The following is a 122,281-nucleotide window of genomic DNA, read 5'->3' on the forward strand; positions in this document are numbered from 1 at the left end:
ACCCAGGGAGCGTGGCTAGGAGAGAGGCTCCCGTACACACAAAGACCACGTTGTGCCACAGCTGCCTCCATCCTGCTCCTCCTCTCCTTTCCTAGCTCAGTTAACCTCTGAGGAAATGAGGAATTTAAACAGTGCCATCCCATTCTGGCGATTCATCAAGGAGGGAAAGACAAGAGTCAACGAACAAGGAAGAGGTGGGATGGTGAACCAACGTTCATGTGTCACCACCAGCTGAGAACACACAGAGGTCAAAGAGAACACGTGTTTCCAACAGGACCTCTTTTGAGCGGGAACCACCCACACAGAGATGCTCACGGCTCATTTCTCGTTACCAAGTGGCTTCTCTGTGAGGGGAAGGAAAAGAGATGATGGTCGGGAGCAACCAGGCACGCCCAGGCGTGTGTGAAATCGGACAGGCTCCCTGCTAAATACGGGGCTGCGTGGAAAACAGTTTTGGGCAGAAGCAGGACACAGGCATTGCAAAAGTCATCTCAGACCCAGCCGAGTGGGGCTCGTGATCCCAAAGAGGATACCCCCTCGCACGGGGGACCAGGTCTCTGAAAAGTTTCTTGCTGCAGGAATCTGCTGCCTCCATTCAATGCCGCTGCAGTTGGCAGCTTCTGCCACCCCTCAAGGTCTTTTCAATGGGTTACGCTTGTACTGTTTAGCGACTGTCCGTTGCCCTTTATTTGGGGAACAGGCCAAAGGGGTGGGTTGGCTCCTGGCCTTGCTAGCGGCTGCAACCCCATGTAGCCAACACTGGATTTATTAAAACAGGAAGTTTTGGGCAGGTCAGCTCCTCCCTCCCCCAAAAGCGGCCACACATCATTTTTACAACACAGAAGATGAGGGCCGGGCCGCCGATTGGTAGGAGCTGGGCACTGAGAGGTCTCAAAATGGTGGGGCTGTGTTGCCTCCAGCAGCCTGGGGAAAGGCCGCTGAAGAACGGCCCGCTCACGGAAGGTCTTTTAGCTTTTGGAAAAGGAGTGGCTCTGCCTCCTTCTGCCCAGGGGAGGCGGGGGTGGAGTTTGCACTTGTCTCACTCAGGGAGGCTGTTGGAAATGTCCTGTGGAACATCCTGTCTCAGTGTTCTGCCTTCTTTCTGGGATGCACTTGGGCGAACTTAAGCTCACGTTGCAGGCTCCTCAGTCAAGGATTCTGAACCGACCACCGTTGAAAGGAAAGGGCTTAAGTATGGGATGGGTGGGGCTGACCTATGTTTGTGGGGATGTTGAACTACATCTGATGGGTCAGACTTAAGGAGAGAAGCCGTGGAGTTTGTCCAAGACAAGAGGGTTCAAAAAAGGTCAGTCTTAAAAAAAATACAAAAACATACCATGTGAAATACAGATCTCACATTTAAAAGGCCTCTGTGCTGCCAGTTCCCAGAGATTTAAGGCTCTCTCCTCTCCAGCAGCGACCTCTGACACAGTTCAGCAGGAAAGGCTTGTCACCGGCGGGCCCATGCTCCACAGGCCACTTCCAGAGAGCTCACTTCCACAGTCCGTAGGGGCTTCAAGATCGCCGTTTCTGCACACAATGCATGGCTGCTGAGGCTCATTTCTTCTGGAAAAAGCCCATGATGGAGGCTTGCCGGTTGGCTCTGGGGGCGGCTGCCCCCCTTTTGCTGGCTTTCTTCTCCTCTTTGGAGTCTTTTTTGGCAGCCCCGAGGGAAGGGTGGTGGGACACGGGGGGCTTGTGAGCCGGCGGGGGCTTGGACCGGAATTCCTCTTCACTGTCTGTACAGGACTCACTCTCGTAAACCTTCTCAGTCACTGAGAACAAAGGAAGGGAAAAAGCCGTTACCATGTCTGGTCCACCTTTGGTTTGTCCACTAAGACGTCAAAGCCCACGACGGATGCCCCCCCAACCCGCTCTTTCCTCTCCTGTTCTCCAGAAAGCCATCCTTGGGCTGTGCAAAAGTTTAACCGCTTTTCCTTGATGGCTCTACTACAAAATGTCCCGTTTCCTTACCCTCGATGAACAAGTGTCGAAACTTGTCAATTTCGCCTCCCCCCCCTCCACCCACCCAGTTCTGCAAAAGGAACATTTGGACCGGCAACTTGGAAGAGAAGACAAGGACTCCGTGCATCGTGTTCTTTCCTTCCTGCATTCGAGCTTTTTGCCAAAAAAGCTTCCCGAGAACGGCAGCCACTCCGTGACGAACTTCGCCAGAGCTAGACTGTAAACCCAGAAGGTCAGCTTTCCACAGGAGACCATTTAATCCAAGTTCTAAATGGGGAACGGCAAGCTTCCCAGTCTTGACATGTTTAGAGAAACCCGAGCTTAAAAAACAAAAGCCCCCGAAGATCTTTTGTTGGAAGAAAGGTCTTTGTTATTTCAAGCGCTGGCTACGGGAAGCAAGCTGGCAGGAGACGGTTGGCTGGTGAAAGCAAAGGGGGGGAGCGCCTTTCCCTTCGGAGAAGCCTGGACTGAATCTGGGCCCTGCAGCACATCTCCTTGCAAAAAGAGGCGCCGAGCCAGACTCGAGGAGCCAAACCTTTCACAAAACCATTTTCAACTTGACAAAACCCAGGGCTAGAAACTGGAGGGACTCGTGATTGGCCAGGCGCCCCCGCAGGGTTCTCTGTACACAGGCGGGCCGCTTTCAAGAGCTGCAACAAGCCGACGAAGGGGGCCTGCCTGGAACGGGGGTGCCCAGAGTCCCACCCCACCCCGATCCTGAACCCCCACGCAAGCCACTGACCAATGCTTATGGCTACAGAGCAGCAAAACCGGCAACCGTCACCTTCCCGGCCTTGGAACGCCATCCTGCTCCTCTCCTTTCCTAGCTCAGTTAACCTCCGAGGAAATGAGGAATTTAAATAACACCATCCCAGGTGGGAATGGCAGACACTTACTGCCCCCTCCCCAGAGGAGGGCAGCACATTTGCCAAGGTGGGTGCAAACGTGGACATCTTTGCTACTGGCCGCTACCACCTTCTGGGTCGACCGCGCTCCTGGCAGGTCTGGCTTCTTCTTTCTCTTTTATTTTAAAGGGCTGCATTATGAACACCAGTGATTTTGAATCACTTCAGCCTCATCTCTCAAGAGGCCTTCTCGCTTCCCTGCATAAAACAAAACACCTCTTGGTCTCCAATAGTGACACAAAAAGAAGCTTCCTGCTCTAGCATCCTTTCTTCCTCATACGCAACTGCAGGCAAATTCTGCAAACGGTGAACATTGACCCGGTACAATTGGCCAAGGTTTCTTTCACCCAAAGGGGGGGGGGGGGGGGAACGCGCTGGCTGCTCACCTATGCAGCCCTCTTCGTCCACAAAGGTTCGGGACTTCAGGACCCGCTTACGTTTCCGCTTCTTTTCTCCCGAGGAAGTCTGAAAGGGGACAGACAGCACAGCGGGTGAGAATAAAGGACCCTGGTGCCACGTTCAGCTGGATCCGTTGGTCAGAAGCCTTTACAGGCCAATTCCAAACTCTGCTAGGAGTAAAACAAGGGAGAAAGAAGGAAGGGAATCTCAAAGAACTGCACCTGGTGGCTGGAAGCTCACAATGCTACGTTTCCAACCCAGCTGGGTCTTGCCCGTGGGCCCCACCTGCCTTCTAGCCTAAAAACTAGCTCTAGAAGGGAAGGGAGAAATGGTCCATTCCAAGGCACAAGGTTCGAGCAGAGGGCCTTTGGGTTTCTCTGGGAAGACAATAAGGAAGGAGGAATGACTGGCAGCCTTCACATCTTCTAGTCAGGGTAACAAAGGCAGCAGCCCCCCCCCCAACTTCGGTGAGTAAATGAGGTGAGAAAGAGCTTTTCAAAAGTCATCACTGTTTACAGTGACTTCCTTAGGGTAACCTTTCAGAGCATGGTGGGATTCCCAGTAAAAAGCTGCCTCCTTCATTTGCTCATGTTCTGTTGCAGGCTGGCCCTTTAAACGACTAGTTTGATCTGCAAGAACTAAACACAAAGAAGAGGAAGAGGAAGAGTGAGGAAAAGGAACACAGAGAAGTCGAACGGTTGGTTTCGTTGCATCGATGGGCATCTTCTTCAAACCGACCGGAGGAAAATCTGTAACACTGGTTAGAATGGAAAAGCTGACTGTTCCATTTCAATTCCTTGGACCGGCTGTCCAGTGCGTTTCTGAGTTGAACCTGGGCATACTAAACCAAACGTAAGCACTCTCAAGCACATATACAGAGGATGACACATTTAGAATAAGTCTATTTACCGGGAATAGCTAGAAGCCAGACAGTGTTTTATAAGCAGAATTGAGTCAATTCTTCCAGTCTCCCGTCCACCACCACCACCACCCCTGATCCGAGGTGAAGCTTTTACTCAATTTAGTTTTGAAACAAAACATTTTGAGCTTAGAGGACTATTAACAACCACTGGCAAGCCGCACAGATCAGTTTTGTCTCTGGCCAAATTTTGGGTTTTCACAGATGACAGCAGGACCCATGATTTGCTGTGTTGAACTTAACGGCATCCTCTGTGGCTTTGAAGGTTTTTAAGTATTTACTTGATTTTAAAGTGTATTTTTTTTTACAGTGGGTTGGTTTACTTGATCATATGATTTTTTAAAAGTTCAATTTGGTTTTAATCTGTTTTCCTTATTTAAAGGAATTTGCAAGCCACTTTGAAAGCTTTTTTTTAAAAGCAAAATGTCAGGGTATCGACATAAGAAAATAAAAAAGCAATAAAGAAATGAACTTACCTCTCGACGCACGGGGTCTGCAGATGGTTTCAAGGCTGGCTCTGGCTCAGGAGAAACGTCTTTCACTTCAGGAGCAAGAGGAGATTCTGGAACCTCTGAAGGAAGAGAAAGGAATTCAACAGTCATTGTGGAGCTATGGCCCCATGTGAGTTTGGCAGAATATTGCTGTGACATTCTTTATCTCTTGCAGCCTAACTTGCCATTGAAATGTTCATCCAAGGCCTAATTTTCAAGATGTGCTGCCACCTCGTTTTTTGATGGCCAGCCTAGGAAATGAAGGGCCCACAAAAGCAAAAGGCAATTTGTGCATTTAGTCCTTTCTAACTAGCCAAGACAAGCTCTTAAAATGTTTCAATTTTTTTTTAACGTCACAGAGTACGTACTGTAAAACCTGGTCAGGGGAATTAAGTAAACAGATCTTTGCAATTCTTTTATGGTTATGATTAAAAATGCTTTGCCTGCTACCAACCTCTGTACCAAAATGCATGCGTTGTGCCTATTCATTCATACATTCATTCATTCATTCATTCAACAGCTGGACTTCTTCCCAATGCCGTAAGAAATCTAATTTCCTGAGGAGTCCTTACATGCTTTCAAGTCAATTCTTACATGTGGTAACCCTGTGCAGAATAAAATGGGACTCAACAAGGGCAACGCTGCAATCTTTCTCAATCCACAAAGGATCCCTCAAAGGGCATTTTCAAAAGAACCTGCTTGACTTATCCACAAAGTCCAACCTGGCATAACTCTTTAATCCCAGGACAACTGTTTTGAGTCACAGGACGGACGGTGTCTCTCTTCATCCATTCCACCTGCGGTCCATTTTGACAGTCCCTAGTAGAAACCTGTGCTGTTCGGTCAAGGGATGGCAACATCTGGCAAGGATCAAGCCGATTCCTAGCTTCTGCAGGGGCCACAAAAGAGGCTTGTCACAAAGTCATCCCTCGAGATGGGATTTTTGGATCTTCTGGACTACAGCTCCCAGAATTCTCTCAGAATTGCCTAGAGGCAATCCTTCCAGCCTTATAATTCTGTGATCTCATTTCAACATGCCCCACCACCAGCAAGTGTGGCACAGAAACTATGTTAAGCACCAGTGACTATAGCCCTGAAAGGTTGCAGAGGAGCCCTGCTGAGTTCAAGGGAGGACTACGTCTATGCGAAGCCTGAGAAGGTTAGCAAGCTCAGCAGGGACTAACCTCCCCACTGTCCCCTGCCAGGCTTCCGTCTCTGTATTTTTTTAAAAAATATATTTTTATTATTTTATTTTTTATTTTTTGCTCATGCTGTAGTCACAACACACGTCCAGGAAGTGAAATCAGCCCAGCCTATTAGATCACTACTGGGAATTATATTTGGACAAGGCGTGAAGCCAAGCAACCTTTTGCGGGTTAATTTGGGGGTATCAAATCAGAAGCTGTCTGGCTTGCGATGGCTAGGAAATGAACTGCGTTCTTAGGGAGGGGGATCTGTGAAAACCCTGCAGCAGAAGAGAGGGTGGGGGAAGACATCACACCTCGAGATGGGCAGCAGCACCTGGAGGCACCCTTTCTAAGCAGGCAGTCTCCTAAGATTAAGCCTCGAAGTAGGAAGCTGCAGAGAGCAATTGAGACAGGGAACTAAAATCTTCATATACCCAACAGGGACCTTAGAAAATTCACTTGCGGGTTTAGAAGACTCAGACACAAGCTAAGCAAGAAAACTCCCAGAGGATTAAGGAGGATGGCATGGGGAGGATGGGAGTCTGTTTGCCGCCCCTATTCCTGTAAGGTTACCGGAGAGCCTATAGCAGGTGTGGCCTCTATCAAGCAAGGGACATGGTGGTGCTGTGGGTTAAACCGCAGAAGCCTCTACACTGCAAGGTCAGAAGACCAGCCATCGTAAGATCGAATCCACGCGACGGAGGGAGCTCCCCTCGCTTGTCCCAGCTCCTGCCAACCTAGCCATTCGAAAGCATGCAAATGCGAGTAGATAAATAGGTACCACCTCGGTGGGAAGGTCACGGCGTTCCGTGTCTAGGCACACTGGCCACGTGACCATGGAAACTGTCTATGGACAAACGCTGGCTCTATGGCTTGGAGACGGGGATGAGCACAGAGCCCTAGAGTCGGACACGACTGGACAAAAATTGTCAAGGGGAACCTTTACCTATCAAGCAAGAGCTGCCTCTTTGGCAGGCAAGCTAGCACCCCTTACCTGCCAAAGCAAGCAGGACCCTTTGTACCCAGGTGGTTCTAGACAAGGAGTCGCAGATGGGCATGAGCAAAGCCATAATCGAGATAAGGAGGTTCACTGAAATCCCTTTCTGTGATGCACAGGATGAGGCCCTCAAGATCAACTATCAGTGATCATTGGGCATTCTTAGCCACCCTGGGGCAACCAACACTGTCCTACCCGATTGTGTTTCCTTCTGCTTCCCCCATGCTGACGATATTAATGACACTTCAATGGTGGGTTGACCACAGGGACTTTTTAAAGCGGTTTTATTGTTCTTTTACTTTTGTTTTTAATAGCGCTTTTATTTGTGAAATTTTAATATGACATCTAATGCTTTTTTTAAAAAAAACACTGTAATGATTATTTACCTTTTAACTCTGTTGTTTTAATACTGCAAGCCACTTTGGATCCATTAGAAGCCTCAATTTTCTCCCCTTCACTGGATTGTTGGATCCTCATTTTGTTCACCACTTTCCTACTTGTTCAATTCCAAAATTATTGTTATTATCATGATTTGCCCAAGCTCCCTGTCCTGGTCCAGTGCAAGCTGGAAACTTTTGTTCTGAGAAAGAAGCTCAGGGAGGCTTGGCTTAGCTAAGCCTCAAAGCTTTCTAAGGCAGGTTTTTCTTCCATGTGGATCACACCGACGTGACTGCAAGGCAGACAGGATTCTCAGAAGAGAGAATTATGGGAGCTGTAGTCCAGGAGGCAGTGGAAGACAGAAGGGCCTGGCGTGCTCTGGTCCATGGGGTCACAAAGAGTCAGACGTGATTTAATGACTAAAGTCCAGAAGATCCAAAAATCCCATCTCAAGGGACGATTTTGTGACAAGCATGTTTCCTGGCCATTTAACAAGACTGAACAAGGAGAGAGAAGCCAGCCTCTGGGGGCAGAGGAGTGTTATAATTGCCATTGTTCCTTTTCAAAGAGCCTAAGATGTATTCAGACTATTAAAAACCTGGCAGAGTCATGGAATAAACTGATTTCCACTCACCCTCACTATTGCTGCTGTCAGATTCAGGTTGTTTGATTCGACGTCTCTTCTTCTTCAGAGTCTCAGCCTCTTTCTCCTCACTGTCTGACCTCTCCGCCCTCTTTGCTCTGTGAAAATAAAAAAATAAAAGGAAGCAAACAGAATAGATGGGCCATCACAAATGTACTTCTGGGGTGCGAGAAGATCCTAGAACAGGAACTTTGCCCAGTAATTTAGAACAAATGCAGCATTTTTCACATCAGCTGCCTGTAAACAAAGACGACAGCTTGTACCAAATCCTTATGCAAAGTCATCAGCACACCCTTGAAATTCCACTCTTCTTGGTGGAATTGATCTGAAGGGTACTTTACATGGGCCATGACAAGGTTGCAGTTTAAAAACTATACATAAGTATTTGCCGCCCTACAATGAGATGAAACTTGTCTTTGTACAGTGTTTGCATCTACAGAGAACTACCCAGGATTTGGAAACAAGAGTGCAGCTTGAAAGTCAGGTTTCCAGGATGATATAGTAGTACTGGCATGTGCCATGTGGTGTAAGAACTAGGGAATCCCAGCCAAAATGGGTATTGGCCATGCAGGAAACAGAGAAGGAAACATCACATTTTCCCAGAAAGAGACAGCAGTCCAACGGACAACCATTTATTTATGATTTCTCTGAAATGATATAACCTTGCTCGGGGCCTTTGTAACAACAGAGTAGGGCATGAAAGCTGAAAGCACTGCAGAGGCAAAATTCAAAAGAGGTAACGTCCCTACTGCCGATGGTTCTCCTCCTGCCCAGAAGACCAAAAATAAATAAACAAAGTGCTTGACCCCAAGCACAGTTTTACCCTGACAGTGACTCAATAATCTTCTAACAGAACTCCCCACTAGGGGGCAGTGTCTCAGAATTCTGGAGTGGCTGTTAAATAATATTTTTTTAGCATGACTATAATTTTTAATAATAATAGTAAGTTCTGACTTATGAAGAGCCTTTGCAGGGTTCTCTAGATAAAGACTACTCAGACGGGGTTTACCATTCCCTTGCTTCTTTCTAGGGGTGCCCTGGAACTGTGTGCAGCTCACCCAAGGCCACCCAGGCTGGCTTTATTCGAAGGAGTCACAGCAGGGAAAGAGAATTCCCACCCTTTTGGCACCACAGGGGGATTTCTACCTCCATGAGCTACCCAACCAGATGGTTATATTTTTTGCTAGTGAGAAAAGAAGGTATCAAATGCTCCATTCAGCTTTGACGGGGAGGTGCCAGCTACTGAGCCTGGAAAGCAGACGCTATTATCAGCCCTACAGCTCCTTGGCTCTTCGACTAAAAGGCACTTTCCTCTCCAAGCCTTGGGAATAAAAACCATGGGGATAGCTGGCTTCATCTGGAGCAGGGGCATCACGTGGAAAAAAAAGGACCCACGCAACAGGAACCTGCCTAGGCTATTCATCACTTACATATACAGTGGTGCCTCGCTTAACGATTGCCTCGTTAAATGACGAAACCGCTTTATGATGAAGTTTTTGCTATCACTTTTGCGATTGCAAAACGATGTTCCTATGGGGAAAATTCGCTTAATGATTATCGGTTCCCTGCTTCGGGAACCGATTTTTTGCTAAACAATTATTTAGAAACAGCTGATCGGCGGTTATAAAATGGCTCCCCGCTGTGTTTTCAGGCTGCCCCTATGGAGGATCTTCGCTGGACGGTGAGTTTGCAGCCCCCTGGAACGCACTGAACTGGTTTCAATGTATTTCAACGGGTTTTTTCGTTTTGCAAGACGGTGTTTTCGTAAGACAGCAATTTTCGTGGAACGAATTAACATCATCTTGAGAGGCACCACTGTATGGCACTACAGATAGATTTTTTTTTTTGCCTGTCAGGTGGGGCAAGAATTAAAAGTAAATAAAGTACAATGGCTGCAAATTGAACTCTGTAATTAAGCAGAATGGCCGATCCTTTCTTCCAGTCCTGCGGGGGATTTCTGTAGGGATTGACCAAAATACACGGCTCCATATTGGCATGACAGGTGTCTGCCCGTGCCTCATTCGCTGTAGGCATCGACCAAATCTGGCACGTGTTTTTGTCTTTTTGTTTTATTTCTTTGGATTTTGCCTTATCTACTTGCACAGACCAACACGGCTACTTCTTCTAAAACTACACATGTTTGGTACCACTGAGCTAAATGAAAAAGTTCTGGAAAATTCAGAAGCCTCCAGGTTTTTTTTGGTGGCATTTTGGCAGATTCCAGTAAAGGTACAGCCCGAGATGTCAATTACCTTTTCTTTTCCTTCTGGTGGACTTTGGAAGGTTCAGACTTCTTCCTGGGTCTCTCAAGATCTGGAGCATCAGAGGACATTCTGGGTTCCACCGAAGAAGCTGCCACCTTCTCCTCCCTTTGCTGCTGAGACTCAGAGCGGCCCTTCCCTGTGCCTGTCACACAAGTCAAAAAAGAAAGGCTGCCGCATCATGGACCAGGAGGAAGAGGTAATTCTGAACTCCCCATGAGTTGCTTCTTATCCTCTGAGGATACTCAAAGCTACAAGCTGCACCAGATCTATTTATTTAAAATATTTCAACCCAGCCTTTCCCTTTAAAAAAGGACTCAAGGTGGCTTACATCACTAAAAGGCAAGATTTAAAGCTAACAGTATGTACACAAATGTTAAAAAAGATCAAACAAAGACTACACTAAAAAAACAGTAAACCAAAGCAAGACCAAAACTAATTCCAAGCAGTAAGGTACAACCATCAACCAGTCAGGAAGGAAAAGCCTATGTTAAGCCGTCTGACACCATCGGCTCAAGTCAACAATTCCAAAAGTGACCAACCTTTATTCTCCAGGAATTCCACAGAAACCAAGGGGTCCATATCTCCCTTCAACACCTGGCATTTTATAGGCAGACCAAGGAATTGCACAGGGTAACAAGATCGTGTTTTCTGACTGCTTTTGGAGCAGTTTGGTGCAATCTTTTTCCTGGCGATCACACAACACATGGGGAACGGTGCTCCAGCCCGGGCCAGATCCATGTCCAAGCTGGGACTTTTTGGTCCAGTTGTAGGGCTTCTACTTTTGGGGGGGGGGCACAATGGATTGATGTGGACAAAAAAGTCACTTTAAGGGAATTTGCGCCTTGCAAAGCGACCCTTTCAGCTCCAACTGGACAGGTGGTGCCTTTCCAGCTGTCCGATAGCACCCTAAAGCTTACAGCTTTGAAATATTACTTCTTTGGACAAAATAAATTAAAAAGAGAGATTCTAGGACTTCAGATTGAAAAAAAAGAAAGCAATTCCAAGCTGTGACGAGACTAAAATCGAAGTCTACATTTGGAGCAGAACAAGGTAGTAAAAAAAGACCACATTGCTTTGAAAAGTCAGCGATGATCACCTTTCTTGAAAATAAATATTGTGCCGTCTTTATTTTAAAAATTCCTGTTCAGTTAAAAAGGAACACATCATGCAAGGGGTTCCCAGCCCTAGCCTTTCCAACCTGTTTTCTACTTGCCTTTCATTTATTTGACCCAAGAACAAATAAAGAGCATTTGAATCCCAATTTTTTTTTTGCAACGTGAAATAGCACAGCTTATTCTAATCATGCCATGTATACAAACCCAACTTTGCCAGGAAGAGTCCACTGAGCTCAGTGAGATTTCACTTCTGAACAGATACGTTTAGGTACAAGTTGTTCATTTCACTCCCTCTGAACTGACCCTAAGTCCCAGAGAGCCAAGGATCTAAACAAACATTGCCATGGGCTGCCAGGGGTTCTTGGCACAGGGAAAGCGAGAGATGGATTTAAAATCCTTACTCAGAGCAGCCTTTCCAAAGAAGTTGTTCAACACGTTTCCTTTAGCGGGTCCCTTGCTGCTGGTCGCAGGGGCCTGGAAGAAAAGAAGGAAGATCCTTAGGAGAAACCCAAGGCCACAATCCACCAAAAACAACTCTTAAAAAAAAAAAACAACAACCGAGGGGTGCTGCAGGAGAGAGCAGGGGGCAAGCAGACTCTCACCTCACCTGACCCAAGGATGAAGAGTGTGTCATAAAAAACCAGCTTGGAGATTGGAAACTTACACTCGGTGCCTCTTTCGCCTCCGCTTTAGCTTCTTTGTGCTTGTCCTGGGATTTGGTAGCCGATTTAGCGGCAAACATTCCCATAATGCCACTGGCTTGCTGGGAGGTGTGCTTGGAAGATGTGCTTGGGGCATGTCCATTCGTCACGGGAGCCGCGGCTGCACTGGTGCTACGTGTCGGCTGAGAATCCACCTGTGCAGGGGGTTCAGCCTGGGGCGTTTCAGCCGCCGTCCTGGCCACGGCAGCAGCACAGTGAATGGCACTAAACCTGGATCGGGAACAAAAGCAGGCATGAATTAGCTAGCCTTGGGAAGTTTCATCATCTAGCTTTACTTCTGTCCTCCTGTGCCTGATGCTGTTTCCAGTAGATCTGGGTAAAATGGAAGCAGAGGGAGACGCGTCTGTCCTGCTCCTTAAATATATATTAAAAACTATTCTCCTCAATTGAGGGTCCTCCTGACTATGATTCTAGACTATTTTATTTAAAATTGTTTTAGGCCCTCTTTTAAAGATGGACTGGCGTGACCAACACCAGCAATGGCGGAGGCGTTAATATAACACTGTGTTTCGCTGAAAATGAAACAACGACAAGCCCGATTGGGAAACTGCACTAACTTATGTATAAATACACAAACTGTGACAGCGAATGGCCACTGGTTAGTAAGTGATGGCTTGCATTCCTGGTTGTGTGCCAAGACATGCCACTAACATGAGACCAAGACTGTGAGTGGCAACCCATTAGTTAGCAGCAATTTAGCACCACCGTTTGCACCATTACACTAGTGATCACATAAATGCTCAACAGAATTCCGGCTAGTATATTCAAATGCAGGCCTAAAATAGATTATATTACTTCAAATAGGGTTTGGCAGGGTTTTAATAATCACTTGTTCAAGCACTGCACTGAAGAAACAAAGAGAATACCTTTCAGTATTAACTTTGTTAAATGGGGATGGCTTCTCAGTAATCATCACCATCATCCTTAGAACTGCAGAGCTGGAAGGGCTAGAAGGGACCCTATGGATCACAAGGGATTGCTCCAGTGCTGGAGGCCTTCAAGAGAAAACTGGACCACCGTCTGTCAGATCTGCTTTGACTTGGGTTCCTGCCTTGAGCAGGGGGTTGGACTGGATGGCCTTAGATGCCCCCTTCCCATAATTCTAGGATCCTAAGTCCAGCCCCTGCCAAGACTAAACTCCCAAACTCTGGCCCTGCAGCCAGATCCCTAAACCACTGAGCCATCCAGTGCAGAACAATCTCAGTCAGAAGCACAGAAGGCAAAAACTTGGTCCCCTTAGTGTACGTTCAGAACTGCCTGTGACCGTAAATATCAGCACTGTGGTATGTGTTTGGTGTGGGGAGAACAGATCAAATTGTTTCCTATTGGAAAGGGGGGGGGGAAATCAAGGTCCCAGGAGGGGCACACCTGTAAGAATATGGTATGGGTACTGAAGATCAATTTCAGGACAGACACGCCCTGAAACAAAGGTAAATAGAACTGAGCTCACGCGAACACACAACAGGTATGTCATCCGGCCAAAACTCACTGGCTGCATTTCTGCAGGTTCGCTTTGATAATATCATAGTCAGTGCTGTAGAGCGGGCTGCTGTCCTTCAGCATGGCTTTCTGGATGCTGTAAACATGTACGCTGGCCACCGTGGAGAGCTTTGACTTCATGGCTGAAATGGAAACAGAAGGTCTGTGAAGGAAAGAGCTGTTTCTGAGAGGTGTTGGTTCCACACTGGGCTAGTTCAAGCTTGAGGGCGAGAGGAGGCTGCTGGTGGACAGTGGGCCGCTGGAGGCAGAGCCTGGCTGCATGGACTGGGAAACCCTGGGAACCGAGAGTCCATTATAGTAACTTTTCCAAGTGCTGTTTGGAGGACAACACTTGCTGTGAAACACAGTTTGCGCCACCCTTTGCCTCCGTCTGCAGGCGTGTTATGTGACCACAGCCATGCGTGGGATCACAATGAGGAACAAAAGCCATCTTTCCTCAAATGCAAATATAAACTTGTGAACATTTTATTGGTTTCTGTGCATCTCCACTCAAAATGCTCAACGCTTATATCTTTTAACCAGTATTTGGCATCTGCTGGTGGTCCTCAAAACTAAAGAAGAAATTATCTCCTTTGTAAGACTTGTTTTAACTTGTGCTTTTCTGTTCTCCACAGCTGGGGGAAGCTAACACAGTTTAAACACTGGGTACAAATCAGTTTGCTAAATCCCAGATGGACTGATACACATAACTGCAGTTTGGACAAACAAACAGGAAGGATGGTGCGAGCAATGTAAGCCCAAAACTCATAGCTGCTATGCTTATGCTAACACTTGTTCTAGCCTGTGCCTGTTACCTTTGGGACATTATCTGAGGGTAGAGCATAGGCAGTTTCCATGGTCACGTGGCCAGTGCGACTAGGCACGGAACGCTGTGACCTTCCCACCCAGGTGGTACCTATTTATCTACTCACATTTACATGCTTTCAAACTGCTAAAAACTTAAGAACTCAATCTTCCATAAAGTGGTAGTCTCAATGAAAAAATGGGATTTTAATTAAGATCAGATCCAGGTTGTGGGGCGGAAATAGTGGGAACTGTTGGTGGAAGAGTCCATAGTCTCATTGAGATTTGTTGTTCTGACAAAAAAGGAAAGTGGAGAGAAGTGGAACAAGAACTCTGGACTTAAAGAAAGCTGATTTCAACAAGCTTAAGAAAATACCGAGCAAGATCCCAGGCTAGAAGTACTCAAAACAAAGGAAGTTCACGATGAATGAGAGCTTCTTATAGGTGAGATAATGAAGACACAGTCACAAAAATACCCAAAGCTGAATGGAAGGAACCTTAACGAGAGAAGCATGCATTATTCCTGGCTAGGTAAACTCATTACCCAGGACTATGGTTCTTAAATATCCTCACTTCTGGCAGATACGTGTTTTGGCTGTCAGAACGCACTCAATGCAAGACGGTCTACCGCGCAGCCAAATTATGGCTACAAAACCACTTGCAGTCAAAATGTCTAGCTGTACGCCTGGCCCCGGAGATGAAGAAATGCTAGCCCTGTCATAACAATCCGAGAGTTTGCAGCCAAGGGACTTTGGCCAAGGCCTATCGGATCCCACAAAGGATGGTCTGCTTACAGCAAACGTTTGGTGGAAAGTCTGGCTCACCTCAGCAGTAGCTGGCTACAATTTCAGATGATCTCCCTTCTGGATCATGCCTGAAGACAATGCCCACGAGGGGCCGAATGACCCGTTCTTGCAGAAAGCACTCACACAGAGGAATCTGCAGATTCTAGCTAGCATTGGTCGCTGGAGAAATGCTGTGAATGCAAGTGCGGGGCTGTGATCTTAGGGTCATGCTGAGCTTCTGAGGCTGTCAAGAGTGCTTCTGCCACGCACAAGGGGGGGTTAGGAAGAGTCCTCTGTGCTCAGGCAGTCCTGTACAACCATGTCTCCAAGTCCGGAGCTAAGGCAAGAGCGCCACGGCCATCATGCAGTCCTTCCAGAAGTGCTTTGATTGTATTCCTGCCTTGAGCAGGGGGTTGAAATTGATGGCCTTTGTAGGCCCCTTCCAACTTCACTTTTCTATGAGTCTAAGTGCTCTGTGGAATTTCATCTCTCAAGCACTACAGAAAGCAAGCCAAGGGTCAGGGTCCAAAGCATGGATCCGACACTTCTCACAGTTCTGAGAGAAGACAGATGACTTTGTTCTAAATGGGATGTGCCGAACATGAGAAAGGATGGAAGGGAGGGAGGGAGCTAGCAAAGGCAGGAGAACCTTTCAGTAACAAGGAGATAAGAGAAGAACAGCTCAAACAAGAGCAGACATTCCCCTTCAATTGCAGCTAGGAGGGGAGCCTTTCTCCAAACAAGCACTTCAAGAAAAGTGGCAAGGAGAAATCAGGTGGTTCAGTAAGGTTTCTCAGTGAGAATGTGGGGGGGGGGAAGACCCCCCCCCAAATTCAAAAAGAGCTGTTGTCAATGGAATGGCTGGAGGCAAACTGGGATTGGGCAAGAATAGGGACTAAGGATCCAGACGATAAGAGCTGAAGTTAGCAGAGGGATGTGGACTGTCAAGTTTCAGGTAATTCCAGGTCTTCTGTCCTCAGCATCTTTATACACCTTTAATGATTCTCCTTCCCCAGCTTTTGGGGTTAGGGCAAGTTACATACGAGGTACATAATGAAAAAATGCCCTTTCTTACGCTGAATCCCTCCAGCGGCAACCTCAAACCCTCTGCAGCCTGCCAAGAGGCACAAACTCTTGTTTCAATTCATCAGCCTCTGCAGCCAGAATTTGTGTTATTCTGATTTTGGCATTTGGAAGCATTGTTTCAAGATGTAAAACTCAATTACTTATTTAAACATCATAATCAGGATATACTTTTGTTTCACAATCACATAAAAAGAGAAATAAGTTGGTCCCTGCCACAAAGATCTTCATGTTGATGGTAGTGGAAAGCAACATGTGATCTGTAGTTTTTTTAAAAAAGAAATCTTTAAGCTGCTTGAAAAACTTCTCTCTCTTCTTTTTCTTTTCTTCCTCATCTGTTTGTCTTGCCTTTCCCCCACTCCCCAAGCCTGATAGCAGTCCTGCGTTTTTTTAAATTGATGCAAGCCCGTATGAAACAAGTCTTTGAAAAACAGGATTTTAAAAGTGACCTAATAAGTGAAGAACTCTCATAAAAAAGAAATAGCAAGGGGAGAAGGGTAGGTGAGAGAGAGCTCGTAATAAAAAGACATGACTTAACACAGAAAGTCAAACATTTCTGGAGAAAAGGGAATTTTCAGCTAAAGAGCTGGCAGAAGAAAGAGCAAAAGCTTAAGAACCCCTTTGTCCTTGAAACACCAAGCCTGGTAAGTCACCAAATCTACCACTTTTGCATCCATTCTCAATGTCATCATATTTATATTCCGTATCCCCAAGATAATATTAAATCTTATCTTTTACATTTTGGAACCATGCTAGAGAAGACCATCTCCAAAAGCAGCTGTCAAACAATACGTTTGGCCTCTTTAAAAATGGGCCAATCCCAAGCCTTCTCGGGGGAGGAAACCCAAGACAAATTCATCCACATCTTTGTCTGCACGCCCTGTGCAAATCACATACAGGTCATCTTTTGCTGGTCTCAGTATTGCTTTCCGTCTAGCCTTACCATCTAGCTCATCTTCTTTCACTACTGCAACCTTGTGGCCCTATAAAGAAATGAGAGCATATTAAAGCAGCCAAGGATTTTCACTGTCCCAACAACATCAACAAGTCTGATTCTTAACATGTTTAACATATAATAGATTAGATTAGATTAGGCATCCTTCAGTCTCGAGAGACGATGGTCACGTGCTCCGAATGGAGGACTTGGAACAGCGGTTAGTGTGGCTCAGAAGGCCGATTCGAGAGTAACCATCCCTTCCACACTGGAGACCAATACAATCTGTCCCCTGTCCAACTCCCTGATTTCGCTGGTTTCGGGATGGCCTCTTGGCCTCGGCCTGCTGGACAAGGGTCTCTTCAAAATATAATCATATAATAAAGGTTTCAGTAAGGTGCGTTTCCAAGAAACCCAGTCTCAGCCTCCATTCCATTTCCCCCAAATCTATTTATCTTTGGGGGAACTTTAAAAAAAATCAAGGAGACATGAAAATAAATGGCATTAATGTTCTCACCCAGCCAGCCGAGTTAGCTCAGTGAGCAGATTTTGCATCATGTATGAGGTATGCCAACCCACCATTCATGATACAGGTATATGATACTGGATAGCAGGGGGGGCACTTTTTGCCTTCCCACATGGCATGTGAACACACCCATTTCAATTACCCATTTTTCAGACCAGCGATCCACCTTTCAGTACACCCACAAACAGCAAAGGTTGAAAGAAGAACCTCTTCCAGGAGAGGGTAACTTGTCCCATACATAGAGACGTGCCATAGATGGCCACAAGTCACCCCTACATTTACCTTTTCCCCATGGAACCATGGCTTTTATTCCTTCTACAGGGATCACATTCTCTCAATGGGACAGGTGGGCCCTAAGATGACTACGGTGCCTGGGAGTGACATCCCCTTGACATTGAGTCCAGTCAAGTCCAACTCTAGGGGGCGGTGCTCATCCCCGTCTCCAAGCCGTAGAGGCAGCGTTTGTCTGAAGACAGTTTCCTTGGTCACGTGGCCAGCATAACTAGACACGGAATGCCATTACCTTCCCACTGTGGTGGTCCCTATTTATCTACTCACATTTGCATGCTTTTGAACGGTTAGGTTGGCAGGAGCAAACTTTAATATCTGGCTCCAAAAGGTCAATTAAAGAATTATTTAACAAGGGCTACATATAAGGTGACCCACGACTCCCCAGAAAACATTTTGCAACCTCCAGGTTGGGAAACACTGTTTTCTACACAGATCAAAATCCTTTTACTGAGCAGTACTGGCAGGATAGCACCACCCTCTGCTGGTCACTGAACAGGACAGGAACTAATCTATCATTTCAATTTGCACAGTCCCTCAGTCTACAAGATAACACTACCAGAACAACCTGTTACACATACTCTTCTAACAGAGGCAGTGCTAATTATGATACATCTCTACTGATAAGACTTTATGATATTTAGAACTTCTCCACAGAGAGGATGGAAAGGTGGTACCCTTGGTACACAGAGCACAACTGGCAACTCATGCAAAGAAAAAAGAATTAGCCAATTCGTTTTCTAAACCAGACTCAAGAGTGGCCAAATGGTTACCAAACATAGAGGTGACTTCTGTTCTGTTCCACCCAGTGTCCAGCAAGCGCCCCCTCTTTTTTTCCACAGGAAGTTATGAGGCTTGACCATCCTAGTCCACATTTATTTTTTTCACTACTGATAGCTCCTGTTATTTGGTCTGTACACTCAGCTGCAGCTCTGACGCAGACTATTAGAATGAAGATGGTTCCACAGCAGTGCTTCACAGCTGGTGGCTACCGGGTCAGTCATTTTGTTCGTACCAGTATTCCTTTATTGCTTTCCCCCTTGGACTGGTTTGCTCCTGAGGTCTGCGGCAACTGTCACCTTTTTTTTTTTTTTGCTACAGAAGAAGCAGAGTACTTACTATGTGTCCATTCTGGATGAGGTTTCCTGCCACCAGATAGGTGACATGCAACTGGGCTCCAGAATTCTCCTTCCGTTTTCTTTCCACATATTCATATAACATCCTGTGTGCAAGAGAAGACAGATACTAGGAAAAGTATAACCACCGCAGTCTTTGGTTAACAACTTAGAAACAGTTTACTTTAGGAACTGATCCAGCTCATGCTTTTCAGCTCAAAGTAAAAACAGCTGAAAAGGTTTTCGTTTCTCCTCTTCTCATAAACATCAGAAAAACTTGCAAACTATTTCCTGGAGGAGCACCTCTTGGTGCTACGGCCACAGTAGTTTACGTTAGTGGATACTGCACCACCCAAAAATTATCCCTTCATTAAATCGAAAGCAAGACTTCAGGAAGAAGGGTTCTGATATGTTCCTGAAATTTCATTCTTTCCACATAAGGAACATTTTGTATGAAGGAATGTTCAGCAATGTCAGCTTCAATCACTCAACAGGAGCTGCCTCCATGCTATAGCCAAGAAACAGTTTATCTCTTCATCTGCTGGTGATGAGAAAATAGCCTTAATGCCGCACACTGAATCTTGGTAACGCCAGTCAAAGGGTCTTTTTAAAAGAACCCATGTTGTATAATTTGCCACCCCTTGTAAAGCTTGAGCGTTTGTTGCTTGTGTCTTGCAAAACAGGTGGATGATATACACACACCTACCTCTTCTGCAAGAGACAAGCCGTTAAATGATATAACATTGATTCTTTTTAAAAGACCCTCTTGTGATTATTAGTGATTTCAGGTTTAGGAGATGGTTGTCTATGTCTCTCCCACCTGAAACAAATAAGTGCTTTTAAAAGCTATCAGGGTTAAATCATAGGAATGTAGTTGCATAAGTCAGGCACTAAGAAAAGCGCTAAAAGCCAACGTGATGCATAGCGTGATGGACTAGGATTCAACAGGTAAAGGTAAAGGTTCCCCTTGATGTTTAGTCCAGTCGTGTTCGACTCCAGGGTGCGGTGCTCATCCCTGTTTCCAACCCATAGAGCCAGCTTTTTGTCCGAAGATAATTTCCATGGTCACGTGGCCAGCGTGACTAGACATGGAACGGCGTTACCTTCCCACCGAGGTGGTAACTATTCATCAACTTGCATTTTTACATGCTTTCAAACAGCTAGATTGGCAGGAGCTGGGACAAGCGACGGGAGCTCCCTTCATCGCATGGATTTGATCTTACGATGGCTGGTCTTCTGACCTTGCAGCACAGAGCTTCTGTGGTTTGACCCACAGCGCCACCACGTCCCATGGCTTCAACAGAACTAAGGTCAAACCCCTGCTTGGCTACAAAAACCCACAAGGGCTGAGTGACAATGGGAAAACCACTCCCTAAATATCTCCTATATCTTGAATTAGAGTCATCATAAGTTGGATGAGACTTGACAGCACATGATATAAAATATAGAAGAGTCATAACAAACAGTGAGGGTGAAGGCCGTATCAGCAAATTTCCCTCAGCTATCTCCCCAAAGTTTTCAAAACACTGTTATGTATGTTTCATGAACAGTGTCTCCATATTTACCTCCAAAGATCGTCTTTCCTAAATTTACAACTGAAAAAAAATTGCAGAGGCCTATGGAACTTAAGCTTATCAGACATGAAAACCACCCAGAACATCAACCAAGTGGCCATAACTCCAAGAGCAAAATGAAACAAAACAAAGCCCATATGGAAAGTTTAAGCAACTCAATCAAAGGATTTTTAACAATCTGTCTAATTGGTTTTGCAGACCAAAAATAGCTTTATACCATACCAAGGAAAAAAGTAAATATACTAACAAAAAGTAACGTACTCATGTGCCCCTGGCTTTTGAAAAATATGAACTATAGAAAAGGCTCAAATATTTTAACTAGTTCTCTCTCTCTCTCTTTCATAAAGTCTGAACTTACACATTGAGGGCTCCCCCCCTTCAGATAAAGGTCACAGAGAAAGCCTCTCAATCCTTTTGTAGTATTCTTCCCCCAAAGACCACCTGAGCCTCATGCTCTCACTGGTGAAGGTGTAAAGACTTAGAGCATCTCACAGCACTTGAGTGTCTCTGTATTCTCCACATAGTCACTGCATACTAAACTTGCAAGACACATGTGGGAAGTTTGAGTCAGAGTCTAACCAGATGGGCTAAACACTGCAAAGGCAGAGTTTTCTCTTTTCTCCATCCAGACGTCAGAGACAGAAAGAACAGAAAACAAAAACCGAAGAACCCAATGTTTATTTTTAAGGGTGTGCACAATTTGTTGATGGAAGGAGAAATTTTTAAAACTCTTCCCAAAAAACACTTCTTAAATGAAGAAAGACTACACTGACACAGATGCCTAAAAGTGACATGTCAGGTGGACACGGAGAGTAAATCATCTTTCAAATCTCAGAGAGTGTTAAGTCCTCAGAGAAAACCATGTTCAGATTTCATCCACTGCTCCGGGTACAGAACAGGGAGACAAAACACAGCCTGCATCTCCCGGCACTCCTAACCACTGGTTAGGTAAGTTATAGCTGACAGGGGCTGCAGTCCAACAACATCTGAAGGGCTTCACTTTGTCAAGCCCTGAATGTATAGGAGGTATAGGATCATCAATACTTACTGCTTGGCTTGGTTGACGTGAACACCTAATGTATAGCTCAACCATTTGTATGTCACCTGCAATAAAAAACATTCCAGTGTTAACATACAACAAATGACAACACACTCAAAAAGAGATGAACAAACACATACAAACCTGCCAAGGTCATATAAAATTCCGCCTGTTATCTCCCTTGTCACGCTACCAGGCATTGCTGCAATCTCACGTACACCACTATGAGATTTATTTTTTATTCAGTATATGTACTGCCCGATTAGTGAATGCATGGTATTCTGGGTGGTGTACAAACAAGCAAAAGGACTGACATCCTCTCTCTCACACACAGGCATGTACCACCACTTTTTGGGCTCTTGTCTACAATTTTGCTGCATGATCCATGAAAGGGTTGTGCTTGGTCTGGAGAAGTAGAGTTTTCTGCACAAACGCTGCAAAGTTGCTTGATTTATTTATTTAGTGGTTCAACCAAATATATCACCCACTTTGACATCTCTGTACTCTTGGGAACTACACAGCCTTTTCCTTGCTCTTCCCTGTGACAAGCCCACCCCCCACTTTAACGTTAGGAGTGAAAAGTGGGACGGAAAGCCTCAGAATAAAAAAAGCAAATCATACCAAATTAACCAGAGTAATCCTGCTTCCAGTAACCTTTTCTTTCTTTCTTTCCTGTGCCTGTGAACTTGCTGTTGTCTGCCACCAATGATCATTATTATATTGTCCCAGATTGTCCCCCCCGTTTTCCATCACCTCCTTCCCTTTCTTCCCAACTTCTCCCTTTCCCACATGTGTGTATATACACATGTATATATATGTATGCATACGTGCATGTAAACATACATACACAAACATCTATCTATATACACATACATACCTACTGTGTTTCCCCAAAAATAAGACAGGGTCTTCTATTAATTTTTGCACCAAAAAACGCATTAGGGGTTCTTTTCAGGTGATGTTTTATTTTACAGTCATGTCATCATTTTCTGGTTGCTGCACAAGGGCGGAGGTCGGGGTTTCGCTTAATTGGGGCTTATTTTTGGGGTAGGGCTTATATGACGAGCCTCCTGAAAAATCCTACTAGGGCTTATTTTCAGGTTAGGTCTTATTTTGGGGGAAACAGGATATACGTATACATATTCATTCATACATGCATGCGTACACACAGACGCAAATATATATATATGTATACAAAGGAATACATGTACACACACAGACACACACACGAAGATGAGGTTACCAGAACTGGCCCCTAGGGGGAGGCAAGACCATGCTAGGTGTGGCGTTCGCTACAATCCGCGGTTTTCCAGCACCCGCGGGGGCCTTGCCTGCCCTCCCCCCTCGGATACGGGGGTCCTATTATATCCCCCACTTCTTTGAGCCGCAGCCCAGCTCGCCCGCCGCCCCCGCCCATGTTTCCCACCCTCTCTCCCTCCTCAAGGCCTTCCCTCCCTCAGCCCTCGGGCCTCCGGTCGCCTTCCCGACCCCTCAGCCACCGCCGCCGCCGCCCCCCCCCCCGCCAATCCCCCGCTTACGACTCGGTTCTGGTCGGTGACGAACTCGTCGATGTTCTCCAGGTAGAGCTCGTCCTCCATGGCGGGGACGGGCAGGCCCGAGTGGCGGGAAAGACCAAACCCCCTCAGCGAGGAGGAAATCCCGCCGCCTCCATGGCAACGGCAGTGCCTTCGCGCGCTCTATGGCGGCCGCGCAGGGACATACGCACCTGGCGGGCGTTTCCGTGGCGACGGCCGGCGTCCCTCCGCATTGCGCACGCGCGCACTACGGGCGCCGTGCAGGGACATACACATTCATCACTCTGTCGGGCGTTGCCTTCGCGAGGGCCGGCGACCTTCCCGCTTTGCGCACGCGCGCACTACGGGAGCCGCGGTGGGACTTTTTCCTACAGAGGCAAAATTACTCGGAGAGGAATCGGGAGGGGGAAGTAAGCGAGGGAGGGCGTGAGTTGTCCGGGCAAAGACTTCCTTCCATAAAGAGTCCTCTACCGACAGTATGGGGATGCATAGCCTGGGGACTCTCCCTTTTTTTTGGACTACAGTTCCCAGAATCCCCAACTATCATACTGGCAGGGGGGATTCTGGGAGCTGTAGTTCCTCCCGAAAAAAGGGTGTGTCCCAGGCTCTGCTTCAAAGGTAGACTGCTGCTGGGCGTGGAGGTTCTGCATTATCATCCTGATTGGAGTTCTACTACATTTAGTTTGGTCCGATTCCTTTCCCTTTCATGTCTGGCCAAAACAAAATAAATAAAACAATTTTTTTAAAATCCCCTTATTTAAGACTTTTTTTAAAAAAAGTTCTTTGTCTGATTCCCTTCATGAATTTGTCTGATTCCTTCCCTTCCATGTCAGGCAAAAATAAAACAAAAATATTTTTAAAATTCCCCTGATTTAAGGGCGTTTTAGCTCTCCTTTTGCTATAAAAAAAATGGAAAGAACTGTTTATGAAGACGATCTTTATCCTAAGGTGTAATCTAGATTTAAGATACCCAAGATAGAAGGAAAAAGAGAGAAAGAGAGAGAATGAGGGGAAAGGGGGGGTGTATAATAGAACAAGCAGGTGGACAGAGATAGATGGGGTGGGGTGATGCAGTGGCTTCCACCCAGTCACACCAAAGGCTGCTAATCCCAGCAGATCACACACACCCCAAAAGTTCAGGCTGATGACAACCCCCCCCCACCCTATAGCCTCAAATCCCTTCTCTCTCTCTTTCTCTGAGTCTCTCACTGACCCGTTTCCCCGTGTGCCCCCTTCTATCCAAGTGTTATGGGAGGAAGAGGAAAATCCCCCGCCAACCTGTTCTCCCTAGTTATGCATCCCAAGCCTTCCTGCCTTACAAGTACTGTACTGGTTTCACAAAAGAGGTGTGAGATTATTGTGTTCTTGGACCCCCCCGACGGCCAGAATTCCAGCACTGTGGCCCCGGGAGGGTCCTGGGAGTTGGTATTCCAACAACCGGCACATCTCCGGAACAAATCAGGATCCCCGTACAGACCAAATTGGACCAAGGTGCAATCTATCAGCACGTTTGGGAAGGACCCAGGGGTTGCAGAAGGACAACATGAATCAGTGGGGTGGGAAAGAAAGGTGTTTTCCTTATGGGGGGGGAAAGAAACCCATTAAAACATCCTGGAGAATACTGACTGTGTTCAATGGTTCTAGAGTCTGATGAGTTGTACGGCAGTGGAAGTAGAAAAGGTTGTACATTGTGCAACCTGCATAGGATGTATTTGAGAAGTTTTGGCTGAGAGGGAAGTCCAGTGAATGTCGTGAATGTCAATTATTCCCTCATTATCTCGGATTCTTTCCCCCAACTTTTTTCCAGTCGGGGTTCAGTTAAAGTCTGCCAGTGATAGCAATGGGTTCTGTCAAAAGTAGACAGAGTGAAGTGTGCTGTCAGCTATGTAACCAGTCCAGTTATTCAGCAATTAAGCTAGTTAACCAGTTAAGCTCAGGAGTGTCACAAGTTAGCATTTTTATACAATATGTAGTTTGTTTTTATCCATGAAGAACTGTAAGTAAAATTAAACGTTTCTATTCTTTCTCTAGTGCCAGTTGAGGTAAACTAATAAATAAGAGGTGGTCTGTTTTTATCTATGAAGAACTGTAAGTAAAATGAAACATTTGTTTTCTCTATGAAGACCTGTAAGTAAAATGAAATATTTCTATTCTTTCTCATTACCAGAGTCTCTGGGTGAACTGGCACGTACTGAGACAATAAGTGCCAGTTGAGGTAAACTAATAAATGAGAGATGGTCTACTGAGGGAGGCTTGTAGCCCAATTTGCTTTGTAGGTTCCTGCCCAAACCATTTTCGCAACTGTGCAATCAGAGGAGGTTTAATTTTAATATGAAGCCACACTCAGTTTCCTCACACATTTTGCTCCCACTGAAAAGGGGTAGGGGAAAGGAATGGTGTATCTAAGAAAAAGACATGGTTGACTGGATGAGACTTTCAATAGGAGTATACCATATTCGTATTCTTAAGGTGATACGCGGGTCCCATTTATACTCTCAATCAGAGTTTCAGCATCTTATATTTGAGCTGCAGCTCCGAGAATCCTTCAGCCCGGGGATTCCAAGAGTTGCAATCCAAAAATTTAAATTTTCAAGTTCTGCTCTTGATTATAGCATAGACCTCTTGTGACAGGAGTCATAAAGAGACACAGGACAGCAAGGGCTCAGATGCAAAACAACGTTGCGAGGAACCGCTGTGGAAATCAAACTGGGCAGCCTCCTGAAACAGCCCGGACTCCCCTTTTTTTGCCCCGCCAGCATAGCAAATGGCTGGTTTGTCTCACATTCGCAAGGATACTGGTTCCTTGAATCCTAGTCTAAAACCACAACTTTAAACCAGCTGGATCTAAGCCATGTTGTGACAGAGAATCGATGCACTTGAGAGGGGCTTGTTCGGGGAAGAATTGGATCCTTCCTCGCTTCCTTCTGACTCATAAGCTGCTCTACAGGATTCAAGGCAGAGAAAGAATAGGTGCTCATTATTTTCATTTGTCTGTTGCGTTGGACTGAGGTCATCAATGGGAGGGAGAACCACCATCTCTTGCCCCCCCCGCCTGCCTGTTTGCCCCCCAGGCTCGTGGAATTGGCTTGAATAATGTTGTGTCATGGTGTGGCACAGCTATCTAGTGCCAAAGATGAAGGACTTTTGTTGTTGTTTAGTCATTTAAGTTGTGTCCAACTCTTCGTGACCCCATGGACCAGAGCACGCCAGGCCCTCCGGTCTTCCACGGCCTCCTCCAGAGTTGGGTCAAATTCTTGTTGGTTGCTTCGATGACACTGTCCAACCATCTCGTCCTCTGTCGTCCCCTTTTCTCCTCTTGCCTTCACACTTTCCCAACATCAGGGTATTTTCCAGGGAGTCTTCTCTTCTCGTGAGATGGCCCACGTATTGGAGCCTGAGCTTCAAGGACTTTGCCCAACTATAGATCCCATGATCCCTGAGGAAGGAGCGACACCCGTTGAAAGAGTATCAGATTCCTAGCACCCTGTAGTGTAGGTACATTAAAACAAATGAGTTACGTTCATGGAAGGGAAGACCAGAGGAAGATATTTTTATTATCAGCAGGCAATTTGATGTAATGACAAAGCTGCGGTTTCATTCACAACAAAGTCCACCTTCACACAGATTTGTTTCATCTCATTTTTGGGGAGGAAATTCCTCTGGATCAAGAAGTTCTGTTTCCAGTTGAGTCACTAACACGGCTATGCCAGTCTTCCCGATACACAGCACCTATGAGGGGGAAAACACCAAACATTGACAGATACATCAGTGTCACGAGACAGCGAAACCCCTTGATCTGATGTTGGTTTCTTGTATGAATGATTGTGACTTGAATCAACTATGAGGGTTCCATGAGAAAGTAAGGGGAAGCTGACTTCAAAGGATCAAACGAAATCCCTGGCTTGCAGTCTTTGTGAGATGTTAAATCAAGCCAAATTAAGATCTGGGAAGTAAACTGTCTGCAAAGGACACCTGAGCAGTTCAAAGGATCTCCATCCCAACTTCCTGAATTCACACCTGAAAAGGGCTTGATGCCTGAACAAAAGACACCAGAGGAAGTTAAAAGGGAGCTTTCTGAAGAGAGAAAGGAAGGGAGAAAGAGCAGGAGGAAGACTACTCTGTTTGCTGAATCTAGGTCTCCCAAGACTTCCCAGTGTGTGTAGCTCTTGAGCATCAATGCAAAGAAAGACACCAATCTGAATAACCCACTGCATGCAGGCAGACTCAGCATGGACTTCTGCCATGAATTTTTGGGACTCTGACCTACAATATCTATAATTTTTTCTGTGCTATGGTGAACAGCCAGAGGAAGTGGGATATTTACTCACAAAAGCTTGTGATTTCTTTTTCTTTTTTTTAGTGGTTCAATAAAGGTATCACTCTGCTCTTGCATTTGTGTAATTCTGAATGGCTGAATTCTCTACAATCTTAATGGAATGTCCCTATGCTACCTGAGATGTAAAGATACAGAGTTAGAAATGTTTACTGTATTTTCTAGAGGGGTGCAGAGTTGTGCTTTTTTGGAGTCTAATTCTAGATTTCCCAGAGGGTGACCGTTGAGGCATTATTTGATTTGATTTGATTTGATTTGATTTGATTTGATTTGATTTGATTTGATTTGATTTGATTTGATTTGATTTGATTTGATTTGATTTGATTTGATTTGATTTTATTTTATTTTATTTATTTATTTATTTATTTATTTATTTATTTATCCTGCCCATCTAGACCAAAGGCCTACTCTGTTTATTATCAAAAAATAACAGCAGGCTTCTTTAAACCATCATACCTTACATCTCATCAGACATAATTACCTTTCCTGCTGAATTTAAAAAAGGCAAGAATTGGTAGCATTGAAGAATGGGACTGGGTTTTTTTTATGTTAAAAGAAAAGACACAACAAAATAAACCATGTTATTTTGCCTTTTCTTAACTTGACATCTTCCCGATGTGCTAGGTAGGCTCACAAGAGCCATGCTGGATGGGGATGATGGTGGAGACACCGGATCAGGGGGAGCTGACGTACAATTCTGTTTCTATCCACTTTGCATTAGACTGAGAGAATAATGTACCTTTATCATGAAATGAAACCCCCGTTCCTTTCCCGTTTAGCTAAGGAATGCTGTGCTGCAAGAGAAGCAAGGGGCAGATGGGCGAAAGAGGGTTTTCATATTCCAAGCTCTTTCCCACCATCGTTTCTCATCAAGGGAAAAGGCAGGGCGTGGGGGACGCTGGCACCAAACAAGGACCAGGAGACGTACGTCAAGCCTGCAGAACAGTCCTCGGGTCCCAGATTTTTCTCCTGGGGGAAACACGAGTCTCGGCAGAAGCCTCTGTGGTTTGCACAATCCCATCCTCCATCACAGTTGCTGAAGCCTGTTGAAACACAAAGAGGCAAAACATACCATTGTCACCGAAACCTGTCTCTTCTGTTATGCTGGCTGGAGAGCTCGGTGGTTTCAGTCGCTGGCTCTGGAGCCAGAGGTTGGCAGTTCGATTCTCCACGGGGCCTCCTCGGAGAAGAGCCAGCCTGGGTGGCCTTGGGCAAGCTGTACAACTCAAGGGGTACCTTCAGAGGAAGGCAATTAAAAACCACTTCTGAATTTTCTCTACCTGGAAACACCTGAAAAGGGTCACCCTAAGTAAGAACTGAATTGATGGTGCATCATCATCATCATCATCATCATCATCATCATCATCATCATCATCATCATCATCATCAATATTATTATTATTATTATTATTATTATTATTATTATTATTATTATTATTATTATTATTATTATTATTATTATTATTATTATTATTATTATTATGCTATAGTTAATCCAGGGTGAAACCTAGAGTTGGACCTTAGTGCTTAGGGAAGATCAAATCACCTGAAAATGGTGTGGTTGTGGGTTTTTCGGGCTCTCTGGCTGTGGTTGTTCACCACAGTACAGACAGAGTTCCGACTCCAGTCCTCTGAAGATGCCCACGGCCACAGAGACTGGCAAAACGTTAGGAAGAACAACCTTCAGAACACGGCCTAAGAGCCCGAAAAAAACCCACAACCACCATCAGATCCCGGCCGTCAAAGCCTTCGAGAATATCACCTGAAAATATTTTGCTTTGCATCAGAGATAGATAGCAAAAACAGACCAATGCAGGACAACATCTGTTTCTCTTCTAGCTACTGTGAGGATGATAGGTCAAAAAGAGATCCTGGAAGGAGCAGTGGCAGTGGATGTCAACAGTCCGTGCTTCTTGAAAGTCCTGGAGGACCAACCCTGAAAACCCGGTCACCACTACACCACTATGAAAAGCCCACTGGGTGGGTGATCTCACAGATAATCACTGTATTTCAGACTCGCCCTGTTTCAGTCATCGATCCAAATGGCGACAGCTGCCAAGAAATCAGAAGACCAGCCATGAAAGAACTAGGAAAAAATCCATAATATTGCAGTCCTGATGATATTACGTGCAAGTGAGCAGTTAAGAAAACGGATGGGGGAAAATTAGTTTGAAATACGATTTTTTTGGGGGGAAGAGCTTTGTGGATACCATGGACTGCCAGAAAGAGGAGCAAGCGGATCCTAACGCAAATCAAGCCTGAATACTCTCTGGAAGCAAATAATAATAAATAAAAATTTAAAAAATCATCAAAACAATGCTGTTATATTTTGGGCACATCGAGAGAAGGCAAGTGTTACATAACAGCACTGATGTTACCTGTCTGTCATGGGTTTGGAGGGAAAGTTCCATCCTATGGGGAGTGGAAGGCGGGACATCAGGAGGAGGGGCTGTACTGTATAAATATGTGATGCCTGTGTGGTGAAGAGAGATGCTGAGACAGACTGTGAGACACTGGGTTGGGACGAAGCAGCAGCTGGGGAAGAAGAAGCTGTTGTGGGAGTCTGGGTGTCTGACAGGGTACTACTGTGTGTCAGAGTACCAGCCTGAAAGGTTCAGGGGTCTGTGGGTTAGCCAGAACTGATGGGTTCAGGGTCTGTGCTTTAAGTTAAAGGTTCTAGGTGAACCAAACTGTATGCTTGTGTGTGTGAGAATAAGCCACGTTACTTTATTTTATTCACCTGATTGTTTTATTTACCCTGTTTGTATTTAAAATAAACCTTATTCTTTTGTTGTTTAAAAATCCATCCCTGGTCTGTGTGACTTATTATAGGGAATGGTTGGTGGCAGCTTAGTGTAACTGTGTGACATATCCCAGTAGGTCTGGGTTTGTCACATTGATTGGTGTCCAGCGGTGGGATACGACTGGTCCAGTTGTCCAGTGGTCCAGCAAAGCCTTGGCAAGTGTGCCCAGAGCAAGGGGGGTCTAGTCAGGGTCAGTCTGAGGCGCGTAGGTAATCTTCTAGGTGTACCTCACGGGGAGGTGCGCTAGTAGAAGAACGTGCCAACTGGGGAGACTTAGATTAAGGTGCTCTGAGGCAGCCTAGTTTTGGCGGGAAAAAGCTGGGGCAAAACTGCGTAGCAACAGCAAGCTAGCTTGCCAGCTGAGAGGCCCAGCAGAGGGGGGTAGGCTCTGACTCGATACTGTTGCAAATTTAGTGCTGAAGAACAGCAGCAATCTCTAGGAGAGCTGGTTCTGAGGCAAAAAGGAAAAAAGTGGTCGTTTTATTTTGAGGCTTGACTTTTTAAAGCAGCCTGTTCTGAGGGGGGATTATGCCCTTGACTCGAAGCAAGATAGCAGACATGAGTGAAGTGAAAGACCCCCAGATTGACCAAGGTTCTGAGGATGAATTTGGCTCAGTGCAAGGTGACAGCACAGGAGAGCAAGACCCAGAACTCAGAAAAATACTCATAGCCCAACAGCATGAACTGAGGGTGAGGGAAATGGAGGAAAGGGAAAGAGAGAAACAGCGGCAATTTGAATTAGAGAGAGAGAGAGAAAGAATGGAAATGGAGAGGGAGAGAGAGAGAATTGCTCTGGAAAAAGAAAGAATGGCGTTTGAATTAAGAAAACTGGAAATGATGAACCAGAACAATAATAATAATAGGGATTCTGAGGGAGGCCAACTGTCTAAGGCTGACCTGAAGAAATTCCCTGTGTACCACAAGGGAGATTGTCCTGAGGTGTTCTTTTCCTTAGTGGAAAGAGCGTTTGTGGACTTCTCAGTGAGGGAAACTGAGAAGATGACCATCATGCGATCTTTAATCAGTGGTAGCCTGGCTGAGGTTTATGCCGAGATGCCTGAGGAACGGATGAAAGATTTCGCAGAGTTTAAAAAACTGGTGTTTGCAAGACATGGGATAAATGCAGAGCAGCTGAGACAAAGGTTCAGGTCCCTCACCAAGAAGCCAGAACAGACTTTTACCCAAGTGGGGGCCCAATTGGTGAGGCTGCTTGAGAAATGGCTGTCGCAGGAGGGAACAGAGACCTATGAACAGCTTAAAGACTTGATAGCCCTGGAACAGTTCTATTCAGTCCTGCATGGGGAATTGAAATTCCAGGTGAGGGAAAGGAAACCGAAATCTGTGGCAGCAGCCGCAGAGATCGCGGATTTTATCTCCCAAATAAGAAAGCCCTTGGGTGAGGGGAAATCTGTAGGTAAACCCAAAGAAACCTACAGCAAGTACTCTCAGGGACCAGGGAAAAGCCAGCAAGGGGGAGGGGCCCATGGTGAAGGGAAGCCCTCAGGCATGAAACCAAGCCCTCAGAATTTGGAGGGAAAACCGAAACAAGATGAGAGAGAATCAAAATACACCAGAAAATGCTATTTCTGTCAGGGAAAGGGTCATCTAATCTCAGAGTGTGAGATATTAAAGCAGCTAAAAGGAATGGTGCCTCAGGATTCTAGTGGGACCAAGCCAAAAGCTGTGTTCTGTGTCCAGAAAGAGCAAGGCTCAGTGTCACAGAGGGAGCCTGTTGCCATGGCTACTCAGTCTGGAACAGCTACCTATGCTGAGCAGGCTGAGGAAAATGGTCCTCTTGTGGAGGTAAAGCGCTGCTTGCTGATAAAAACAGATTCTCCGTTGTTTGAGACAGCAGGAGTGGACGTAGGAATACTTGACCGTCAGTATAGGGGGCTGCGGGACACTTGTTCCCAGGTAACCCTGTGCCATCCAGATATTATTCCCCGGGAGTTTATAATCCCAAATGAGAGCATAAAGGTAGCAGGTATTGAGGGGCAGGTAATCTCTCTGCCAGTAGCAGAGGTACCTGTCAACTTTCAAGGCTGGAGGGGAGATTGGCGGATAGCGATTTCATCGACTCTGCCAGCAGCCGTGCTCGTGGGAAATGACCTGGCTGAACATGTGAAACGGGTGCTAGTGATTACACGCTCACAAGCCACCACAGGGACAGTTCAGGGGGGTAATGATGAGCCAGAGACGGAGGCAGAGGGGAGTTCAGAAGCTGTGGTGGAAACCTTAACCACAGACAGCAGATTTGGACAGGAGCAGAAGGCAGACGCCACTCTCCAAAAGTGTTTTGAACAGGTGACTGACGCGCAACTAACACCTGAAACCCCAGTGAGATTTCTGGAGAAAAAGGGGATTTTATATAGAGAAACCCTGAGAAATATCTCAAAAGGGGGAGATGGGATCAGAAGTCAGCTGGTGGTACCTGAAAAGTATCGCCCCATGATCTTACAGAGAGGTCACTCTGACATGTTTGCTGCACACTTAGGAGTGAACAAAACACAGCAGAGAATCACACAGAATTTCTACTGGCCTGACATAGGGAAGCAGATCAGGGAGTTCTGTAAACAATGTGATGTGTGTCAAAGGCAGGGGAATAACCGCGACAGGACCAAAGCAAAGTTGTGCCCTTTGCCTGTGGTTGACACTCCGTTCAAATGCATAGGGGTGGATATTGTGGGACCTTTGCCCAAGGCCACAAAGAGGGGGAATAGGTTCATTCTAACAATTGTGGACCATGCCACAAGGTATCCTGAAGCCATACCCTTGACAAACATCGAAACTAACACAGTGGCCGATGCTTTGGTGGGGTACATGTCCAGGATGGGATTTGCCTCAGAGATAATCACAGATTTGGGCACATCGTTCACGTCAAAGCTCATGAAACGCTTATGGCAAATCTGTGGAATTAAGCACAAGGAAACCACTGCTTATCATCCTGAAAGCAATGGGTTAACTGAGAAGTTCAATGGGACTCTAATGCGCATGATTAGGGCTTACTTGGCAGAGAATCCAAACAATTGGGACCAGAAGCTGCAATCCCTTTTGTTTGCTTATCGATCAGTGCCACAAGCCAGTACCGGGTTTAGTCCATTTGAACTTCTATTTGGGAGACGGGTGAAAGGGCCCCTTGATTTGATCAAACAAAATTGGGAGCAGATCACCCAGGATGACCCACAAGACGTTGTGACTTACATAGACACCTTGATGAATGACCTAAAGCGAAATCTAGAGCTGGCAGCAGAAAACCTGCAAGCGCAGAAGGTCAAACAGAAAACATGGTATGACCGCAAAGCTAGAGAGAGGCACTTTGACCCAGGGGAGGAAGTGCTCTGGCTTAGGCCCTGCAGAGAGAATAAACTGCAGCTCAAATGGGCAGGACCATATAGGGTCATTTCCAAGATGTCAGACCTGAACTACCTAATAGAGCAGGAGGAGAACCAAGCAAGGAGGGTGGTTCATGTGAATGCCCTAAAACCCTACTACAGAGGGGAACAGAGGGTTTTATTCGCGATAAAAGCAGCTGAGAGTGAGGAAGCTGAATTACCCTTCTGGGAGGGTAGAGGGGAAGTAAAATATAACTCAGAGGAGGTAAAGATCAGTCCTGCACTCACCCAAGACCAGCAGCAAGAACTAAAAATGCTGCTTAGCAAATATCAACAGGTGTTTTCCAACAAGCCGGGGATAGTGAAGGGAGTGATGCATCGGATCCACACAGGGGATGCACCCCCGCAGGCAGTATCCCCATACCGAGTAACGGGACCCTATAGGGACAAGGTGCGGAAGGAGCTGGACGAGATGCTGAGGGAGAACATAATCGTCCCCTCTTCTAGTCCTTGGTCCTCTCCGATAGTCCTTGTGGACAAGCCTGATGGGAGCATTAGGTTTTGTGTTGATTACAGGAAATTAAACCGTGTAACCACTCCTGATGCCTACCCAATGCCCAGGCTAGACAACCTGATTGAAACCATAGGGGGTTGTCGGTTCATCTCATCATTGGACCTGGTAAAGGGATATTGGCAATTAAGAATTGATCCCAGGGATCAAGAAAAGACTGCCTTTTGCAGCCCTTTTGGTCTCTATGAGTTTCGAGTCCTGAGCTTTGGTCTCAGAAATGCACCAGCCACATTCCAAAGGCTGATGGACCAGACCTTGGCAGGGCTCAGTGACTTTACAGTGGCCTACATTGACGACATAGGGATCTTCAGTAATACCTGGGAAGATCACCTGATACACCTGGAGTTAGTGCTGCAGAGGTTAAGTGCAGCAGGGCTAACAGTAAAGGCCAGCAAGTGTCAGCTGGGTAGCCCAGAAATAAAATACTTGGGTCACATGGTGGGGGGAGGAATGATAAAACCCCTGGAGGCCAAAATAGAAGCTGTTCGTGATTGGCCTAGACCCAACACCAAGAAAAAAGTCAAATCATTTCTTGGGTTGGTGGGCTACTACAGAAAGTTCATCCCGAGGTTTAGCGAGATTGCGGCTCCGCTGACCGATCTGACGAGGAAGACGGCTGATGACCGCATCCCGTGGACCAGCGACTGTGAGGCGGCGTTCCAGAGGTTGAAGGAGGCGTTAATCAACTATCCTGTCCTGCGTGCTCCAGACTTCGACCGGGAGTTTATCATCTACACCGACGCGTCTAACAGCGGGGTAGGAGCAGTTCTGTGCCAGGAGGATGAGAATGGTGACCAACATCCAGTGTCCTACCTGAGTAGGAAACTTCAAAAAGGTGAGAGACATTTGGCAACCGTGGAGAAGGAGTGTTTGGCCATAGTCTACGCGATCCAGAAGGCCAAGCCTTACATCTGGGGAAGACATTTTATTCTGTGTACTGACCATTCACCATTGCAATGGTTAAAGACAATGAAAACCCACAATAGCAAACTTATGAGGTGGGCTTTGAACTTACAGGACTATGACTTTGAAGTGAAGGTGGTCAGAGGGTCAGTGAACTGTGTTGCTGACGCCTTATCAAGAAGACCTGAAGACTGAAGACGGCGAAAGAACATGGACTATATGTATATAATGAAAACAAAAAGTTAAAATGTACCTGGTTTTGAATTTGGTTGGTATTAATAAAGGTAAATTGATGTACTGTATATGGTAAAATGTTTAAATGCATATTTGCTATGGTTAACTTGGAGTGTAAGTATATGTAAGTATTATATGGTATGTATAAATGTTGTTGTGTATTTTATGCAGGTTGTTTTTTTGGTGAAAAGCACTTTTAGCTTTCCCCCTACAAAACAACTTTTAAAGAGGGGAGGTGTTACATAACAGCACTGATGTTACCTGTCTGTCATGGGTTTGGAGGGAAAGTTCCATCCTATGGGGAGTGGAAGGCGGGACATCAGGAGGAGGGGCTGTACTGTATAAATATGTGATGCCTGTGTGGTGAAGAGAGATGCTGAGACAGACTGTGAGACACTGGGTTGGGACGAAGCAGCAGCTGGGGAAGAAGAAGCTGTTGTGGGAGTCTGGGTGTCTGACAGGGTACTACTGTGTGTCAGAGTACCAGCCTGAAAGGTTCAGGGGTCTGTGGGTTAGCCAGAACTGATGGGTTCAGGGTCTGTGCTTTAAGTTAAAGGTTCTAGGTGAACCAAACTGTATGCTTGTGTGTGTGAGAATAAGCCACGTTACTTTATTTTATTCACCTGATTGTTTTATTTACCCTGTTTGTATTTAAAATAAACCTTATTCTTTTGTTGTTTAAAAATCCATCCCTGGTCTGTGTGACTTATTATAGGGAATGGTTGGTGGCAGCTTAGTGTAACTGTGTGACATATCCCAGTAGGTCTGGGTTTGTCACAGCAAGAATCACTGGAAAAGACGATAATGCTAGGAAAAGTTAAAAGGCAGCAGGAAAAGAGGAAGACCAAATGTGTGATGGTCCGACTCCATAAGGGAAGCCACAGGCTTGAGTTTGCAACAGCTGAGTAGGCCTGTTGAGAACAGGACATTTAGCATTTACTCACTCATAGGATCACCATAAAGCAGAGGTGACTTGATGGGACTTAACAACAACAACTATATTTCACAAGATTGTTACGGGGATAACATTGGAAGGGGTAGAAACGACATAGGCCTCCCTGAAATTCCTTGAGAAAGGAGATAAATAACAGTGATCAATATAAAGTGGGCTACCATGCCCCAAAATTTAATGCCATATTAAACATGCTGAGTCCTTAGGGCAGCATTTGAAAATAAACGATTTCAGAAAACATCATGATGTAGAACTAGTTACTTTGGGCCAACAAGCAACGGGACCAGCAATTGCAAAGTTACAGTAAAGGTAATGGAAGAGGTAGTTACAAATGAAAGTCAAAAACAGCTGTATGGAGGCGTCATTGGGGTCATGGATGTCCCTTCATACTTACAGATAGCTGTAGCCAGGAGCAGGCACACGGTCAGGAATAAGACCTTCAGGTTGACCAAGGTGGCCATCTCCGCAGAGACCTTTCTCACGGTGACCTTCAAGTCGGACGGTTCCTTCACAAAGCACCTGGAAGATTCACTGGAGAAGACCCACCATTCAAGAGTATCTGCTGGATGTTTGGTTTCCAACTTTACAGCAAATGGGTTTTCCATGGGCAGGGTTAGGGGGCAGGAAGATGGCTTAATTTGGGGGGAGGACGAGGGTGCGCACGGCCACGAGGAATTTGCTCACGTGCCAGGTCTAGCATGCCTGTTCCAAGGAGGCCACTGAATGGATCACTTGTTTGGGAGGAGTCTTGCCTAATGAAATAGGTGAGGACTTCAATTATCGTATTTCTAGACAGAGAGATTTCCAGCGATGCAGATGTGCTCCAGGCACAGACAATTTGTGCCACGAGAAATGCATTTGCCTCGAATATGCGTCACAAGACTCTGGTTTTTTGCTTCTGCTGATCCACATGGAGTTTCTATTGAAATGAATCTGGAATTTGTATTGAACAGATATTGTGAGGGATTGGAAGGGAGGCAGTGGTTTGGCTGCAGGTACACAAATCTTCCGCCCAGGATGGCCAGTGGGTCTCTCCCCCAATTCCCAGAATCTCCCAGTCAGCCAGTTGGTTTGGGTCCACAAACCAAATGTTTCCAAGAGCAGAGTTGGCCTTTCTGTGAGTTGAGTTAAATGTGCAGTTCTGTGCAGTTAACATCATAACCTTAATTTCTCAGTACTGTATAGGCATCCTTCGGTCTCAAGAGCCGATGGTCACGTGCTCTGTATGGAGGACGTGGAACAGCGTCTAGTGTGGCTGAGGAGGCCGATTCGAGAGTGACAGTCTCTTCCACAAGACAAATCCAATCTGTCCCCTGTCCAGCTCCCTGGTTTTGCTGCTTTTGTGACTTCCTCTTCACCTCAGCCTGCTGGGCAAAGGTCTCTTCAAATTGGGAGAGGCCGTGATGCAATGCCTGCCTCCAGGCTGAACGCTCAGATGTCAGGGTTTCCCATCTGTTGAAGTCTATTCCTAAGGCCTTCAGATCTCGCTTGCAGATCTCCTTGTATCGCAGCTGTGGTCTCCCTCTGGGGCAATTTCCCTGCACTCATTCTCCATCCAGGAGATCTTTTGGAATCCGACCATCAGCCATTCTCACGACGTGCCCAAGCCAACGTAGACGGCCCTGTTTCAGTAATGTGTACATGCTGAAAATTCCGGCTCGTTCTAGGACTGCTCTGTTTGGAACTTTGTCCTGCCAGGTGATCCCAAAAATCCGTCGGAGACAACGCATATGGAAGGTGTTCAGCTTCCTCTCCTGTCGTGCACAAAGGGTCCAGGACTCACTGCAGGACAGGAGTGTGCTCAGGACACAGGCTCTATAGACCTGGATTTTGATGTATGCCTTCAGCTTCTTATTGAGCCCTACTCTCTTTGTGAGTCTAGAGAACAAGGGAGCTGCTTTGCCAATGCGTCTATCCAGCTCGACATCTAGGGACAGTCAGAGATTGTTGAGCCAAAAGTCTAAAAGTCCCTTGCAGGCTCGGAGCTTTTCAGCCCAGAGTTACTCCCTGCAGGGTGCCCCTGTCCCATTCCATGCCACCGAGAGTGACCCTATGAAGAAGTGAACTCGGAAACAGCCTGACATGATCCACCTAGCAAAGCTTCTGCAAACAACAAGCTTTTTACAGTTAATGGCCCTGTGATGCTTCTGGCATGAACAAAGAAAAGGAAGCTGAGCAAGACTGAGAAAATCGATTCACTTGGCAAGCTGGCACTTTGAGTTTCACGGCAGAGGTGTAGCCGTTGGGTAGCAGGTCTCTGTGACGTGTTCTTTCAGCTTGAGGCTACTTTCCCCCCACGTTGGGCTGAATGCCATGTTTTTTTTAAAGGCAGCGGGCCTCATTGGTGTTTTCTCTGTCTGCTTTAAGAAATGGGTCTGTTCCGCCGTGTCAGCATGAGGAAGGCCAGCAGGAATTGGTCTCCGGCCCTCAAAGATCGTCCTCTGCTCCATGGAGATAGTGAGAGGGTATCCGCTGGTCTTCTAAGTGGCTTTGAAGATTCACCTGGGTCAAAGCCCTTCGCTTCCTGACATGGACTGGCAGGTCTCCAGCTTCCTCACCGGGAGGGTCCGTGGTCTGTGTGCGTAGTTTGCGGACCCAGAATCACATTCCTGAGAGGGTGCTGAGAGGACAGGAAACAATAAAGAAATTTCCGTTTGCGTCCGACTCCTCTTCAGCCGGGAGTGGGAAAAGAAAGCAAGGCCGGAAATCCCCCCCACACACACATGCGCACACCCTTGGTGAGAAGGGGTTTTTGTGGGAAGATGGCAGGAGTGCAGGTGAGGTCAAGTGTATGTCCCTCTTTCCTGCCACAGCCGGCTCGGGTGGTGTCTTCAGTGCACGGGTTACAGGAGACATTGATTGGAGTCTTCTCCAGCAGAGTAGACATGAGCTAGAGGATTGTAGGTATCATAGCTAAAGTGAGTCCTGGACCCTTTGTGCATGACAGGAGAGGAAGCTGGACACCTTCCATATGCGTTGCCTCTGATGCATTTTTGGTATCACCTGGCAGAACAAAGTTCCAAATAGAGTAGCCCTAGATCGAGCTGGAATTTTTAGCATGTCTACATTATTGAAACAGCGCCGTCTACGTTGGCTTGGTCATGTCGTGAGAATGGCTGATGGTCGGATTTCAAAGGCTCTCCTGGATGGAGAATTAGTGCAGAGAAATCGGCCCAGAGGGAGACCACAGCTGCGATGCAAGGAGATCTGCAAGTGGGATCTGAAGGCCTTAGGAATGGATTTTCTCAACAGATGGGAAACCTTGACATCTGAGCGTTCAGCCTGGAGGCAGGGGGTGCATCACAGCCTCTCCCAATTTGAAGAGACCCTTGTCCAGCAGGCCGAGGTGAAGAGGCAGTCCCAAAATCAGCAAAATCAGGGAGCCGGACAGGGGGCAGATGGTGTTTGTCTTCAGTGTGGAAGGGATGGTCACTCTTGAATTGGCCTTCTCAGCCACACCAGACGCTGTTCCAAGTCCTCCATACAGAGCACGTGACCATCGTCTCTCAAGACTGAAGGATGCCTAACTAAGCTGAAAAAGTAACTTTCCTGGTCTACTTCTTTAAGCAGACCAAGGTGAATACCCATGGCTTCTGTCGCTTTTAACCAAAAACCCAAAACTCTGCAAGTTTCCTTCTTGCTTAGCTGGAAGAGGGACCTGCTCTGATGAGCCGTTTTGCACAAATACACAGCCACTTTTGTATAATTCAGAGAATAATGATCTTTCTTGGGATTTATTATTATTTTTGCCTCTTTGGGTGCAAACTGTTGAAGGAGGGCTCCCTGGGGTCTCTCTTCTGGCCCTTCCACCCCATAGAAGGAGCAAATAGCTCCCCTTTCCTGGCTTAAAGTGCTGGAAATGTATTCTCTAGGTTCCCTTCTCTGCTTGACCAACAGGATGCAGACAGTGAGTTGACCTTGACCCTTTGCTTCCCATGTCTGAACGCAGTCTGGTCTGACTTTACTGCCCCCTTTTTTTCCGGCCCTTGTCGAACAAGCCAAGAAGGGGAAAAAAATTGGCCTTGGCCTTGACAGCTTTGACACTTTCTTCAGAAAGAAGGAAACAGCCTTTGACTGTGTGGACCACAGCAAACTATGGCAATTCCTTAAAGGAATGGGGGTGCCTGACCACCTTATCCATCTCCTGAGAAACCTATATGTGGGACAGGAAGCAACAGTTAGAACTGGTCATGGAACAACTGAGTGGTTCAAAATTGGGAAAGGAGTACGGCAAGGCTGTATATTGTCCCCCAGCTTATTTAACTTATATGCAGAATACATCATGCGGAAGGCTGGACTGGAAGAAACCCAAGCCGGAATTAAGATTGCCGGAAGAAATATCAACAACCTCCGATATGCAGATGATACCACTCTGATGGCAGAAAGTGAGGAGGAATTAAGGAACCTTGTAATGAGGGCGAAAGAGGAGAGTGCAAAAAACGGTCTGAAACTCAAAAAAACTAAGATCATGGCCACTGGTCCCATCACCTGCTGGGAAATAGAAGTGACAGATTTTACTTTCTTGGGCTCCACGATCACTGCAGATGGAGACAGCAGCCACGAAATTAAAAGACACCTGCTTCTGGGGAGGAAAGCGATGACAAACCTCGACAGCATCTTAAAAAGCAGAGACATCGCCTTGCCGACTAAGGTCTGCATAGTCAAAGCTATGGTTTTTCCAGTAGCGATGTATGGAAGTGAGAGCTGGACCATAAAGAAAGCTGACCGTCGAACAATGGATACTTTTGAATTGTGGTGCTGGAGGAGGCTCTTGAGAGTCCCCTGCAATGCAAGGAGAACAAACCGATCCATTCTGAAGGAAATCAACCCTGAGTGCTCACTGGAAGGACAGATCCTGAAGCTGAGGTTCCAATACTTTGGCCATCTCGTGAGAAGACTCCCTGGAAAAGCACCTGATGTTGGGAAAGTGTGACGGCAAGAGGAGAAGGGGACGACAGAGGACGAGATGGTTGGACAGGGTCATCGAAGGGACCAACATGAATTTGACCCAACTTGGGGAGGCCGTGGAAGATAGGAGGGCCTGGCGTGCTCTGGTCCATGGGGTAATGAAGAGTCGGACACGACTAAACGATTAAACAACAACAATTTTTTTAAACCACAACTCCCAGAATCCCCATCCATGTCAGCTAGTGGATTCTGGGAGCTGTCATCCAGAAGTAACTTTCTCCGTGCTCTGCAGGTCTCCCGGCAGTGTCCGGTACCCCTCCCCCAAGTCTATATTAGACTGACTGTTACAGGAACCCCCTTCTTACATCAGTGGATCCCTACCCCTTAAATCATCACAGGAGGTTTTGCACATCATGTAAGGAGCAGCTTATGCAGTGTTGCTGGGAGGAAAATACACTGATAGGTGATTCCATATATACAGCTGTCTGCCACAGCAGTTTGGGATGGGCACCGGCTGTGGTCCCTGGCCTCTGTTCTCGGACTAAAACTCCCAGAAGCCTTCACCACTAGCTGTGCTGGCCAGGGTTTCTGGGAGTCGTAGTCCAAGAACTTCTGGGGGGTCAAGGTTGGGAACCAGCGGGCTGTTCTATCAGACTCTAATCGCCATCTTCCAGCTCTTGGTTGCACTATAGAGTCCCCAAGAGATAGGAGTCAGCGCGGGCACCAGGAGAAGCCTCCTGGCGCTACCCATCAAAAGGACATGGGGCAGTCCATTCCTGCAGTTCTGCCAGCCATTCCATCTTCCCCGCTTTAACAAATTGGGTTTTGTTTTGTTTTTCCCCTGGTCCAAAGAAATGTTCAGAAGCTGGAAAAGCTTATCTGGTGGGCCACAGTGGGTGGGTGGGTGGGAAACAATATGGTGGACCGGATGGTCTGATCTAGCAAATGTTAGGCAGTCCGATCCGACAGCATTCTTCTTATCTTCGTAAAGTGGCAAGAATAAATACATCTAGAGATCACGGTGTTCCAGTCCTGGTTGCAAGCCACGAGATCGGCCCTTGGTACACGGTGTCTGTTGACCCTGTCTTCAAAGACGCTTGTCATAAAACACACTTCACAGTCTTTGATACGGTCTTTCCATCACGTTTAATGAGTGAGAAAAATAATAATAAAAGGTTTATATTTGCTTGCCATCTTTTATATTTGTTGTGATGCCCGACAGGAAATAGCTTTCGGCTCAGGGTGCACCCACTCCACACGTAGACAGTGGTGGACACAGGGACACCCTTAATGTTGCTGATGCTAAATGCAGGGGATTGGGGCCTTTAAGACCTCTTCCCCACATGCAATTTCTAGGGCATGCCCTGTTTGAACACTTCTAGTACTTTGAGGGCTCCTGCAGATAAGAGCTGTTTCAGATGTCTGAAATCCCACTCCTGAACAGAGCGTGGAAATCTAAGTGGAATTCCCCTGCGCCAGCCGTGAGGAAACGAAGCGGAAATGCGCAAACACCTTTTTTTAACCCTTACGCCTTTCCTCCTCATTTCACCAAGGCTTCATGGTGAAGTTTCCTGCTCTTTCTTCCTCATTTTCCTTCGTGGTCAATTTCAGTGCCAGATCTGAGCAGTGGTGGTGGGCAACAGCTGTTCCTGGACTGCCGTTCCCATCGTCCTTTGCCACAAGCTGTGCTGGCAAGAGTGGAGGGGAGTTTTAGGCTGGAAACGTTTGGAGGGCCTCCCAGTTGCCTACCCCTGGATTTAGGGCTTTAAGATTACATTAATTACTTATGTGCCATCAAGTCAGAACTGATTTATAGGGACCCTGATAGGATTTTCCACGTGAGATATTTAAGGCATGATTTTATTAGTTCCACAGCCCCAGTGAACTTCCATGGCGGAGCAGGGATTCGAACCCTGGTCTCCAGAGTCCTAGTCTGTCAGTTTATCCACTACACTACACTAGGTAAGATGATGAGAGGGCTCTAAATAAGAAAAACATGTTCGGGGGAGTGCTAAGAGGCCTCTGAAACATAGTTTAGGGCTTTAGCATGTTGGTCTTGCCCAGGTAAAAACATGGCACATGTAGTGAGAAACATCTCCACATTAATGCTTCAGAGTCTGGTCCTGGCACAAGAACAGTGGAACCTCGATTTACAAACTTAATCCGTATTGGAATGGTGTTCGTAAGTCGAAACGTTCGTAAATTGAAGCTAAATTTCCCATAGGAATGCATTGAAAACCATTTAATCCATTACAGCTGTTTTTTGTTCTTATCTAGAGGCGCCGTTCGCAAGTAGAAGTAAGGAACTAATGCAAAGCCAGTTAATCCGTACTCTACCACTAGGGTGAGAATTTTTCTTCTTTTGACCTAAAATGAACTTAGGTTAAAAAAAAGGGCAGGAAAGGAGGGAGGGGGGAGAGAACACCTTGTAAACAGAACACCTTTTAACCCAAGCACCTTTTAAACAAAACCAAGTACCCTTTAGCTTTAAAAAAGGGCAGGAGAAACCTTTTAAAAAGAACATGTTTTTCCCATTCGTAAGTTGAAGCTCCGTTCACAAGTCGAAGCAAAATTGTGCGAGCGGAGTGGTTCGTAAGTCAAAATGTTCGTAGGTAGGGACGTTCGTAAGTCAAGGTTTCACTGTATAGGCTTTCACGCAGCCCACATGAGGTTACTGGCACATCAGGCTTAGCCATGCTCATTTTGTGTTTCTGGTGCACCTTAGAGATGGGCACAAACCAGGGAAACAGTGGTTCGTCGCGGTTAGTGGTAGTCCACAAATTTCCAACTTTTTCCCTGATGAACCACAAATCAGTTGGGCTGTTCGTTGCCCCTTCCTCTCTTTTAGACAGCCATTTGGCTGCCTTTAAAAAAAAAGTCCCTCTTCCACGCCCTTTCCACTGGCCCCGTGACCCTCGTATCTTGTCCTGCCACGGCCATCTTTGGAAACAGAAGCCCGGTTTCCCTTCTGGAAGCCAGGCCTTGCCCCCTCTGGGCATGCGCCCGACCATCAGCTGAGAGGTGGGCACGCGGGGAAGGGCAGCCGGCAGGGAGCTGCCAAGCTGCTTCTAAAAATAATAAAGACTTTTTGTTCAAAGACAGCCCAGTGGCTTTCTTTAAAAAGGGGGGGATGTGGGAAGGGGACAGGCTGTGGAGGTGTGTGTGTGGGGGAAACGAACCAAGAAGTTCGTTAAATCACAGGAAAAAATGTGTTGGTTCCGGAAAGTTCAGGTTCTTCAGTTTGGGCGAACACGAACTGGCCTGAACCAAAGAACCAAGGATTTTTGACGAACGTCCTGGTTTGTGTTGTGGTTCGCGCCCATACAACGCAGATGGTACCGGACACGTCCACAGTGGCAGAAAGTCAGCGATCCTTTGGTCTACCTTCTGAAACCCCCAGTGGTGTGGGGGGACATCATTAACAGGCAATGGGGGGATTCGCACTCGGGACACAGACTCAAACACTTGCCAGCGTCCCTGGCACAGACTCCCCGTGGGATCCTGCTGATTTTTATCGGACCTCACATCCTAATTTTTTTTCTCAGACGCACAAACCAAACGGGGTTCCAGCCCGGAAGCAGCTCAAATTTGCAATTCCCCCACGTGGTGTTTTGATTTCTGCATAACCGTGATTTGGTTAACGTCATCATTTTTTTTAAAAAAAACTTTAACTTGTTCAAAGGCACACTCTTTAAAGACTTTATAATGTTTTGCAATGACGGAAAACGCTGCCATAAAGCAAAGGTGTCCAAAGATAAGCAAAGTTGAGATTATTGTACTTGGAAATCTCGGTTACTAGATTCACCTTCCCCTCTTTCTAGACCTCATTATGACCAAAACCGTCAAGAGTGACGCTTTGAAAATTTTTGTATACTTTCCGATCTTAAAATTGTCTGTTAATGTTGTCAGATGCCTCCTTATTCGCCGTTTGTCGTTTTAAAGATCTTTTCACGATGCTAGCCACCGTTGCGTACTCATTGTTTTCAACTTTTAATACGGCCTTTCATTGTTTGTAAGCTGCCTCGAGTCTTTTTGCAAGGAGAAAAGCGGAGTGATTTAAAAAAATAAAATAAAATAAAATTCAACGAAAGAAAACTTGATAGTAGGGATAGCCAGAAAAGGCTTATGATGTTGCCGTTCTTCTTTCATTTAAAGTTTTCCATCCCCTCTGAGCATATTCCCTAGAAATCCTTTTTGACCAGGGGAAACCTTGAAATATATTTATTATTATTGGGGGTGGGGGTGGTTTGGACACGTTTAACTGAAAGAATCATGTCCGTGGCCGATGACACCACCAGCACTTCTGCAGGCAGAACCCCGCAACAGGATTCCAGCCGGTCTTTGCAAAGGCTGCTCCTTATTCCCTCTTGTTTCCTGAAGGTTGGCCGGAGGTAAACCTCTTGCCCTGAAAAACAAACAAAAAAAAGTTCCTGCATGAGAATCTTGAATCCTGGCAGGGGAAAAAAAATATTATTGGAAAGCCCTCTTGCCTGGGGACCTGCAGGAAGCAATAACCGGACGACTGTATATCTAGATCAGGGTGTTGCCATCGGGTCAGTTCTGACGTGTGGTCGCTTTTAGGGGCCGTTTTTCAATATCCCCTCTGCTTAATTTAATTTAATTAATTAATTTATTAAATGTATGAATATTTGCACCCGTCCCGCACGGGGCCTTTCAAGGCAAGGTCTTGGAAAGGAAGGCAGGCAGAAGGGGGGGGTCCTGCCTTTTTTGGGGGGCAGGCGGGCGCTCTGCACGCGCTCCGGGCGGGGGGAAAGCCCTCTGTCCGCCGGCAGGGGGCGCCCTCCCCTCCCCTCCTCGTCCGGGCGTCTTCCCGGGGCCTGGGGGGGGGGACGATGGGTCCGGCGGGGCTGCGGGTGCGAGTGGTGCGCCTGGGGCGCGCGTCCTACGCGGAGTCGCTGGCGGCGCAGGAGCGGAGCGTGGCGCGGCTGCTGGAGCGGCAGCGTTTGCAACAGCAGCAGGCGGAGGAGGGTCCGCCTCGTCCGGCCCCGGCGGGGCGGCTGCTGGTGTGGGAGCCCTCGGGGCCGGTCTACACGGTGGGGCTGCGGGGCCTGGGCGCCGGGGAGGCGGAGGCGGCGACGGAGCGGCGGGTGCGGGCGCTGGGGGCGGGCTGGGCGCGGGCGCGGCGGGGCGGGCTGGCCACCTTCCACGGGCCCGGGCAGCTGGTGGCCTACCCGGTGCTGGACCTGCGGCGCCTGGGCCTCTCGCTGCGCGCCTACGTGGCCGCCCTGGAGCGCCTGGCCGTGGCCGCCCTCCGCCGCCTCGGCCTCGCCCACGCCCGCGCCCTCCCGCCGCCCTGCACGGGCGTCTGGCTCGGCCCGGCCAAGGTCTGCGCCATCGGTGAGCCCGGCAAGGAGGGAGGGAAGGAAGGAAGGGAGGGGGGCGGGGGACGGACTGCAAAGCCCAGCATCCGCCACCACCAGGGGGAGGGGAGGGAGGGAGGGGGGACGGCAAAGCCCAGTATCCACCACCTCCGGGGGAGGGGGGAACCGCAAAGCCCAGCATCAACTATTCCCAGGGGGAGGGAGGGGACTGCAAAGCTCAGCATCCACCACCCCAGGGAAGGAAGGGGGACTACAAAGCCCAGCATCCACCATCTCCGGGGGAGGGGAAGGAGGACTGCAAAGCCCAGCATCCACCACCCCAGGGGGAGGGGGGGAGGGGGACTGCAAAGCCCAGCATCCACCATCTCCGGGGGAGGGGAAGGAGGACTGCAAAGCCCAGCATCCGCCACCCCCGGGGGAGGGGAGGGAGGGGGACTGCAAAGCCCAGCATCCACCACCCCAAGGGGGAGGAAGGGAGGGGAGACGGCAAAGCTCAGCATCCACCACCACCAGGGAGCAGAGGGGGGACTGCAAAGCTCAGCATCCACTACCCCCAGGAGAGGGAGGGGGACTGCAAAGCCCAGCATCCACCCCCCAACAGGAGGGGGGACTGCAAAGCTTAGCATCCACCGGCACCCAGCATCCCCTCCCCCAGCAGGGGAAGAGGGTTGTGAAGAAAGAGAAAGGCAGGAAGGAAGGCAGCCTCTGGACAAGTATTAATAGCAGGTCACAGGAGAAAGCATGCCTGGGGGATTACAATGCCCCCGAACCCCCAGCATGCATGGACTATAATGCCCAGCATCCCCCAGCAGGGAATTGGGGGGTGGGGCTCCTGCAGGTGATTGTGATTGAAAGAGAAGGGCGGGAGAGCAGGAAGGTCCCGGGGAAGCATTAAGGCCAGGCAAGACTGGGAAGACAGCTTGGGGGGGGGACGGGACTCCCAACCGGCATAGATGGGGTATGGGGGCCTCCGGCAAAAGAGAAAAGCCAGGAGGGGCACATGGACTCTGGAGATCGTGGCTGGGGGATTCTGGGTATTGCAGTCCAAGCCAGCAGGGGAATCTGGCCGTTAAGAAGCTCTGCTTAGGGGGGGTTTTGGGGAGTTGCATTAGAAAAATTAAAAGAAATAAGGAAGTCACAAAGCGGCCCAGGGTAACATGAAGCATCGTCCAACAGACATGATTTTGCAACTTCTGTTGACTCAAGTCTTGTGAACTCTCCAGAAAGGCCCGGAAAGCATTTACAGGAAGGGCGATGCTCTCAACTGCTGGTTTGTGGTGTTCTAATGAAAACGGGCTATGAGGCAGGCTTGTAGACCCTCCTCCACACGTGGCAGCAAAATGTGGGCCACGTGTTGCAACGTTCTTCCGGCTTTTTGGTTGGGTTGACCGGAAGGCTAAAAAGGTCCACCGTTTTTCCAGCCGCGTGGACAGGCCTCTTTCGTCTTCTGCTTTCTAGGCGTCCACTGCGGGAGGCACATCACGTCCCACGGCTTGGCCCTGAACTGCTGCACGGATCTGACGTGGTTTGACCACATCGTTCCTTGTGGCCTGGAAGGAAAGGAAGTGACGTCTTTGAGCAAGGAACTGCAAAGGCACGTCTCGGTGGAAGAAGCAACGGAGCCTTTCCTGGCCTCGTTTCAGGAGGTGTTTAATTGCACTTTAATTGAATAAACTCCGAGATCGAGAGGGAACCATTCGTCACCGGAACGGTGGACTGGCACTCATTTTGAGGTGTTCTCATGAGCATAGAATGCATTTCCTAAGTGAAGATAGTGAAACTTGACACATACACTCTCGGACGTATGTGTAATTGTTATCATCCACGCTGTTTACCCAACAAAAAGCTTTTCAGGAGAGATTTGCTAAGCTTCTCTCGCAGAGCATTTTCAGTGCCTCTAATAAAATGATATTTCTCAGGAATGTCTTGATAGTTAAACTGGATGACAACGCTTGTTAACGTTTGCGATGTAGATTGTAGAGCTGGAGTATCTATTTCTGTTCGTGTCCCTAAAATGAGTTCATGTGCCTTTATATGTATGCTATATTCCTGGTGTATCCTTTTTTTCAATTGCCTGTAAAAAAAGAAAAAGAGAGATAGTAAAGATGAAGAAAAGACAAACATTTTGCAGATGGGAAGATGGCCTTCTTATTCATGCTTCAAAAGAATAAAAGATAATCTCCATTACAGTATTCAGTAGCTTGTGAAAACTGTTCAGAATACTGCTTTTCATCGTAAACAACAAAGCAAGTATGCCGTTCTTCTGCAGGGAAACAATGGTTAATAACCCTGAAAATCCGTAAATGTTTGCAGTGTTTATCAAGCGAGTGTTCAAGTCAAGCAAACCACTTGAATTAACACACCTTTCTGAAACATGTCCTTGAAAATATCTGTTTCAGTTTTGGAAATAAGTGAAAAGTATCTCAGTCCCTTCTCATCTCTTCCTGGCTGCCAAGACAGAATTAATACAGTCATGCCCCACTTAACGATTGCCCCACATTACGACGAATCCGCTTTACAACAATGTTTTTGCGATAGCAATTACGATTGCAAAACAATGTTTTAAATGGTTTTTTTTTTCACTTTGCGAAGATCGGTTCCCTGCTTCAGGAACCAATTCTTTGCATTACGACGATCAAAGCAGCTGATCGTCGGGTTTTCAAAATGGCCGACGGGTGCTCAAAATTGCTCCCCGCTGTGCTTAGGGATGGATTCCTCGCTATACAGGCACTGAAAATGGCTGCCGTATGGAGGATCTTCGCTGGACGGTGAGGTTTTAGCCCACTGGAACGCATTAACCGGGTTTTAATGCGTTCCAGTGGGTTTTTTATTTTCGCTTTACAACATTTTCGCTCTACAGCGATTTCGCTGGAGCGAATTAATGTCGTTAAGAGAGGCACCACTGTATTGCAATATAGTAATAATAGTCATATGCTGTCAAGTCACTTATGATTTCCAGTGGCCCTTTCCAGCGTTTCCTAGGTAGAGAATACTCAAAAAGTGGTTTCCTTATGGGAGAGTCCTGGGACTGTGCAGCTTACCCAAGGATGCACAGGCTGGCTCGTCTCTCCAGGAGGCACACTGGAGAATTGAACTCCCAATATCTTAACCACTGAACTATCCAACTAGCCAATATAAGGTGTCTTTAGTTGAGTTGCTTTTCATGTGTTTTTAATTTGATTCAAGTTAGGGCTCTACCCAGCCACAAGAACTGGTGATCACTGCACACTAAAGACCAGCTAACAACACCCATCAATCACAGTGACAGATCATCTCTCCCCATTATCACAACAATACACCCACAACAACAAAAACAGGCTGATCACCATAATCACCCAATCTCCTGAAAAGGACAAAAAGCTGGTCCCACAACTATAAATACTCAACTATCCCACAAACTGCACCAGAGCACAGACAGAGTTCTGACTCCTGTCCTCTGAAGATGCCAGCCACAGAGACTGGCGAAACATTAGGAAGAAAAACCTTAAGAACACGGCCCAACAGCCTGAAAAACCTACAATAACCATTAGTGTTTTTATTCATCTATCATGATTTCTTACCATAATATCCTGCCTTTCAACAGGTGAGTTGTCAGGGGTGGCTTATAATAAATAATATAAATGGGTGGTGGTGGTTCCGGCTTCCCAAGTCAGTTCCAACACATGGGAGCCCTAAATAGGGCTTTTTGAAGTGTATTCGATGTTCAAGGAGTGGTTTCCCATGGCCGTTCCCCACTCCTCGTGAGTTTCCATGGCCCAGTGGCCTCCTGAGTTGAAGTGCAACATCGGTTCCCTATAAACATTCATCCCATTAACAATAAACATTATTACAATATCACACTTGACACAGCCGTTATCGATTGCATACTGAATCATGCAGCGCTCTGTGCCACAGATCTGGTCTGTGGACACTTCTTAACTGATGGAAATTGGCTGCTAAATGTTTTTTTTAATTTTTATTTTATTTTCACAGAAAAAGAGAAAAAAGGGGGGGGAAAGCAAGGGAAAAAGCAAACAAACAAACAAAAAAACCCTAACCCCTCAAATTAAGCTAAACCCTCCCCCCTTTGGAGTCAGAGACTCCAACCTCGTTAACCCCTCTGCTCTCCCCAATTTAATTTCCAGTATATACTGAGTAGATATACATACATCGTAAACTTTTGGCCCATAAGTAAACTCAATTTTGAATTCAAAAGGGCACAGTGAATTTGGGAAGCCGCCTTGTACTGAGTGAGACTCTCGCTCCGTCGAACCCAGCCCTCTGAACGCTGACATGAAGCATTGGCTTTCTAGGGTTGCTACCGGAGATTTTCCCAGCCTGGCTGGAGTTGCTGGGGATATAGTCTGGAGCTTTCTAAACACTAGGCGGGTCCTTACCTCTTGTTTTGATGCCCTAAAGTGTCTTTGGAGTGGCGCATTTAGCTTGAGGTAGGTTTACCGCTGGATTTAAGCATTTCGCTGCAGAGCCAGATGTTCTGGGTTCGATTCCCACTTGATCCATAGGGCCCCTTCCAGTTCTGCAATTCTAAGCTGAATTCGAAATACATTCATCGTCATCACGAACAAGCCAGAAACTTCCGTCGGCTTTGCATTTCTTTCAGGGCAGCTGGAATGTGCTGCTCTGCCCTGTCACCCTCCCCTTTTAGGCTGTCCGAAGGTGACCAACGTGTACAAGGCGGTTCCACTTTTTGGACAGCGTGTTTTTGGAGGTCACCCTCTGTGGGGCTCTGTCATTAGTCCTTTCAAGAAGTCCCATAGGGTTGGTCTAGGATGGACTGTGCAGTTTGTGGCCATACTGGTGTTTGTGATGCAACCCCCCCCATCCACCGTAGCCAGTAGCTGAAGAATGATGGGCACTGTAGTCTAAAAACAATTGGAGGGCTGCAGTTGCTTGCCCTGATTGAGAGCAAAAGGAACACTGACACACACATTATATTATTTGGGAAACCGCCAGTGGAACTATATCTGCATCTTAGATTTTCCAGTTTGTCCATCATTTTGTTTTAAAGAGAAGAGGTTGATGGTGGTGGTGGAGGTTTCTGTTCTCAGACGCACCTGGGGTGGTCTCAAAATGGACACCAGGAAGCATCATCTTGTACAACGGATGCTCCTTTAGAGGAGGTTCTGCTGCATGCCTTACCCATGGCTGTACTGGAACGGACCAGTGGCAGCCGAGGCCAAATGACGGCCAGAAACCCACCTGGTTAGGTATTAACACATGGACAGGGAAAGAAAATAGGGTTGGTCTGTCTGTAGATCCCTCACAAAGCTGCAGTCGGAATCACAGACTTCTCCAGTTTTCAGTGAGAAACAAGGCAGCTGGTTTCTGGCTCTACTAGTGAAGCTTTCTAGGCCAAATTAAAAACATTATTGGTGGCTCTAGAACCCGTGGGGGTTTTCTTCCATGGCCTCTTACAGAACACGAGGGGCTCATGGCTCACGGCGTCCTACATTGATCCACCTAACTTAGTGGGTCAGCTCTGGTTGCCTTAGTGGCCAACGTGGAAGCCCACGCCTGGGTTCAAGATCTGCAGTCTCTCTGCTGCCACAGCTGAGTCCACGGCCAGCTAAGCAACCGGCAACGAACCCGGAGACCGAGGAATTCCATTAGTAACGAGAAGAGCCATTGTATCAGGACTTTGCTGGAACCGGCTGACATTGAGCTTGGCCAGATGCTTCTGCTCATGTAGAATACATGGATCAAAAGCGGAAGGGATCCTAAGGGTCATCTAGTCCAACCCCTGCCAGGGCAGGGAATCCGCAGGTAAAGCATCCCTGACATCTACCACATGGTTAAAAATGTCTAGGGAAGGAAAGTCCACCCCCTTACAAAGGTAACCTGGTCCACTGTCAAACAACCCTCGCCATTAATTGCATCTCCTTTCTTGTAACCTGACCCTATGGGTGTGGGTCATATTATTGGGAACTGCAGGAAACAAACTTCCAACATCAGAAGCGTTCAAATACTTAGATGTGGCTCCTATGTACCTGTAGGAACACCACCTATCGGAGGTTTCGTAAGACAATGACATCTAGTCACCTTTTACTCTGAGTCTAAATGCTCGTGGCGTTGCGGGTTAAACCGCAGAAGCCTCTGTGCTGCAAGGTCAGAAGACCAGCCGTTGTAAGATCGAATCCACGAGACGGAGGGAGCTCCCGTCGCTTGTCCCAGCTCCTGCCCACCTAGTTGTTCAAGCATGTAACAATGTGAGTCGATAAATAGGGACCACCTTGGTGGGAAGGTCACGGCATTCCGTGTCTAGTCCTGCTGGCCACATGACCACGGAAGATTGTCTTCGGACAAATGCTGGCTCTATGGCTTGGAGACGGGGATGAGCACTGCACCCTAGAGTCGAACACGACTGGACTAAAGGTCAAGGGGAAGCTTTACCTAAATGCTCTAGAATGGCAGCCACCCAGAGCAATTTCCTGTGGCAGAATGGACATGCATGTCCTTCTCCTATGGGCTGAATGGTCTATTTTTAAATGCCCCAGGCAAAGAACTGTTGAAAGGGGATAAAAACCCCTGCTTTGGGATGGTTGCCGCCTCATGCTGTGTGTGTGCGTGAAATTGGAAGAAAGTGGAACCATCTTCAGAAGCAGAAACCTGCTCTGTTGGTAGAAGAGTCACCCCATCAATCATTTGCAGAGTATAAATGCAACACGTTTTGCAACAGGTAAAGCTGATGGGATTCCTTTTGCCTGCTGACGCCGGGTCAGAAAAATCTGGATTTCTTTCTTAGCTGGTGGCCTTGTTTCTGGGCTGGGAGAAAGTGTCGAGTGAGTAGCCAAATACCGTTTTGAGGGACCACATGGAAAGTCATCTGTGGCTCCTCCCGTGTGGAGAGCCAAGTTTAAGGAAAGATCCATCTGTACCCATCTGGCTGGGTTAGGAGAATGTATTGGGCCTTCACAGTGGTGGCCACCATGCTCCCAAACTTTCTTCCGGTGGAAGTATGTTGGGCCCCACTCCTCTTTGGCACCAGAGAAAAAAAAATTAAAGACAGATATGTGAATCAGTGTATACTGATTCTGTGGATACGGAGTCCTGTTGTAAATAAGAATGGGAGAAGATAAGTGATCTGTGGAAAGTCAGCGAAATGCTGCTCGCTAAACCGAAGGGTGCTTTGAGCAGTTTAACAGTTGTGGTTCATTAGGTGGTGAGCAGAATTTCACATGATCAGGAGACCAGTCTTCCAACCTGAAAGCCTTCCTAATCGCATTCCAGGTACGTGGGAACGAAAGCTACTGTGGATGAGAGGTGCCACAGGATTGCACTTTTTATTTATTTTACCTTTCCTTTGGTCTAACTGTAGTTAAAACGGGTTAGCTGGCGGTTGTGATGGGTTCAAATGCTGACCTGGTTTCGAAGATTCACCGGGGAGGGTGGCCATGGGAAACTATTCCATGAACCTCTCATATGCCTGGAAAAACCTGGATGCAGGCACCCTCAGTGGGAAGTGACTTGATAGCACCTCAGAGCAGCAGCCACACAAAACCGGAAAGCCCACAGGTTTTCACTTAGTTAAGTGTAAATAAAACAGGACAGGTGGTTGGCAAATGAGATTGAGCCAAAGTGATCCTTAATTCTTTGTATGCTCAGGAGCTGCTTGTTTTAATAACTTCAGCGCTGGCAAAACAAGACAGAGACTTAACCCATGTGAATGTGCCAGGTTTGTTTTGAATGCAGAGAAGAGCAATACATACTTGGTTGTTGTGGGTTTTTCGGGCTCTTTGGTTGTGTTCTGAAGGTTGTTCTTCCTAACAACACCCATCAATCACAGTAACAGATAATCTCTCCTCCTTATCACAACAATACACCCACAACAAAAACACACTGATCACCATAATCACCCATCTCCTGAAAAGGACAAAAGCTGATCCCACAGCTATAAATACTCAACTCCCAAACAAACTGCACCAGAGCACAGAGTTCTGACTCCTGTCCTCTGAAGAGCCCGGCGACACAGACTGGCGAAACGTTAGGAAGAACAACCTTCAGAACACGGCCAAAGAGCCTGAAAAATCCACAACAACCATTAGATCCCGGCCATGAAAGCCTTCGCAAATACATATTTGCATTTTGCAAACATGAAGATGGGGAGAAGCAATGACGGGTAAGTTCAATATTTGTTTGGAATACTCTATTTCATTCCCCCCCCCCCCCAGAAAAAGATGATTTCTCATTCTGTGTAGATTGTCTTTTGTTTTCAGTTCCGTAGAAGAAAGGAGCCCTTTCGCAATGTCTCGTCTCCACTTCCCGACAGCTTGATTTACCTGGTGTTACTCTATGAAATGAACAAAGCAGGCTGATGTTTTTTCATCGCCCTCAGCCTGGTCAGGTTTGGCAAGGAAATGATTTATTTATTTAGGTATTGATTGAATTTGGCACCCAAACGAGGTAGCCTCTGCAGAAGATCTAGTGCAGAAGCAACATGGTTCAATCTGTCACGCTTTCTTGCAGCTGGTCCCATGGAATAAAAACAATCCTTGTTATATCCTTGGCTCGCGGACATGGCAAGTGTTCAAGCAGAGCCCATCCTAACCAGGTGGACACTCCCTTAGTCACGTAGGGTGATCAGCAGGCTGGAAACCAAGCCTGATGAGGAAAGGCTGAAAGAATTGGGCATGTTTAGCCTTGAGAAAAGAAGACAGAGGGGTGATAGGATAGCCCTTTTCAAAATCTTGAGAGGGAGTCCTACAGAGGAGGATCAGGATCTGTTCTCAATCATCCCAGAGTGCAGGGCACGCAACAATGGGCTCAAGTTAAAGGAAGCCAGATTTCGGTTGAATATCAGGAAAAAACTCTTAACTGTTACAGCAGTACGGCAGTGGAACCGGTGAGCCCGGGAATTGGCGAGTGCTCCAATACTGGAGGCATTCAAGAAAAACCTAGAAGATCTGCTTGGATGGTATTCCTGCCTTGAGCACGGGGTTGGACTTGATGGCCTTGTAGGCCCCTTCCAACTTTTCTATGACTCTATATATTCTGTAATTTGTATCTTTATTGTTTTGTCCACTTTGGTCATCCAGATTCCACCAATTTAAAACCTAAGTACAAATCATAATATATATACAAGCATGGTGCCAGCTGAACAAACACAATGTGAGCAGATTAAAAAGTGCAAATACAAATATGTACATTCTCCAAAATGCTGGTTTAAAAACAAAGAGATTAAACGGTACACATGATTTGAATTTTAAAAGCCAAGTCATTTCATGTGAGTCTTTACATGAGATATGAGGTATTCCCATGACGTAAAAGTTTATTATAGCCACTGGCTCTTAAAACCACGAACATAGACATGTACATTCAAATGCACAATAAAATGATATCACAATAGTAAGGTTGTACATCTCATAAACTATAGAGCCTTAGTTATGGCATTTGCCAGTAAGGGTTTACTATCTCCTTGTATTGCCCTGATTTATGAGTTTAAAAAATTCTGGGGTGAATTCCAGGTGACAGCGCATGGCCTGTGCATGGTTTTCAGGCATGCTCAGCTGCCGTGCAAGGCGTTGACCTGAACTTCCCTCAAAACAGGAGTGGCAGATACCCTGAAGGTCTTCTTCTCTCCCCACTCCTTGGACCCATAAGTATGGCACACAATGCCACCCTGCGTTGTCTTCTCATGTTTTAAAGGTGAAGAGGAGACTCCTAATGATGTTCTCTCCAGAGGGATGATTCGCAGACATGGCTCTGGTTCATTTGGGAAGGGGGCCAGCTGATAAAATGGTTCCGGGGGCTACTTTTGAAGGAAAGGAGAAGGGCCTTTGTGGGTTTTGCCTCTGTAGTCTGAAGGTGGGGGCAGGGGAGATACCCAAAGAATCCTGTGTTCGAATCCCTGCTCAGCCATGGAAGTTCACTGGGAGAGGAGAACTGTTAAAACCACTCCTTAATTATCTCATTTGTCTTGAAATCCCCGTTCTAGTCACTATAACCTGTTCTAGTCACTAAATCCCCATTCTAGTCAACAGAACACATTATGTATGAGAATATATTATTTTGTTTTGTTTTCTTTAAACACCTATCACCTTTCTTTCTCCCTGGATTAAGGTACCGTAATACAGTTTTGCTCTCTCCATTGTAAACAACAACAACAATCATCGTCGTCGTCATACATCACTACATCCAAAAAGTAATGTGGACAGATTATATTTACCACGAAAAATCAGAGGCCATGGATTACTGCAAATACAGCAGGTAGTAGAGGAGGGAGTACAAGCAGAGAAAAATTACGGTATTAAAGGTGGTGAAAATGGAGAATATTTTGAAAACAACAGAAACAAAGTCTCAATATAAGAAAGAACAATTTGAAAATAAAGAGCTGGGAAAAATAAACCACTACATGGACAACACCTGAGAAATATTGATGGAAAGCATGATCCTAATTCAACATGGGCATGGCCAAAACTGGAGACCCTTCAGAAAGAAACCGAAGGCTTGATCTTTGCTGCACTAGAACAAGCACTCCCAACCAACACTGAGAGCTAAGATCCAAGGAATTAGTGCTAATAGCAAATGTCGACTCTGCCAAGAAAAAGATGAAACTGTGTTACACCTCATGACAGAGTAGCAAAATTAGTGCACTGGTCATTATGCAAAAAAATAGAACTTGTCAGCCTTCAAAAGCTGGTGGGAACATCAGTTAGAAAAGATGTCAGAAAATGAGGAAGTCATGATTTTGTGGGAATTCCGGATCCAAACGGACAGACACCTTGAACATTACACACCAGACATAGCAGTAATAGAAAGAGGAAAGGTCCAGATCATTGACATTGCAATTCCAGGGGATGCCAGAGTTGAAAATAAAGAATTGGAAAAACGAACAAAATCCAGGGACCTGGCCATCGAAACATCTTTTTTGTGAATGAAACACACTTATGTGATTCCCCCTAGTCACTGGGGCTTTGGGAACCAGATCAAGAAACTTCACAAAGTGTTATAAGCAGTTGCAGATCACAGAAATCCCAGCATCAGAGCTACAAAAAAAATGGAAGTATTAGGAACAGCACACCTGCTGCGCCAACATTTAACAGATAATTAGTTTTTTGGTTCAAAGGTGTATGTGCTGTATAATACAGTATCAGTCCATGTTTTTATGGTTTTGACTGAAGGTGCCTGGTAATTTCTAATAACAATAAAATCTCTACAAGACTGTTGTAAAGGGATTCACAACCCCAGCAGGGGTCAAACAGAAAAAGGGTGAAAATAATTGGGTGCCCCTTTCCCACCCTTCTGGATGGTTGCCACCGCGCTATCCTCGGCAGGTCTACTCGGAGGCAAGCCACCCTCCGGGGGCCTGCTGTAAAGGGGCCAAGGAAGAGAACCCCCCTAGATGGGGTTGAACCCCAGTCACGCGAGCGCCCCAGCCCCCCCATCTCGCCCCCCTGCGCCTTCCTGGCAGGCCGATGTTCAACAGGGAAAGCCCCGCCCCCCCCCGTTGAGCTTCTGCCTGCAGCGCCGGGGGGGGGGGAAGGAGAGGCGAGGGAGGGGCGTTAGGACCGGCCGCCTCCGCCTCCCTCCCCGCCTCGCCCGCGGTACCAAGGCGGGCAGCGCGCCTCTGCCGAGCCACAGAAGCCCGCCGGCGGCCAGAGGGAGCCCGGGGCACGCGGTCCGCAGGTAAGGGGGCACCGCGGGAAAGCGAAGCCCCGGGTCTCCTCGGGAGGAACCCGGCGGAAGCTCCGGCGAGAGCCCTTTCCCCCAACTTGGCCGCGTCTCCCTGCTGGTTTTGGGAACCCAAACTCCGGGAAAGTTTTTTTTTGGGGGGGGAGGACGGACTACATCTCCCAGCATCCCCCAGGTGGGCTTTGTAGTCCCTCCTCCCCAAAGCCCCTGGGAAGAGGACCCAGCATCCCCCCTCCCCGGGTTGCCTATCGGTGAGGTTGATGCCGGGCTTGCCAAAAATGTCATCCGGGAAGAGGGACTCCGGCCTCTCGGTTCCCGATCTCTCCAGTACGCCTGCAGGAGTCCTAAGGTCGAGGGCGCCTCTGTGCAGGTGCAAAGGGCGGCGCCCCTCCCCTACTCATTCACGTCTTGCCCTTCTTTTAAAAGTCCGGGTCTGGCGGCGACCCTCCGAGGGGAAGGGGACCTCTCCGCCCCCACCGAGGAAGCCTTGCGAGCCCCCGGATCCTCCCCACCCCCCCCGTCATCCAGGAGAGGGTCTTCCCCCCTGGGATGCGCACGGAGTCCCCTGCGCGCCCAGGCATGCTTTCCCTACACGGGCCACTCGCTCAGGTTTGTTTTTGGAGTTTTAGCCAAACGAGGAAGTGGAAATCCGGGGGGGGGGGGAGATCAGGAAACAGCTGCCGCGACGCCTTGCGCAGCCGATCTCAGGATCAGCGCAATCCTGCAAGACGGTTCCTTCCGAGGCCCCGCCCTCTCGGTCCGGTCCGGGAGACCGCCCCGGGCATCCTGAAGAAGACGCGCAGGAGGCGTCTTGCAGGGGCTGGAGATCTATTATTGCGGCTTAAGGGTTGAGGCGCAGGGCGCGCAGGCAGATCCGCGGAAGGAAAGGCCTTACTGAGCACCTGGCTGGGAAGGACGGATCGTTCCCCCAGAGCAAGAGTGTGCAGAGAAAAAGCGCTGGATTTACGGGTAGGTCCCTGGGTGACTCGCAGGAGATTTGATGACTTCCAGCTTTGTAGCTTTGGGGCAAGACCATTCAGACTTTTGGGGACCCTAGGAGGGTGAGGGACCCTGTCCTCAGCAGCCCTGCTCAGATCCTGCAAACCAAGACTATGGTTGCCTTTTCTGAATCAATCCATCTCGCCTTGGGTCTTCCTCTTTCCCAGCTGTCTCCTGTTGTTTTATAGCACAATTGCCTTTTTTCGGATAAGTCTTGTCTTTTTAGGATGGGCCCAAACTGTGAAGTCTCAGTTTAGTCTTCTACAGAGGACAGTCAATCAGGCTGGATTTGATCCAGAATGCACTTATTTGGCCTTCCATGTTATCTTTTAAGTTCGCCTTCAACGTCATGTTTCAAAGGAATCAATGTGTATCGTTGTTATTTAGTGGTTAAGTCATGTCCGACTCTTCGGACCCCATGGACAGGAGCATGCCAGGCCCTTCTGTCTTCCACTGCCTTGAGTTGGGTCAAAGTCATATTGGTAGCTTCGATGACCCTGTCCAACCATCCCGTCCTCTGTTGTCCCCTTCTCCACTTGCCTTCACACTTTCCCAACATCAGGGTCTTTTCCAGGGAGTCTTCTCTTCTCATGAAATGGCCAAAGGATTGGAGCCTCAGCTTCAGGATCTGTCCTTCCAAGGGTTGATTTCCTTCAGAACGGATATGTTTGTTCTCCTTGCAGTCCAGGGGACTCTCAAGAGTCTCCTCCAGCACCACAATTCAAAGGCATCAATTCTTCGGCGGTCTGCTTTCTTTATGGTCCAGCTCTCACTTGCTACATCATTACTGGAAAAACCAATAGCGTTGACGATGCGTATCTTCGTCGGCAAGGGGATGTCTCTGCTTTTTAAGATGCTGTCTAGGCTTGTCATTGCTTTCCTCCCAAGAAGCAGACATCTTTTAATTTCATGGCTGCTGTCACCGTCTGCAGTGATCATGAAGCCGAAGAAAGTAAAATCTGTCACTGCCTCCATATCTTTCCCTTCTATTTGCTATGATTTGCTGTGATATTTGCTTCTATTTGCAATGATCTGTATCATAGCATAGGTGATTATGGTCTTGGTCTCCAGCAACACCTCTTGATGAAATAACTCAGTACCCCAACTCCTTCAATTTATTTTGCTAAAATGGAATAAGATTGAGGTAATGAGGAGGTGTTTTGATTTTTAAAGGACAGAGTGGGTTGTGTGCTCAGTTCAATGCTGGAACTCAGAAAATAGTCTGTGGTGTAGACATGCAGGCATCTTTGACTGTGGATTGGAGTAACAAAAAGTTTTGTGCTGCCTGTGAGGAAATCAATACCATGTTTTGCCCAAAAATAAGACAGTGTCTTATATTAATTTTTGCTCCAAAAACGCATTAGGGCTAATTTTCAGGGGATGTTTTATATTTTTTTTCATCTACATTGATTCAAACACAGTCCTGTCCTCTTCTTCTGGTTGCTGCACAAGGGTGGAAGGCGGGGTTTCTCTTCACTGGGGCTTATTTTTTTGGGTAGGGCTTCTATGACGAGCATCCTGAAAAATCGTACTAGGGCTTATTTTCAGGTTAGGTCTTATTTTCGGCGAAACCGGGTAGAAGGTAACAAACTTTTGACTTTGCCCACAGGCATGGTTTCACAAAGGGGTACCTGCCAACCTGAGTCTCTAGCCAAGCATCTCATCCCTGTAAGCACGTGTGTGTGTGTGTGTGTGTGTGTGTGTGTTTTAAATACGCCACATTAACTGTTTACATTTATATGGGTAGGCTTAAAGATACAGTATAATGGTTTCGATCCAGTATGTGCCTTACTTAGAAGGCTGGCCTGCAGGAAATCCTACAACCATGGAGTCGGAAGGGGCCTCTTAATGCCATCCAGTCCAACCCCCTGCTCAAGGCAGGAATCCCAGTCAAACCAAATCTGACAGAGGGTGGTCCTATTTTACCTGAATGCCTCCAGCGTTGGAGCGCTCACCACCTCCCTCTGAGGTCACGGGTTCCCTTGTCGTACTGCTCTAACAGTTAGGGAGTTTTTCCTGATATTCCATCGAAATCTGGCTTCCTGCAGCTTGTGGCTATTGCTATGTGTCCTGCACTCTGGGATAATCAAGAACAGATTCTGTGTGACTAATTTTCACGTCTCTGAAGCGTGGTCTCCTATCTCCCCTTAGTCTTCCTTTTTGAAGGTTAACAGGCCCAGTTCTTTCGCCCTTCTCCTCCTCCTAGGGATTGGTTTCCGTTCCCTGAAATGGAGCAAACGGCTTTTTTTTCTGATGCCTCAGAGGGCAGGGCTTGAACCACTACATCCGACTTAAGAGGTAGTGACTAAACATTACGGAAAAAATCCTGACTGTATGAGCTGTTTGACAGTGAAACGGAATACCTCAGAAGGTGATGAACTTTCCTTAGTTGGAGGTTGTTAAGAGAGAGGGATGTCAGGCAGTAGATCAGCCCGACACTAATTGGCTATCCCAGCACTGATTAGCTAGCCTGGCATTGATTGCCTATGACAGTGCTAGCTGGAAAATTCTGGGGGATGGAGTGGGTTCCCCCCAATTTTTCCCCAAACTCCAGAGATAGTTATCTGATATAAAGGAGCTGCCTGTATCTGTAACGCACAGGGAGGCAATGTGATGCTCTCAAAATGTTTTCGAGTACAACTCCCATAAATCTCAATTTAGGGTGATGTTGGACACATGTTGATGAGCAGGGATTTAGTGCAACATTGCTCATCGCTGTGGCCAAAGGAGAGTGCAAAAAATGCAGGCGGCTGGGTTGATACCTATCAGGGAACCTATTCTAACATCTGGAGCAGGTCTTTTGTATAACTCATCGTCCTTAATTGCCTGCGGAAGACCAAGCCACCCAGCCTAACTTGACTTTACATGGGGGGTGGGGGTGGATAGCCCCCAACAGTGTATTTTTGCCAGGGAGTGTCAGTTTTCCTGCTAGTCATTGTGTGGCTCGGGAGGAGAGCCTGAAGGGACGTGGTAGGGAATGTTATAATCCCAACTCACCAAGAAGCCCTGGCATTTTGCACTCCAAAACATCTGGAGACCTTCAGGTTGGCTGAACCTGCTCTAATATGAGAATGGTTAACCCAGCAACCCTATGGCTTTTCCTAGCCACCCCCTTTGAGGTTGGCAGAGGGAGGGAGGGAGGGAGGGTACTTTTGCAAAGGATCTGGCCCCTTTGTGGTTTTTACAGGAGCATGGTGGAAAGAATAAGAGGGAATAGAAAGCGCTGGTCTCTCTGTGCATAGCATTCCCATTACAGGTATCGTGAAACCAGAGGAAGCTGTTTGCACAAATCAGGAAAACAGCGCAAGCAGTCCTTGAAATATGCAGCTAATTCCTTTAGGTAAACAGTCGAGATAAAAGAGTGTAGAAGTGAAAAGGGCCTCTGAAACGGAAGCTTCTCCGAGGCTCTAGAAGTGTGAAAAGGGCTGAACTGAAGCTTCCTAATTTGTTTGATCTGAGAACCATATCCTAGGATTCTCCATGGAGCCCCCAAACATGTATGGGAGCAATTTTAGAGCAAGGTCCAAGCCAGAGTTTGGAAAAGTTCCTTTTTTTAAAAGACTACAAGCCTCAGAATCGTCCAGCCCCAACGGTCACTGGTCAAACTGTGTACTTCTCTCATCTTTATAACCAGGCTAATTCACTCTTTGTACTCTCTGTTTTGGTTTCTTGTTTTCTCCCAAATTCCGTGCAAGCCCCTTTTCCTTTCTTTCAAAGACCTACACGAGCTTCATAAGTTACCAGGATAGCCAATCAGTGTTGGCCTAGCCAATCAGCGGTCGGTTGACTGCCTGTTCCCCCACATCTGCTTGCTCATAGAGACCCCCCAAGACAAAATAAGGGTCTCTCTAGCTGCACTGTCCAATTATTTCCCACTCCCTCAAAGGATTGCCCTTTCTCCCATCTCAAAACCCACTTTCTCCATGAAGGATTTGACACAATTGCCTGTCCCCCATCCCAAATATGCCCAAGGATGTATCACAACCGATTCCTCCCTGGTCTACACAGCCACTGTTTCCCTTCCCTTCCTCTGATGTGACAGATTCTAGATTTTAAGCCCCTTGGGGCAGACGCTTCTCATTCTTGCAAAGAGCCATGTGCATGATAGAGACACTGGTGCACAGTTGAGGTTCCTCACCCACTCTCTGTCCCTCACAGTGGGGAACCTATATGCTTGCAGTCATTGGTGGACTATATTTTCTCCCATACCTAGCATTAGCCATATTAGGCTAGCCAATCAGTGCAGGGCTAGCCAATCAGTGCTAGACTAGCCAATCAGTGTTGTTCAAACCTGTTGTTTGAAAATACCCCATGAATCTCTTTGTATTTCTGAATGTCTCCCTTGAACATGGTTAATAATGTCCCCAGAATAAGAGGTGTGGCATGAGCTACAGTGCTTTTTCCTTGTACCCACACAAAAAAATGAAGAACTGGTTCTTGGTTCTGAAGAAGACGGGATGGCCAGCCTGCTTGGGTAAGCATGTCAGAAGGAGGGGGCAGCCTGGTTCTCAATTTGGCCACTGAAGGATTGGCTGGGTCTGAGTGACTCTCAGGGTCGACGACTCCCACAACTCTGAATAATGGTGACATTCATACAAAGCAGAAGCCAGTGCACACGTAGCAACCAAGTAAGACCAGGAAAGAAAATATATCGACTAAAATGTGGAGTTTGGCTGGAAACATGAGCGCCCTGCGTGGTTTTCTGCCTTCCACGTTATGCAGTGTTGCAAGAAAGTTAGAACACAGCCTTAGGCGGTCCCCCCTATGCACAACTCCAAAATCCACCACCCATCATCACGCCTGACTATAGCCCCCCGCTCAAAGCGGTGACCTAATAACGTCTTGGGTCGGTGTCTCCTAATAGGGTTTTGGGGTATACACATGCTAGATGTGTATCCCCATAGTTCTTATGCGTCTGGAGGGAGCCAGAGTGAGGAATGCTGGCCTAGAAGATTTAAAAGAGGAGGCAAAGTGAATGTTTATTGAAACAAACAACAAACATTCTTACGTTTGTGGCAAAAATGATGGGAGATCAGGTAAGCCAGATCTCATGAGGCTAGGAGTTCCTCAGTCCAGATGCTCCTAAAAGCCCCGTCCCTTTTATTTCCACCAACCACACCTGGTGGTGGAGCACGCAATGGAGTTTCTTGAGCTGATGGCAGAAGGGGAGGCAGGATTCAAAGGGAGAAAATCGTCGTCCCTCTGCCTTAGACCAACAATTGGGGATTCCTGCACAGAGAAGCCCGTGTTTCTCTCTGGGAAGGAAACTAGGAATGTGAGAGGGAGGCTCAGGTGCCGCCTTCTCAAAGCGAACCGTGCTTTCCGAAAGGAGCCTGCAGTTCCCATGATCTCAGGTACTGTTGTTTGTCAGACTTATCTCAGAGCAATGAAATTTCATTCGATTGTGTTTGCAAAGCCCTCGAAAACCATGAAGTAAGCTGAGGCACAGCGCCAGAACAGAATTAGTTCTGCCACGGAGTTTGCTTTCCTTAGCAAATGGGAATGCTGGTTACCTTTTCTGTTCTGTGTCATTCTTCAAGAGACGAAATGTCTGGTCTTCATTGTGCAGGTCATGCGATCTTAACGCCGGTTTATTATGCATTAAAACCCACTAAGAACTGTGCAAACCTGTGGGGTGGTGGTGGATTGGGCTACAAGCGATCTGTTGAGGTTGGTGAGGGGCAGAAGAGCAAAGTGCCGTGGTGTGCTCCTTCCATCTAAACAAAAAACAATTCCATTAAGTGCTTCTCCTGGTCCTCTGCAGAGGGTCAGAGGAAGTTAAATTATTTTTTTTACCTCACTGCTCTCTCCCTCTGTCGGTGCCATTCCGTTTTCTCCCTTCCCCACTCGCTGATTCTCTTCCCTTCTTCTCCCCCTTCTTTCTCCCTCACCCCCTGCGAATCTGCAGCCCTGATGGCAGTTGGAAGCTGTGGCTGCTTTCTCCTGGTCAAACTGGCTAAACATTGAGCATGTCAAAAAGAATACATGCCTTACCTTTGGGCCAGAAAGGTGCGGGACAGCTCTTAAAGGGGAAGCATCGCTCGATCTAAGTAGAAACACTTGCAGACAAGGTCTTTTCCCCCTGATCCAGACTGTGCCATTAGCTATCCATATATTTACATGCCAGTCTGGTTGCCCTTTCTGTTGCCTTCGGCCAGATCAGATGAAGGGACAGTCTCACCCCGGACGGTCTCTTTTGACAAACAGCAGCAACCGTCCAACTGAGAGATGCCTCTGCATTTCCCCTCTAGGCATCCATTTTAATTTGGAGGGGCTGTTAATGCAACAATGGCTTTCTCATTATTTCTCGTTGTTGTTATTTGCCATCAGCTTGCTTCCGACTCAAAGCACCCCGTGGGTTGATAAAGATGTCAAGAGATCCTGTCTTTATAGATTGACTCAGGTTTTGCAGACTCAAGGCCGTGGTCTCCTTTTCTGAGTCAATCCATCTCATGTTAGTTCTTCCTCTTCTCCTACTGCCCTCTGCTTTCCCTGGCAATGTTTGCCTCTTATTTTCTCAGGAAGTGCACAAAGCAGAATAGCCTCCATTTTTGCTTCCAGATAAACTTCAAGTTTGACTTGATTTAGAATCCACTTTTTGATGTTCCATGACATCCATAAAACTCTCCTCCAACACCACATTTCAAATGAACCCGTTTTCTCCTTTCTCTCTCCTTGTCCTTCACTGTCCACCTTTCACATCCGTATAAAGCAGCTAGGAATACCCTCGTCTGGATGATGGTCTCTTATGACACATTTCCCGTTCATAAGGATCTTTTCCGGTCCCTGCATAGCTGCCCTTCCAAGTCTCAGCTGCCTTCCGATTTCTTGGGTGTACTTCCTGTCTACTCGAAAGTAAATCCCATTGGCTCCAGTGGGGCTTACTCCCAGTGTGACCTTTACTGAGACGCAGGTATTACTGACCATACATTCTGAGGATAGATAGATAGATAGATGGATAGATAGATAGATAGATAGATAGATTGATTGATTGATTGATTGATTGATTGATTGATTGATTGATTGATTTTTAATTATCTGATAGATAGATAGATAGATAGATAGATAGATAGATAGATAGATAGATAGATAGATAGATAGATAGATAGATAGATAGATAGATAGAATTGTTGGTTGTTTTTTTTAAAGCCTCTCAATAAAGAAAAATATGCTCAAAAAGTTGATGTCTGCAACACTTCTGAAGGTGTAGGAAATTTTACCTCAGATCTACAAGCGACAGTAGCTTAGATCGAAGAAGGAGTAACAGCTCTGTGGTGAATGAGGTATAGCTAATTTTTATGGCCTGTGCTAAATGAAGTCTAGAACTAATTTTTGCATCCGAGTGTAATATGAATGGACCTTTAAAAAATAAAAATAAATCTGTTTAATTGGCCAATCAAATGAGGTCAAGCAGAGGCCAGATATTTTTCAGGCGCTCCGTTTATGAGCATAATGCACACCGGATGTAAAGTCTGTCCGCTTCCTTGAGGTTAACTCCCATGGAACTCAATGAGGCTTACTCCCAAGTAGCTCCCTATAGGATTGCACTATAATGCAATGGATTTAAATGTGTTGAAGCTGGCAGCGGGCTTGAATGTTCCTGCTTAGCTTGCCGTAACCAGCACAATCCTGATAATTACCTTAATTATAATGTTTGCGGGAGATCACTCAGAGGTCAGGTCTGGAGTTGAAAATTACAAGGATTTGCTGAGATTCATCCTTCATCTGATCTCTATCGGGAGAATGTAGACTCTGGTTTCCGGGATCCCAGTGGGGGCGGCCTCGATCAGTGCGGACCAGATGATCCCGACTTTCCGAGAATAGTAGCATGTGGAGGCTTTAAGGCAATGCAGGGAAAAAGAGGGACGAGAGATGGAGAGCCTTGGAGGTCATCCTGGGCTTTCAAAACATCAGAAGAGCCCTGTGCTGGATCAGGCCAAGGGCCCCTCTAGTCCAGCTTCTTGTATCTCCCAGTAGCCCCCACCAGGTGCCTCTGGGAGCCCACGAGAACATGAGATCCTTGTCTCCTGATACCCATTCCCCTGCCTCTGGCCTTTGGAGGTCCCTTCCTTTTTAACCCTGGAGATTGTACCTCCCCATCAGGGCTTGTCACCTGCGATAGACTTTTTTTCTCCAGGAATTTGTCCCATCCCCTTTTAAAGGCATCTAGGCCAGAGGCCATCCCCACATCCTGTGGCAAGGAGTTCCACAGACTCACCACACGCTGGGTCAAGAAAGACTTTCTTTGGTCTGTTCTCCCTCTCCCAACCCTCCATTGGAGTGGAGGTCCCCTGGTTCTGGTCTTGCGTGAGGGGGAAAAGAGCTTCCTTCTTTCCACTTGATTTAATTAATTAATTAATTAATTAATTAAATTTATACCCCAACCATTTAGACCCAAGTCTACTCTGGCCGGCTAACAATAAAAAATGGCATAAACGTGATATAATAAAATAGAGAGCAACGATAGTAATATCGTTCAAGATGGGGAAAAGATAAAAATAATCAAGTGATGACAGGAGGGAAAGCCTGATTAAAGAGCCAGGTCTCAAGTTGGCTCTTAAAAACACCCAACGAGGGTGCCAGGTGGATCTCTGAAGGGAGACTGTTCCAAAGGCGACTGATCCATCTCCGGCATGATTTTATACTTCTCTTTCGGACATGGCAAGGGAGGGATTTTTATCCCTGCACCTACCCTGCTGGATAATTCTGCCAGTGAAAGATGGATTGTGTGCATGAACCAGAGAATTAGAAGGTCAAACTGCTCAATGAACAATTTGTATTGTCACACATTTTTTAAAAAAAAATAATGAAGCTGATTGAGTGTGGAGTGGATGAGTGTTGACTTGGCGAGACTGGAAGCAGTAGATCTTCATGTCGGGAGGGCACCGGGATAGAGGAAAGGCAGATCTTGGAAATGTGTAGCTGCCTCGGGCAACACAGGCCGGCTCTCCTCTCTGGAGCCGTGGTGGGGACTTGAACTCTCCACTCCTATCTCCTGTCTCACAGAGCTGATGGGAGTAAGTCTTCCCGTAAAGCTTGTTTGATCTGAAACCGCTTCCCTTTTTTTCACTCCCCAGCATCCACTTCATCTCCTGAATTTTAGTCCGTGAGAATGGCGACGATGGGAAACCAGACGGAGACCTGGCTCCAGAAGTTGGACTCAATGCTGAAGGCCTTCAACCACACGCTTCACCGCAAGGACTTTTGCCCTCCGGACGCGAGAGGTGACTCGGAGGAGGCCAAAGAGACCTACGCCTACATGTACATCCTGTTTGTGATGGTCTTGTTTGCCGTGACCGTGGGCAGTTTGATCCTCGGGTACACCCGATCCCGCAAGGAGGTGGACCAGCAGAGCGACCCGTATCATGTTTACATCAAGAAGAGGGTATCTATGATATGAGGAGCAAAAAAAGAGGCCGAGGAGAAATTCTTGATGGCGTCTCGTGACGAGAAATGTCTGTCTCGACCCCTGTGCGGGTCTTATTTCAGGAATCCGTGTTCTAACAGCTGGAAAGACTTTCTAAGATACAGAGATACAAATCAGGAGGTGCAAAGGAATGTGGGAGTGGGAGAGGCCTTACGGAGACTTAGATTTTAAAAATCTGTGCTTTTTAAAAAAACCTACTTGTATAAATCCTCTGTCCTAGTACAGTATAACACACAACAATCACATCTGTACACGGGAATGATTCAAGATTTTAGCAATGAAGCTGAAAAATCCAGTAGAAATTCTCTTGCACAATTTTTTGTTATTTCTATATAGGGCTTGAGTGTGTACACATGCTCACGAGAATGTGCAAGAGATGTTTCCGTCTTTGCATCCTTTCTTCCACCACCTGGAAGAATAAATGGTGGGCGCATCTGACTTTGTTGCTGTTTAGTCATTAAGTTGTGTCGGACTCTTTGTGACCCCATGGACCAGAGGATGCTAGGCCCCCCTGTCTTCCACTGATCTCAGGAAAGATACGGCTTTTTGGAGCAACAGAATAAGGAGCGGCTATCTGACTTGGGTTGCTCCTTATTCTGTTGCTCGAAAAATCCGCATGTTAAGATGGTTCTCTGTATGACTCACTTACACTTTTAACAAATCCCATAATGAATCTACAGTTCCCTAGAGCAGCCGTTTCAGAGAATGGCTCCCAATTCCCAGGGAACCCAATTCTGTGTTGATTCAATCTCCCCGTTTGAGTAGCATGAAACTTTTGGGAGTTGAATGGCCCAATCATTTACAGGAGAAGCAGTTCTGGTCCACTAGGCCAGCTGTATATTGTCTCCCTGCTTATTCAACTTATATGCAGAATACATCATGTGAAAGGATGGACTGGAGGAATCCCAAGCCGGAATTAAGATTGCTGGAAGAAATATCAACAACCTCCGATATACAGATGATACCACTCTGATGGTAGAAAGTGAGGAGGAATTAAGGAACCTTGTAATGAGGGTGAAAGAGGAGAGTGCAAAAAACAGTCTGAAGCCCAACATCAAAAAAAACTAAGATCATGGCCACTGGTCCCATCACCTCCTGGGAAATAGAAGGGGAAGATATGGAGGCAGTGACAGATTTTACTTTCTTGGGCTCCATGATCACTGCAGGTGGTGACAGCAGCCATGAAATTAAAAGATGCCTGCTTCTTGGGAGGAAAGCGATAAGAAACCTCAACAGCATCTCAAAAAGCGGAGACATCACTTTGCCAACAAAAGTCCGAATAGTCAAAGCTATGGTTTTCCCAGTAGCGATGTATGGAAGTGAGAGCTGGACCATCAAGAAGGCTGACCGCCGAATAACTGATGCTGTTGAATTGCAGTGCCCAGCCTTATACTGTAGGTTCCGTGATCCTAATCCCCCTGCCACTGTGATCAATATTTAATGAATAAACACATGCACATCAAACACAGGATTCAGTGTTACACCATGAAAGGCCCTGTTTATCAGGCAGGAGGCCAATTAACTGAATGTTCTGAAAATACAGACCATCAAGTTGGTTCAAGGCAAAGCACCAGGAGTTGCTGATTTATTCATCTTGGTAATTGGCCCAAATACATTTCTCCCAGAGATAAGAGTCCACGAATCCCTTCTTTTGTTTGCCTTGTAAATGAACTTGATAAATAAAATGTCTGGGACCTGATGTGCCAACAGGATATTGATATGCCAAGAAACAGGTAGATCCGTCCTTCCTCGCTCGGACCCCCACCGGCCCCAAACATACCGCTTTGCTTTCCTTCCTTGGCAGGTCTTGCTGACTTTATCGCTTCTTCAAACACTTCCTGTAATACTAGAACGAACATTTTTATGGGGCAATATAATCCTCCAACTGGAGAATGCATTGTTCTCGTGAGGCCTCAGACGTAGCCAGCCCTTTCTTTCCCACGTGGAGAAAAGTTATTTGCTTAGTGAGAATCTCTCTGCAAACACCATTCCGTTAGAGGGTATTTGTCTTTCTGTCCCACCTTATCAGTCTTTAAAGAAAAGAACAACAGTCTAGTTTTTGTTCTGTTTTAACAAACAGAAGCCCCCGGGAAACTGGCTCAGCTTTGAATTTATACTACCTTTGAGCCCAGTGCATACTTCCAAAAAAAGAAATAAAAGAGAGCTGTGGGGTCAGTACAAAATAAAATACAAATGCAAGAATGTTGTTGTTTAGTCGTTAAGTGGTGTCCGACTCTTTGTGACCCCATGGACCAGAGCATGCCAACTCCATTGCCTCCCGGAGTTGGGTCAAATTCATGTTGGTCGCTTTGACAATCCTGTCCAACCATCTCCTCCTCTGTCATCCCCTTCTCCTCTTGCCTTCACACTTTCCCAACATCAGAGTCTTTTCCAAGGAGTCTTCTCTTCTCATGAGATGGCCAAAGGATTGGAGCCTCAGCTTCAGGATCTGTCCTTCCAGTGAGCACTCAGGGTTGATTTCCTTTAGAATTGATAGGTTTGTTCTCCTTGCAGTCCAGAGGACTCTCAAGAGTCGCCTCCAGCACCACAATCCAAATGCATCCATTCTTTGGCGGTCAGCCTTCTTTATGGTCCAGCTCTCCCTTCCATACATCGCTACTGGAAAAACCATAGCTTTGACTATGTGGACTATTCGTCGGCAAGATGATGTCTCTGCTTTTTAAGATGCTGTCTAGGTTTGTCATTGCTTTCCTCCCAAGAAGCAGGTGTCTTTTAATTTCGTGGCTGCTGTCACTATCTGCAGTGACATAGGGCGTTGTTGAGGCCACTGTGGGCCTATAGACGCCAGGGTCCCACGCAACACGTCATTTGGGGGCCAATCCTGAGGCCGCACTCTGGTTATGGGGGACCCTGGCATCTAAGAACCCCTCCTATAGGCCCATGGTGGCCTCAACAACCCCCTACATCACCCTAAAGCCCCGCCCACCCAGGAGGAGGGCCCTGGGTCGATTCCTGACTCTTTGTCCCGCCTCGCAGGAGCGGCACACCTGTCAAAAGTGATTTTGATGAAGGCTAGGTATTCTAACTACTCATAGCATCTGGAGGACCAAGGGTTTAAGAACAGAGGCAGGCAAATTCCAATTCTGTAAATATTGTTAGACTTTCAAACTCCCAGCATGCTTTACCCTTGGCCGCTCTGCCTAGGGTTGATGGGAGTTGTAGTCCAGCAGCATAAAGAAGGCCGCGCTTTGCCAGTCCCTGGTTTAAGAACCATTGCTTCAGAATCCATTTGTGTACAGACAGTGCAGGGGGCTCTGTACACATATTTTTCACTTCCATAGGATGACTAATTATAAATATTTCCTCTTCAAACTACAGATTTTTTTTGCAGAAAACCCAAAGCACTTTATGATGAAGTAAAAAAATAAAACAGTCCTGTGGAAACACAGGGATACAACAGGGGAGCAGGTCCAGAATTTCTGACAGCTGGGAGAAAGCCAATGTTAAACTAAATAAATGAAATGCTTAAAACATGCCAGGTCTTCTGACACTCGAGAGGGAAGTTCCAGCCACGGCTGGGTGCCACGGTCCCCTGAACAGACGGGTCTTTCCAGAAGATTCTATTGGTACGGAAACTTGGGGAAGGAAGCACACATACATCTTATATCAGGGAGAAATTTCCAATCCGCAATCCTTTAGGGAAGGAACCGATTAGACAACAGCTTTGCAATTAAAAGCAGAGCTGTCTTAAGAAGTAAAGGACATCCAACTATCCTCTAATATTGTTTTGTAATTGGTAAATTACAAAGGAGCTTGCTTTTGCTTATTCATTGCTCATGCACTTTATCTGCATTTGGAAAGTGCAACTGTAACAGCCGTTAAAGTCTACCGTCTAGACCAGTGGTGTCAAACTGTGGCCCTCCAGATGTTCTTGGCCTTCAACTCCCAGAAATCGTGGCCAGCAGAGGTGGTGGTGAAGGCTTCTGGGAGTTGAAGTCCAAGAACATCTGGAGGGCCACAGTTTGACACCACTGGTCTAGAGCGACAACATTTTGTTACCTTCTAATTGTGAAACTTCCGTCCTGCCTGTTCCTGCCCTCTGCCTTCGGATAACACCAGGAGAGGGGCTCCCTCTCAAAGGCCCTTCGTTATCTTCTTATACTGTATAAGGGATTTTCCTGCGGACTGCCGTTCAGTTGTGCTTCTATGCCAGCTTGCAAGAAAGGGTTAAAACATAGTTTGGTTTGAACAAAGGGATTGCCCCCCCTTTCCTTGCCATGCTGCATGAAAGGTTGGCTTGTTGCCACGTAAAGCATGTAATGGCTTGTTTCTGTGCACAGCACAGATTCCCCGGGTTTAGAAACAGTCAAGCCCTCTTTATTGGAATGGCCAATGACTCCTTTGCAGCTTGGAGTCTCTTCAACCGCCCTAGTTGTTAGGGTGGCATTCCCAGGAGAAAGCCCCTCTCCTCATCTGTTTCGGAGCGCCCGGGCCAAAACAGAGGTCCCCCTTTTTTGCTGTGATGGGAGGCAAGGTTCCATAAAATGGACCATCCAGCCCTTAACAAGGCACACACACCTTCTTCCACCGACCAGCGTTCTGGGATAAGCGACAATAAGAAGCAATAGAAGTTTCATTACTATACTTACATTTGAACAAATCAGACAGCAAACTGAGAACCGTGACTGCTTTCAGCAAATAGATTTCAACAGATTCACTGCTTCTAACGGACCAAAGAAGGGGGAAAGAGACACAAAGCAGAGAGGCGGGGCTTTTTGAAGCCAGAGGCAAGAGGGAACTACTGTATTTAGTTAGTCCTAGATGGATAGATAGCTCAGTGGTTTAGGTCTCTACAGACAAACGCTAGCTCTATGGGTTGGAGATGGGGATGAGCACCGCCCCCTAGAGTCGAACATGACTGGACAAAAATTGTCAAGGGGAACCTTTACCTTTACCTAGCCCCAGCCCAGAAAGGTCCCTGCAAGCCAAACCTACTAAAAGCAGCCTGCCGGGTTGCAAAAACTCCCCACAGGAATGTCATCGGCTCAGGTTCAAATGCCACATGGCCAGCATCACATGTTCCTGGTACTGACCACGTAAAAACAGGGAGTGAGTAAAGTTCGGATCTCTCCTGGTCTGAGCCCCGTAACCAACCTCCTCCTTTCACCGAGGGAGGGTCATAAGCCCTTCCTCTCGAGCCTCCCAAAAGCCACAGATGAACCACAGGGCAAGGAAGGTGAAGAGGGCGGGAGCGACAAGTGGCGTCGAAGCCCCGGATGTATTTGTGAAGACATGCTCTTGTTCCCACGTCACTGAGAAAGTCTTCCATGTCCTCAAGAAGTAGATGGCACCTTGCAGTGCGATGTCATAATTCAGGGCGGGGACCGTTTTTTGCCTTGTTATGGCAAGGAGAAGCCATAAACCTCTTCAAGAAGGTGCCCGTTTGCATGCATGAATAGAGTGGGGGGGGGAATGAAAGCCAGGCCAGAGGTCCCTCTGAATGACCCCAGGGCCCCCCCAGGAGAAGCAGCCAGTTTTGATTCTTCTGTGGCGACAACAAGGGGTTGAAAGTCCACAAAGGGAGGGTGGGGGATGAAGTCTCTCTAACAGAGTTTCCTGTTTGGTCACGTGAATACGAGACCTGCCCGCCGAGGAATCCCGTCTTTGCACATCCGGCGATCACCTCACTTGACCCGGCTAGGGGAATGTTTCACTTCTCCAAACCCTGCAAGGAACGGCCCAGCTCAAAAACCTGATGCTTCCGTAGAAGCTGGGTGCGGCAATCAGAGCACACTTATGTTCACTCTAAAAGGAAAAATGACAACACAACACAATGCAAAAATCAGGAAACACAGTGTCATTGGTTTATTGTTCTTGGTTACACATCTATACAGTATGCCATCATTTAAATTAGATATCCTAACATAGGAAACGATCATATGAGCACTCTCGCTGCATTGACTTCTACAAATGTTCGGCTTCCGCAGAGGTTTTCGTTTTCCCCTCTCACGGCTGAGACTAATCACGTCATCTCTTCCGAGCCTGTCCTGGAATCGGCACTTCCTGGGTGCAAATGAGAAAAAGAGAGGCGTGTCATACTTGTCAGAGCGCTTCTCCCTACGATCATCCTCCCGCGCCACCAGATCCTCCCAGGCTAGGCTCCTCCAGGTAGACACGCCGAAGGAAGGCGAAAAATCTTGGATGAGAAGTCGGGCCTTCTCGGGGGTGGCACCAACTTTTTGGAATCACTTCCCAGTGGAGCTATGCCGGGCTCCCTCCCTCCCTAATTCGAAGAGGCTGTTGATGAGGATGCTCTTTCGAGAGACCTTTGGTGGCAGCCTCTCTCTTTACTTGCTCCTGAAATGATGCAGCGTCAGGGCGAAACACTGGTTTATTTAGGATGCAAATACTAAAAAGGAGCAAACAAAGACCACACTAAAAAAGTAAACAAAAGCAATAGCAACAGCCCCCCCCCCCACAGCCAGTCAATGAGGGAAAGCTTGCCTTATAAGTCTGAATGGATATCTCGAATTCTTCAAATAAGCACCACTTTATGACAGCACTCCCAAGCCAACTACACCAGAGCACAGAGTGCTGTCCTCTGAAGCTGCCGGCCACAGAGACTAGCAAAACGTTAGGAAGAACAACCTTCCGAACACGGCCAAAGAGCCCGAAAAACCCACAACAACCACTTCTGGTTTTGCAAACGGGGCCTCTCCGGACCCTCAATCAGCTGGATGGTTCCGTTACATACAGAGGGTTGCATACAGAGGGAAACAAACAAACAAACTTTAAAACCTGGCCAAAGGGCCGCCACATGCCCACTAGAGGGTGTGAAAAAGCTTCTTTTAGCTAAAAACAAAAGTTTGAAAAAATTAAACTCAGATCTCTAGAAGTCGCTTAAACGCAATTCATGGATCAGGCATGATGGCATGCTGTTTTCTAATCTGCCACAAGAGGGAAGCCGATGCTAAATTTTGGGTTTTTAAAGGTAGAATCCTTAGATTGTAGAGCCGGAACAAACCTCAAGGGTCACTGGTCCCACACTCTGATGGAGCAGGACACACAAGGGTCATCTAGCAGACAGACAGACACACACAGACAGACAGACACAGCCATCTATCCATCCCTCCATCATTAGATCCACCCACTCATCCATCCATCCATCCATCCATCCATCCAACCAAGCATTCACTCATGCATGCATGCATACACCCACCCACCCACGCACCCATCCATACCGTTCACCACAAAGCCAAAGGCTTCCTGCAGGCCAAGGCCTAGGGCTGGTTGGCTGATCCTCGTGTCTTTCTCCTCCCAGCTTTCCCATCTGTTTGTGCTCATCCCACATTTCATGATCTGTAGCCAAAGGAAGCAGAGTTAGATCACAGCCACAAGGAGGTTCTGCCTTGCTGTTTCACAGGAGGGGTTCTGCCTTCACAGGGCTGGCAAGAGGCTGGCACCTGGGATTTTATACCTCTTTATTTCATTTATTTATTTAAAATATATTTAGCCTGCTTTTCTCCTTAAAAAGACCCAAGGTGGCACACTGAAAGGTCTTTCATCGGCTTGCAAAAGGACAGCCAAGATGGGGCCCGTCTGGCCTCCAGTGGGAGGGAGTTCCAGAGTCTAAAGGAGCAGCCACAGAGAAGGCCCCTCTCTTGTGTCCCCACCAAACACACCAGTAAAGATGGCGAGACCGAGAGAAAAGCCTCCTCTGATGATCTTAACACCTGGGCAGGTGGATAAAGGACGATGCATTCACAGAAGGAGATGTCAAACGGCAGTTCCACGGTGCTTTTGAAGTTACCTTTCTGGACTACAACCCCCAGAATCCTCCAGGCAGCATGGCCGGGATTTTGGAAATTGCCGTCCAGAACGTGTGTGATTTCAAAGCCCTGTTCATCCCTCAGTGGCCTTGCTGGGCGGGGAATACTGGGAGTTGCAATCGCCCGCCCCCCCCCCCTTCAAAGCTCCAGTCATTCCCCTGCTCTAACTTTAAGAGAGCTAATTATTTTAATTGGTTATTTTGCGTGACATTTTGTGAATTTTGGGGGTTGAGGGGGCCAGTGCTGGAAGGGAAGTTCTAAATGTCATGAAAATAAAGAACATCAACGAGCATTCCCACTTATTTTCCATGCAGTAGAAAACTCACCCTGCAGAGGCTCGGACCCTCAAACTTTCCGCTGCTTTTTTTGGGAAGCAGGAGGAAAACCGGAGGGGCGGGCGGATGTCTCCTGCTAAACAGAGCAGGTCAGCCGAATCCCAGCGGTGCTGCCCAAGCAAGCGCCTTCTGCTGGTTTTCATCTCTGGATTGAGCTCGGTTCGCTGGGACCAGCCGCTGGGACCTCTCTGGTGGACTCTTGGGTCCGTCTGGACTCGGGAATTTCTCCAGAGGGAGAGAAGAAGTGATTCCTGGGGGTGTGTGGAATCAAGCCTGTCGGGTCGGCCCAGAGATTCGCCGCCGGGCGTTGCTGGCCATAATCTGGTGGGAGACCGGCGAGCCTGGGTTCCATCGGTGAGTCAGGGCAGGATCTGGGATGTCCAAAAGTCCTCTGCTGATGAGGCCTTCGTGCTCCTCCTGGTTCTGGGTTCGGGATGCGCCCACTGGGATCCCGCAGGCTTCCTGGACCATCTGTGTGGCTTGTGAGGCCGCCAGGCGGACGGAAGGGTCAGGATCTCGATGCAGTTTGGAGAGGGCTGGAACAGGGAAGAGGTCGGAGGTTTGACAGAGAACACATGCTATTTCCAGGGAACTCTGGAACCCGAGACTCTGGGATTAACAAAGGCACCGTCCCGTCCTTTCAGTTTAAAGTTAGTTTTCAGAAACAAACGCTTAGTCTCTTGTTATGAATTAATAAGATTCCCCAGGTATAGACATGTATCAATAATCATGGGTACACTTGCATAAATAATACATGCATGCAAGCATGCATGCATGCATACATACATACATGCAAGCATGCACACATGCATGCATACATGTATGCATGTATATAAATAATACAGCAGACCCTCGACTTACAGACTGCTCGACTTACAGACTTTTCGAGTTACAGACTTCTCTGGCTGCAAAATTTAGGTTTGACTTGCAGCCTGAGAATTGACCTACAGACCAAAAAAACCCACACCAAAATGGAACAAAAATGGCCGGTTATGGGATTAATCGGTTTTCAATGCATTGTAGGTCAATGGAGACTCAACCTACAGACTTTTCGACCTGCAGTCACCATTCCAATACGGATTAATTCCATAAGTAGAGGGCCCACTGTACATGTAAATAATACATACATACATACATACATACATACATACATACATACATACATACATACATACATACATACATACATACATACATACATACATACATACATACATACATACATACATACATACATAAACTTCTTAGGGCCATTTGCCACTGGAGAAAAATTGCACATGAAAACAAAGTGTACAGAAAGCAAAGTGTGCTTCTTATTTACCGTCCCACAGCACTTAAAGCACTCTCTGGATAGTTTACAATTTAGTTATGTAGGCAACACATTGCACCCCTGCCCTGAGCAAGTTGGTTACTCAATTTACCAACCTCAGAAGGCTGGAAGACTGAGAGAACCTCAAACCCAGCTACCCCAGCCCACTGGGATTGAACTGAGGTGGTGAGCGGAGTCTTCACCGCAGTACTGCAGTTTAAGTACTGCACCATGAGGCCCAGAACTAAGTACAGAGGCAGAGAGAGCCATTCCGGGTTATAACAGTGAGAAAGTAAAATCATAGACATGATGCACAAGCCACATTTAAACACTGGGGTTAGTTGCCAACATGCAAAGAGTCTGGCTTATTTAAACCATGGTTTGGCCTGACAACTGCACAGCGCGCAGTCTTGTTTCCCTTTGAACCCTGCCCTCGTACATGCAGGTACATGAGCTTCGTAGGTGCTAGAACTGAACTGTCTTACTTACACAGGAATATCAGCTCCCTTTTCTCTTGAGTGATGGCAGTGGGCTCTGTGCACTGGGTGGCACAACCTGCAGAAGGGAAGAAAGCCATCCGTTTCCCAGAAAATACCCTCCAGCTAGGGCTGTTTCTGGTTACAGTGGGCTTTTCAGGAGAGAGAGAGAGAGAGAATAACCCACCCACCCACCTACCCACAGGAAGATACCAGTCAAAATGTAATATTAACCAAACATATTCCCCCATTAAAATCACGGGCCAGCATCCAATTGAATATATAAGATGCCATTTAAATGCAGAGGTGGAGCTCAGAGTATTGAACGGCTGCACGTTTAGAGGTCCCCCGCTGAATTCCTGGTCTCCTGCCGAATCACGCAACTGGCATGTGACTAGGAAGTCAACCAGGATCTTGTTCCTCAGTGACTCTGCGCTGTTTACACTTACACCACTGCAAATACTCGGTTGGATTCTGGCTCCTTAGTTGAAACCATTTAAAAATCCTTGGGAAGCAGGGCAGGAAAAGCCAAAGTTAAAAAAGGGACAGCAGGACACATTAAGAGCCCCTTCCCTCGGCGATCCACTCTTGTTGTCAAAAAGGCTTTCCAGCTGACAAGAAGCATCTTTCGTAGCTTTGCAAAATGAGAGGGTGAACGTAGCCTCTGTGGGGTGGGGGTGGGGAGTTCAGAGAAGAGAAGCCACAAAGAAGGGCCGGGAACACACCTTAGTCCTAAATCCAGGTGTATTAGTTGCAGATAGGTACGAGACTGCAGGTAACACACCTGCAAGCTGCACAGCTTTTTTCCCTGTCTTTTTATCTGGTGTAGGTGGCTGTGGGCAGGTGCCCCCCCCCCCAGGTGGGATATCACACGATGGACAACATCATGCCCTGCTCCAGCCACCTCCTTTAAAAAAAAACTATTTTGAATAAAAGGGTTTTATGCCGATCTGCAGATGTGTGATTTTAATGACAGGCTCCAAAAAAGAGAGAAAAGAATCATATGTCCATCCAGATGTGCAAACAGAGAAACAAATGAGAAAGAGAGAGAGAGAAAAATTAAGATATGATTACAGTGGTGCCTCACACAACGATGTTAATTGGTTCCAAAAAAATCAACGTTGTGTGAAACATTGTTCTGTGAAACACCATTTCCCATAGGAATGCATTGAAAACCGGTTAATCCGTTCCAATTGGAACGGATTGCCATCGCTGAGTGAAAATCCCCATAGGAAACATCGCTGTGTGAAACAATGTTTCCTCCATTGGAATGTATTGAAGCCGACTCAATACATTTCAATGGCTTTGCGAAGTCCTTTTTCGCTCCTGTAAAAGTGTCTTACAATGTTTGGAAGCCGTTTTAAATGGTTGCAATGATTAGCCCACCTCCTGAAACCTATGCAAACTGATTTTGGTGTTGTTCTGACACTTCGTTAATTTATGGTAATTTTTTGTTTTTCCCCCTCATTGAAATGCATGGAGTTCAATGAGGGGGGAAAACAAAAAAATTACCATAAATTAACGAAGTGTCAGAACAACACCAAAATCAGTTTGCATAGGTTTCAGGAGGTGGGCTAACCATTGCAAGCATTTAAAAGAGCTTCCAAACATTGTAAGACACTTTTACAGGAACGAAAAAGAGACATCGTTGTGTGAAAATCCCCCATAGGAAACATCGCTGTGTGAGACGGCAAATTTAACAGAAAAAGGCATCGTTGTGTGAGGCACCCGTTGTGCGAGGCACCACTGTATTTCGGTTGAGATGTGACGGGTGGCAGGCAGGTGGGGAAATGGGCAGACAACCAGCAGGAGAAAAAAGTGTTGGTCCTCTACTGCCCCAAACTAGGGTGTATTTGTAATATCCAGAGCCAAAAAGGACCAGATCGGGTGGCTGTTTTGAACCACCGTAGGGCTTGACGTTGTGCGGTCGATCAGGAGTCCCTGAGGATTTGATTTGACTTTTCCAGGGTGTGTCACGTAAGCTCAAGTCTGTTCTCCGATCTGTGCCAAATATGCTTGAGCCGCTGGAGGGTTTCAGAGAGGGGGTCTTTCCTCCCCGCAAACAGATTTCATCCAGGCTGGGGAAGCTCAGAGGGGGAGATGGGGCTCTTTCCCCTAACTCAGAGCCCCCACCGAAGGTGTCAGACTTTCACTCTCCACAGGGGGATTCTGACAGCCTGGCAAAAAGGCCATTTTCTTCCCAGAGAATTCTGCTCGCACCCTCATCACCCACAGAGCCAACATGCAGTGGGAATGTTTTCCCAACCTTACCGATAAATATGGCCGCCGCCCTCCGGATGGAAACCTGCGGGCACTGGAGATGGTCCAAGCACTGGAGCAAGACCGCGGGGATCATCTTGACTTTCCAGGACTAGCCAAGCAAAGAGACAAAGGGAAAAACGGTGATGCGCTGGGGGATGTGCTCTTCCCCTTGGGGGCAACCTATGGTCTAGGTTTGGGCACCTCCGGGGTCACAGCCTTCTGGGTCTCCAGGGATGGTGCTCAGGCCTGGTCCTTCCTCCTCCAGAGTCACTGGGTCCTGAGTTCACAACAGCACAGAGGCCGAAGCAGAAACTAATCTAAGGACACCGGCTGACCCCAGCAGATCGCATCAAAAGGTACGGTGTAGCGCCGTGATTCCCAACCTTGAGTCTCCAGATGTTCATGGACTACATCTCCCAGACATCCTAGCCAGCACACCTCGGGGTGAAGGCTTCTGGAAGATACAGTCCAAGAACTGCAGCTCCCAGAAGGGGACTCAAGATCAGGAACCATCGGTGTAATGGATAGAATGTGAAACTAGAACAGGGAAGGTAAGCAGTTCAAATCCCGGCTCAGCCATTGAGCAAATATCAGTCAGTCCTGTATTTAGGCCTAACCTATTTTACGGTTCATTATTTGACTAATTATTTGAAATGTTTCTACCCTGCCTTTCTCCTCAAAAGGACTGAAGGCAGCTTACAACAATGAAGTGCTGAGGAAAGGTGGAGTTAAAAGGGCAATAATTAAATAAAGTTGAAAAAGACAACCGAGCTAAGATCTTTCCTTTCCTGCGTTCTCAAAGAAACCTGGATTTGGGGAGCGCAATTCTGCCTGGGCTTGCCTGATTTTTGAAGTCTGATCTCTCTGAGCTTTCTCAGAGCTGGAGCGGGGATCTTTAAAAAGTTCATTCCGAAGGCTGCAATATTAGACTTCAAATCCGGAATCTTAAAAACTATATACCCCAACTGGGGAAGTCAAAAGGAGCAAAGTAAGCTGCAAATTGCAAAAGGCAAACTCATACATGGAGGGGGGGGATTTGCCATTTCAGGGGTGCTTTGCTCCCACTTCCCCATCTAAAGGAGGCGGGTCTGGGCTGCTCCCCCCAGGAGGAGGGAGGGTGACTTACGATTTGCCGGCAGAGGATCTCTGCAATCTGCGGGTGGTCGTGCCAAGCTTTCTTGCTGTTGATCTTCTTGGGAAAGGACCACCCCAGAAATCGAAAGCACTTGCCAAGGGCATCCTGGCAACCCTGCAGCCGGGAGTCAAAAGAAGCATTCAGAAAAAACACTGATCAGGCAGTGCTTGACCTCACATTTTGGACTACTTTGGGAATCCTAGAATGATGGCGTCGGAAGGGGCCTGATATTCTGGTTTATTCCATTGTCTGGCAACCACATGATGTACAGGCCAATAGTGAACCAGCCTGCCCTGATCCAGATCTCCCAAACACCTTTACGGATCTCTGTTAGGGCTAATGGTTTCTCATAGCATGGGTGGGATCTCTCCGTTCTAGCTTGGTTTCTAGCAAGTGTGATCACTGGCACTGAACCAAAGCAGCCCTGATAGGGGTCTCCACCAACAAATCAGCGCTATGCCACTTGGGTAGCAAGCTAATGAAGTGCTATGTCACTTACTAATACTGATCCCACGGATATGAGGGTCCTACCGTATTACAGAAAAGACACCGCTTTCTGTGCACCCCTTTGTAAACCCTTTTGAGGCGGCTTAAGCAGCGCAGCCTGGCCAGATTCTGTTTGGAGCCGGACCCTCCTACCTTCACCACCTCCGGCTCCTCATCCTGGAGGTGAAGCAACAGCGGGACCAGACTTTGGGTCACCTGCTCCTGAATGAGGTACTTTTCCTTCTTCTTCACCACGCCAGGCAGCTCGGCAAACAGGGCGATGGCGCAATGGCGGACGTTAGCATCCGTCTGTGAACCAAACGAACACCAAGAGAGGTGGCCTTACTTGGGATGCCGTAGACTGGGTGCAAAAGCGTTCACAGGTTAATTGGAGGATGTCACAGGAGAACAAGGAACAAGCACGTGTTCTCTCCAGCACTGACCCCAAAGGAACGCTTTCCTCACTCAACTCTCTCGAACCATGTAGCGGACCTTCACTAGCCCCCTTGACTACCTTCACAGACTAATAAATTGATTTCTAACATTCATATACCACCCCACTTAGGGAAGACCACTACTCTGGGTGTACTTACAACGTAAGAGAGATCCTACCCCCACACTCCCATTCTCCTTCCAAACAACGACAATAAGAGGAACCCACCCACCCACCAATAAAATACAGTACAGACAAATCAAGAAGCCAGCTAGAACAAACTAAGTATTGGCGACAAACTTCAACGATAAAGGTGGCACATGCGTCACAGACCGAACTCACTGAGGGGAAGGATGTCCTTAAAGCCTTCTCTGAAAAGTTGGGTTTTGAGCAGTTCTTTAGAACTCTCCATTCCAAAGTGCTGGGGCCACCACCGAGAAGGCTCCGACTCCTAGTCGAGGCCTTCCTCAGCTCTCTCAGTGTGGCCACTCTCCAGTCCTTCCAAGGAGGAGAAGGCAAGGATGGGCCATGAGGGGGACGGGCAATTTACTGATGGATGAACTGGCCCAAAACCCATAATGTTCAGGGGAGCAGATCTGAGTACAGTGGTGCCTCGCTAGACAGTTACCCCGCATGATAGTTTTTTCGCTAGACATTGACTTTTTGCAATCACTATAGTGAATCACAAAACAGTGATTCCTATGGGGGAATTTCGCTGGACAATGTTTGATCCCTGCTTCGCAAACCGATTTTCGCTAGATGACGATGTTGACAGCTTCCTCCGCGCTTGCAAAACAGGTGTTTTCGGGACCTAAGCTTTGCAAGACAGTGATTTAAACAGCTGATCGGCAGTTCACAAAGCGGCTTTCCTATGGCTGATCTTCGCTAGACAACGACGATTCTTCCTCATTGGAATGCATTAAACAGGTCTCAATGCATTCCAGTGGAGAAATGCTTTTCGCTAGACAATGATTTCACTGAACAGCGATTTCAGTGGAACGGATTATCATCGTCTAGCGAGGCACCACTGTACATGAGCGCTGTCCTGCTGTTCTCAAGCTTCTCCATGATCCATTCCCAGATTCTGCCTTGAGTGAGTTCTTCTGGGCTAGCCGAGATGTGGAGACTTTGGTCCTCTGGCTAGACTCCAGAAGCCTTGGCCAGCCTGGCCGATGGATGGACAAGGACCATGGAATTGGTAGTCAGCCTCTCCCACAATAGGGTCACTACAGAAGAGGAAGGATTCTGTAGTGACCCTATTGGAAGGCTCACTGGAAGGACAGATCCTGAAGCCGAGGCTCCAACGCTTTGGCCATCTCATGAGAAGAGAAGACTCCCTGGAAAAGGCCCTGATGTTGGGAAAGTGTGAAGGCAAGAGGAGGAAAAGGGGACAACAGAGGATGAGATGGCTGGACAGGGTCATCGAAGGGACCAACATGAATTTGATCCAATTCCGGGAGGCAGTGGAAGACAGGAGGGCCTGGTGTTCTCTGGTCCATGGGGTCACGAAGAGTCGGACACAACTAAACGACTAAACAACAACAGAAGAGAAAAAAAAACAAGGCATGCCTGGCCAGGATAATCCAGCTACAAGGATTAGACGCGCTGTTTTCTCCTCCAGTGGAAAGAGGAAAATGGAAAGAGAGCAGGGACTATGAAAGGGACAGAAGGATATTCTGGGGCAGAGGTTGGAAGGCACCGTCTGGATTGGGAGGATCAGAGCTTCGGAATGTGACATCTTGGGTGGGGGATTCGGGGAGTCGAATGACCGGAACGGTGATGTACCCCAGATTCTGGGAAGGACCCCCACGTCTTACATTGTTGAATAAGGGAAGGAGCTTATCAGCTAGGGTGACGATATCGTTCCTCTGCATGAACTTCAGGATGCTCCGGATGGCCGTGATGCCCTCCACGATGACGCCAACCTCGGTCTCCTCCAGGCTGCCCAGAAGGGTGGGCATCTGGGCCTTCACCTCCTCCACCTGCAAAGGGGAAGCCGCCCAATGGTCAGCCTTCTTTCCTTTCTCCTCCTGACCACGTGTGTAATGGACACATATAGACACGGCTGGATAGCTCAGTCGTTTAGGTCTCTGGCTGCAAAGCCAGAGGTTGGGAGTTCAATTCTGCACGGTGCCTCCTGGACGGGGCTGGACTCGATGATTTAAAGAGTCTCTTCCAGCTCTGCAGTTCTAAGGTTATTATTAGAGATGGGCACAAATCAGAAAAATGGCGATTCGTTTTGATTTGCGATTCATCAAGGTGGATGAATGACAAATGTACGAATTTTGCTCTGTCGAATCAATGAATCAATTTGGCAACTGATTTTTTTTAATGCTATAAAATGCCCCCCAAGCACCTAGAGACACTAATTTCACAGGGAAGCTTCCTCTGACTCTACTCTACAGGCCCTGCAAATTTGGTGAAATTTGGGTTTCAAAGGTCCAACTTATACTTCCACACTGAGCACCCCCCCAGGAAAGTCCCCCTGAGGCACCTAGAGACACCAAAATCATAGAGCAGCTTTTACTGACTCTCCTCTACAATCCCTCCAAATTTATTGAAGATTGGGTTTCCAATACTGTATCCACGTTAGACACCCACAAAATGTCCCCCCGGGAATTGTCCCTTTAGCAGTTGGCTTGCGGAAACCAAATCTTAACGACACTTGGCAGGATGATAGAGAAGAGTCAGAGGAGGCTTCCCTACAATTTTGGTGTCTGTATGTGCTCGGGAGTCCATTTTAGAGCCAAATGAATTGATGAATGAAAAAGAACTAAAAATTTGTTGATTTGTATTTGTTGGGAGCATTAGCAATTCACAATTTTGGAATGAATTCGGCAATTCATTTTTAAATTCGTGCCCATCTCTAGTTATTATTATAAAGTGATGGGAGCTGCTAGGATTGGCAGCTTTTTAAAGAATAGGATTAATAGACAGAATTTATCATTACAGTGGTGCCCCGCTTGACAATGATTCCGCTTGACGACGAAAATGCTTAATGATGAGTTTTTTATTTAATCATCACAAAACAATGATTAAATAGGTTTTTTTGCTTCATGACAATCAGTTCTCTGCTTTGGGAACCGATTTTTCGCTTAACAATGATTTAAAAACAGCTGATCGGCGGTTCGCAAAATGGCTCCCCGCTGTTTTGCTGACCTATTTTCGCTATACAGACATCGTAAAATGGCTGCCCTATGGAGGATCTTCGCAGGACAATCAGGTATTTCCCTCATTGGAACACATTGACCGGTTTTCAATGTATTCCAATGGGTTTTTTTCTTTCGCTTGACGATGATTTTGCTGTACAGCGATTTTGCTGGAACACATTATTGTCATCAAGTGGGGCACCACGGTACATCTAGACATAGAAATATTAGGCACAGTGCCGGGAAAACGTTACTTTAAAAAGATTACAGTTTGCAGAGTCCCCCAGCCAGGATGGGCATCAAACTAGACATTTTGGTTAGTATGTTGTGAGCCACTTCCTTAAATGCTGGAAGAGCATTGGTCATCGTTGCAGGTGCCTTTACTCAACTCCGCCTCTTCCAGTGAGCTCTGTTTGGTGATAGGCCCTTAGAAGGTAAGCAAAGACTTAATTTGCAAATCTGGCTGCCCAGCCTCATATCCCTGATGAAACGAGGTTATGGGATGGAAAATAGGCTACTAGCTTCTAAATGCACGCAAAATGTCTTGTCTCACTGGAGTGCCTCAGAAACTGGGTTTCTGGGTGCCGTCATGGCTGTTGTTTCATTCTTTGCCTGATCATATTGGTAAGGATCTCTCCACCTTAAAGCCCAGGTCTGATCCCAACAAATTGTTTCTTATGGGACCTTTGACACGAAAAATACAGTGGTGCCCCGCATAGTGACATTAATCCGTTCCGGATTAATTGTCGCTATGCAAAAACATTGCTAAACGGATCGAAAAACCCCATAGGAACACATTAAACTTGGTTTAATGCGTTCCTATGGGGCCCAAACTCACCGTTCAGCGAAGTTCCTCCATAGCGCCACCATTTACCGAGGGCAGGGCGCGAAAACACTTGCGGCGGCCATTTTGGGCATCTGGCAGCCATTTTGGAACCGCTGATCAGCTGTTTAAAAAACATCGCAATGCGAAGATCGGTAAGCGAAACGCTTACCGATCATCGCAATGTGATGTTTTACTCATTAAAACATCGCAATGCGATCGCATTAGCGATCTAAAAAATTAGATCGCTATGCGGATTCGTTGTTAAATGGTGCGCTCGTTAAGCGAGGCACCACTGTAAACTCCATCCCTCTTACTCTAAAAGGATTAGAAAGCAAGTGTTGGGGAGGTGGGGGGGAAGAAAGACCCATTATTTTCTGAGGCCTTAGAGAGAACGGTTGGGAAATCTGATGCTATCCAGATGTTTTGGACGTAAGCCCTGGTCAGCATGGCCAGTGGTCAAGGACCATGGGAGTTGTAGTCTTAAAATCTCTGGAGGGCCTCAGGATGTTCCACGATGGTCCTTGGCTAGATGGGGAAGGTAAGACAGAACCTCTAACGGATGAAGCCGTATCTTACCTTCCCAGTTTGAGCTCTCCAGCGGTTTCCTCACCTTGTCCGGATGGATGGCCAGGATCCCAAGCGCTCGTAAACTCAGGGAACGGAGATCCGGGTTGGGGTCTCTGGCCCAGTCCTCCACACTCCCGAAAATCGGCTCAGCTGGAAGCTGCTCAATATCTTGGCAGTGGAGGAGCTGAGGAAGAAAAGGGGGACCTGCGTTCTAGGTAAAGGCAAAGGTTCCTTGAGTCCAGTCGTGTCCAACTCTAGGGGGTGGTGCTCATCCCCATCTCCAAGCCGTAGAGCCAGCGCTTGTCTGAAGATGGTTTCCATGGTCATGTGGCCAGCGTGACTAGACATGGAACGCCATGAAGCCAAAGTGGGCAAAAAATGCACAGGGTTTGGGGCTCACAATGGCACTCCATTTCTGTATCGGTCATTCCAGAACTGGTGGGACGCCTGTCCTTCTCCCAGGCTTCTCCCAGTCCACCAGTTTGTCCCAGTAGCTGAACCAGAGAGGCAGATCTGGTCCAATTCGGGCACTTTTTTTTGGGCTTTTTATTTTTGGTAACCCTGTTTCTTCGAATCAAAAGGAAATCGATGGGCTTACCTCGATGAAAAAGGCGATGGTGGTGGGCTTGAGTTTCTCGCTGCCTTTGCCGAGGAAGGAGAAGAAGAAGTCCAGGATCCGGGTGGTTTCTGGGCAAGCAAAATGCATGAGCGCTCTGGAACGCACAGAGAGCAGCTGTTTTATTCTATGAAGCCTGCTGCTTTTATTTCGGGGCTGGTGGGAAAGCAGCCCATGTTCCCCCTAGGGAGTCATCTCCCCTTCCCTGATGGTTCCCTAGATCCAATTTCTTTTCTGCAATTTGCCAGTTAAAAAGCCCCAGCGTTCTGGGTCGATCTCAGCTGTCTGTTGCGGTTTATGTGACCCTGATGAGTTTGTGACCTCCTCAACATTTGGTCCTCGACCGCCTGGCTCATCTCTTGCAGACACTCAAGGCGGTCAAGAGGACTTTATGGGCTCAGCAGAGCCACGGAAAGTTACTCACGCTACCTGGGGGCGGGATTCAGGCTGTTAAACGTCAAAGGCACGAATGCCTCTTAAGGCAGGGGAGGGGGAAATCGGCTCAGACGGAGCTGTGGGTGGATGGCTCTGGGCTGCAAGATGGACTGTCTCTGCGTGACCACAAGGATCTGGAATTCGAGGTGTCTTTGGTCAAGGTCTACCCCTGCCAGAGTCCTGAGAGCAAGAAGGGATCTGGGGCAGAAGGCGGATGAAAAGTCGCTTCCAAAAGTCCAGGCCATGAGGAATCTTCTCAACAGAGACCCAGGAATAAAAAAAGAGTAGCTGACGACTTCCCCGTTGGCAGCTTATCTAGTGCCACGGGGTGACCACTCTAGCCTCCTGTCTAATCCCCGTAGAACCTTGACTTCTCCCACGAGAGCTTGTCTCCCTTTCAACTATTCTGCCCACCCCAGTCACGCTAAGAAGATCTGGCTCTTGTGTTGAGTAGAACTATATGTGCCGCTCAGGAGAGTTATGCATCTTTGGACTACAGCTCCCCCCCAAAAGAACCGGGAACGGGAGTCCCTCTTTCTCCAGGAGGACACCCCTTGCCTGCCATAGCTGGGTGGTCCAGATGGCAGTTTCAGGTGGAGAATGTCAGCATCTATAAAGGTGGGGGGGACATTGCCAAAGAGTTAAGCTGGCAGGTGCTGTGGTATTGCATCTCCGCAAGGAGCCCTGCCTCTATCTACAGTTCATAACATGTAAAATAATAAAATACAGTAGGACCCCCTTATCCGCGGGATCAGTATCCGCTGATTCCCTTATCCACGGTCTGAAAATATTAAAAGTTCCAGAAATATAATATCTAAAGATGAGGTTACCAGAATTGGATACTAGATGGAGCCAGAGACCATGCTGTTCATAATGTTCACTAAGTAACAGCGTCTGCTATTATCTGCTATTATCCACATTTTTGGTTCCTGCAGGGGAGCTTGGAAGAGATCCCGCACAGATATGTACATGGATGTTTCATTTCTCTCTATCACATTTTCCCTACCCTGCATCCCAAATCGAGACTTCCTTGGTGCAGAACCATGTTTCTTTGGGTCCCTCCCCTTTAAATGTCAGAACAAAGCTACAGTCTTGGCGGGACCATGTTTTCCCTTTGTCTTCCCAGGGTTTCTCCCTTGCTGGGGCAGGAAGAACTGGATGCAGCAAGGGACACACCTGGCGAGCAAGGCGACCCCCTGGAGCACCTCCCGGGCACTCTGAAGCATGGCCCAGCCTCGCATCTTCTCCATGAATGTGACCTCATATCGGCAACCGAGGCGGAGCAGCAGCACCTTGACCGCCTCCACCGCAAAGCTAAGGAAACAAAACGGCTCCGTTAATTCTGGAGGGAGGGAGAAATCTCACTACGTTCCTAGTTTTGCACTTGGGAATCATCCTGACACCTTTGATACAGCCTGCCGGAGAGACTGGCTGCCTGAGTTGGATCTTTTTTGATGGTCTGTTCTGCAGCCCTGCTTTGACTGTGTGGTCCGTATTGCTTGCGCTTTCCCATTTCTCAGAGTGATCTGTGTTTGTTCCTTGTTAATATTTCTATAGGTAAAGGTAAAGGTTCCCCTTGACATCGAGTCCAGTCGTGTCCGGCTCTAGGGCGCGGTGCTCGTCTCCGTCTCCAAGCCGTAGAGCCAGCGTTTGTCTGAAGACAATTTCCATGGTCACGTGGCCAGGTGATCCCTATTTATCAACTCACATTTTTTACATGTAACTGTAACTAGAAATGTAATTAAGTTACATTTTAAAAAGGTAATTAAAGATACTTAAAGTTGCTTTTAAAAAGTAATTCATTCCATGTTGCTCAGATGTAGGAAAGAGAGAGAGAAGGTTTCCAAGCTGTGGCAGAGCCTGGAGGTGAGGGTCTGCTCCCACAAGGCTTACGTTTATGGGGATATTAACCTCCTCCTCCAGATGTTCTGAATGACAATGCCCACAAAACTATGACCACCAACCCTGCAAGGCGGGATGTCTGGAAGTTGTAGACCCAAATTACCTGGAGGGCCACAGGTTTTCTAGCCCCGGTTGGGGGGGGCACCCCAGAGACGTCGCGCTATTAGGACAGATAGAATACCTCGCCAGGCCTTCCCTCGGCCCACTTTCCCTCCTGAGGGGATTCGTGTCCGGCCAGGCTGTGGCTTGGTTGCAGAAATAGAGTTCGGCCAGAAAAGCCGCCAGGAGCTCCGGGTACAGCCGCCGGATGACCTCGGTGGATTCGGGCACGGAGAGGACTTCGTAGAGGGCCTGTGTGATCTGGGGATGGGAGTTTGAGAAGACAAGAGGGGGTGAGTGGGTGGGTAGGAGGCTTTTAAACCATTTGCAAATTCTGACCAGCATTTCCTTCTGAACTTAAATTATGGAGCCAAGCTGCGCCAACGGCTGCCAAGGTGCACGCCCGATTCTACTAGAGAGGGCCACTTCGATAGGAGTGATCTCCCTTAAAGCCACTCTTCTGTCTGCCAGGGAATGGCTCCCACCTGGCCCTGAAAAGGGGAAGCCCTATCATCCTCCTCATCATGTGCTGTCAAGTCCATTCTGACTTATGGCAACCCTACGCAGGGTTTTTCCAGGTAGAGAATAATCAGAAGTGGTTTTCCTGTTCCCTTCCTCTAGGGGCAGCCCTGGGACTCCGGTGCAGCTGGCCCAAGGCCACCCAGGATGGCTCTTCTCCTGGGAGGCCCCCGTGGGGGAATCGAACTCACAGCCTCTGAAGCCGGAGACTGAAACCCCTGAGCTCTCCAGCTAGCCAAAAGCATCCAGCTTGGGCACAGATTGAGCTGGAACCCATTTCCTGGTGCATCGTACGACCACCGAGAAATAAGATTGCACCAACTTGTCTCTGCAAGTGAGACAAAACAGATCTATTTCCCAGTGTGATCACTTCCTTGGAAGGCAAGATCAGTGAAAATAACCCCGAGTGAATAAAAAATGAATAAACCCACGGAGTCATTTAGGATTCGTGGATTTTGGAGAGATTTCCTTCGAATTAGGCTGCTTTTGGAACGAGTCTCACCGCCTCCTGCTTCTTATAATGCAAAGGCAGAGACGATTGTCATCGTCATTTTAGGACGGCAGAGCTGGGAAGGGACCCTGTGGATCGTGGAGTCCAGCCCCTGTCAAGGAGGCCCAGTGAGGGATTCGAACCCCCAACCCCTGGCTCCACAGACAGAGACACAAAACCACGGAGCTGACAATCCTACAATGGTGGGGGGGAACGACATTGCATGTCGCCTCTTCTAAGCTGTTTTTTGCAGATGAGCACCTTTGGCAAGCCACAGTCCAGGAGCTCAGTTTTCTCTGACGATGAGAGCGGACTTACGGCAAGAGACGTGGAAGAAACCTGCGGCTCCGTGCAGTGGTGGTTCTTCAGCCTTCCTAACAGGTTCTCCATCAGGAGTTCTTCCATGACCTCCTCGGTGGAGAGGGACTGCCACAGCTCGGAAAAATTGCTGCAAATAAAAGGGAGGAGAACGAGTTTCGCACCAAAGGCTGGGGGCTTTTTTAGATTTCTCAGAGGACAAAGAGATGAGAAGGGGACCCCCTTAGAAATGTATTTTTTCGGTGTTTGCAAAATCTACATGCAAATATACACATTTCCCCCTTGTCATTAAAGCTAATTTGCAACTTGATGGCAAAACGGTGCTGGAAGATAATCAAGCCTCCTTTATGGCTTATGGCAACTGTGCTTCCAATTGCAAAGCTGCCCATCTTATTTGTTTCTATCTTCAAGTCCCAAACACTTAAGCCACGATGTCAAGTCTCTGTGAATTAGCAGGATGCATCCACATGACTTGATTTTTAAGTTGTCTCTGAGGACTATTACTCATTTATTGATCAAGCAAAACATTTCTACTTTGTCCCATATTTGAAGATCTTAATCTGGGGAACAATCAATTAAAGAACTTTAAAAACAAAGAAACCGAAATCTAACTAATTTAAAACAGGATAGAACGACCATATTTTTACATGTATAAGACTATACTTTTGTCTAGAATCTTTAGACTAAAAATTGAGGATCGTCTTATACACGGAAGTAAGCTGAGGAAAGAACAAAAACAAGTGGAGGGGAAAGCAGGGATCAAACTGATCCTGCAGAGCTTTGATCTCTGCTTTCCCCTCCACTTGCTAATCCTTAGCAAAAGGAAAACCGGGATCAAAGTGCTGCAAAATGGCTTTGATCCCTGCTTTCCCCTCTGCTTACTAAGTTTCATGGGGCTTAGCAAAAGGAGGGGGGAAAGGATCAAAGCAATCGCATGGCTGTATATAGGTCATCCAGCAGGGTGACCAATGCCGTTTTCCATGCCATGGCATGGCCTGAAGCCCAACTGGAACGGATCCAGGGCATTGGTTTCATCCAAAAGGGTCTGAAGCTGGTCGGCCATTACCCCCTCTACGACTAAGGAAGGAAACTTTGGTGATAATAATAATGTATTGCCTGTAATGGCCAATGCTGTCTACCTCCAAGCTCGGTTTCTTCCTAATAGTTACCTATCCATGGGGAAGGAATATTCTAGAAGGCCTGAGATCACGGTGTCCATGTGCTCCGTCCTGCCAGCCAACAAGACCACAAACTTCATCACCAGCCTTCTGGCGCTTGGCTGGCGGATCAAGTCAAGGCGGCTGCAAATCCCATCCACAATGTCAGACACCTGGAAGAAAGGGTGTGTGAGAGAGAAGAGATCGGGAAGAGAAATCCTTTGGATCCAGGTTGGGTAAAAGCCTTCTTAAAGAAATGGGAGTGCCTGACCACCTTATCCATCTCCTGAGAAACCTATATGTGGGACAGGAAGCCACAGTTAGAACTGGTCATGGAACAACTGAGTGGTTCAAAATTGGGAAAGGAGTACGGCAAGGCTGTATATTGTCCCCCAGCTTATTCAACTTATATGCAGAATTCATCATGCGAAAGACTGGACTGGAGGAATCCCAAGCCCGAATTAAGATTGCCGGAAGAAATATCAACAACCTCCGATATGCAGATGACACCACTCTGATGGCAGAAAGTGAGGAGGAATTAAAGAACCTTGTAATGAGAGTGAAAGAGGAGAGTGCAAAAAACGGTCTGAAACTCAACATCAAAAAAACTAAGATCATGGCCACTGGTCCCATCACCTCCTGGGAAATAGAAGGGGAAGATATGGAGGCAGTGACAGATTTTATTTTCCTGGGCTCCATGATCACTGCAGATGGAGACAGCAGCCACGAAATTAAAAGACGCCTGCTTCTTGGGAGGAAAGCGATGACAAATCTTGACAGCATCTTAAAAAGCAGAGACATCACCTTGCCAACAAAAGTCCGAATAGTCAAAGCTATGGTTTTTCCTGTCGTGATGTATGGAAGTGAGAGCTGGACCATAAAGAAAGCAGACCGCCGAAGAATTGATGCCTTTGAATTGTGGTGCTGGAGGAGACTCTTGAGAGTCCCCTGGACTGCAAGGAGAACAAACTTATCTATTCTAAAGGAAATCAACCCTGAGTGCTCACTGGAAGAACAGATCCTGAAGCTGAGGCTCCAATACTTTGGCCATCTCATGAGAAGAGAAGACTCCTTGGAAAAGACCTTGATGTTGGGAAAGTGTGAAGGCAAGAGGAGAAGGGGACGACAGAGGATGAGATGGTTGGACAGCGTCATCGAAGCAACCAACATGAATTTGACACAACTCCGGGAGGCGGTGGAGGATAGGAGGGCCTGGCGTGCTCTGGTCCATGGGGTCACGAAGAGTCGGACACGACTAAATGACTACAGTAAATGAAATGATGGGTAAAAGCCAGGTGGACAGGTTGACCTCCTCACCTGTCAGGACGGTGCTTCCCAGCCTTGGGTCTCCAGATGTTCTTGGACTAGAACTCCCAGACATCCTGGCCAGAACACCGAGGGGGGAAGGCTTCTGGGAGTTGCAGTCCAAGAACATCTGGGGACTCAGGGTTGGAAATCACTGGTGTAATGGATGGAATGTGAAACTAGAACAGGGAGGGTAACCAGTTCAAATCCCAGCTCAGCCATCGGGCGTATGTCAGTTATATTTTTTAGGTCTAACCCATTTCATGGGTTCGTTATTTAACTTATTTATTTATTTAAAATATTTTTACCCTGATTGTCCCTCTCGAATTGGCCTTCTCAGCCATACTAGACTCTGTTCCAAGACCTCTATTCAGAGAATGTCCCCATAGTCTCTCGAGACTGAAGGACGCCTAATCCTAAATCCAACCCTGCTCTCCTCCTTCAAAGGACTGAAAGCGGCTTGCAACAATGAGGAAAGGTGGAGTTAAAAGGGCAATAACTAAATAAAGGTGAAAAAGACAACCGAGCTAAGATAGCTTTTCTTTCCTGCGAAATATAGCTTTTCTTTCCTCTTTCTTTCCTGCGTCCTCAAAGAAACCTGGATTTGGGGAGCGCAATTCTGCCTGGGCTTGCCTGATTTTCCAAGTGGGATCGCTCTGAGCTTTCTCAAAGCTGGAAGGGGGATCTTTATAAAGTTCATTCGGAAGGCTGCAGTATCGGAATTCAAATCTGGAGCCTTAGACAAAAATTCAGATCTAAAATCAGAGAAGCTAAAAAAAGGGTGAAGTCTTTAAGCAGAAACGGGATTTGCCCGGATGCAAAGTTTCCCCGCAAGAGTGTGGGGAAGTTATTTTTATTGCAACACACAGAATCTCCCCGGCATGGCCGATGGCCGGAGAAGAAGATTTGCGTGCCCTGGAAAAAAATGAACAGCTATAAAGGACGGTAGCCAAAATCGAGTGAGCTCAGCAGAATTCTGCTGCTCTTCCATCTCAGAATCCCATTCCCCCCCCCAGAAGTAGTCAGACACTCCCCTACCTTCTCTATATCAGGACCGCAGTGCCTTGCGATGCTAGCCAGAAGCCCTTCCGTGGTTGCGCAACACGCACTCCTGGAATGCTCGGTGAGGCCGTCCAGCGCCGTCAGGATGAAATCTGTTTTCTCCCTTGGGCTGAAGTAGACGCTGAAGACCTGGAGCGCAAGGGGGAAGGCAGGCAAACGCTTCGTTAATGCAGTTGGTATTTACGGTATCTATTTTAAATGTGTGGACCTCCTCAAGAAGACCCAGGGTGGTTTACCATAACACGAGAAGGTATAAAACAAATAAACGATTACAATATTTAAAAAAAGAATCCGGCAGATATCAAATTAAAAAAAAACTAGGGAATAAAAACAATTTAAAACTGCTCTAAAAACATGTTCACACTAGAGATGGGATGTTCGTATTTGCATTCCTGGGGAGACAAATACAGATATCAGCACCGCAGGTGTCCAGGAAATCCCCCTGCAGAACCAGCCGGTCCCCTGACTGCTTGCGGCGTAGCACACATCGTGTCTGCAGCCGCCATAGTTCACGTCACACCAATTGTGGAAGCAACCCGGCCGGAGCATCCCTGTTTCTCCACACGTCCGACCCCTCCAGCAAAGGGTCAGGATGACAAGTCTGCCGAGCTGAACGGGGGATATCCCTTCTCTCATTCACACATATCCAGACACACACAAAGTAGCAGCCCTGTTTTGAAGAACCTCTTCTGAGTCAGCCAATCCGTGCCTGCTTGTGGAAGGAGATCCAAGACGGGGCCAAGCTGGCCTCCAGTGGGAGGGAGTTCCACAGTCTAAAGGAGCAGCCACGGAGAATTCCCCTCTCTCATTTCCCCCACCAGACGCACTTGTGAAGTTGGCGGGACTGAGGGAAAGGCCTCCTCTGATGATCTGGACCCGGGCAGGCTCACAAAGGGAGACACAATCTTTCAGATTTGGCTGGTTGGTAGAAATTACTGCCCCGTTTGATTTATCTTTTTCATGCAAGAGGCCCCTGGCAGATGAACACGTCAAGGTTTCAATGTGAGAACTGACTTACAGGATGAAACCTGTGATAAACCAAAGAGCTAAAACAGCCCTCTCTCTGTGAACCATTGATGAAACTCTGAAGATGCCGGCCACAGAGACTGGCGAAATGTTAGGAAGAACAACCTCCAGAAGAACACGGCCAAAGAGCCCGAAAAAACCCACAAGAACCGTAGACCAGAAATGATTGCTTTGCAGGGTTGTTGGGTTTCTTTCTTATATAAAAAAAATACCCTGCATTTGATTATTCATGCATATGAATCACATTCCTTTTGTTCTTTAATGGTGAAGATTAGCCAGTTTTTTATTATTCTTATTTAATCTTTCCTTGCTTGCTTTCTCTGTGACCATCTGTCAGCAAGGAAGGTGGATTCCGGTGAACAGAAGGCAGGCTTTTCCTGCCACCCTTCCTCCCTTCTTCCCAGAATTTCCAGATCTTGGGTGATTCTAAGGAATTTGGGGTGGAAGGAAGGGTGGCCTCCTTTATGGTGCCTTTTCTCTCGTTTTCTTCTTACTGAAAGGCTCCAAAGTAATGCAACATCTGAACTGCTTTGCAGACAGCCACCCTAATGAACATCATCATCATCTTATCATAGAATTGTCTTAGGGTTGGAAGGGACCTTGGAGGTCTTCTGGTCCAACCCCCTGCCCAAGGCAGGAAGCCTCATACCATCCCGGACAGAGGGTTGTCCCATCTTTTCTTGACAACCTCCAGCGATGGGGCACCCACCACATCAAGAGGCAAGCTGTTCCACTGCTTCATGATTCTCCCCGTCAGGAAATTCCTCCTTACTCCCAGGTTGGATCTCCCTCTGACGAGTTTGCACCCGTTGGTTCTTGTCCTACCTTCAGGCGCCATGGAGAAAAAAAATCGATGCCCTCTTCCTTGGGACAACCCTTCAGATCTTGGAAGACAGCTCTTATCTCTCCCCTCCGTCTTCTCTTCGTTAAGCTCAACATTCCTAGTTCTTTGAGTCATTCTTCTTAGGATTTGGTGAAGGTCCAGGTTTTAATTGGGCATTGAAAGGAAGCTCTTGGCAGCCCCAGCTGGGCTTCCAGAATCAAAACACGACCCTAATCATTCTTCGGTGTGATGTGCCATCAAGTCAGAACTGACTTCTAATGACCTTAATAAAGCTTTTCAGTGTAAGTATAAGACAGGAGGACTCCCTTATCCATGAAGGGTAGGTTCCAAGATCCCATGTGGATCCTGGAAGCCACTGAAAACAGTAAATTAAATGCTCTATACAGCATGGACAAAGAAGAAACAGGAATACTGCAATAGCACGAAGACATGGCATGGTCTCTGGCTCCCTCTAGTGGTCTGTTCTGATAAATACATCATGAAAAGGCCTATTTCTCTCTCTTTTTTCTTTTAATATTTTCAATATTTTCAGAGAGTGGATAAGTGAAACCGATCCCGTGGATATGGGAGTCCTACTGTACTTAAAGAGTGCTTTTGCCAGTTCCACCCACCCCAACTGGGTTTTAATGACTGAGTGGGGATTTGAACCAAGGCCTGCTGAGTCCACCACTCTTATCGACTACATCACACTGGGTATACAGTGTCTAATAACTCCCAAGAGAACTACGGGGGACATCCATGGAGAGCTACGCTGGGCTTTCCTGCTAATTACATCCCATTCATATTAATGGCGACTTTTAAAATGTTCTGTTAATCCTTCCGTATAACCAATGCTAGGCAGGGAGTTGGGGTTATATTCTGGCCCCAGTTACCTCTGCAACCCTGGAGGGGTTTTTGAGGAACACCAGGGGATTCCAAGATTCCAGGAACTCGGTGTGCTTCCGTTTGATGGCGTCCATGTGGATCTTCTTCTCGTCCAGCCTCGCAACTGAAACACATCAGAACATAATGCACAGATAGGTACGGCTATTTTCCTTATTCTTCCGTGCGTAACAGAGACCACCCTTTAAAAATCTCTCATTTGAATACAGCTAGAAATGCAAAAGGATTCTGCCGAGATGCTTGGCAAAAGCACCTGCTTCACACCTTCCTAAGACTAGTTATGAGATAAAGCACAGTTTGATTCAGAAATCTGCACATATGTGCGGCTTGTGGTGCATAACGAAAAAGAAAAAGAAAAATAGAAGCAAACCATGCCGACATTTAAAAAGTGTCACTAGCTGGAAAGATATAGAACAGAAAAACACAAAAGACACACTTTAGTCAGGGGGAAAATGCACGGAAAATGCACACAAAATGCATACACTAAAGAAAATGTGTAGAAAGGCATGGGATAAGGGGGGGGGGGGAATCATCTGGAAAATGGGTAAGAATTTCCAGGCAGGAATTAAAAATAGTTTCTCAACACGATAGGAACAAGCAATGGGGAGAAAATGCAAGTGAAATTTAGAGACACAGCAAAAGAGAGATCTATAGATTCCCATACATCCAGGGCCAGGGCTGAGCACACACACACGCTCTGAGGCCTTAGCAATGGCTGAGCCGAACCACTATATTTATTAATTTTATTTATTTAACATATTTTACCCCAATTTTCTCCTTAAAAGGATTCAAGGTGGCTTATATCCTTAAAAAGACAATACTTAAATGCTAAAGACAGTAAGTATACCAATATAAAAAAGAATCGAACAAGCAATATATTTAAAAAGAGTAAATAAAGCCAAAACTAAAAACACATTTAAAAGCAACAAAGCACAAAACCCACTCTCAGACTGCTGGTCACTGAGGGAAAGCCTTGCCTGAAGAGAAAGGTCTTTCATCTGCTTGCAGAAGGACAGCCAAGATGGGGCCAGGCTGCTGGCCTCCAGTGGCAGGGAGTTCCAGAGTCTAAAGGAGCAGCTACAGAGAAGGCCCCTCTCTTGTGTCCCCACCAGAGGCACCTGTGAGGGTCACGGGACAGACAGAAAGGCCTCTCCGGAAGAATTTTAAGGGCAAGCTCAAAAAGGGAAATGTGGCCTTTTAGATGCCTTCGAACCAAACTGTATAGGGCCCTTTGAATTGTGCCTGGAGATGGACTGCCAGCCCGTGGAGTGGCTGTAACAGGAGAGTTATATGTTCCCTGCAACCAGCCCCAGGTAACAATCTGGCTGCAGCATTTTGGCATTTCTGGGAAGGTCATGGAGTCACCTGGGATTTCATCCCCAGGGCCGAAGGTTGTCTATTCTTGCCATAGACAAGGAGTCTACCTGCCGTTCTGTAGTCTCCGAAGCAATGAATTTTACAGAGAAAACAGATTCTCATCACAATATGGCCCTGTTCCTGCTCATTCCCCCACTAGGGTTAAGTCAGGAGACAGGGAAGGAAGGAAGGAAGGAAGGAAGGAAGGAAGGAAGGAAGGAAGGAAGGAAGGAAGGAAGGAAGGAAGGAAGGAAGGAAGGAAGGAAGGAAGGAAGGAAGGAAGGAAGGAGCTGATGGATAGAAAGAAGGAAGGGAGGGAGGAAGGAAGGAGCTGATGATGGATAGAAGGAAGGAAGGAAGGAAGGAAGGAAGGAAGGAAGGAAGGAAGGAAGGAAGGAAGGAAGGAAGGAAGGAAGGAGCTGATGATGGATAGAAGGAAGGAAGGAAGGAAGGAAGGAAGGAAGGAAGGAAGGAAGGAAGGAAGGAAGGAAGGAAGGAAGGAAGGAAGGACATGATGGATGGATGGATGGATGGATGGATGGATGGATGGATGGATGGATGGATGGAAGGAAGGAAGGAAGGAAGGAAGGAAGGAAGGAAGGAAGGAAGGAAGGAAGGAAGGAAGGAAGGAAGGAAGGAAGGAAGGAAGGAAGGACATGATGGATGGATGGATGGATGGATGGATGGATGGATGGAAGAAAGGAAGGAAGGAAGGAAGGAAGGAAAAATTGATGATGGATAGAAGGAAGGGACGGAGGAAGGGAGGGAGGACTAATGATGGGAAGGAAGGAGCTGAGGGTGCAAGGAAGGAAGGAAGGAAGGAAGGAAGGAAGGAAGGAAATTGATTTTCCACCTTACTTTTCTGCAAGAAAGCCAAGATGCCCAGCGTGGCTCAAGGGCTCGAAGCAGGGCCCCCACCCCTCCGCCCCACTTTGCAAGGGTCCCATCATCTTAACCTCTTACTCTTTTGGCCCAGCACAATGGCAAGGAGGAGGTGAACGCTCTTTGCCGCCTTGGAGCTGATGGACTTGACAGGGTCTCCGCAGCAGATGCCCAACACGGCTACCAAGTGGCCGAGCCGAGCAAATTTGGACATTGTCTGGTGGGAGAGAAAAAAAGAATTTCAGAGTTAACGTCAGGTTGCAAAAAGGGAGGCGGGCGGGGAAGGCAACCCTCTTGTTCGGCTGCAGAGGGGCGAAGATGGAGGAGATGGTGTTATCTCCACGACATCTCACGATTCTTTGCTGTTCTAGACACAGTATTTTCTGGATTACCGTTGGTTGGGAGATTCTGGATAACGCTGTGGCTTGGTTATCTGGCTGCAGAGCCAGAGGCTGGGAGTTCAATCCCCCACTTGTGGCTCTCTAGAGAGAAGAGCCAGCCTGGGTAGCCTTGGGCCAGCAGCACACTGTCCCAGAACGGCCCCGAGAAGAAGAGAAGGGGAAACCACATTCCGAGTACTTTTTACCTAGAAAACCCTGAGAAGGGTCACCATTAAGTTGGAATCCGCTTGACCACCCACTCGCACAAGCAAAAAAATAAAAAATAAAAAATAAAAAAGAGCAAAGTTTGCTGCCTACATGCCACGCTTGATCCCATGGAAGGAAAGGTAAGGTATCAATGTACCTAGTCAATAAATCGTCTTGTCTCAAGCTGCTCTACAACATACTAAGATGGGTTGTCCACCCAGCCTATTTTGAAGTTATTTGGCACATGATCACTAGGAGCTCAGTCACCCGAAGCCATTGGCCTCCCAACGTTACCCTGTTTGTGTGATGCCAGCAACGGGATTTTGGCCAAAGTGGCCGACGGAGGTAGATGGCTTTCCGAATTTATTTCTCAAAAGTAAAGGCAAAGAATCTGCTCCAAACACTCAGCTAGGGCCCCTCTTTGTAGCACCAGGAAATGCAAAGTCTCTCTCTCTCTCTCTCTCTTTCTGTGTTTGTGTGTGTGTGTCAAAAGCTACTCACATCCAGCTGTAATTTGGTGGCCACAAAACTGAGGAGCGAAGCGCTGCTCCATATGGCCCTCTCCCGCAGGTCGGCCTCGGGAGACTGCAGCCAAGGAGTCAAAAGCTAGAAGGGAGGGAGGAGGGAAAAAAGGCATAAGGTTAACATTTGGGGTTCAAAATGCACACTGTAGTTCCAATATACGTACAGATCAGACAACACTATGAAACAAAGCAAAAGACAAAGACATCGTAGTGTGCCGTATTTTGATGGGAGCTTCTGTGGATCAAAGCAGATATAACAGTAAGAATCTATGGCTGTTGTATTTCTACAAAGACCTATGACCAAGTGAGAATAGAGATAAAGGACAAAGGGTCCACCTTAGTAAAGGAACAGGAAATCGAGTTGTAAATCATTATTAGTTATTAGTTTGCAAGGTAACAATAGCATGGTTGACCCAAGTGGAAAACTGGAAATCAATGCAGTACAGTATTTCACACTTGGTCATGACCAGAGGATGCCCACTGTGTTGTTGAAGACAGAGTGACAAAGTAGAACTCAGGAGGCCTGGGTTCGAATTGCTGCTCAGGTGTGGAAACTCACTGGGGGTGTAAAACCACTCCAGTATCTCCCTTACCTTGAAAGACCTGTTCTAGTTCCTATAAGTTGGTTCCAACGTGACAGCACAGCACAACAAAAATGACTTAGAAACCCTTGATTGATATTCATTCCTTTTAAGTGAGTCCCTAGCACCCACCTGTAACTTATTCCCTCTACCCTCAAAGGGTTTCTTTTGTAGAACTTGAACATGTTAGTCTTTTGGACAACAGTTCCTCGAACGCAAATGGGAGCTTCCAGGAATTTGGAGTCCAAAACCATCAATGCTTACCTGTAACATCCTCTCCAGTTCGGAAGGAACCGGGTTCTCCACCATCAGCTGCTGGAGCATGTCGCTGAAGGTCTGGTAGGTCCCAATGAAGAGGCTCTGGAGTATGGGGGGGGGGGGAAGGAAGAACAAGGAAGGGAAGCTCAGGAAGGCACAGGAAAGGAATGAGTTTGAAAGCAGTGGGAGTCCCGTGTCCCCTCCCCAAGAATTTGGCCCAACGAATGAATGGAAGGGATGGTCGGTTTCTCCGGAGAATGACATTCGGAGAACCTGAAAGTGATGTTCTTCAGGTTTGGGACTGCGGTGGGAGTAGAAGATAGGTTTGTATGCCATAACCAAAGCACCAAACGAGATGGTCTCCTTCATGAAATAAAAGAGAACCATGCGGTCATCGTGACACAGTAGAAAGGCAGAATTAGGTGATACCTTTATAGACCACTAAAGAACTCATCTCATCTGCTAGCTTTTGTGGGTCAGAAAGGTCCACACGCCAAAGTCTTGGGAGTCTTAAAAGTTCTCAGCCGTTGGATTTTGCCAGGCTGAAGAATGTGGGAAAAACAAGGAAAAGGCTGTGCGTTTCCCCAAGTTTAACAAAATGCAAGCATGGGCGATACCTAAAAAGGAAATAAGCCGCAAGCTTTTGTGGGTGAAAGCCACTTCCTCGGGCCAAACACACCTCCTTCAAGGACGGTGCAGAAAAATGGTAGATGAGAGTCCAACCATAGACGAGAGCCGTCTGCGAGGGATGATCCAGGTCTTCTCGAGGTTGGACCTCTAGGTTCTCTGTAAGCAGAGTTCGGAATTTTTACACCCTTCCTCTTGAGACTGGGCTGTGATATCCTACCCACGGCTTCCTCAGCTGCAACTTCAAAGCCATGACTCCCATGGGATCAGCAGCCTCTCCAACTTACATCTGAGACAAACATTTGGCAAGATCAACCGCCAAGAACTTTATGACGTGGAAGTGCGCACAAGGAAACGGACCTCTGATTCCTGAAAGCTAGCAGGTTTTATGATTTGTTTAGTGGTCTATAAAGTGGTCCACTCCTGCAATTGTACTCCTTAATAAAGTAATGTGTGGGATGTAGGGGGAGGGGTGGAAGCACCTGCACACTGGTAAACAGATATGAGATTTTTGGAATTAATGAGTTCCTAATCTCACAATGCAGGTTAGGGCTTTCCTGCCAAAGTATGGAACTGGAGGGTTTCTTAATTCCAAAAATCACACCCATATGTGTAAGGAAGTATCTGACCAGGAGGTGGATGGGGCTACCTTTGTGTATTGAAGATCAGCTGCTCCTTCCTCTTGTCCTGCCTTCACAGGAGAAAGGGAGAAGACGCTCCTGAAGAACGTCCGGAGTAAGATACCCTTCTTGTAGGATCCCATGGTTTTCATTATATGCCCCTTGCTGGAAGAGATGAAAAGCACATTTTGGCATTTCGTGTATTATGTATTGATTGGGTGATCTTTCCATTGACCTTCCAACGCAGAGCAACCTCGTCCATGCCCCCCCCTTGTTCTGACCCTTCAGAGACCTGCTTATCGCTTTTTAGTCCTCTAATGGTATGAAACTGCCCCCCCCCGGCCAATTCTGAAAAAATAATCAGGCTCTTTTAAGGGGGAAAAAAACCCAAAATAGGTGCTGCTCCCCACTCGTTCTGCTGCATCCCACAATCTCTGATCCTTAATTCAAGAAAAAAAAGCTCAAGAATAGCCTTGGTGGCTGCTGTGCTTTGGAACGACACCCTATAATTCCGCATCCTGTTTTAAAAAAGGCTCCTAGTTACAGCGTTGACAAGGAACTGCCTCAAAACACAGCCCCCTCCGCACACAACAGACACACAATCCTTTCGTTCTGCGCCACTGGACCGTTACTTTCACAAACAACAACAAAAATGAAAGAGCCAGCAAGCCAGTAATTAGAGATACCCTGAACATACACGTTCCCGGATTTGGTACGGGGAAGTGGCTACTTCTTCGAAAACCCAATTTGTGGGATTTTTGCACATCTTCCATTCTGTGAATGCTTTTTCTTCCCCCAAATTAACCTGTATTTTGAAGGATGGAGTTTGATCACAGAAGGAGAAGCCCTCTTGAACTCTCAGGTTACTATAAGATACAGGCTTATGGGTGGTCAGTGTTTTCTTTTACCTGGTTGGAAAACGAAGGAAACGGGGAAATAGGGAGGGAGGGACCTTTTCTCACTCAAAATAGGGACATACTGATGCACACGTCTTGTATCTTATTTTTGCACCCTGAGTAAATGTTACAGCATAACCCTCGTTCCTTCTATAGTGGACGTAGGTGGAAGAGCTGAATGAACCACAGGCTTGAACAATCTCAGCAGGTATGAACTACGGGGAGCAACAGATGCTTTTCCACGGGTACGCAACCTTTCACGTTCTGTCTGGTGGATCCATATTTGAGGAAGGAAATCCTCTAGTGCTCCATGTGCTTCATCACCCTGGGTAAGCAGTGGGTGCAATTAGATGGCGGGAAAGAGGTTGTGTCTTGACCGCACACAACAGGGTCCCTTTGCTGGGAGCAATGCCCTTTCCGATGAGCAACGCAGCTCATCCAGAAAAGTGCTCCGACTTGGCCTCCAGAAGCACTATACCCCGACTGCTGGACCGAAAGCATAGGAAAAAGAATGGCTTTTTAAAAATTCAACAAGAAAAAAATGTCAAAGTTGTTGTTGTTTAGTCATTAAGTCGTGCCCGACTCTTCATGACCCCACGGACCAGAGCATGCCAGGCCCTCCTGCCTTCCACTGCCTCCCGGAGTTTGGTACCAAATTCATGTTGGTCACTTCGATGACCCTGTCCAGCCACCTCGTCCTCTGTCATCCCCTTCTCCTCCTCTTGCCCTCACACTTCCCCAACATCGGGGTCTTTTCCAGGAAGTCCTCTCTTCTCATGAGAGGGCCAAAGTACTGGAGCCTCAGCTTCAGGATCTGTCCTTCCAGTGAGCACCCAGGGTTGATTTCCTTCAGAATGGATAGGTTTGTTCTCCTTGCAGTCCAGGGGACTCTCAAGAGCCTCCTCCAGCACCACAATTCCAAAGCATCCATTCTTCTTTATGGTCCAGCTCTCACTTCCGTACATCACTACAGGGAAAACCATAGCTTTGACGATGCTAACCTTTGTCGGCAAGGTGATGTCTCTGCTTTTTAAGATGCTGTCCAGGTTTGTATGTGTACATAAAGCAAATTGCCAACAGCCATGGGACAATGGTTGTTGTGGGTTTTTCGGGCTTCTTGGCCGTGTTCTGAAAGTGTTTCTTCCTAACGTTTCGCCAGTCTCTGTGGCCAGCATCTTCAGAGGACAGCACTCTGTGCTCTGGTCATGGGACACCTTAAGACTCTCTGCATAAAGTAGACCAGCTTCTCCCAAGCAATTTGGTCTTGATCTCCAGGGAAACGACACCCACTCACAAACGAGACGGCTGTCATTTAAGCCGGTCCCCCAAACAGACAAGCTCAGTAAAATGTTACTCATCCATCTCCCTCCATCGGGGAGCGGGTGCGCTGCTCAAATTTTCCATTGAGAAACTCCTCACAGAATTGGGTGTGTTCCACACAACGCTAATCTTACACAAGCAGATGCAGAAGACTTGGTAAAACACTGTTTCCATCTCTTGATACCCCTTCCCATTGCCCCCCCCGGGGTTAAAAAAGAGCCAGTTTTCCCGAACTGGCAGGACTGCAGTGAATAACAAGTGTTCAAAAAATGCAGTGTCTACCATTTCCTTCCCTAGAAAAATAACAAGAACACTTGCTATTGATATAATTGTACAAAACTCAGCAGCCAGATTGCTCACAAAACCTCCTGATGTCGCAGCTCTACCGTCTGCTGATCCGTTTCCAGGCTGAGTTCGAGGGGTTGGTTCTAACTTATAAAGCCCTAAATGGCTTGGGTTCAAGCTATCTAAAGGACCACATCTCCCATTAGGAGCCTGCTGTCAAGTGTTAAGAGCATCGGGGAGGCCTTTCTCTGGGTCCCACCCTCTTCACTGGTCCGTTTGGTGGGGACACGAGAGAGGGGCCTTCTCTGTGGCTGCGCCCAGACGGTGGAACTCCCTGCCACTGGAGGCCAGGCTGGCCCCTTCTTTGATGTCCTTCCACAAGCAGGCAAAGACCTTTTTCTCTTCAGGCAGGCTTTCCCTGAGTGGCAGGGTTTTTAAATGGATTGTTGTACCCCGCTACTTTGAATGTGTTCTGGGGTTATTTACTTTTTTTTTTACTATGGTATTCATTTGATCTTTTTAGTATCTGTATCCTCACTCTTTTTAGCTTTAAAGACCGTTTTTTAAGGAAGTAAGTCACCTTAGTTCCTATTTAAGGATAAAAAGGCATGGTAAAAATATTTTTGAAAAAATAAAAACTAAATAAATACAATTGCTCGGGTGTCCATAGTAAAAGAGTATCAGACTATAACAGCAGCTGACAGCTGTGCTCTGCTTGGTGACTTCCAGATCTACTGGACATGCAGGCTGTGAGATTATGGAGGCTGTCAGTCAGTATATCTGGAAGGCATATACTGTAGCTGCCAAATAACATGTAAGGTTGCGGTCATGAGTAGACATCTCTAATGGAAACCATTGCATTAAATCAGCAGAGACCGAACCAGCAGCACAAACATGGCCAATGATATTTCCTCATATTGCAATCCAGCCTGATTCCTTTTTCAGGAGCAACAGCTGAAATCTTGAAGGCCGTGAGCAGTGGGGCTGGAGTTTAGAAACCAGTCGTGGGCTCACTCTAAAAAGGAACAAGAAGCAACTCTACCTCAGGTCAATAACGGTGGCCATGGCATGAAGACAGACAATGTTGGGCTCTGGAAGTTCCTTCTTGATCATCTCCTGGAAATGAAGGGAGGAAATTATCCCAATAAGATCAATGTTGCATATCCAGAAATAGCCTCTGGAAGCCAGGCTGATCATCAGGTGAACAAGGGGCCTGCTTGGGCATTGTGGCCGAAACAGCGGCCAGAATCCTGTTGCAGGTGCAACTTTTGGAAGGGAGCTGCCGTTAAGTTAACCAATGTCTGTAGGCATCATCATCTCTTGCATCTTGAGTTGTGCAACTTAGGGTGCAACAGGTGAGGTCTACGGAGATTCTCAAACTTCTGGCAATTTGCATCCTAAAGCTATTCTACCTGCAGAAGTGTGTAACAGGATCTCAGCCTGTGGGTTTCAACTCCTCCATAAAATAAATCCAGAACTTGGAAAACTTTGGGGGTCGTAACTCCCAGAAGCCTCTAACAACCAGACTGCCTGGTGGATTCTGGGAACAGTGGTCCTGAAAAATAAATTTCCTAAACTTTGTTTAAAAACAATGTGAACGAACACCTGCCAGAACCAGGAACAGCCACGAAGCCTCAACAGGATCTAGGCCTTGACAGGGAGGATTCGATCTGGATTCCAGGAACCTGACAGTTAAAGTGAGTCAAGGCTGATAAGGCTGGGGTCAAGCAACGACAGAGTCACGGGAAAGGAGAAGATGATGGCCGGAACACTATTGCCGATTCTGCAATTTGCTCCCACTCACTGCCGCTAATTGTAGAGGTCCCTGTGTGTGGACCTTGGTTGTGCTATTGGGTTAAATGAGCAGGCAGACAATTGAAACACACACACAACCAGGGATTTGGCCAGTTAGCCGCAATTAGCAAGGGGCAAGTGACACAAACTGTATGTGAACACTGAAAGGATTCCAGGCATTCTAAGGATACAAGACCCCGGGGGGCCAAGACGATTTGTGGAAGATTACCCTGTGAATCCTCATGAATTCTTTCTTCCTGTTTTTGAGGGCGATGCTTCCAGTTTTGCACAGAAACAAGAAGGACCCAGCGGGACCTACGTTCCCTCCCCAAGAGATGCTTCTTCAAAAATTATCTCCTCTGACCGGCAGGCATAGCCTCTTGACTACAGCGCAAGAGGCTTGGGTTCAAATTCTCGCTCGGCTGTTAAGCTCACTGGGTGATGTTAAGTTGGTCAAAAACTTTCAGCCTGGTCTACCTCACAAGACTGCTGTGATGATGAAGTAGGGGGAAGGAAGCCATATCTGCTATCTTGAGCTTCATGAAGGCAAGAAGGCTCTAAAAATTCAGCAAACCAAGAGGGACGCCAGAACCACCCTGAGTGTCTCGATGTCTCTAGCAGCTGCCAAGGAAACCACAGTCAGCCAGGCTATTGTGTCTCTTTAAAGAATGATTTAATGCGTAGTTGATGACATTGCTAAATATTGTTGGGTCCCGTGTTTTAAAAGATGAAGATGTGAGAGGAGTGGGAGGGAGGATGTGTGGATTGTGTTTGCTCACAATTAACTCACACTTATGGCGGCCACAACATCAGAGGTGAAATTATCCATGAAGAATTCGGTCATGTTACTCCAGTTTATTGTCTTGCTGAGTACAGACAGGAACCGGAAAAAACTTTTCTTCATCACAACATCCTACAGCAAATGGAGGAGAGGGGAAGCCGATGAAAAGACGGGAGAAAGCAGACCTCGCTCGTAGCAGTTTTGATTTACCAACAATATTAGAACCGAAGAACAGAAATTAGCAGATATCGCAACGTTCCGTTCTTTTGTTCATGCAAATGTCCCTTTATTCAGAAATACCGGGAAGGGGTGATGCCATGGTGTAGAGCACTGGTCCCCAACCTTGGGCCTCCAGATGTTGTTGGACTTCAACTCCCAGAAATCCTAGCCAGCAGAGGTGGTGGTGAAGGCTTCTGGGAGTTGTAGTCCAAGAACATCTGGAGGCCCAAGGTTGAGGACCACTGAAGACTAACTGTTTACTGGAAAGGCACAAATGGATATTGAGGCTTATATATTAAATATGTGACAAATTTATATCCCACTTGCAAAACGGTGCCTAAAGCGTTAATTCGTAAGAACAGTCGTACGAAAACAAAACGCCATTGAAACACAAAAACAGAATAAAAGTACAAGTGGTGCCTCGCATAACGATGTTAATTGGTTCCAGAAAAAAAACGTTATGTGAAAACGTTTTGGTAAGCACCATTTCCCATAGGAATGCATTGAAAACTGGTTAATCCGTTCCAATTGGAACGGATTATCTGGGTTTTTCCCTCCCCCCCCCTGCGGCTTGGATCTGACCCATGGCGGCTACCTCAGCCATGGCTGGACTCCCTAGAGTCCGGCCATGGCTGGGGTAGCCGCCGCGGCTCGGATCCAAGCTGCGGGGGGAGGGTGGTGGGATTGGGATGCCTTTCAGGCATCCCGGGCTTGGATCCCACCAACCGCCGGTTACCCTTTAAGCGGCGGGGACAGGGTGGGGGGTGGATTGGGAAGCTTGAAGCCTCCCCACTCCGTTTACCCAGGCCGTTCTGGGACTTCCAGAAGTCCGAGAACGGCCTGGGTAAGCGGCGCGGGTAGGCTTCAAGCTTCCCGATCCACCCCCACCCTGTCCCCGATGCTTGAAACCTCCCCGTGTCGCTTTCCCCAGCCGTTCTCGGACTTCCAGGCGTCAGAGAAGGGCTGGGGTAGGCGGCGCGGGGAGGCTGCCGGCGGCGGGGACAGGGTGGGTGGGGGGTGTCTGCAAGGCTTCCAGGCAAAGGCCTGGAAGCCTTCGACACCCCCGTACCCTTCCCCCGCCGCCGCTGAGAGCCTTCCGAGCTCTCAAAGGGCGTTCTCCAATATCGGAGGGGGCCCTTTGAGAGCTCGGAAGGGAATTGTCGGCAGGGGACGGTGGCTTCGGGGTCCTTCCGAGGCCGCAGCCCACTGCCGACATTTCCCCCCAGCTGAGCGGCGGGGCTTCAAAGCTCCCGCCGCTCAGCTGGGGGAAAATGGTGCCTATGGGGAAAAATCGCAAAGCGATTTTTCCCCATAGGCAAGATCGTTGTGCGATCGCAAAAGCGATGGCAAAAAAGCCATCGCTATGTGATTTTTTCGTTAAACGGGGCGCTCGTTAAGCGAGGCACCACTTGTAGAACTTTAAATCACAAGCTAATTTTAAAAAATCCCAAATCTTTGAGTCATTCAGAATGTCTTTCAGCCTCAGAAGGGGCCAAGGACCTGATGAAATAATAAAAAAGATCTGAGAGATTGCTCTTCCAAGCTTCCTCAGAAGAAAGCTGCAGAACATGGAAACAACCACGGAGAAGGCCCTTCCTTATGGCTCTGAAATGAATGGGATCAGGAGCTACTGTATCATCTCAGCCCACCTTGCCCTCCCCCACCAAAAATCATCTTTCTAAGCTCTGCAACGTACACAACTGCCAACTGTCTTTGGTGATAATCATCATCATAATCATCATCTTAGAACTGCAGAACTGAAAGTGACCCTATGGATCCCTACGTCCAGCCCTTGTCAACGAGGCATAGCGGGAAATCGAACTCCCAACCACCCTTAAACCACTGAGCTCGTCATCAGTTGAGAAGAGAAAGGATAATAAATAAATGTGGTGTAACATGGTGGGATCAGGAGCCAGAAGGTAGCAGCTAAGGTTTAACATGGGCTATGTGTTTTTTTTTTAGCAACTGAGGTCTGGCAAAGCAGGATTACTGGGTTCCTCTGACCCATGGAAGCCACCCAACGGGCCAATACAGGTTTCAAAGCCATCATTCCCAGCAAAAAGCAGGTGACATCCGGAGAGAAGGAAAACCTTTAGTTCACCTTCTGACAGCACTGTCCTTCCAGGCACACAAATCTTTCAGTGCTACATGCCCAAGACCTTAGACATACAGACATGCGATCTCTCAGCTGAACAATTGCAAACCAAAGCAGGCTGATTTGCCAGATGGACTTTAAGGCTTCTTGTGTTAGAATATTTTTCTTTAAATAGGGAATGGTCCCCATTGGCAAAAAAGGGCCCCCTCCCATGTGCTCGGGTGGCCAAAAGTGTACTTGATGGGCAAATTGAATTAGATGGAGGGATGGGCCAGGTGGAGATTTTTCCATACCTCTTTTTTAGAGTTGAAATAGTCCATGCTGCTTCTCCAGGATGCGAGCAAGCGCTCCGGCTCCTGCCTGGAAGCAGGTGGCTCGTTTTCTTCCCATATGGTTGCCATGGCAGAGAGATCAGGGACTAAGCCCGCAAGAGGAAAGAGAAAGAAAGAGAAGGGGAGGGGGGGTGTCAGATAAAAAGAAAATGCTCCATGCTCCAAATAATAGCCAAGATGCCCTTCAACAAGGAACGATGCGTTCACCCCGGGGGTATTATGTTCAAAGGATGCTCGAATGGTTCCTTATTCAAGTAAGGTGCACTTTGATTCCATTTGCACCAGAACAACCCTTTCTAATTTTGCCTCTGCCTCGACAAAGCATCATAGGCGATTGAATGCAGATCCCTGTCTTTTTTTCATCCTCCTTTTTTGGTAACTTGCTCTGTTATTTAGGGTGGAACCAGACCCGTGGGCCTGGCGGCTGCAGGAACAGTTGCTTGGACAGGACCAACCTGCCCTTCCATCTTGGGCACAGTCCAGATTTCAATTCCCTGAACATCATGGGATCAACAGGGAATAGATCACACCAGACCGCACCCCAATGGGCCAAAATTGTGACCTCCTGCCCTGTGGGATCAGATGTCTTGTTTTTGGCTCTGCCTGAGCACGGCATGATGTGTAGAGTTGCATTTGGCCAAAGTTGGAAGTTAAGAGTTACAAGAAACCCCTGTCATCTATGACGAATTGCTGTTGGCGGGTGGTAACAAGGCTACCTTTCTAAAGTACAGTGGTACCTCGTTAGACAGTTACCCCGCATGACAGTTTTTTTCATTAGACATTGACTTTTTGTGATCGCTATAGCGATTCGCAGAACAGTGATTCCTATGGGGGAATTTCGCTGGACAATGTTTGGTCTCTGCTTTACAAACCGATTTTCGCTAGACGACGATTTTGACAGCTCCCTCCGTGCTCGTAAAACGGGTGTTTTCAGGATCTAAGCTTCGCAAGAAAGCTATTTAAACAGCTGACCGGTGGTTCGCAAAGCAGCTTTCCTACAGCCGATCTTTGCTAGACAACGACGATTCTTCCCCATTGGAACGCATTAGACAGGTTTCAATGCATTCCAATGGGGAAATGCTTTTCGCTAGACAATGATTTCACTAAACAGCGATTTCAGTGGAATGGATTATCATCGTCTAGCGAGGCACCACTGTAATGAAAAGCACGGGAGTAAAGCTACTTTATCAGTGCTAAGGGTGATGATTTATTCACTTTGTATGTTTATTTTAAAAGGACTGGTTTTAGGGGCACTTTACCAGGATTTTTCCCACTTCAGGCTCTTCTCTTATCCACTTAAATTTCCCCCAAATAAAAAGAAAAGGTATTAGGAATTGAGAATGTCAACCAATTCAGAATGTCAAGAAATGAAGGATTTTAAACATAGCCACAACTGGTGACAACGAATCATATTTTGAATGTTGTTGTAAATTATTTTGGACCAAATGGTTGTTGTGGGTTTTTCGGGCTCCTTGGCTGTGTTCTGAAGGCTGTTCTTCCTGACGTTTCTCCAGTCTCTGTGGCCATGGGCATCTTCAGAGGACTGGAGTAGCAAAAAACCCACAACAACCATTAGATCCCGGCTGTGAAAGCTTTAGCGAATACATAATTTGGACCACTTCCTTAAGTTGGCCTTGTAGGGAAAAGTTTAGTCCTGATCGTCTTAAAAGAGTCGGTGGGGTGCTGTGCTGTCAAGTCTGACGGCTGATAGCTTTCCAAGATTCTAGACGGATTGACTGCCCCATTGGGTACAGGATCCCCCCCCGGCTCTGTTGCTCTTCTGCTTGATTATGCCATGGCTCTCCTCCTCCTCCCTCCCCCCTTTTACCTGAAGTCATGGTTCTTCGCCGCCTGGTCTTTTCCTTCTTCGCCTTCCGGTAGATCCTCTTGAGGCACCTCAGGATGGGGCCACTTTCGTCAGCGAGAGAGTCGGCGGACTCGTCCGGAAAGTCCCCCTGGCTCAGCTCCAGGCCACTCGGGCTGCTGCCGGAAAGGTCAGGATCTTCCCATCCAAGGGCTGGTGGGGCGGCTCTGAGGAAGCCCTCCTCCTCCTCCTCTCCCGAGTAACTGCGCAAATCCATTCTGCAACTGGGGCAAGAAGATGGAGCTGCTCAGGGCACATTCAGACCAAGAGAGGAACTGGGTTCTCCTCCAGAAATGGTTTCTTTTGACGGGGTTCACACACACACACATGGGGCCAAAGTGAATTTGACTCATTACAATAGGACCCCCTTTATCTGCAGGATCAGTACCCACTCATTCACCTATCCACTGTCTGAAAATATTAAAAGAAAAATCTCAATTTTTTTTAATGATGAAGTTACCATAACTGGCCATTAGAGGGAGACAGAGACCATGCTAGGAACCAATCCCCCGCAGATATGGGGTTTCTGCATTATTATTATTATTATTATTATTATTATTATTATTATTATTATTATTATTATTATTATTATTATTATTATTATTATTATTATTATTATTATTATTATTATTATTATTATTATTATTATTATTATTATTATTATTATTATTATTATTATTATTATACTGTTGCTGCTGCTGCTACTGTTACTCCAACTTTCTCCTTAAAAAGACCCAAGGCAGCTTACATCATTAAAAAGACAATATTTTAAATCTAAAAACTATACCTGATAATTAGGATATTATTGGATGCTGCCTGGATAGCTTGGTGAGTTAGATCTCTGATTGTAGAGCAAGTGGTTGGGAGTTCGATTCCCCTGCACTGGGCCACCCCAGGGAGGAAAGCCAGCCTGGGTGGCCTTGGGCCAGCGGCACATGGGTCCCAGAACTGACCCCAGAAGGAGGGGACGGGAAACCATTTCTGAGTTTTCTCTACCTAGAAAACCCTGGAAAACATGACTCTAAATCAGAATTGGCTTGATGGCATGCTATTATACTGTAATAATAATTAGGAACAAAGAGGGGTGTTGTAAAATCCGGATCTATTTTCCCCAGTTGCTTTAAGATCCAAGACCTAGAGTCTTTTTCTTTAAATGCAAGCCTCAAAGTGCAAAGAGAACATTCCACCTTGGGAACGTTGGCTCAGAAGGAGGTCTTTCCATGGGAGCCCCCCCCCCCGAGAACTCCGAGAACTGCCGTTCCGGGAGGATGCTGAGAACTCTCCGCGGAGCTGAGCAGGCCATCTCTAGGGACCACCTTCCCCAGAGATCCTTGGAACGCAGAAGGGACCGTTGAGCCTGGATGAAGTGCACCCCGAAGCCTCCTTATGACCAGAAATGGCGGGAGCAGCTTCTGCTTTCTCAGAAGAATTAGTTTGCGTGACTTACTTCTCGGCTAATTGGAGCTGATCTTCGGTGCTTCCTTCCGGCTAACCTGCTGCTCCCACCCCTTAACCTGCACCCTCCGGACAATCCTGGCTGGTGCTGGGAGTGATGGGTGGTGCTGAGCAAAGGGCCTAACATGGCAGCCAGATGGGGGGGGGGTCACCTTGGAAACCTCCGGGCAGAGTTGCTATGAAAACACAGAGGTAATAAAGGGAAGATCAGGATCTGGCTCTTAGCCTTTTGCCAGTATTGACCAGAATCTTGGAAAGACCACTCTTGATCTAAGGATGCTGCCAAATCCTCATCTTCTTTCCAAGGTGGATGATGATGCCATGGAGCGGTTTATTGTTTAGGGCTGGAATGCTCAGCTCCCACCAGGCAGCACCTCTGATTCATGTTTTATGTACTTCCAGCCAGTAGGATGAAACCCCCCACCCCGCATATTTATTATTTCTTTATTTAAAATATTGCTACCCAGCCGTTCTTCTAAGAAAGGACCCAGGCAGGCTTAACATATGTTTAAAAAGAGACGCCACTGGAAGGCTAAAAACAGTAGGTTATCCAAATATTTTTTAAAAATTAAATAAACACACCATCTTAAAGTGTTAGATTAAAAATATCACTAAAACAGATTTAAAAACAAGAAAAATATAAATCAACCCATTTTAAGACCACTCTTAGATAGCCAGTCACTAAGGGAGAGCTTGCCCCAAAGAGAAAGGTCTTTGGTTGCTTGCGGAAGGGCAGTGAAGATGGGGCCAGGATGGCCTCCAGTGGCAGGGAGTTCCACAGTCTCTGGGAGCAGTCACAGAGAAGGCCCCTCTCTCATGTCCCCACCAGATGCACCTGTGAAGGCCTCTCCTGATGATCTTAGCACCTGAGCTGGCTCCTAGAGGGAGATGTGGTCCTTTAGATAGGCTGGACCCAAGCCATTTAGGGCTTTATAAGTTAGAACTAACATTTAAGCCATTTAAGGGGACCATGTTCTCTTTTACACCGCCAGAGGCCATTCTTCTTTTTTTTAAAGGTGTCCTGCATGTAAAGGACTGTCTAATATCCATCTTTCTGGGAGATAAAGAACCAACAAGGGACAGATCCTGGCTATTGCCCATCGTCTGCAAGGAGATGCACCCAGGTAGCAGAATCAGTACAAACCACATGACTGATTCTTTGAAAAATCTTTCTCGCTCCTGAGAGACACACTGTAATCCCATAGAATTCCATAGAAAATAACATATAATTTTGCATTTTGCACATCTACATGAGATGTATTTTCAAATGACTCTGATTTGGGGGGAAACCAAAATTTGCATTTCTGGATAAATTGCAACATGGACACAGCTTCACATGTTGTAAAGTTGTTGGTTCAATTCCTCTAGCCATGCAGCAGAAATACAAGGATTCACAGAGCAGAATACCTTCAAGATTCCCCCAAGATTAGTCCAATCTTTTTTTCAATAACTGCCACCGACCGTGTCAGTAACTCACTCTGAGACATTGGTAGGAGAAAGAATAAAAGGTTTCATTCACTGACAGTTGGAATCGGCAAACTAACAACTAACTGACTTCCAACACACAATAGGGGGGGGGGGAAATAACATTCAGCAGAGAAGAGGCACTCTCTTTTAATTCAGAGGCAGGAACAAATGACGCAGGGGAAACCTTTTCCTGACATGGTGGCGAATTCATGGAGAAAACATAGCTTCCTACATTTTTCTATGTCTGTTTGTGAAAGCCCAGAGTCGGCTCAAAGCAAAGAAAGAAATGCACGCTCTATTTAGTTTCCAGGAGGTTATGAAGGAAAGATGCTCCCATGCATAGAGCCATTCAACCGCCCATTAATTAACAATTAAGGTAGCATTTCCACACAACACTACAAATCAGTGCATGCATGGGAGAGGGGGAGGGCCAGGGCTGGAGGGGAGGGGTCGTGCTAAACGAGAGATGCAAAACAGAGAGAGATGATGGAAATCCTTGTGAGTCTAAGGAAAAGGACCAAGTAGAGTTTGGAATCCTTGTTTTGGATGCTGACTCCCAGAATCCTCCAGCCGGGCACACTTCAAACATCTGAAATTAAAATTTCTGAGCTCTGGGACCAAGTTCGGTCCACCCCACAGAAGGCCCTGTGATGAGGGGAAAGGAGAAGGGGTTGCCTGAAGCAGTAAAAGCGGAGAAGCGGCTTCAAAGCCCTGGGAGGAGAGAACTTTCCTGGCCACGCCAGAGCCTTGACAAGGAGGTCAAGGCTCTGGAATGGCCAGGAAATTTCTCACCCCATCGTTGTTGGCTGGCTTGGGTGAATTCCACGACACTTCCCATGGTCATTGTTGAAAAAAAATTCAATGGCCAGTTTAATGGCCTTCTGTGTGTTGTGGCTGCCCAGATGGCTTGGTGGTTTAGGGATCGGGCTGTGGAGCCAGAGGGTGAGAGTTCGATTTCTCCCACTGGGCCTGTCTGGGAGAAGAGCCAGCCTGGGTAGCCTCGGGCCAGCTGCACATTGGTCCCAAGGCTCCCCCAGAAGAAGGGAACATCTGAATATTTTCTCCACCTGGAAAACCCTGAAAAGGGGGTCATCATAGTCAGAATGGACTTAATGGCACACGGACATGCATGTATTGTGGGATGTGAAGGCAGCACCTCTGTGTGCGTGCGTCTGTCTTCGTCTCAAGGAAAAGCAGTGTGTCTTGGGCCAGCCATGCTCACCAGGCCCTAGAGCCCAAGCATTGATTTGGGGGGGGGGGCGGGTGGGGGGGACAGGGATCCTAGTTCAGCCCAACTGTTCCCACCCTTATTTCGGTCACGGCCATAAACCCAAAATGAAAGAAATGTCGGCTGAACGGGACTGAATCAACCGTGTAATGAACCTTACAAGGTGGGTGTGTGAAGAATTGTTCCCAGCCTATAGGGCCCCCTTCCAATGGGCCAGGGTTCCCCAGGGGGCCCTATAGTCCCCACCCCCTGTTGAGAAGGGCCGCGTTGGCCCAAGGAACAGGGTATCCAGTAAAATCAGATTTATCCTTGGGATCCAGAAATGCAGCAAGAACCCCAGCATTACAACCAGGCATGACATCACCAAGAGCCAATCCTAGGGAAACTGCAGAATTTGAAAGCGCCCCTCCCCAATTTTTATAGCAGAGGAGGGGGGAGCTGCAGACTGTCATTGCGCATCTGCATCCCACTCCCTCCCCTCTTCCCCCCCCCTCTGCACGAACACACACACAGGGACGTCCATTCCTGCTCTCTCTGCAAATCCCTGGATTCAATAGGACAAAAAATAAAAAGCTCAGCTGCTCTTCCCCCCTCTCCCCCACACCACTAGATTAAAACATAATTCAGGATCAAGCTTTGGCTGGTTGGGTTTGCTGAGCATGGTGGCAATTCAGCAGAGATGCTGTTCAATAAAAGCCTGGGTTTAAAGCTGCCCCCCCCATGTGATTGATCTAGGTTGTGTGTGTGTGGGGAGAAAGACAGCTGTTGGAAACACAAAAGGAAAGACCGGCTCACTCTCCTGGGCAGGCGGAAGGTCTGTGCAATATGAGATGGCCGGAGAAAGAAAGCACAATGGCCTCGAGTGCTAAATAAGTAATGGCCAGACCAAAGGTATCTTGGAAAACCGGTCTAGAGAGATCGATCAGCTCTCCACCTTTCAAGAGATGCAGCAGCCGAGGTCTTAGAAAATTCATCCAGGTCACCCTGCGTGACCCCCAAAGGACAAAGGCAACCAGAGGGAGGGGGGCATTTCTGGAGAGGCTGCCTCTGGGGTCAGACGGCTGGCATATTTTGCCTAGGACCGCTATTGTCTTCTCAGTGGGGACCGTTGGAAGAAAGCTCAGAAATATCTCTTGGCACCTGGCCTCTCCAGGTGTGCCGGCTGGGAGATGCTAGGAGCTAAAGAGTGGGCCATTTTTCAAGCTCTGCTTGGAGGGATAATGATGTAATCTTAGAACTGCAGAGTGGGGAGGGACCCCGTGGTCATCCAGACCACCCCGTCAAGGAGGCACCGTGGGGGAACCGAACTCCCCGCCTCTGGCTCCACAGCTGGAGACCCAAAGCTTTTTTTTAACCTAAACCTATCTTACATTTAAAAACAGTAGCAACCCTCAAAACCCATTCCTGATTGAAACTCCTGGTCCAGGTTCAAATCCGGCTCACTTTGGTTTAAAACTGTAAAAAGGGAATAAAGCAGTGGTGTGTTGGGGGTGCATTCTGAATTGAGGCAAATTTTCCCCAAACCTTCCTCGAAATTTCACCGGACTGTCCTTGTCCGCTTCCACGTTTTCCATGTCCACGAAAACCAGCATTGTGCATGAGGATGCACTTATTGCATTTCACTTAGGGACATGTTTCTAGGCAGCCTCTGAAAGCCTTCACAAGGTGGCGCGCCTAATGAGCAAAAGATGACTCCTACATCTAATTCAAAACCCAAACCGCTCGCCAGGTGTTTAGAGGGCCTGTTTCCTAGCAACCGAGTCTCACTTTAGGGTCTTATGCCCGGCTTCAAAGGGCCTCCCTCTCCTCACCCTGGGGGCGTCTTCTGACCCAAATGGTGATCCCCCCTCCTGCCCAGATGATCCCATCTCCCTGCAGTGCCTGCGGTCACCATGGCAACAGAAGATCATTCAGCCAGAGAGATGCTAAGCTGTCTTCTCCATGGCCAGCCGGCAACCATGCCACATTACAAATTCCTTTATGTGGAGTTTCTTAAGGTCCATTTTGGAATACACTTTGGACATCAACATCTCTCACACGCCACATGTTGACAAGGGGCAATCCCATTGACTGGAACTTGTGGCTGGTCTGTCTCTCCCGCCCCCTCCATACACTTTTTTGGGCCTTTTTTGGATTGTTGCACACATTTTGGGAGCGTCCCTTGCCAGATCACATCTGTTTAAAACCACGTAACCCGTCATCTTCCTGGCTTTCTTCAGCTTCGCCTCTGAGGGCAGCCTGGTGATGGCTCCAGGTGGCCTTCAAGGTCCCAAAGACCTCAATGCCCCCCGCTAGATCTCCGAAAATTTGAAAAGTAAGCCTAAGAATCTCAAACAGGACACTCCATCCTCTTTTGGGGGGAGGGGCTCCAAAAACCCCTTAGCCTTCTGGATAAATGGAGGCCATTTTGTTATATTTTGAGGCCCACCTCCAAAAAAAATTATTTTTTCCCCATTAGAGAGCACAGGGGGGCATTTTAAATAAAAACACCCAATTTCTGAAAGACATGAGGGACATTGACCTAAATGTAGAAAGAGCATTTATGCCTTCTAACCACAAGGAAATAAAGGTATAGAAAAATCCTCATTGGCTGACAAGTAGGTCAAGGGGGTTATTCAGTATGCTTTCTATAGGATAGAACATCCAAGGGGTATAGGTTTTCTAACTATGCAGGCAGTCCCCCCCCCCCTTGGGTACTTACTTATTATTTATTTATTTATTATTTATTTATTAGATTTTTACTCTGCCCCTCTAGACAATGTCTGGCTCACAATCTTACACATCTTCAGCTCTGAGCAGGAGTTTTTGTGGTTGAGTCATTAAGTCGTGTCCGACTCTTCGTGACTCCCATGGACCAGAGCACACGCCAGGCCCTCCTGTCTTCCACTCTCTCCCGGCGTTGGGTCAAATTCATGTTGGTCACTTCGGTGACACTGTCCGTCCATCTCGTCCCCTGTCGTCCCCTTCTCCTCTTGCCCTCACACTTTCCTAACATCAGGGTCTTTTCCAGAGAGTCTTCTCTTCTCATGAGATGGCCAAAGGATTAGAGCCTCAGCTTCAGGATCTGTCCTTCCAGGGAGCACTCAGGGTTGATTTCCTTCAGAACAGATAGGTTTGTTCTCCTTGCAGTTCAGGGGACTCTCAAGAGCCTCCTCCAGCACCACAATTCAAAGGCATCAATTCTTCGGTGGTCAGCTTTCTTTATGGTCCAGCTCTCACTTCCATACAACACTACAGGAAAAACCATAGCTTTCACTATTCGGACTTCTGTTGGCAAGGTGATGTCTCTGCTCTTTAAGATGCTGTCAAGGTTTGTCATTGCTTTCCTCCCAAGAAGCAGGCGTCTTTTAATTTCGGGGCTGCTGTCACCATCTGCAGTGATCATGGAGCCCAAGAAAGTAAAGTCTGTCACCACCTCCATATCTTCTATTTGCCAGGAGGTGATGGGACCAGTGGCCATGATCTTAGCAGGGGTTTACCTCCCATCTGACTCTTGCTTGTCACCAAAATAGTATATAACCTCAAATGAGTGAGTGGTGCCTCGACTTCTGTATTCAGTTTTCAGCTCATGCTCCTCTTCTCTTTGGTGAAACGTCTTGCTATATAGGAAGAGCCTCAAAAATGAAGCAGCTGCCCCATTTATCCAGAAGTGTGATCCTATTTTCAGCTTCCCAATCCTGGGGCACTGCTGTGCCATTATTCTGCCATAAAGGGAGATATTATCTGAGGGATGCCTTTGAAGTGTGGTGGGTTTTTCAAAAGATGCATGCACACGTCCAGTATCATTTATCAGGTTTCGCCTGCCTGCTGCTGCTGCTGCAAGTCTACAAGGACAGATTCCCCTCGCCATGCACATTAATGAACTACAGAGCAGGATAAGCTATCGTGCGCTCCTTCTGATCTATCCCAAATATTAATGGCTTTGCAGAGTTTGTTGCTTGTTACAGAAGAGCAAGGCCTGTTACGACAGTGCGCTCTACTCAAGAGTAAGCCTGAAAGCTGCCCTATTGATCCCAGAAGGGATTATTTGATTAATAAATCCTACCAAGGTAAGCAGGACTTTCTTCTGCTCAGATGAGTAGGGTTTACTTCACAGTTGCCATATTTCTGCCTCAAAAGAAGCCACAGCGCTCAGGACTGTTAATGACCGAATCTTCTAGAAGTTATTAATTCCTGTGATTAAGAAGCAACTTTATGGTAGGTAATATCAGCGAATGCCTTTCAAATTATGTTTCGTTATCTTGGTGGGGAAAAGGGGGAGAGCAAATTGTTTCATACAGTTTACTAATGGACTGGGCTTAATTCTTTTGGTATTTCAAGGAAACCAGAGTAGGAAGAAGAGCGTTTTCATGAACTGAAGACTCTTCAGGGCATCACAAGAGCAATAAATATCTTTATTCTCATTAACCACCACGCAGATCAGCCCATCTAGTTTTATTTACATGCAGCTTCTTCCGTTCCTTTTGGAAAGGCTTGAAACCTTCTCTCTTCATCGCAGCTTTCGCTCTTCACTTTCTCTCTCAACCCGGTGGCTCCCGCAGGGACTACAACTCCCATCCCACCCAACCCCCCCAACCCTGCTGACTGGGGATGATGGGATGGGGAACCCATGGAACGTAGCTTTGCAGACACGCGGAAAGGAAGGGATTGAAAATTTTTGTACTGTATTTCTGCTCTAAAAATGCAGGAATTGCCCCTGAAAGCCAAGCGGAGGGTGGAAAGGCAGGTAGAGAGGCAGCCCTGGGCACAGACTACACAAACACCACACCACCACACCAATCGCACGGCTCCCGCTTCCAAAATGACATTAGAGACGCTGCACCGAATTAAACCCTGTAAACACCTCAAGGCTAAAACCGCCTGTCAGTTCCAGTTCCATCTTTAATAAGCAAGCAGCCTTAGAAAGCGAAAAGGGGGCCGGCGAGAAAGGCGCTCCCAAGGGCCTGCTGGGAAATGGAGTCTTTTTCGCTCTCCGCGCGGCGGGCACCGAAGGGAAGGACCGCCGCTGCGCCAGAGGCGCTCGCGGGAATGCGCGCGCAGCCAGCCCGCCCTTGAAGGGGAGTAACGGTAGGACCGTCTGCCTGTCTGTCTGTCTACCCGCCTGGGG

At 47.3% G+C, this 122,281-nt stretch overlaps 4 protein-coding genes and 2 long non-coding RNA genes across 7 annotated transcripts; 2 read left to right on the top strand and 4 right to left on the bottom strand.

Moving 5' to 3' along the window:
- Positions 1-1,299: 1,299 nt before the first annotated feature.
- On the bottom strand, positions 1,300-23,353 carry POLD3 (DNA polymerase delta 3, accessory subunit). The gene is made up of 12 exons (XM_072993413.2): positions 23,151-23,353; positions 21,622-21,677; positions 19,004-19,106; positions 17,080-17,119; positions 13,475-13,607; positions 11,928-12,195; positions 11,665-11,737; positions 10,137-10,290; positions 7,876-7,982; positions 4,665-4,759; positions 3,257-3,335; positions 1,300-1,775 (listed from the first exon to the last, which is right to left on the bottom strand). Exons 1-12 carry the CDS (start codon positions 23,208-23,210, stop codon positions 1,558-1,560), a joined length of 1,386 nt encoding a protein of 461 aa, XP_072849514.2. The 5' UTR covers positions 23,211-23,353; the 3' UTR covers positions 1,300-1,557.
- A 3,328-nt stretch (positions 23,354-26,681) lies between these two features.
- LOC140705381 (uncharacterized) lies at positions 26,682-37,525 on the bottom strand. The gene is made up of 3 exons (XR_012084761.2): positions 36,671-37,525; positions 28,409-28,523; positions 26,682-26,876 (listed from the first exon to the last, which is right to left on the bottom strand). It is a non-coding gene; the product is annotated as an uncharacterized LOC140705381 (long non-coding RNA).
- Positions 37,526-45,990: 8,465 nt separating this feature from the next.
- On the top strand, positions 45,991-48,716 carry LIPT2 (lipoyl(octanoyl) transferase 2). The gene is made up of 2 exons (XM_072993412.2): positions 45,991-46,542; positions 47,985-48,716. Exons 1-2 carry the CDS (start codon positions 46,038-46,040, stop codon positions 48,197-48,199), a joined length of 720 nt encoding a protein of 239 aa, XP_072849513.2. The 5' UTR covers positions 45,991-46,037; the 3' UTR covers positions 48,200-48,716.
- A 9,321-nt stretch (positions 48,717-58,037) lies between these two features.
- Positions 58,038-69,041, top strand: KCNE3 (potassium voltage-gated channel subfamily E regulatory subunit 3). 2 transcript variants are annotated; one of them, XM_020791953.3, is made up of 2 exons: positions 58,038-58,148; positions 68,231-69,041. In XM_020791953.3, the coding sequence occupies exon 2, from the start codon at positions 68,266-68,268 to the stop codon at positions 68,551-68,553; it is 288 nt and encodes a 95-aa protein (XP_020647612.3). In that variant the 5' UTR covers positions 58,038-58,148; positions 68,231-68,265; the 3' UTR covers positions 68,554-69,041. The 2 variants fall into 2 exon arrangements, with proteins under 2 accessions (XP_020647612.3, XP_072849512.2); XM_072993411.2 differs by lacking the exon at positions 58,038-58,148 and adding an exon at positions 58,959-59,123.
- Positions 69,042-74,383: 5,342 nt separating this feature from the next.
- LOC110078159 (maestro heat-like repeat-containing protein family member 6) lies at positions 74,384-87,776 on the bottom strand. Its single transcript, XM_072993209.2, has 10 exons — positions 87,749-87,776; positions 87,392-87,516; positions 84,624-84,788; positions 82,527-82,682; positions 81,879-82,001; positions 80,762-80,861; positions 78,504-78,569; positions 76,697-77,241; positions 75,783-75,900; positions 74,384-74,604 (listed from the first exon to the last, which is right to left on the bottom strand). The coding sequence occupies exons 1-8, from the start codon at positions 87,774-87,776 to the stop codon at positions 76,973-76,975; spliced, it is 1,032 nt and encodes a 343-aa protein (XP_072849310.2). The 3' UTR covers positions 74,384-74,604; positions 75,783-75,900; positions 76,697-76,972.
- Positions 87,777-101,342: 13,566 nt separating this feature from the next.
- LOC144588134 (uncharacterized) lies at positions 101,343-103,558 on the bottom strand. The gene is made up of 3 exons (XR_013543477.1): positions 103,468-103,558; positions 102,198-102,293; positions 101,343-101,434 (listed from the first exon to the last, which is right to left on the bottom strand). It is a non-coding gene; the product is annotated as an uncharacterized LOC144588134 (long non-coding RNA).
- Positions 103,559-122,281: the final 18,723 nt, after the last annotated feature.

This window comes from Pogona vitticeps, chromosome 3, assembly GCF_051106095.1.
Source record: "Pogona vitticeps strain Pit_001003342236 chromosome 3, PviZW2.1, whole genome shotgun sequence".
Taxonomy (NCBI): Eukaryota; Metazoa; Chordata; class Lepidosauria; order Squamata; family Agamidae; genus Pogona; species Pogona vitticeps.

Coding starts and splice junctions, on each gene's coding strand:
- POLD3 (XM_072993413.2), bottom strand. CDS start 23,210: ATGGAGGACGAGCTCTACCTGGAGAACATCGACGAGTTCGTCACCGAC. Junction 13,608..17,079: donor GAAAGAAGATGAGCTAGATG/GTAAGGCTAGAC, acceptor TTTCCATTTCAG/CCATGAAGTCAAAGCTCTCC. Junction 10,291..11,664: donor CTTTGGAAAGGCTGCTCTGA/GTAAGGATTTTA, acceptor CTTGTGTGACAG/GCACAGGGAAGGGCCGCTCT.
- LIPT2 (XM_072993412.2), top strand. CDS start 46,038: ATGGGTCCGGCGGGGCTGCGGGTGCGAGTGGTGCGCCTGGGGCGCGCG. Junction 46,543..47,984: donor GGCCAAGGTCTGCGCCATCG/GTGAGCCCGGCA, acceptor TCTGCTTTCTAG/GCGTCCACTGCGGGAGGCAC.
- KCNE3 (XM_020791953.3), top strand. CDS start 68,266: ATGGCGACGATGGGAAACCAGACGGAGACCTGGCTCCAGAAGTTGGAC.
- LOC110078159 (XM_072993209.2), bottom strand. CDS start 87,776: ATGACCGATACAGAAATGGAGTGCCATT. Junction 80,862..81,878: donor AGATCCTCTGCCGGCAAATC/GTAAGTCACCCT, acceptor TTGCTTGGCTAG/TCCTGGAAAGTCAAGATGAT. Junction 78,570..80,761: donor GGCGGCGGCCATATTTATCG/GTAAGGTTGGGA, acceptor TCCCTTCTGCAG/GTTGTGCCACCCAGTGCACA.